Source organism: Polypterus senegalus, chromosome 7, assembly GCF_016835505.1.
Source record: "Polypterus senegalus isolate Bchr_013 chromosome 7, ASM1683550v1, whole genome shotgun sequence".
NCBI classification, from domain to species: domain Eukaryota; kingdom Metazoa; phylum Chordata; class Cladistia; order Polypteriformes; family Polypteridae; genus Polypterus; species Polypterus senegalus.
Genome location: NC_053160.1, coordinates 95,287,336 through 95,417,797, shown reverse-complemented (window position 1 = coordinate 95,417,797; position 130,462 = coordinate 95,287,336). Strand labels below are relative to the sequence as shown.

At 38.6% G+C, this 130,462-nt stretch overlaps 1 protein-coding gene and 1 long non-coding RNA gene across 3 annotated transcripts; one reads left to right on the top strand and one right to left on the bottom strand.

Moving 5' to 3' along the window:
- Window positions 1–8,844: 8,844 nt before the first annotated feature.
- Window positions 8,845–74,603, bottom strand: LOC120532714 (GRAM domain-containing protein 2B). Its single transcript, XM_039759024.1, has 14 exons — window positions 73,978–74,603; window positions 39,126–39,248; window positions 26,371–26,455; window positions 26,215–26,284; window positions 25,743–25,846; window positions 25,520–25,615; window positions 22,161–22,232; window positions 20,706–20,786; window positions 20,232–20,340; window positions 16,215–16,328; window positions 16,015–16,102; window positions 11,793–11,897; window positions 11,622–11,712; window positions 8,845–9,526 (listed from the first exon to the last, which is right to left on the bottom strand). Exons 1-14 carry the CDS (start codon window positions 74,115–74,117, stop codon window positions 9,485–9,487), a joined length of 1,320 nt encoding a protein of 439 aa, XP_039614958.1. The 5' UTR covers window positions 74,118–74,603; the 3' UTR covers window positions 8,845–9,484.
- LOC120532715 lies at window positions 73,064–113,244 on the top strand. Of its 2 annotated transcripts, XR_005634348.1 has the most exons (4): window positions 73,064–73,167; window positions 75,353–75,465; window positions 97,122–97,203; window positions 112,052–113,244. It is a non-coding gene; the product is annotated as an uncharacterized LOC120532715 (long non-coding RNA). The 2 variants fall into 2 exon arrangements; XR_005634347.1 differs by lacking the exon at window positions 73,064–73,167 and having other exon boundaries at window positions 75,292–75,465.
- The last annotated feature ends 17,218 nt before the right edge of the window (window positions 113,245–130,462 follow it).

Genomic DNA, 130,462 nt, shown 5'->3' with positions numbered 1-130,462 from the left:
AAATGAAGTTTCTCCGATGTTGTCTTTAATTAGTTGTGTTAGTGAATTAAAGGAATGGATGAATGAGAACTACTTGTCTTTAAATACAGATAAAACAGAGATGTTAATTGTTGAGGGAATGACGCTGATCACAGCAATATTTTGTGTCATTTAACTCAGTTGGAATCCCAATTAATTTTACTGAATCAGCCCGCAATCTAGGAGTTATCTTTGACTCTAGCATGTCATTTAAAGCATATTACAAAGTCGTCCAAAACATGTTTTTCCATCTTAAAAATGTTAGGAAATTAAGGCGCTTTCTAAATAAACAGGATTGTGAGAAATTAATTCATGCATTTATCTCTAGTAGGATTGACTACTGCAATGCGGTGTTCAATGGCTGTTCAAACTGTTCTCTATACAGCCTCCAGTTAATCCAAAATGCGCTGCAAGAATTATTACAAGAACAAGAAAATATGAACACATAACCCCAGTTCTTAAATCTTTACACTGGCTCCCAGTTAAGTTTAGGGCAGATTTCAAAATCCTCCTTTTAACATATAAAGCATTAAATGGCCAAGGTCCGCTTACTTGTCTGAACTTATCATGACTTACAAACCTGAGCACATTAAGATCTCAAGATGCCGGTCTGCTTAGGATTCCAAGGATTAATAAAATAACAGTGGGAGGTCGAGCTTTTAGTTACAGGGCCCCTAAACTGTGGAATGGTCTTCCTGCTTCCATAAGAGATGCCCCTTCAGTCTCAGCCTTTAAATCCCGGCTGAAGACTCACTACTTCAGTTTAGCATATCCTGACTAGAGCTGCTGATTAACTGTACATACTGCATCTCTGTTGTTAGTCATTAGCACTATAACATAAGTAACATGATAATTATATTTGAATACTAACCCTCACCTATTCTGTTTCTTTTCTCGGTACCCAAATGTGGCAATTGGTGCCACGCCCACCTGCCAAGTTGTTTGCCTGCCTATGGTAAAGTCATCCCTGATGGAGGATCACAGGAATCATGGGAAAGAAGGGTCCTTTCATCGGAGCAACGTTTCAGCCGTGGCATGGCCAAATGGGGAGGCAGCTAGATGGATGAGGTCTCCAGGACTCTAAAAATATCCAAACCTAATTATGTCATATCATCTACTGTTAAACCGTACTTCTAAAATTTTATTATTATGCTGTCTTAAGGAATTGTTCTGTTCTGTGTATTGTATTGTATTGACCCCCTACTTTTGACACCCACTGCACGCCCAACCTACCTGGAAAGGGGTCTCTCTTTGAACTGCCTTTCCCGAGGTTTCTTCCATTTTTCCCTACAAGGTTTTTTGGGAGTTTTTCCTTGTCTTCTCAGAGAGTCAAGGCTGGGGGGCTGTCAAAAGGCAGGGCCTGTTAAAGCCCATTGCGGCACTTCCTGTGTGATTTTGGGCTAAACAAAAATAAACTGTATTGTGTATATATATATATATATAGAGAGAGAGAGAGAGAGAGAAGTGTGGCAGAAAAGTAATGAGACTGGCAACACTGCAAGCGATCTGGCAACGCTGCGCTGTTGTCCGTGATAGAGCATGTGTGTCAGTACCCTCCCATAGCTCAGTAGGAGTTTCAACTTCTTCCGTTAACTACGTGATTGTTGTGACTGCTATTAGCGAAGTTGTGTTTTTGGTTGTGCGTCACGCAAAATGGAACAGAGGAATTCGGAGCAACGTTGTGCCATTAAATTTTGTGTTAAGCTTGGAGAATCGGCAAGTGTGACTATGGGGAACATTCTTTATCCCGAGCTCAAGTTTTTCGCTGGTACAAATCATTTTTGGAAGGCAGAAAACACGTTGAAGATAAACACCGTTCAGGGAGGCCTTCAACTTTGAAAACCAATGAAAACATCGAACGTGTGAACACTCTTGTGAGATCAGACCGTCGTTTAACATTAAGAATGTTGAGTGAACAATTAAATTTGAACAGATTTACCGTTCATCAAATTTTGACTGAACATTTGCACATGCGAAAGGTCTATGCCAAAATGGTGCCGAAAAACCTCACAATTGAGCAGAAGGACAATCGAAAAAACAAGTGCCTTGATCTTCTTGACAGAATCGCCTCAGTCTGTGTGAGTTTTTCCTTTTTCCTAAACTGAAAAATGTCCTCAAAGGACGTCATTTCGACTTTAGAAAACATCCAAAAGAGTGTAACGGACATGCTGAAGGCCATACCGGTTGAAGACTTCCAGCGCTGCTATCAACAGTGGGAACAACGTCTCCATCGGTGTGTAGCTGCCCAAGGGAACTACTTTGAAGGGGATAACATTGATGTTTGAAAAAAATAAAAACTTTGGTAAATAAAAAATCAGTCTCATTACTTTTCTGCCACACCTCGTATATATATATCTATATATCTCCTTTGGGGTGTCAAAAGCTGTTGCTGGGGGTGCCAGAATCCATTGAAGAAGAAAAATTAAATTAAGATTTTGTACAAATAATGTTTTTATCTATCCATTCCTAAATAATTAAATGGGCAGGCTAATTCGTATCAGTACAATACACTGCTTGTTAAAACGGATGACTCCTAATCTTACATGCACTTAGTGCTGCGTGGGTATTATGAACTATCGTATTTGTTCAAGTTCTATTTAAATTTTAAATACGTAATTTTTATTTGGTCAACAGAAATATGTTTAGTAGGAATGAAAGTTAAATTTAATCATCATTGCATAAATTTTTCTTCACCATAGAAATTTAAAGACTAAATCCAACTTCCATTCCTAACAAAGATATTTCTGTCGACCAAATAGAACCTACTTATATCCAAATTCGAGCTATTGAGCGGTCGCTTGCCTGCCTGAATAAGTCATCCTCGCTTCGCTCTTACTTTTTTACCGTTCATTTAATCATGGCTAGTTGCGGAAAAATTATAACATGGAAGGAGGATTACACCGAGTATGGCTTTACCAAAACAATTATTGATGGCGAATAAAGTTATTATTCATATAGCTTCAATTGGTGATCTGTTTTTCTGCGGTAACCTCATATTTTTTCATACTTCTTCCCCAACTAAGGGGTTGCAAGGGTAAAATGAATCGGGAAGCGCCGATATATATATATATATATATAAGTAGTTTTACTATCAAATAATGCAAACAGTAGGCGGCACGTGCTTCGCCCTAATTCTGGGCTCATCAGGCAGTACACACTCACTCTCGCGAATCTACCTCAGACGTCAGCGCTAAAGGCGAAGCCTCTCATGTTGCGCTAGGGTGTGCGGTTCGTTTATTTGACAGTATGTAGATCGGGGTGTGTGTGTGTATATATAAATATATATATATATATATATATATATATATATATTTATATATATTACTTTTGAGAATGCAACGTATAGTTTTGTCCAGGAGGAAAGCAATGTTGCGTCAAATCAATGGCAACCTTTTGTAGGGTGCGTCCCGGAGACTTATTGTCATCGCGAAGCAGAGCCTTACTGGAAATTTGAGGCATTTCAATTGAAATGGGAGATCAGAGGGTATAAAGGCGATGCTATCAATACATTCAGAGTGTGGCGCTCTGCTGTTTTTTGTGTAGCTGCCTTCACACAGCCTCTCCGCTGCTTTATAAACGAACGGCATATAAAGCCATCACCTTGTCAATTGTGTAATGCGTTTTTTGAAAAGGTTTGATGCAAGGAAGTGATAACTCGTACTGCGTTCAGTAAGTTCACGTGAGCTGCTCTCATGTGATGTTGCGATGTCCACGGCTTAATTTAATGTTAAGACAGACCCGGTACTTAAAAGTTTCTGGCTGCACTCCGGTTGTAATGACGAAGCAGCGCGAGGTCACTTTTGAGAATGCAAGTATAGTTGTCCAGGAGAAAAGCAATTTTGCCTGAAATCAATGGCATTGTTTTGTAGGGTCTGTCCCCGAGAGTTATTACTTGTCATAAGCAGAGCCTTACTGGAAATTGGAGGCATCTGAATTGAAATGGGAGATCAGAGGGTATAAAGGGGACGCGAGGAATACATGGAGTGTGGAGAAACTCTAGAGACAGGGTGTGTATTAACTTGTGGATTTTTCTGTGAGTATTTGCTGGCAGTGTGACGAAGTTGCTTCGGAAGACGGCTTTAGCGGTGGAGCGCAACTCAGAGCGAAATGAGGTGAATGGGAGATGACGTGACTCCCCCACCCGCCTTAACTGTCAATCCCCCACAAACAGTCTCTCGGAATTTGCATAAGCACAGCCCTTCACCTGCAATTTAGTTACAAAGTGATCAAAACTCTCGTTTACATCCTGCGTCCTCTCATTAAACTTGTATCCCGCATTACCCGTGTGCATGACAAACGCCAGCGGCATTTGAGCTTAATTTAAACTTTAGGTTTACACCGTGCTTTGTTTCCGAAGTAGCAGCACTCATGAATATGGTTGTAAATGTCAGTCGCTCGCTTCTTATTGTTTCGCTGTCTTCTCAATTATATAATGCATGTTTTCTTCTTTTTGGAGCTCTTCCTGGTTTTCTACGTACTGCGTTGATAGTCCGTTCACGTGATTACGTGGGAGGCGTGATGTCACACAAAACTCTGCCCCCCACGGCCATCCAGCTCAACTCCATTACAGTAAATGGAGAAAAATAGCTTCCAGTTATGACCATTACGCATAGAATTTCGAAATGAAACCTGCCCAAATTTTGTAAGTAAGCTGTAAGGAATGAGCCTGCCAAATTTCAGCCTTCTACCTACACGGGAACTTGGAGAATTAGTGATGAGTGAATCAGTCAGTGAGGGCTTTGCCTTTTATTAGTATAGACTAGCAGAATACCCGCGCTTCACAGCGGAGAAGTAGTGTGTTAAAGAAGTTATGAAAAAGAAAAGCAAACATTTTAAAAATAACGTAAGATGATTGTTAATGTAATTGTTTTGTCATTGATATGAGTGTTGCTGGCATATATATATATATATACACACACACACACATATATATATACACACACACACACATACACATATACATACACACATACTGTATATATACATACACACATATATACATACTGTATATACAACATATACATATCTACATATATACTGTATATACACATATATATACAAATCTACATATATATCTACATATATATATAAATTAGGGGTGGGACTCGATTAAAAAAATTAATCCAATTAATTAGAGGCTGTGTAAGAATTAATCTTGATTAATCGTATGTAATCGACACGTAAATTTGCCCCAAATCGCAAATTTTTTTTTATTTAAAACGGTTTTAGTGGGCTGACAGAATCAAATAATAGACATGGACATGAATATTGTAAACTGAAGCTGTTTTAATTTCTGAAAAAAAAAAAAGCCTTTAAACTGCATTTGAATTCAAAACAGAAACAAAAATATCATCCCTGGTTAAAATTGGGCAGACTTAAAAATAAAGTAGTACTTTAAGTACATTTGCAGAATAGTATTGTCTTTAAATAATAATAACCAAAATTTCACCATAAAGTGCAGTTTTTCTTCTTAAAAAAATAAGTCAGAAACATAAAAGGTAATTTGACCAGCTTACTCTTTAAACTCTCAGTAACATTAGCCAAAATTATTTTGTACATTAGGCTAAAACAGTGCGATCATTGAACATTTTGTAATTAGATGTATTTAGAATTACTAACGGTCACGGAAGTCCAATGATCCCCAGTAAGAGCCACAAAGTCCGCTTTCTGTAATGCATCTAATTTTGCTTGCTTTTCAGTGTGCACAAAACCATGCTTTTATCAAGGCTTCGCTCGGGAAGTCGAAATGATCAGTCGTAGGAACGCGCTTTATTCCGACTCTAACATTTTTGTAGCTGTGATGTGTGCATCAGTGTAATGGATGTACCAGGAAATCATGCATTGACAAAAGTTCCCGCTTGCTTGGAATTGAAAGTGTGATTAAATGCGTTATTTTTAACGCGTTATGGAGTACATGCATCGAAGCTTCTCAGCTGTGCTTGTGCTAAGAAAGGGAAAATTTTAAAAATAACGTAACATGATTCTGCGTTAACCTAATATTTTTCATACGTCCCAAACCAAGGAGATCTGAAGGTAAAATGAATCGGTAGCGCTGCATATAGTCAGTACATCCCTCTCGAATCAACCTCAATGTCGGCGTTAGAGGCTTAAGACTCTACAATTGCGCCACAGCGTGTGGCTTGTCTATGCTAAAGTATGTATTGTAGATCGGGGTATATTTATATATATACCCGTATCGTGAGTGGAGAAGTAGAAGTTATGAAAAGAAAAGGGAACATTTTAAAAATAACGTAACATGATTGTCAATATACAGTAATTGTTTTGTGAGTGTTATTGAATGTTGCTGTCATCAAGGATTTGATTATCATTATTTCTTTCAATCAGGCTCGTATTTGTAGGATGTGTTCAAGTTACATTCCGTGTTTGTCAATCGTTGTAAAGATAAGAGGTTTCATTCATCGATTAGTTCCTTACTGCATCAATAAACAGCTCGTCTTCCTTTTTATCTGTGATGTGACAAACTGCATGCACGGGTTTTTTTACACTGTCTTCCTTTAGCAGGACATTCACTTTTTCCACCGTGTGCTTTGTTTCCGCAGTAGCTGCACTTATGAATATGCTTGTATGCATCATTTGCTTCATAATGTTTTTCTGCCTTCTCAATTGTGAAATGGCGTTTTGTGCTGATCGCTGTTTGGAGTTCTTCCTTGTGCTCTACGTACTTACGTAGGCGGCGTGATGATGTCACACGAAACTCCGCCCCCCGCGCCATCTCCAACTCAAGACTCCATTACATTATATGGGGAAAAATAGGTTCCAGTTATGACCCTCACGCGTAGAATTTCGAAATGAAACCTGCCCAACTTTTGTAAGTAAGCTGTAAGGAATAAGCCTGCCAAATTTCAGCCTTCTACCTACACGGGAAGTTGGAGAATTAGTGATGAGTCAGTGAGTGAGTGAGGGCTTTGCCGTTTATTAGTATAGATAAAACACCACCACAGCTAAAAACGCAGCGACAAATTTCAGCAAAAGTTAAATGCTTGTGTCATGAGCATGAGGCGGCTATGCAGTGTCTGCAACGGACGTGGCTATGCACCGTGCATAAGCTACCTTACTGACATTGGCGGGCGAAGGAGCCACCGATTCTTCTGCTGCCCAGTGCCACCACAAGCCTAGAGCCGCCCCCGAGTACTGCTGCAATAAATTTCATCGAAGCGAAACCCATGTTCTCTCCAACTCCTATCATCATGAAAATGATATTACATATACATCAGTATTTTAGTTATTCAGAGAGCTGTTATATCATGAATGTAATGGATTCTGTGTCCAGTTGGAGGAAGAGAGCCGGTTTAAGAAGCAAGTAGTGATTCACACACACAGAGCACATAGAAGATCAAATACAAAACAAAGCATTTAACGTGCTACTTTAATTACGATGTGATTTGAGAAACTGGTTAAACGATTTTAAGATGTTTATGATGTTCTACTTTAATGACAAAGCAAACAACATGATTAAAATGGAAATGTCGAGATTGAAGTTGACATTTCGTGCTTATTCCCCACTGTGTACTTTTTGTTCTCCGTACCCTAATAAGCTTTCATATGACACTCAGACAGTGGGCTAGAACTCGCCTTTTCATGGCGACTTTGATATGCGACTTTATTTTCGGCACTGTGCGATTTTGTGAACGTGAGCTTTCAAGTTTCTCCAACACACTATGTCACGATCAACTTCCTTTTGTTGATTATACCACGGTTTATTTGAACAAATAGTAGGGTTTTTCCCTTTGCCTCCACTTGGTATTCGCTGAAATTCTTATATTATATAAGAATATATTTTTTATTTTTCCCATTGTCTTTTCACAGAAGGCCGAGTTCAAGGGTGATTTATATTCATTTGCATATTCAAAGAGGCGTAATTCTGGGAGGAGTTGGGGCATTACGAGCGTTAGTTTTCACTCTGATCGGGATTTATGTAGCGGAAGAACGTGGAAGTTGGAGTACGCGCAGATTCCTGCATCTGGATTTTTCTGTGCGTAAGCACATTTCGGCTTTTGTGCTTACTCCATGTTATAGTACGAGTTCTATGCACGCCGTTATACAGGAGGCCCTTGGAGAATCTGAAGAAAAAGAGCTGGTCACTGTTACAAAGAACTATGAAAGACAGACAGGAGAGAAATGAATGGGGAGAAAAAGTAATCTTCAACAAGTAAAGTTTTCCCCATCTTACCAATGGAGTTTCAAAAATAGAGATATTCCATTGCTTTGATCATTTTTTTTTAATCAGCCAATGTTTGTATTGATTGTGTTCAGATTTACTCATAGATTTAATATGTATTTACCTAGCTATAAAAGAGGAACAACCCATTTATTTTAATTTAATGCCAACTGTTAATTTATTCTTGAGGGTCATCAGTAAAGCTTTAAGTCAAGTATCTGCTTCCTGGGCCTCAGTTTTAAGGAGAATCTATTTTGCCTTGACCTTCTAAATAATGATTTGTAGTGCAACAGCATCGCCTCGATGTTTAAGCAACTTCTACAAATTTCAGAGCATGCAATTTTGCTGAGCTGTTTTCACAAGAATGGCATATCCAAAAATTTCTCTGAATTCAGGTCAGATTTTCTTTGGCTCGAGTTGAGTAGTTAGAATACTAAAGAAAACGGATATATGAATTTAAGACAAGGTTATATAAATAAGGAATGGAAGTTGTCCCTGAAAGCCCATTATTGCGACTACACCTTTATAAACTGTAACACCTTGAAACTATTTAATTTGCACAATAACTCTGCAACATGACATTCAGCCCAAGCAAATTTTTTAGTAAATTCAGCTCCAAATAAATATCCTTCGAGAGGGGGGGAAAAAAAGGGTCAATTTTTCTTTTATTTAAATTTTTACAAACATTTCACAGAAATGGTTAAAAAGTCAGACAATTTCAGCTTACATAAACAGAACACTTACAGTGAGAAGACTTTTACATTTTTATGTAAATTTTAACTAAGTTAATATGGTTTAAAACACACCAATAAAAGGTGAAATGAATTTTACAGTTGTACTCTGTGGAAAAATCAAGAGAAATCATGGATATGTAACATTTAACTTTAAGATAGGCCCTTTCTCTTATATCTGGGATATGTAAGAGTACAAGTTCTTTCCCATGTGCCCAGCACATAGCTTTTTTGAAAGGGAAAAAAAAAACATGGTACACTGGAGTGTTGTCAAAGGAAGATCCCATTAAGCACCTGTACAGAATTTTGGAAAACTTTGGTTAACAGGAAATTGCATACTGAATATAAGTGCATAGTGTTTCCATCACCAACAGCAAAAATTATATTGCACTCCTTGTAGTTCATACAGCGATACCTCCCAGAGTTTTTACACAATTTTATTCCAAACAACCAACTGTGGAGAGTCCAGTTGGCCCTGCAGACATAAGCCACATGCACCATGGTCTCAGAAGCCAGCAGCTTCAAATAACACAGCAGGATGGCTTAAAGTTTTCATTCACTCTGCCTCATCCAACAGTCTTTGCAGATTTTTCTGAATCTATAAACAGAAGTATTGATACAATAATTATGACAAATGTCTATCTTTAGTGAACAATAAGTAGAATAAGATGTTTAAGTTATTGTTACATTAAATAAAGAGTACATTAAGCAGTTAAAGGGATCCCTTCAGAAAAACAGGTTAACCTGTTGTCTGTTTTAGAACATATTCTTAAATTGGCCTGAGCCAGTTCAGGGGCACATTAGGCCAGAGCCCATCCCTCAAACACAAAGTACAAAATAGCTATAGACTATGGTACTACTTTATTATAGCATATATTCACTATTACTTCTCCTCCTCCTCATGCATACAGTTGACTATTCTGAAATTGCCAAACCACCAAAATGGTGGGTTTTTAGGGTTGTTGGAAGAAAATCCGAGTAGGCAGAAGAAAACAGACAGACATTGAAAAAACATACAAAACACCACACAGACAAGGTCAGGTGTAAGAGTCAAGCTCAGAATGACAGATCTGTGAGGTTCCAGCACTACCCACTATGCTACTGTGCTTGAGAATTAAATGCTTACAAAAATATATGAGAGAGAGAGAGAGAGAGAGAGAGAGAGAGAGAGAGAGAGAGAGAAGATTCAAGGAAAAAAGGGTCAGGGAATGTTTTTGGTATTTATGCAAAAAAGATCAGCAGGAACAATAATTAAAATGTTCAAATATTTGTAAGATCACTTCTTAAAAGGTTTGATACTGTTTAAATATTACAAAACCATAAAAATGTACTGACCGTTTACCTCAGCGAAATTCCTGGTTTCAAAAAACTACACTGCTCTTCAATGCTATGCTTAAGATTACAAAATGAAGATTAAGACAACACCACTCAATTCTCAGTTTTATTGTGGATGTATTCAGAAAATAAGGCTTGCCTTAAATCTCCATTCAAGGGTGCATTACCATACACTTCTTTTGTTAAGTGAAGCTGTTTAAGATAAACAGTATGCTTCAGCTGTTTAGACCAACTTCACCCGTCCCCCCATTTTAATCCTACTATTACTGTATTTAATAAGTGGTACACAAAAATGTATTTCTGATCCTGTACACAACCAAGAACTTTGCACTCTACTGTATGAAAATATTTCAACTAAGAAAATTAAAAATGTTTTTTACAATATCACCTGTAACAAGTTCATATCTATAAATGTAAATAAACTGATTATTATATATAGGTTATTATTTCTCTATTATATAAAAAAATAAAAACCCAGGATGAAACAAGACTTTAGTCTGGGATGAGACATGACTTTTTCAGAGATACTTTCAAGTCCTGCAAGACGACACTTTATGCCAAGAGATTTAACCACGCCCAGGGCTGGAAATAATAGATCAAAGTAGAACATCGTAAAGAATTCAAAAACGTTGGCACGATATGCATGCAGAGCAGGGTAGAGATAATGGAAGTACCAAAAAATTAGAAAGTCTCAAAAAAATTATAGTAAAGATTGCATTAACGCAAACAAACGGAAATTACTCTGTGAAATAATGGAACAGCGAAGAGATCGAATATATTGTTCAGATTTAAACTAAGTTGGAGACTTGTAGCTCATCTAATTCTTGCTGCCATCAGGGAAAAGTAGTATTTCTTCCCAATGAAGATGCATTTCCACGAGAATTAAAAGATTTGTTTGGTGAAAGAGAAATCCACATACGCGAGCGGCAGAGATGCAAAGTGGCTGGCACATAGCGCAGGCCGGAAGGTTGGCGAGCAAAGCTAGCAGGGGGGCAAACCCCACCCCCTAGTTAATATTAATATTATTAATATGGGGTAACCAGTTTTCTACAGAGGCTGCAAATAAATAAATAAATAGAAATAGTTGATTATATAAACACTTGAAGAGAATCAATTTTTTTTTTAAAAGCAACAATGCTAGGCACTGAAAATACCTAAAGCAAAGCATGTTGAGAACATGTCAAATAAGGATGACCAAGCACTCCAAAATACCAATACTCTTTTTACGGGGGAATGCATAAAAAAAATTGATTTTTGTAATCCCCACCCCAGTTATTACCTTTTCCATTGCTTAAACCTTTATGATTTATAACAAATCAACCAAAAAAAAAAATCTGAATGAAGCGAAGTTGATATACCTTTTCAAGTTTTGCAAGGTTTGAGGTTAATTCGCCATAAACATCTGCATTTGAAGTAGACTGGGCACCAAAGCCTTGACGAAACAAGTTCCTGTTACAAGAAGATAACAAGGTTTCTATAGGCAGTAAGTAATGAGTCAAACTTGTCTGAAAATGGTAATAAAAACTCACTCATTGCTTCGATATTCTGCCGGAGTCCCCAAGGATAACAAACGTTGCTCCAGAGACATTACTTTGAAAGCCATGTAACAGGATGACAAAACTAAAATGCAAACCCTGGAACAAAACAAAAAAACCCACAGTTACAAATTAAATCTATGGAAGAACCTGTATGCAATAAACAAGTAGTATGTTAAAGCTGATTATGTATTATCTAAAGATCTGCTTATATTAACTTCTGCATTGAAAGTAACAAACTTTATCATTAAACACAAGGGATAACATTCTCAGCCTTTGACTTCGATGACTAAGAAAATCGGCAGAATACATAAACATTATGGGCGTCACAGGCCATCAATATCTGCATACAAAAGCAGTGGAGATCAGTGAAAGAGTGTCTATTTTGGGGAAAACACATTTCAAGTTAAAAAGATTTAAGATCTTTGGATGCAAAACCATATGTAGATCATCTATAATGAAAATCTCTTAGAAAATACTTTTTTCTGGTGATTGTGAAAACATTTGAGTCCTTTAAATGTTTCAGACAGACTTTTTAGTTTTATAGTCTAAAAGAATGTATTGTTTTTTTTTTTAAACTACTGTAGCACACTCTCATTGGCTCACAGTGAATAAAGTGGGGTGTCAGTGACTCCGTTCTGCTATTATAGATCATTTATAGCTTAACAGAAGCAATAACATCATTTTACTAAATACTAAACATTAGGCCTGGATAAAACTATCAAATTTTCCAATTAAAATATTTTGTGTTTAAATGAATACTGATTTTTTAAAGTCTTAAGCTTGATCTTGTGAATCTTTATCCTGCTCAATTACTATACAGTAAGTACATTTTTGCTAATCTTTGTTTTTGCTATCCAATCCAGTAGATGTTGTTAATGAGTCTGTTAAGTCTTTCTATGGAAAAAAAATGCTTTACTACTTTGCATAAAAATTGTGTGTCCTCTTTAACAGAGCTCAGTGTCTTATTAGACACTTTGTTTGTTTGAATCTGTAGCAAGTCCAAACATCTAAAAGTGTGTTGGTAAAAAAAAACACCTGGATAAAAGCAAAGCTACGTATATGTAAGCTGTGAAGTTCAGAAATTAGATTACTGATGTAACACAAACTTCAGAAATCATTTATCCCGACATTACACATAAACCTAATCTTCATAGACATCCAAACGAGTAGAGCCTAAACAGCTTTAACCAGAGATGACAGGTAATTCCAAGCTTCCATTTCATTCACCTTGTGCCAAAAAATAAAAAAAAAAACACAATCTATAGCAGTGACACGATGCAGGTTTGATGCATGCTCCCATTGTCTGTCTGGGAGCCCTTGAACTCGACACCATCGGTAATGTCACCGATGAGCTTAGCAGTGAGGCAACAACAAAGCAAGGGGATGGTGCAAAAGTGTCAAGTGCTTTTATTAAAACAGTAATCAAAACAAAAACAAAGTGTCCAATTAAAGTGCAGTGTCCAAAGTTCCAATAAATAATCCATAAAACAATTGTGAAACATGGAGGTTAAAATCCATTACAAAAAACAATCCTTTAAAACAATGAGGTTGAAACACAATGCAGGAAGCAATCCTTTAAAATACAATTCAAAGCCCGGTGTCTTCTACCTGCAGCTCCCCTACTTCGCCCCTTTGGAGTTCTTAATAGGGGAATCGCCCCACATTCAGCTGACCTTCTCTGTGCCTGCTTCAGCTGTTTGGATTGCCTCACCAATCCCTGGCTCCGGAAGGCTCCTCCGAAACAGCGACTTGAGATTTCCCCAATGACCAGGGCTCTCGCGCTGGGGAAACCAGGTCCCAAGTCCCGAGTCCCGCTGCCTTCCGTGGAGAGTCATCCACCCTTCATCACTACTCACTCCCGCTCCATGATCACTCAGCGGGAGCGACCACTACTACTTATCCCCGGGTGTCAGCCCAACACCCAGGCTCACTAATTAGCTGCATACAAGCCTGCACTCACCCGCACCAGCTTTCTCTCTCACCACTACTTCCTGCTTTCTAATGCAACCTCCGTTCGTTTCTCCTTTTTTCTTGACAGACTTGCGCTCCTATATATCAAGGGGGCATGGCAGCTGTGGCAAATCAGCGGCCCCAGGAACTATCACGGAAGTGGACAGTTTCTCACCTGTGCACTTCACCCAGAGTGAATCACCCCAAGAACCACTTAACCCACACTACCACACCCTCTCGCTAAGCCGCGAGCGCAGTGATTTATTTAAAAGTGGCCCTTTTACATGAGCTGTGGACCCACTACACCACAAGCAGTCCATCTGTAAAGCTAAGAGACCGCACTTCATGCCTCACTCAGCAAAACAAGCAGGTAATTGTTGGAATTTTCAGAGCAGTCTATGATAGAAAAGTGAGTGTGTGCTCTACTGTACCTTTAAAATCTTGAATTACTCTAAATGTCCAATAGGAGAATAAATTTGGCTAGCAATTTAGTTGAAGGGTGTCTACATGGAAATTCATAAACACAGGACAAGTTAGGTTGAGGAGCATGCACTGGTACAATGAGGTGCCACAACCACCACACGACGAAACAGCTAGGGATCCTGGTTTGCAACCCCCCAGGCAGACACTTAGTCCAGTCCCACCCTCCGGAAATGACCGAATATCTGCCCCAGCCAGGTGTTACGTAGGCACCCCTTCGCCTGGCCCGCCTATCACAGAAGTTATGCTCCAGACCCATCAGTGACAGGTGAAAATCCGCAATACAGAAAGACCATATAAACAAACTTTTTTTTAATAGTTTAAGCCTTAAAATACCCCTCCCACACGCTTTAAAACACATGTAAACTTAAAAACACTTTGTACAACACATATGTGGAGGTTGGGCTAAGGATAAGACTAACACCTCTCTATTATAAAAAAATCTTGGCAGGGAGACAATTTGACATCCTGGGAGAGACATTTTAACATCACACAAGACAAGGCAGTGAGACAGAAGGACAGCTGCTGTACAGACTTTTAAATGATCGACGCACAGAGCGACAAGCCGAACAGGCATCTTGGCAGAAGCTGATCTGTCCACTTCTGCTTAGCGTGCCTTCACAACGCAAGCAGGAGAGAGCCAAAGTGGCAGGAGCGTAGTGCACCTCCGGGGGGGTGGGGGCGCAGTTGAGCCAAGAGATCGAGGCCAGATCATCTTTGAGACACATTTTGATGACACGCAAGACTAGATATAACTTTAGGAAGCAAAACCTGTGAGACAGTGACCTTTGCACGTCACGTCCTACTTACAAACAATTTAAAAGAAGTTCACTGACATCTAACCTAGCAGGTTGTTGTAATGTTTTTGGCAGACAAACTTCAGGTGCTCCCAGCTCTTAAAATGACAAGCAGAACATGCAGCTTGCCAGCAGCAGCAAGCCAGTGTGCATTCAACCCTCAAAAGCACACCACACCAACCCAACCGAACCCTGGCGGCACAGACACGAAGTCGCAAAAGGACAACTGCGGTACACGCTTTTAAGCGATTGAAGCAAAGCGCGACAAGCACAACACACAGCTGGCCAGCAGCAAAAAAGACAGCAGCTGAAGCGATCATATTTTTTTAGCGTGCATTCAGACCCCACCTCTTCACAAAGCGAGCAGCGTTAAGTACTGCGAGAAAGATTTAACGACACCCGGGGTAGGAAATAAAGGACAAATATTGTTTTCACAAAAGTTTTAAAGTATAAATGAAGATAATCCATATGTAACAATTCCCATGAAAACAAACAAACAATCTCTTTAAATTGTTTATCAGGTAAACCAAACCCGGGGTGGAAGAGAGTGAAGAGAGCAGGGGGAGGAGCCCCCTAGTAATAAAAATATTAATAAATCCATGATGTAGCTGGGGGTTGTTAATCACTGTAGTGCCGTAACTATCAGCATTGTGGGGGACATCAATATGCCTCATTTGGGACTCTGTGAGAAACTGCTCATTCAACATAAAGTCAAACCATTGGTACCCAATTATTCTCCAAAGAGACACAGAACTGAATGAGTCCAGCCTTAGTCTCAGGTCACTGGATAGCATCCATGTCTTGCAGCCATATACAAGTCTGTTTAGGCAGACAAAACGTGTGAAACATTGAAGCAAAACTTTGATCATATATTGTAATTTCCACTTATAAATATCAAGCATTACTTGCATAAAATGAATCTCAAGAAGGACACTATTCACTTTCCTAAGGCAAGTTAAAAATGTGACATCCAAAATTTTACTTACAAGACGATGTACAGTACAAGAAGGGTGTTTAAAGTCATGGGCTGAAAAGATTTTTCTTTGGGCATAATGGACACTATTCTGCTGTGATCTATGGAGAACAACAAAAATACTGTTAGACACAAATATCAAGTACTGGGTCACCAATCCTTCTTTCCCTTTACCCCCACCCCAAAAAAAAAAAAAAAGTTACTTAAACCTACCATTCCTGTGGAAACTTTTACTTTCCGGACTCTGTCTAATATGGATATCTGCATGGACAGGAATTTGAGTACTCTTGACCACATTTAAAAAATTCTTAGTCACACCAGGGAATTCTGTCAACCAAAACACACCAAAAAAAAAAAAAAATTACCATGCCATTTTCAAATTAGGTTTACATCTATTTGTTACCTACAAAGATTTTTTTATAGTCAATGAAGCAGCAAGCAACCTTGTGAAACGAAACCAAAACTTGCTGTATTAGTCCACTAAGAGAAGAGCGTTTCTGTACACAGATTCACATTATGCAATTAAATTCAGATTTAAAAATGTTTCAAATTTTTCATGCACTACCATTATTGAAGACTTCAGCTTTACTGATTATTTTTACAAGTAGCTAGCTTCTGCACATTGAAGAGAACACACTTTACAAGTATGCTTTTCTGTTGCAAACACAGGTAACACTTATTTAGGTTCTGCAAAAATCCATCCGTTATTCATTTGCTATTGTATAAAACAGTACTAACTTACTTAGTACTTAGTCTAACTTACACTGAGTATTTAAGACACAATAGTGGTTTAGTCATGTCTGCAATGTGACCTACCAACAAAACTTTCATGTCACTCTGCCACACTGCACAATGATGAATAACCTATGTACAGTACATATGTTTTAGAAGTGTTATGAAAACCAAAGAAAGCCTTTATTATTTCTTGTACGATAAGAGTAAATGTGTAAAAGATGCATTTTTGAGGTACCCAAACTAGACTAAAGTGTTAACCAAAACATATCAAAACAGCTAGAAGGAAAAAAATAAATAAATAAATAAAAAATACTGACACTTAGGATAAATAACACTTAGATATATGTAGGTATAGCAAGATGTAATGGCTACTCTTAATCATCTTATTCAAATACTGTTTACAAAAATTAGCTCAATTCTTGTCCTTGCTTCTTTCTGTAAGCATTTTTAAAAATTTAATACCAAACATTTAGCTCTACCATACTTTGCAGTTGCACAACTTAAATTTTTAAACTATCCCCTGTACAAATTATCGTACATACATTTGCACAAATACAATGAATCTATGTAAATACAGCCAAAAAAAACAAACACACACTTGCTCCTTTTATTGACAATTGAGGCATGCTACAGTAAGTCTACAAGGCAGTGTTTCTACTCCTGCTTAGCTGTACCTTTGTCAAGTCATAAATTCATTCCTCCATTACAAATTTTCATTATCACTCACATATTTAAAAAATTAATGGAATATATGCACTACTTTAAAAATCCTAAAAGACATGGTACAATGTATTTTAGTCATGCTTTTTCAAAAACTGCACCTTTTGCTAATCTTCCTTCTGTATGAATTACTTACACTAGGGCAAAATGTCAATTATACTGTGTACTGTTTATTGTATAATTACACAAAACATTAAACGCAAGACTAAAAAAAAAATGAGCATATGGAAGACCGAGGTGCAATGTTGCCTGAACAGGGTCAGACTCTGAACAATCCTGAATATGGATTAAGTTAGATCTGAAAATGAATAAACTTTACTAAACAGGTATAACCATTATGCTTTGTAGGCAGAAATAAAGCTCTAAGTAATGAATCACTTATGTATGAAAATGCTTGGATGCCGCCAATATTAAAAGATGAATTTACAATTACACCATTATAATTATCATTTCAAATTGACTTCCAAGCATAAGTCTGACCACTCCTACAGCAACAGGAGAATTTCTTATAAATACTACATCTAGACAGAAAAAAAAATGTTTTGTCAAGGAACAGTAGGGAGATTGAACTATTTAATAAGTAACACTCATCATGAAAACAAAAGTAGATTTTACAAAACAATTACAAACCATTGTCCAATTTATCTGAACTGATCACTGCTGGACTTCAAACAAGATGTACAAACATCTCAATGATGATCAATAGAACAGGATGCACCTGAGCCAGATTTCAAGTTTAATAGCAAAGGGATAAGTAGATGATTCAGAAAAGATGTTGAGGGCAATACAGAAAGAAATCTACCTATTCTATAACTTGTCTGTCCCAGTATTGCCTATAAAACTAAACTGATGTCATTTTCTAGCTTGTCACATTGCTTGTCATAATTGTGCATGCTGGTGCACCTTCTAAGTTTGATTCTCACCTTATGCTGCATATATAGGGTGTGTATTTTCTGGGGACATCGTAAAATGTGTAAATATCTGTCCAATTAAAATATGTTCAGAAATACTGCAGGATTTCACCATAAATGTAGCCAACAGTACACATCTAATGTAGAACCAGGAGATTGTTAAAACAAAATCGTACCAAAAGGCAATGGTGTTGCTGGCAGAACTTAAATTCAAAACATAACTAAAATGTTGCCATAAATTTCATGATTTTCAGAAATATAATTGGACATGGTCCTCAATAAATATGAACACATGAATAATGAGCATGTACAATATAAACAGAAAACATCTGGGGTACCCACAATGTTCTGTTAAGGAGCAAGAGTCTATAATGATAAAATGACAAAATAATCAGCACTCCATGAAATTCTTAAAAAGTACAACAGCCTGCGATTTTCACTGGGCTATATATGCTTCACTGTGGTGGCCCCAATCACAAAGCAGCAAACCACTTTGTACATGTCCATGCTCTCAGCAGTGGGCAGATGACTTGTCCGATCATACTCACTCTCACCTTACCAATTTAGAGAGCTTTGCTGTGAATATTGTACCAAGTGTGTAATTACTATATGTTTAGCTTCTACTGTATTGAGCAAGCAGCCAAGGAGCTGGTGACTGTGGGAATGTGCCAGGACTCACCCACCCCTCCCCATCTACATTCCTCGGCTATTGTCAGTGTCTCCAGCACTGACCATGTATACATGTTCAGCTGCTTCGTTAAATTAGGATTTTTGTGTGTTTGTGCATTTTAAAGTGCTGTGGTGAATTGCCAGTGGGAAATGTGAACCTGCATTTTTTTGCGATTGTGGCTTGTGCTAAATGGGGAACTGCATCCATCAGCCTTGCTGAGCCAGTTTCTGACCACTGCAAGCGGTGCTCTTTCCCTGGCGACACCACCTTCCCTGCACAGCATCGCCACTACAGTGGCTATTGGTTTTAACAGAGTTTTCACCTATCCAAGTCAGCATCAGTCCCACATTCGGAATTCTACTGTATACATGTAATAATTTAGTTTTAAGTATAGCTAAAAGAATAAAGTGACAAAATGACTGATTGAACATTAATATACGTTTCATGTAATGGTTAGGGTTCCTACCCCACAATTCAAGAAGCCTGTACCCATTGAAGGGCTGACACCGGGGAGGTTAAAAATTTGGGCCCTGGATTGTCCACTACTCGCATAATTCCTTTTTATCTCCCGCATGACACCAAGACGACAGTGTATTTTCAAAACAGCGTAAGCATTTTGACAGAGAAAAAACAAATGCAGTCGTCATTTTGTACCGTAAAGTATAAGCCTCTGTATTAAAACTACAATAAACACACCATCTAAAATGAGTTTTTAAAAAGTTATTAGTATGAAAAGGGCAACTTCCATTAATCTTCAACTTTTAACCAACTGTATTTATCTTGTTGTTGAAGGTGAAACACGAATATGAGTACTCAGTATAGTTTAATCCCTGAAAATGAAGGCAGAAGCTTTTAAAGTGAAAAAAAATCTTCTGACTGAACTTTTTTCAGGCCAAGCCATATTCCTTTAACAAATTTAAATAGTCGAGACCACTAGACTTCTGCATTACACTCACCACTGCCAAGATGGGCATCAATTTTTGAAGACCCTTGTGGGTTTAAATAAAAAAAAACCACCACACACACACACACACAAGGTGCTATGATTTCTGAGTATGTATACAAGTGTAGTCTTTGGTGATGAATAAACTAATACTAACTCTTCCAGTGCCACATTTATTCTCTGTGCAACTGTGAAATTAGCATCTGTAGAAAATGACATACTATATTCTAATATCAGGACTCAATACTAACCTGCAACGTTTTCAAACTCGGGTGTCTGAGACCCAGAGCTTGTCGTTTCCTCTAGCTCCTGTCTTCGAGGTCTTACTGCACCATCTAAATCAGAGAAATCTGTAAAATTCTAAAAATGAAAGGAAACATTTTCAAGGTAGGCACGGTTATTCATTTAAACAAGCATTTTTGTCTAAGAGAAAATGACAAAAGCGTTTTAGCAAAAGGGTAAAATCAAAATGTACATTGTGTTAACTAGTGTGTGTTTTTCTCTCTCTAAGGACAGAATACCTTCTCTAACCTCAAAATAAAGTTACTGAAAAACATTCAACACATGACTAACTTTAGTCAGATTAGTGACTGCATCCTATCCTGCAACATTCCAGGATTGAAGAACGAAACACATACATGTCAACTGTAATTTTTTTTTACCTGAAAACAAGTCAGAAAACATTCAAAAACAGTAAGCATTTACTTAGAAAGAAAAATACATACCAAAGGTAAGGAGGTTGGGCGCTCCATTCTGAAACTACTATTGTCCGAAGATGCAACTGGGCTAGTTCCAGCACTTTTACTCTAAAAAGCAGACAGCAACTGCTTTCAGAGTTATATTTCTTGATTAACATACAAAAGTCAATTTATATTAATGGTAAATTTAAAAAAAAATCCATTTAAACTTGTGATTTCTCAGTTGTTCTAAAATACAAATACATTTCCTGATGTAATGAGCAGAAGCATTACTAACACACCAAAACTAGATGTCAGGCCACTAGATGCTCAATGAACAAACTGCAATTTGCCAAAATGTGATCAAATAATAGCTGTGCTCTTCTCCTCCTGCTAATGCCCAGGACATTCCACCCAGACAAGACAAAAATGGACTTAAATGTTATGTCCAAGAGTTCCGACACTACATACATTTCAGTATTCTTATAATCAAACACTGCATTGATTATGTTGCGTTAGGCCCCAGAGTTACCTCCTCCTCTATATTTTAAACTGCACATGCTTTAGTCCTTGTATGATGCAAGCTGCATTGCAATATAGATAAAGGATTACACGAATAACCAGTAAGTATTTGCTATGTTTTTTTCACACCAACCAGTACCTGCAATACCTTACAATAATCAACATTTTGTCCAGAATGCAGGCATTTTATTATGCAGAAGGTGGAGAGATTCTGGACTGAAAAGACCATGTGTCTACACAATAGCAATGGCTAAGGCTTGCACGATGTATAAACACTTAAGAGTAATTTGAGAAAGCTTGAAATCTAAGGGAAAGTTCTCTATACTCCCATTACGTTTTAATTTAGTATTAAGTTGGAGCAGGAGGTTTAAAGAGCATCCAGTTAGATAAGGTTATGTTTCTTGTTCACCTGAATGAGACAATGGTGTAACAGAGTTATTTGCAAATATGTGAGCCACTGTAGGAATGTCAATAAGCACAGTCATATTTGCTGAACAATGGTGAAGCGGGAGTTCCTGCCAGCCCCCCCCCCATAAAAACAGTGAATACATATATCTATGGTCCTATTCAAGCAATGGGTAAAGGACTTTAATACTTACAGAAAGGGAAGAAAAATCCACATATACCGTACAAGACAAAAGAAAACCGGTTCTCTTATCCGTGTAGAACAGTACAAAATACTGTTCAGTTCCAAAAGAATGCCAAGTATATTTGGCACTTCCCTGAATCTGCAAGCCTGATCTAGTTTATGCAAATAGTGAAGACTTTCCGGACAAACTTGAATTGGGAACATATCAAGATGGAATTCTACATTGGTAAGATTGGAAAAAATCTCCAAAAAAAAGGAAAAGCAAAATCTAGTCTACCTTGTTGCCACTGTAATCCTCACTAGAACAAACTGTATAATAGCATCATACCTCTCCCCATTTAAATGCTGTAGTTATATTTTTTAAATTAGAGATTTGTGTTTAAAATACTCACATCCAAATGAACACAGATGGACTTCAAAAACTTATAAGTTGCATCTCTGGATAACAAGGACACAAACATGTGCTGTAAAGAGAAATACATATTTTTTTCAACAACTGACATCTTACAAAAAAAAAACCAACAAAAAAACACACACAACTACAATGCTGTAGGTCACAGAGCACCTTGTAATAAGCTTCATATTAAAATCGGTCTTTAAAATTATCACTAGATCAAAAATCAATACCTGCCAAAGCACAAGGATGAAAACCAATAGACTCCACTTAGAATAAAAGAAAAATATGGTACTACAGGTGTTTGATCAGAGACTGGGTTGCTATCAAAGAACCTGTGTGTCGGGAAAGGAAGTGATTAAAAAAAAAACACAACAAATGTCAACCATGCTCCTTCTCTTTTTAAGCAGTTGGTTAACGGCGCTTTGTGAAATACCGAGACTTTACTAATCCCAAGGGGAAATTCACATAATCCAGCAGCAGTATACGGATACAAAAATTATTAAAGATTAATAAAAATCCAGGTAAAAACAGACAATAACTTTGTATAATGTTAACGTTAACACCCCCCCCCCGTGAAACTGAAGAGTTGCATAATGTGGGAGAGGAACGATCTTCTCGGTCTGTCTGGAGCAGGACAGTGACGGCAGTCTGTCGCTGAAGCTGCTCCTCTGCCTGGAGAGGACACTCTTCAGTGGATGCAGTAGATTCTCCACGATTGACAGGAGCCTGCTCAGCGCCCGTCGCTCTGCCACAGATGGCAACCTGTCCAGCTCCGTGCCTACAATAGAGCCTGCCTTCCTCACCAGTTTGTCCAGGTGTGAGACGTCCTTTATGCTGCCTCCCCAGCACACCACTGCGTAGAAGAGGGCAGATGTTGAAGGACGCCAGCCTTCTAAGAAAGTATAGTCAGCTCTGACCTTTCTTAAATTGGACTGGACTGCCAATACTGATGCTCTGTTTATCATCCAGCTGCCCTCCCAGGTATTTATAGGTCTGTACCCTCTGCACACAGTCTCCTCTGATGATCAAGGGGTCCATGAGGGGCCTGGGCCTCCTAAAATCCACCATCAGTTCCTTGGTCTTGCTGGTGTTCAGGTGTAAGTGGTAGGAGTCACACCATTTAACAAATTCCTTGATTAGCTTTCTATACTCCTCCTGCCCACTCCTGATGCAGTCCACAATAGCAGTATTGTCAGCGAACTTTTGCATGTGGCAGGACTCAGTTGTATTGGAAGTCTGATGTATATAGGCTGAACAGGACTGGAGAAAGTACAGTCCCCTGCGGCGATGGAGAGGCACACATGTAATTAAACACTCTTCTAAACTGATAAACAAATGAAAAGCTTTTATAGGAGTGGAAAAACATGTTAGAAGCCATAGCTTGGATTGTAAAACATTAGAAATTGAGTATACTTAAGTACACACACACAAAAAAAGAGGTTATATAACATTTCCTGTTACAACAGAAAAAAACACTCCCTGCTTTCATCCCACTTATTTTTTCCAAGAAAGCCAGGTTTGCATATTCCAGCAGTCTGCATTTGAAAACATATCGCAAGCAAGCAAAAAAAAAAAAAAACCCCAGACAAATCAAATTTCAGTGTTCTTGTGTTGAATCCCCCAGCCTATTAACATCTGTGTAGGTTGTATATTTCAACTGTGCCCAAGTGGGTTTCTCCGATTCTCTACACACCATTTAAAAAAAAAAAAAAGTGGTATTCACCATTTCAAATTGGCTGCGTGTGATAGGAGTATACTTATGAAACATTGCTTGTCTATTACAGGGCCGACTCCCAACGTACTGGGTTGTTACATGTCTTGTGCCTAATGCTGCTGGGATATGTGGAAAACAGCAAGAGTCTGAATTCGAAAGAGTTAAAAAATTGAATGCATGATTTCCCCTTTTGTAAAAACGTACTTATATAGTCTTACATATTTATTCTGTCAAGATGGATCTGCCAACAACATAGCTGCTAATAAACATTGTGATCTCTCCAGTCTAAGGATTAAATCATAATTTAGAACATCATGCATACATGCAGAACAATTATCTTCTATGTGGCTGTGAACACAAACGTATCACTGATGAGGCAAAAGTATTTAACATGTAAAAGTATTAGATGCCAAAAAAAAAAAGCATAACCCCTGCACAGACCCATCAAATATAACAAACTCATTTTTCAAAAGGCTCTTAAAAAGAATAAGTGTAGGTGGGTATTTACAAAAAAATCCTAATCCAATTGAAAAGCATGGTGCATTTTTAGGCATGTTTAGATAAAAAGGTAGTTACTGCCTACTACCAGTCCATGAAAAGTTGGCTATGAAGTGTTGCTGGTCGTGGAACTATACGTCAAGTTGAATAACTGAATATCATAATGTCCTGGCTTTAAAAACAGGCAGCCCATCTAATTACATTTTTTATTATTGAAAAAAATTGTTCTGCCAAAAAACCATCATGATATATTTACAACTCAAAACTCCAAGATGGAACTCCGCTTTAACAACTTATGTTCAATTTAAACAGCATTGCAAGGAGAAACCAGAAGCAGATTAACACACTTTGGGAATTCTATATTAATTTATTAAAGTTTTGGAACTTAAAAAAATCTGTTCCCTCTATAATTTACCATCAGGGACCCACCTTCCTCACCCCATAATATCCACAATGATCACTTGCTATAAAAAAGTTGGCCTTTCACTTCTGATATACCGCAACATTTGTCATAATACCCTTGCAAGTCCCCATATGTGAAAATGACAGAGATTCTGACGCCAAGAAGGAATTACATTTTTAAAAATGTGTTAATTGTCACTGTATATAAATGTGTCATGCATGTGTGAGTGAGAGTTATCCTTGTGATTGATTAGAGTCCTGCCTAGGTTTGTTTTTAGCCTTTCACCCAATGCCTCCGAGTTAGCATCAGGCCCCCACAACTATAAAATGTATCGAAAAGGTTCTAGAACCTATTAACTGAACCTCGGTCCTTTGAGGGCTATAGTGCCTGAACACTAGTTTTTCCTGCCTTGCCTGTGCTCAAAACAACAACTACAACGAACAGCTTGCTATATAGATTAGCAACTGAGAGATTTTTCAAACCAGAAATACACCTGGTACCAATCCAGGTTTACTAAGAAATTATAACTTAACATATTCAGGATGGCATAAATGATATTTTTTTTAATTAAATAAAAATCCTACCTACACAACCTAAATGCTCGTATCTATGGTCAAGGTATGCTTTCCTGAACATAAAATCTTAATGGGCAAATTTCACATACTGCATACATCCGTACTACATAGCATAAATACACACACATTTCATTATCTTACGCCGTTATAAAAATAGAACTTACCCGATCACTTAAGGTTTCTATGACAAGGGCATTTGGCACTAGTAGGGCAGTCTTTGTTTTTTTAATTAGAGTAACAGACATGACTGAGATTGCAATCTGTGTAACAAGAAAAAGAGGCACCCACTGATTTGTTATTTTAACAAACATAAAATGTATCTAATTTGCAAATTGTAAAACCACATAATGTAGGTTTTAGAAACATACACTAAATTAACAAACTTACCTTAGTATCCTTACCAAAGACTTTGGAACAGAAACATATCCAATTGTCAGAGACATAAAGCTTTCCTTGATAGAGAATATCTTTTTGTAATGCACAAGTGTAACCTGACCAAAAAAAGAAAACAAGTGAAATACTTTCTCCAAATACAACTTTTGATGTTTTAGAAAGGCTACTTTTAAGAAAGACATATTCTAATTTTTATCTTAAAAACGTTTTCTACACAAAAGGGAGAAATGCAAGTGTAATCTGAAAATCACTTTTTGCATACTGTATACAATTTCTAAAACATCAGAATGTAGATTTATACAATTTCTCTATGAACAAGGAAAATGGGGAAAGTGCAAAAACTGCATAGAACTTCACATACATGTTTAGACGCGAGAGAAAGCACATGTAAGGACGGTTCTAAAAAGTTTACAAACAAAGAAAAAACACACACAACACACCATAGACTAAACAAAAATATACATACTTTGCCTTAGCTGTTCACCTTGTGCCATTTCTTTAAAAAGTTTATGAAACTGTAGGTTGGCCTTAGACAACTGGAATAAAAGAACAAGGTCATATATAATTTTTTCCTCAAATGAAATAAAAACTAAGCTTGCAAAAAGGTTTTTGTAAAACCAACCTGAGTAGATGAAGATTTCCTCCTCTCAATTTTGGTTTCATATTCAGGTGGATTTTGAGCAAACTGTTGGTCAACGATCTTTAACCTGGAAGAAAGGAGAAATACGTTTAGGCTACACAGTTAAAAGGTTTCAGCACTGGTCTCTTCTCTAGTGCACTCTTTTTTTAAGAAAAAAAAGAAAAAAAAAAAACCATTTCTTAAGCAGGAAATGTATAGCTTTTAAAAACAAATGTTTGTTAAACTTGTTAGGCCAAGTACAGCTTTTTAACAAAAAGCTTCAGTATTAGTTCATTTTCTAAATCACAAAAACAAATTGTACTTTAAAATTACAAAAAATTATATTTGACAGGTTATTGATCTCTAAAGGGAAGTTCACTTACATTAGCAAATACATTGAATATAGAGTCACAGGTTTTCGGGGGAAGAAACCGGTTTCATAAACTATTACATAAACACAAGACCTAGAACTACACCCAGACTGTAAAACCAGCATGCATGAAATGGTTAGTTTTCATAAAGAAATACCAGCTTGTCTGCAGCAAGCAGAGGTGACAATGGTAAAAGATAGGATAAGGCATCAGAAGTTTCATGGCTATAGTCAAATAAGAACCACACTCATGCATTTTAGCACAACAGGTGAAAAGATTCAAGGTCCAATTAAAAAAAAAAAAAAAAACACCCCACACAACACAAACACACCATAAAGACACTGGTCAGGAAGGTGTCTAATTTTGCCATTATCTGACCCTTTTCTGCCATAGTCTTTAGTGTTACAATGCAATGATACAAGTGTCCAGGATTACTTGAGCTGGTGCTAGGTACTGCTTAACCCTTAAAAAAACACCTTTTTGACCCAATTCTAATGCCCCTTTTAGGTACCCTGAATGTAATATTTTACCCTAAACTTACTTTATATTGATAAATCTTATTTACTGTATACTCAAGTACCCTAAAGGGAGGATAAAACCACTAAAATATATGGTGGGCCAAATCTGCCGCAAAAACAACAAAATATACAGCAGCTGTACAAAAATGTGACAAAATTTAGAAACTTAATTGTATGTAAAATTTGGGAACTTTGATAAAAGCCTTCCAATTTTTAAGCTGAGAGGATCACTTTTAGGATGTTTTGATGGATTATGTAGTGAAAATCAATTGAAATCAATGGTAAAGAATTATTAAAAAAGCTATGCAAATTTTGATGTTTGCATTTTTTAAACTGTTCAATAACTGGGGAAATGTAAGAAGTCACAAAGTTTCATGCTGAGTAGGTTAAATATAGGGTGTTTTTACTGATTTCAAAACACAAAAATGGGATCAAATCCCACCCTGAACCTCTCAGGTATTTAAAAGGTCTGCACCATCTCTACCTACTCTCCCATTATAATAGCTGATCTCAGGGACTCCACGAAATGTCCAAAGGCCACCAACTTCTCTCTCGTGCTTACATTTAATGCTGATGGAATGTTGCTTGGAAGACATACTTCGAAGTTCCAGTATTAGAGATCATTTTTTATTGGTGGCTGCAACCAATCCTTGCACAAGCTCTGTATAATTTTTATATAAAAAACACACATTTTATAATATGTCCTTTAGAAAACATATTTCAGGGGCACTTTACTAATGGTTTTCATCAGCCTCCATGAAACCATCTACAGTAATCCCTCCTCGATCACGGGGGTTTCGTTCCAGAACCCCCCACGAGAGGGGAAAATCCCTGAAGTAGAAACCATATGTTTGTATGGTTATTTTTATATATTTTAAGCCCTTATATAAACTCTCCCACACAGTTTACTGTATAACTGTGCAGAGAATATTTATAAACCTTCATTTATAGCGGTTAATCCGCTCCAGACAGATAAATGAATTTCCACAAAGTAGTATTCTTTATTTATAAATCTAATATTTTCGCAGTTAGAGCATAGAATACCCGTTTATGAACTTCTAAATACATTTAACAATAGAGCCCGCTAGACATGAAATAACACCCTTTACTCAAAAGTTTAAACTGTGCTCCATGACAAGACAGAGATGACAATTCTTTCTCACAATTAAAAGAATGCAAACATATCTTCCTCTTCAAAGGAGTGCCGTCAGGAGCAGAGAATGTCAGAGAGAGAGAGAGAGAGAGAGAGAGAGAGAGAGAGAGAGAGAGAGAGAGAGAGAGAGAGAGAGAGAGAGAGAGAGAAATGTAAACAATCAAAAATCAATATAACTGTTGGGGTTTTAAGTATACGAAGCACCCGCAATGAAGGGATCAATGTGAAGGTAGTCTTTCAGCATTTTTTACAGGAGTGTCCGTATCTTCTAAGCAAACGGCCTCTGTGCAAACAGCCCCTCTACTCACACCCCCTCCGTCAGGAGCAGAGAATGTCAGAGAGTGAGTGAGACAGAAAAGCAAACAATCAAAAATCAATACGGGCGGTTAGAGCTTTGCAATGTGCGAAGCACCACGCAGGAAGCATATCGTATATCATTGAGGAGTTTTGTTTAATACGTAATACATGCTCTGATTGGGTAGCTTCTCAGCCATCTGCCAATAGCATCCCTTGTATGAAATCAACTGGGTAAACAAACGGATGAAGCATGTATCATAAATTAAAAGACCCATTGTCCGCAGAAATCCACAAACCAGCGAAAAATCTGCGATATATATTTAGATATGCTTACATTTAAAAATCCGAGATGGAGTGAAGCCATGAAAGTTGAAGCGCGATGTAGCGAGGGATCACTGTTATTACCCACCATAGGATTGCGAGTATATGGTTTTTTTCTATATCCATTGGATATAGACCTGTGACACTGTTCTGTTTGAAAACCCCGAAATGTTAGTCGTTGCCAATTTGCTCAAGACAGAGTGCAAGGCACCAATTTTCTACACAGAATTCCAAAAAACACTCAAGATCTTTATCCATTCATCCATCCATCCTCTTCCACTTATCCAGGGTCGGGTCACGGGGAAAGCAGCTTAAGCAGAGAGGCCCAGACTTCCCTTTCCCCAGCCACTTTTTCCGGGAGAATCCCAAGGCGTTCCCAGGCCAGCCGGGAGACAGTCCCTCCAGCGTGTCCTGGGTCTTCCCCAGGGCCTCCTCCCAGTTGGGCGTACCCGGAACACCTCACCAGGGAGGCATCCAGATCAGATGCCCAAGCCACCTCATCCGACTCCTCTCGATGCAGAGGAGTAGCGGCTCTACTCTGAGCCCCTCCCGGATGATTGATCTTCTCACCCTCTCTTTAAGGGAAAGTCCAGACACCCTGCGGAGGAAACTCATTTCAGCCGCTTGTATTCGCTATCTCATTCTTTCGGTCACTACCCATCGCTCATGACCATAGGTGAGGGTAGGAACGTAGATCGACCAGTAAATTGAGAGCTTTGCCTTACGGCTCAGCTCTTTTTTCACCACGACAGACTGATGCAGAGCCAGCATCACTGCAGATGCCGTACCGATCTGCCTGTTGATCTCACGGTCCATTCCTCCCTCACTCGTGAACAAGACCCCAAGATACTTGCACTCCTCCACTTGGGGCAGGATTCCCCCAACCCTGAGAAGGCACTCCACCCTTTTCCGGCTGAGGACCATGGTCTCAGATTTGGAGGTGCTGATTCTCATCCCAGCTGCTTCATACTCCGCTGCGAACCGTTCCAGAGAGAGCTGAAGATCACGGCCTGATGAAGCAAACAGGACATCATCATCTGCAAAAAGCAGTGACCAAATCCTAAGTCCACCAAACCACACCCCTTCAACACCCTGGCTGCGCCTAGAAATTCCATCCATAAAAGTTATGAACAGAATCGGTGACAAAGGGCAGCCCTGGCGGAGTCCAACTCTCACTGGAAATGGGCTCGACTTACTGCCGGCAATGTGGACCAAGCTCTTATCAGGGGGTCCGGTACCCCATACTCCCGGAGCACCCCCCACAGGATTCCCCAAGGGACACGGTCGAACGCCTTTTCCAAGTCCACAAAACACATGTAGACTGGTTGGGCAAACTCCCATGCACCCTCCAGGATTTGGCTAAGGGTGTAGAGCTGGTCCACTGTTCCACGACTAGGACGAAAACCACACTGTTCCTCCTGAATCCGAGGTTCGACTATCTGATGGACCCTCCTCTCCAGAACCCCAAATAGACTTTTCCAAGGAGGCTGAGGCGTGTGATCCCTCTGTAGTTGGAATACACCCTCCGGTCCCACTTTTTAAAGAGGGTGACCACCACCCCTGTGTGCCAATCCAGAGGCACGGTCCCCAATTTCCATTCGATGTTGCAGAGACATGTCAACCAAGACAGTCCTACAACATTCAGAGCCTTAAGGAACTCCAGGCGTATCTCATCCACCCCCGGGGCCCTGCCACCAAGGAGTTTTTTGACCACCTCGGTGACCTCAGTCCCAGAGATGGGAGAGCCCACCTCTGTCCCCAGGCTCTGCTTCTTCATTGGAAGGCATATTAGTGGTTAGAGGTCTTCGAAGTACTCCCCCCACCGACCCACAATGTCCCGAGTCGAGGTTAGCAGCACACCATCCCCACCATATATGGTGTTGACACTGCACTGCTTCCCCATCCTGAGACGCCGGACCGTGGACCAGAATCTCCTCGAAGCCATCCGAAAGTCGTTCTCCATGGCCTCTCCAAACTCCTCCCATGCCCGAGTTTTTGCCTCAGCAACCAGCGATGCCACATTCTGCTTGGCCTGCCGGTACCTATCAGCTGCCTCCAGAGACCTACAGGACAAAAAGGTCCTATAGGACTCCTTCAGCCTGACGGGATCCCTCACCGCCGGTATCCACCAACAGGTTCGGGGATTGCCGCCACGACAGGCACCTACCACCTTACGGCCACAGCTCCGGTCAGCTGCCTCAACAATAGAAGCATGGAACATGGCCCATTCAGACTCAATGTCCCCCACCTCCTTCGGTACATGGTCGAGATCTTCAGTCTTGCCATTTTTCTCTATACACACTTAATCAGCCTATACATTTTTAAACTGTTTTTTGTATACTACATCATTGGTTGAAAAGTTATGAAATGAAAGTGCATTTAATAAAGTACATAAAAAAAAGTAGTATCAAAAAGTTCATTGAACATGGTTTCAATTCCTTGTGCAACAATAGCTCTTCAGACTAATACTGTTAAGTCATACCATTCATCTATTTTTATTCTTTTTCTTTTGGTCGATTATTTTTCCCTGTTTATTCAAGCAGGCTTAATTTATATTAGAACAGTGATTCAAATGCACTTAATAAACTGGCTACATAGCATGTGTGCTATGAATCTTATTTGGCTAATGGTTCACAGTGTGTGTTTGGATGAAGGAGCAATTACACCATAAAGCATGTTAGAATGTTTTACATATATTCTTATTCTAATTGAGGAAACACAGACAGGATGAGGCCTACACTGCATCAACACTGGGTAAAAGGCAGGAAACCTTCCAGGGCAAGGTGCCAGTTCATTGCAATAACTACTCAAAAATACCAATATTCACAAGGAAGCAAGTTGGAATCTTAGATTAAACTAATATGGACAACTTTGCAGGTTCTCCCAGTTTTGCTCACATATCCACAGACACAGACAGACAGAATCTTAGAGTGATTAACCATGCAATTAAATTAAAAAATATACATATTTCAGCTCAAGATTAAAAAACACAAAACACAAGTCTAAAACTCCAGAAAAAAATCCAGAAACTCCATTTATCAAACTAACGCTTTAAGGAGGCATTACCATCTGCAATGTAGAACAGAGACACAATTAGAAAAGCACCATCAACACATCAGCATGGAGAGGGCAAAAAGGTTAAGGCACAACTATTAATGATTAACACAATGGACGTCTCATTAGAGACATGCTATATATTTTATTAAAGTTCCACAAAGACATTTGGCAATATGTCAGCTTTTTAAAAAAAAAAAAAAAAAAAACACAACCACACACATTCAGAACCTAAAAGTTCACTTATGGTACTACCAGTCAAGTTGTAAAAGTAAAGTAAAATGTCTAATCTCTTTAAAAGCCAAGAGGTTCTCCACAAACTACAATACTCTTAATATTTCCATAAATCTTTTTGTAAATATGGGCTTTGTCTGTCTTGAAAGCCCTCACCCATAATTTTCAGCTGTGCCAAAGTGCAGAATTCTTCTGGATAAAGACTGATGCCTTCGACATTATAAAGGAGAGGATAAGCTCCACATACAGTTCAAACACTTTTCAGGTCAATATTAAAAAGTGCAGTTAGAAGGCAAGTATACTTGTGTAAACATTGGTAATGTATTTTAACACACTATTAAAATCCTACCAAAAACCACTTTCAACTAGGCTGCATGTACTACTGATTAATGCACCCACCAAGATGTGTCCCTTGCCATGACCCACCATCATTCCTGCACTTTGACTACCATTTCTGCTCTTAGACTTGACAAATTTAATGAGGATATGAAATTCTGTTTCTAAAAGCTATTCCTGTCATTCACATAATACTACAAGCCTCATCAGAATCCCAGCACTATTTTGAGGTGTTGGGGCCAGGAAAACTAACCTCACGTGAGAGATTCTAGTGCAGTCAAGTGGGGGCTATAGAGATGGGGGATGGGGGGGATTGGGTTACAGTTTTTTGCCAAGACAGAGGCGACACTCCAATTTCTGCAACCACTTTCTCCAGATATAGGCCCAGGAGAATAACCCTTTCCAGGCAGTAACTGTGGAAAGACGGAACTTATTTTGCTTTGTGTCATTCAGCACAATTCTTTATGTTGCTAGTTATTGGTTCACATAATGTAAAGCCTAACCAAATTTCTTTTCATGTCAACTGCAGACCATTATCTTTAAATAAACACTATGTTTAGATATTCTTCCGAGTACAACAGATTCTGGAGCACTGTTTAGAAGATTTAAATTAAGTGAGCACATGAAAACCAGAGATCCATTACCATTGTGCTCTTGTTCACTGGAGCGCCACAAGGACAGTCCTGTCTCCTTTTCTGTTCTCTCTGTACACCTCATACTATAAAATACAAACACCAGGTCATGTCACCTGCTTCTCCAATGATCCTGCTCTAATCAGGTGTATTGATAAAGGTAATGAGATAGAATCCAGGAATCAGATGGAGAAAATTCATTGGCTGAAAGTAATTTAAATTAGAAATTTAAAACACAGTGTGGTTTAGTATCCTATATAAATGAATTTTAGAGCAAGTGTTGTACTATTTATACTTGTGCGCGTACTTTACATAAATCTGGAGGAATCCACCATGTGGCAGTGCGAGTTATTATCACGGTGAGAACAGGTTCGGCTTCGCTGTGTTGTAAATTGCCTGGAACACCTTACCGCAATATCTCTGAAAAGGATGTTAAAATGATTAAATCCATCAATCCAGGGATGTGTCCATTCCAGCTAGCATTGGGCACGAAACAGAAACAATCCCTAGACAGGGCATCAGCTCATTGCAAGGTGAATACAATCACTCACATACAGTAGCATCATTTTAGTGTCACCAAATCTGCATATCTTTATAAGGAAATCTGATCACACAGTGGAAACCCAGCAAGAAAACCTGTAAACTCCAGGCAGGGAATATCAGCAACTCCCTGCAAGACAGCAGTGCTAACGCTCCACCACACTGTCATCCCCATGTGTGCAATTATTAGCAGTGTTCATTATTTAAACAAAAACTAAACTATTTATATGTAAAATTATGGAAGACGACGATCCACTGTGGCAACCCCTAATGGAAGCAGCCGAAAGAAGGATTTCTCTAAAATGTACCATACTTTAATGCATTTCATCATGAAAGTGATATCAAGTGTAAATCTAAGGATTCTAAATGTGCAGAGAGTTGGAATATCATACATTTAATGTGTGGTGATCCATTTCTGTTTGCCACAGCTGTCAGGTGATGAGGAAGCCCCAGAAAAAATAAGACTGTACAAAAGATGGTATGTGAGACTTAAAATATATCATGTCATTATGATCGGGAATATGCAATGCTTGAATATAAAAGCGCTACGAAGCGCGTACATCGAACCTACTAGGATCAGCATAGAGTCTGTCACATGTAGATAGTAAACAGGGCCTTGGACGTCACGTTCCAACTTTCACACTGCTCAACCCCGACTTTGTTGGTGCTGCAACTCGCGCACACGTCACATTACTTCTTGAGGACCTGCTCAGAGGACGCATCAAATGAAAGCTAGGAATGCGTGCGCACACACGTTCTGAGCCTGAAGCATAAACGAGCCCTCAGACCTGAAGAGTTTTCCCAAACTTTTGGAAGGTCGTAATTAGATCTTAAGCATAATTATCACCCATAGGTAAATATATCAGCCATTTTAGGTTTGGTGACTTTTCAAAGACAGTATTTCCATAAACAGTACAACCCCATGTACAGTAAAACCTCGATTATCCATCAGGGGTTGGGACCAAGCCTGTGATGGATAAGAGAACACGGATAACAGAACAGAAACTTTAAAAATGATATACAATAGCTTAGTGAAGTCATAAGAAAATACACTATTAACAAAATTCATATAATACTGTAACAACCAGTGTAATAAGCAAACAACTCAGAAGTGTTGGAATTTTCTATGCTTTACTTGAAGTCTTTATTTCATAATGACTGGTGCCCTGTCTTATACGGTTATCCGAGTTACAGAGTACACCTCCAAAATAATAAAAGAAAGCTTTCCCTAACAAACGGTTTATCTCCTTTCACACATGTTCTGTCTTTCTCTATTCCACAAACTCTACTAATTGTCTCCCGATTCCCTACTCAAAACTTCCTTCAGCCACATCTTCCTTTTATTCCTAACTTCTCATGTCCATTCCTTCCAGAACGGAAGTCCTTCACCTAGTCCAGGGGTAGGCAATGTCGGTCCTGGAGAGCCACAGTGGCCACATGTTTTTGTTCCAACTCAGTTTAATTATGGCTCCTTATTAGCAACTAGCAAAATACCCGCGCTTCGCAGCGGAGAAGTAGTGTGTTAAAGTTATTAAAAAGAAAAGGAAACTTTTAAAAATAACGTAACATGATTGTCAATTACATACATACACACACACACACACACACACACACACACAGTGTATATAGCAAAATCCCCACGCTTCGCAGCGATGAAGAACTGCTTTTAAATTTTTATTAAGAAAACCTTTTTAAATTGAGGGAAAACATACCAATAACTATCTGTTAAGGATCTCTTTGTATACCATGTCAGTTCAGCACTCCGGTTGTAATATGACCAAGCTGTGCACTGAGATTACTCTTGAGAATGCAACGTATAATTGTCCAGAAGAAAAGCAATGTTGCCTCAAAATCAATGGCAATCTTTTGTAGGGTCTGTCCCCGAGACTTATTGTCATCGCAAAGCAGAGCCTTACTAGAAATGTGAGGCATTTGAATTGAAATGGGAGATCAGAGGGTATAACGGTGATGCAAGGAATACATTCAGAGTGTGGCGCTCTGCTGTTTTTTGTGTAGCTGCCTTCACACAGCTTCTCCGCTGCTTTATAAACGAACAGCACATAAGGCCGTCGTTTCTCCTTGCTTTGCAGTTCTGTACGGTTTTATTGTTCGTTTATTACGATTGTCATAGTTACTGTGTAGCTATTCGAGACTTACTTTACTGTTCAGGTTCACATTTCCTTTATTTAATCCGTGGCTTTTACGCTATTTTTTTGTTCGTTTATTACGATTACAGATATTTATTGATTCCCTTCTTTAGCTGACTGCCTGTTCATATAAGGCTCTCCGCTGGTTTTTTGTGAAGCAGCCTATAAGGCCATCCTTTTTCCTTGCTTTGCCAAGGAAGCTGCCTTTTTAATTTAATCCACGGGTTCTCCGCCGTTTTATTGTTTGTTTATTACGATTGTTATAGATCTCTTTATATATCACGTTTTCAGTTCAGCACTCTGGTTGTAATATGACGGAAGCTGCACAAGCTCACTCTTGAGAATGCAATGTATAGTTGTCCAGGAGAAAAGCAATCTTGACTGAAATCAATGGCAACCTTTTGTAGGGTCTGTCCCTGAGACTTATTACTTGTCATCGCGCAGCAGAGCCTTACTGGAAATTGGAGGCATCTGAATTGAAATGGGAGATCAGAGGGTATAAAGGGGATGCGAGAAATACATTGAGTGTGGAGAAACTCTAGAGACAGCGTGTGTATTAACTTGGTGATTTTTATGTGAGTATTTGGTGGCAGCGTGATGTAGTTGCTTCCGCAAGACCGTGTTAGCTGTGGAGCTCAGCTCGGAGCATATTCTTTTCCTACCTTGTCAATTGTATAATGCGCTTTTTGAACAGGTTTGATGCATGGAAGTGATCACTCGTACTGCGTTCAGTCAGTTCACGTGAGCTGCTCTCGTGTGATGTTACGATGTCCACGGCTTTATTTAATGTTAGCCAAGACCCGGCACTTAAAGTTTCTCGCTACAGCAATTTTAACTCTGTTACAAAGTGATCCAAAGTCTCGTTTATACCTCGTGTCTTCTCATTAAACTTGTATCTCGCGAATAAGTATTCGATGAATGCATGACAAAACGGCAGAGGGAGTGTGTCCATAAACTTAATTTAAACTTACGGTTTACACCGTGCTTTGTTTCCGCAGTAGCTGCACTTATGAATAAGCTTGTATGCGTGTTTCTTCAGCGCTCTTTGGGACCTCTTCCTTCTTATCTATGTACTGCGTTCACAGTCAGTTCACATGATTACGTGGGTGGCATGATGTGACCCGCAGCTCCGCCCCCCACGGCCATCGAGCTAAAGTCCATTACACTATATGGAGAAAAATAGGTTTCAGTTATGACCATTACGCGTAGAATTTCGAAATGAAACCTGCCCAACTTTTGTAAGCAAGCTGTAAGGAATGAGCCTGCCAAAATTTCAGCCTTCTACCTACACGGGAAGTTGGAGAATTAGTGATGAGTGAGTGAGGGCTTTGCCTTTTTAGTATAGATAAGATGCAAGTGACAAAACAGTCAGCAGTTCTCCATCTAGCTTGTTTCGATTTACATATCTGTGTATTCATCATGCACTGCTGGATTTAATAATACAATAGAAAATGTGACAGATTGAAAATTATCCGTTTTAGGCTTCAAATCATTTTGACAATATCTGTGGAAAGGAAAAAAAATCTACGATAAGAACTTTACATTGTTGGCAAACAAGCCATAAAATTAAATAAAGGTATGAGATTGGAAAAGATTGGTTTATAATTAAGCAATTGGGTTGGAATGAAAACCTGTAGCCACTGCAGCCCTCCAGGACGGACATTGCCCACCCCTGACCTAGTCCCATCACTTACAGCATTCATTCCACCCTTTCTGCTCCCCAACAGTGCATTACTAGCTGCCTGCACGTTACAAGAGAATTTTAAAAATTACACTGCATAACATTAAATACAGATCATTACTGTCAGTGATTTCCATTTTCAAAATGTTTTTCCAATTAGTATCACACTTTGTTCACTGTTCTTCCTACTCTGTAAATTAAAGCATTACTTAAAGTATTTGCCATTTTGCAAACATTTTCATAATTTAAAATTTGTCACAATTCCAACACCACACACATATGTTTGTTTATCTTCCATAACAATGTATAGCAGATTAATTGTAACAAAAGAGAAAAGCTACAAAACACTATTAAAAATTGAAGGTATATAACTGACCCCGATTTTGAAATGTGGCACAACACATGGTACAGTCGAAGAACATTAAGTGCTACCACAAGGGAGAATTGTTACAATGTGCATAGCTTGCAGCATACTGCAAAGCAATAGAGATAGGTAGGGGCTGGTATGCACAAGGTTCTCCCGTGATGGTTAACGGAGTGAAGGATATAGGTTTTATGGTACCTTTTATTCGGTTTATTTCATCTGAAAGATGAAAACTGTACGCTCTAACACAATGCTAACTAGTTAATAGGACTGAAAACTGAAGATTTAGCTTCCAGATTTTAGGATTCTATCCAGTGACCCATTCAAGTTTGTCCATGCAAGTTACCATAAGACAATGACATTCAGAAATATTCTGTTCAAAGGTTTTTGCCGAGGACACACTGCTCCCTTTATCACTAAAAATGCCAACTACTTCCCAAGTAGTTATGTCACCAACAATGTCAATAAAGTGAAGCACTGACAAAGTGACAGTTTCTTTACAGGATAGAAAATAAATTTTTTCCCACAATTGTGGCATACATTCAAAATAAACTTGGCTAGGTTTAATGAGTCCTTAAAACAGGAGTCACAAATTGACCTTCTGCCACCCATCTTAAAATAATGGATTTACCGACAGGTAAACATGTACAACTCCAGCATACAGTTTATTCATATCTGAGGTAGGTAATTAAAATAGAAAATGTTGTTGTATGGTGTATTTTCTGTAAGCATCATAGGTTTCCATCATATTGTGAAATTTTACATTTTCCCCTAAAATTATCCAATTTGAACTATATACAGGTACAGAATATAATCATTTCACTTCATCTATACAGAAGAATTAATCATGTTAAAAGGCACACATTTCTTCCTGCACACTTAAAAAAAAAAAAAATATGTAAGCACTACAACACCATAGGGTATTTACACAATATTGTGCACAGACAGAACTTTAAGTATGTTCTATTTTTGAGAGAGAGAGAGAGAGAGAGAGAGAGAGAGAGAGAGAGACAGACATCTGAAAGACACACAGGTGGAACATAACCTGCATTGCTGCTTTGCATTACCTTACTACAAGCTTTTAAGAGGAGGGGAATTACAGAACCTCACCGTGATGGAGACTGCTTCTTTTTGATCTCACTGAGCTCTGCATCAATATTCAATGAATGCAGCAGTTCCAGAGGCTTTCCAGCCTTCTTTGGTTTCTCTTCAGACCCATTTTCTCCTTCAGAGCTGTCGAAGAAAAACACCACGTCACTATCAAGTGGATAAACACAATCTAAAAGGCAGTGTAAATTGTAAGAAGGTGCAACTACAAACCTTTCAGTTTCACTTTTACAATCTTCTAGCAAAAGCATCTGCCATTAGTGTTAACCGCAGTGTAATGAACAGCATGCTATTACCAAGGCCTGGCCTTGTAGATTTCCATTGCATAGATGTGGTTATAAAAAAACAAAGTTAATTACAGTCTTGGGATTACAAAAGAAACCACTGAAGAATATAGGAGGAAAGGTTTTTAAAATCAGACTCCAATACACTGAGAACATTTAATTCATGTCATTTATATTTATAAAAAAAAAAACCCACACAAACACTCACTAGACTGGACTTCAAGTTATGTAAACTATTGTATTAATGAAATGTAAAATGATTAATTGATTAACTTAACTGCATTAGCAGGAAGAAAGGAGTTTTGAGTTCCCACACAAAATTAAGTTGAAGCACAAAACTCCAGCTAATTTTTTTTTTTTGTATTTTTATTTCCATATTGCTTGGAATAGGATATGCAATAATATAAAACACAGACAGGGCTCACAAAATTTCGAAATCCCTGGTAGCCCTTCAGGCAGGCACTCTTCAGTTTTTGGTAGCCCAAAATAAATTTAAGTAGCCCGAATAAAAAAGATTATTTTTAATGTATAATATTGTAAAGGAAATAAATGAATCAAAAAATTGTTAAAACACAAATTATAACAACTGTATAAAAATTACAATCATCAACTCAAATATTTGGTTCTAATTGAACAGAAATTTCTATGAACTTGTAAGAACTGTGTAGAACATGAATCAGTCTGTGTCAGATTCTGAATCTGAAATTTCCACTGAAGTCACGGATGAGAAAATGCCACTCGACGTTGAGGGCATAGCATCTCCTCCATCAGCTTTCTCTTCCTGTGCATCGGCCTCCATTTCACTGCTCTTTGTTCTTGTCGGAGTTTTATGATCCAGGTGTCTTGAACCTTTTCCAGAAAACATCCAGAAACGAATTGACTTGTCAGGGCAAAAAGATTCAACTGTTTCCCCATTAATGGAGAGTTGCATGCAGTCATTCAGTGTTTCAGGGTGTAGAGAGGTACGATGTGTTGTCTTCACTCGGTTCATGCAAGAAAATCCTCTCTCACAGATGGCTGTTGATGGACTAAGTGTCAGCATTAATTTCACCAGCAACAAGATATGAGAGAGGTGTTCTGGATTCTCAGAGAGGAGATCTCTGTACAAGCAATCAACTACCTTGCTACCCCGGTGTTCTGCAAGCCACATTTTAGATCCATCCATTCTTGTGGAATTTTCTCTCTCTTCCTCATCTAGCAAACTGGCAAAATGTGTGACAAGATAATCCACCTCTTCATTCCCATAATTTGCCAGCTCTTCTCTGGGGTATGGAAGAGTGGAAGGGTCAAAAACTTTGAAACAAGAGAGAGGCTTTTCACGCAGATTTTTAAATCTATTGTCCATATACTTGACTGAGTTGTCAATAATCTTCTGAATCTCTGCACCAAAGGTGTCTTTGTCTGTACCCTCACCTCTTCTAGCAGGTCGCTGACTTTTTGTGAGCTGAGTTCCACAGTAGCAAATGCTACCATCCTCGTTCGCTGTGAACTTTGTGTCCAAGGTTTTCTGGTATTCTCCTGGTTTTGTTTTTAGGCTGAGTAAGCGTGATGTGGTGCTCTCAACTAACTGATTTGTTCGTGTGATGTTTAGGTTATCATGCTGAAAATCAGTACAGCACTTGGATAAGATGGTACTGTAGTCCAACATGAAATGCAGGAAGCGAACAAATTTCTCAGTCTTCATCTCCTGCACCACCCCCTTAGCTTTGGCTGCATCCTCGGACTTGACATCACTTCCTCCTGCCATGTTCTCCATATGAACAACAGTGGGAGTGTAATTTTTTTCCACAGCCTTCAGACATCTCAGCCGGCTTGGAAGCCACCGTGCTCTTCAGGCCACTGAAATGTGCCAGTTTCTCATTTAGCAGTTCACTTATTTCTGTCGGTTCTCTTCGCTTCTTTGGGGAATAGTAATACATCTTAAAGATGGTTTTCAGTGTACCTTCAAATTTCACCAGGTACTCACAGCCTTTCACGCTATCCAGCACGGCTAGCTCTAACTTGTGTGCCACACAGTGGATTGTTATGATGTGGGGTATCCTCTGTTTCAGTCTCCCAGCTACTCCTGTTTTCTCACCCATCATCACTGCAGCACCATCAAAATTTGCACACACTACTTTCTTTTTCCATGTGTCTTCTCTGATACCCATGGTGTTCACTGCTTCATCAATAGCCTCTAAAATACCTGCAGCATTTGCACTCTTGACTGGCTGACATTTGATCATGTATGTGGATATGTCACCATTATCTCTCACATACCTGACATGAACCAACTCCTGTTCTATTATACCAGTGTCTGTACTGCCATCTGCAAGAATGGATAAGAACCTGCTTTCTTGAATTTCCTTTTCAATCTGGTCTCTTGAAATTTGTGCTATTGCTCCAATAAACTCTCTGCAAGCATGGTCATTGAGGTAAGTGGAACCAAGATCTAGGCCATTTGCTTTTTGAAGTTTGCAAAGACTGCTAAATTTTGCCAATGGTAGTTCACTCTTTGCAACATAGTACGCTGTTCTAAACAGCTTTTTCAAGACTTCTTGTTGTGCTTGGTTTATTTTTAGTATGGTTTTTGCAATTGGTGTTTGTTCTGGGAAAGATGCTGCAGACTGAGCACCAATGCATTTCTTGTGATGCAGAGATTTCTCATGGGTTTTGATAGGGTCTTTCCTAAAATTACTGGTCCCAGTAACAAAGGCGCTTGTCGAGTCAGAAATCGAGGGAAACTCACGAGACACCCGGCAGAACATTATGTTATTTAGCTTGTCATATTCCAACCACAGAAATTCTTTTGTCCATGAAACCAAAAAGCTGCGCTTTCTTTTTGCCTCAGTCTAATTTGTCATAACTTTTCCGCTTTGTGGTAGGCTTTTCTTTGGCTGTCCCTTCACCCTGACCGGTCTTCTTTGGCTCAGCAGAACAAATACCTGCGTAAATCAATCTATTTTTACACACGCACACACAACGGTCAGCGATTTTTTAAATTCTCTGCGCAATCAACCTCTATCACATGTTTAAAGCTTGCTGCGTGAGATTTCACTTCTCACTTTTGAATAGTAAACCAATGAGTGATAAGACGATGTCAGAGGAATTGGTGCGCAATTAATCTGTCACTGACCAATCAGTACTGCCGCTTTCTATACACAGTTCGCGCGATCGCAAAGTGAAAGTAAAAAAACAAGCGCGAATTCAAACACGATTTCAATATTTCACATATTGACAGTGGCTTATCGATGCCCGTAAATGACATAATTACCCAGCTACATTTGCGAAAGAATGCAAAAGCATTGCCATATATTTTTCCTTCCTATGATAGCCCGACGGGCAGGGCTGAGAGATTTTGGTAGCCCGAATGGAAGACACAATAGCCCCGGGACGTCGGGCTAGCGATTTTGCGAGCCCTGACAGATATTGTAAAACACTAGATTCTGGCAGCTACAGAAAGTACAATTAAATCATTAAGGGTAAAGGAATGGGGCTATATAAAATCTTCTACAATCGATCCCAGAAAAAATAACCTCTCTAATAGATCAAGGAGAAAAAAGGTTGATCAAAATTCCTGTGTTAACCAGTCACTCAGGTCACCTTTAGGTTTTGACAATGTACTCCATTACAAAAGTAGTGCGAATGATATTGACAGAATAGAACCAGAATTTGGCCCTTGTATCCCTGATATCCATCCCGGATTGGTAGGGATAACCTGATTGGGATCAATGTTAAGTGTTCACAAACAGGGAATTTCAAGAGTGAAAAAGGATTTATAATTCTCAAAATTTTAATATTGTTAGAATCATATTAGCAAACATTAGCAACATAAAAATGTAATGAAGATGAATATAAAATATGTAAAAGGTATACATTTTGCTCTTCACTTTAGTACAACAGTTCTTATGTGGATGTCATTAGTGTAACTGATGATTATTTAGTCAGGAACAGAGTCAGATTCTTTGAAATAAAATGCAGAAGTATTTTATCATGACACCATTCTCCATGGAAGAATTTCACTATACTCTGTACAGTGGAACCGATCTATACTTTGCTGAATAACTGAAAACAAAAAATATTCTGCACCAGCACAACTGAAAGGCAGACAAAGATCAATGGCTATGAAAATAAAAACGCCACTTTGCCTACAAAATATCTTTAACTGGCAAAATGAGCATCAAACTAAAAGACCACCACAAGTCTTCCAGATGAAGACAATACCTGCACATGACAGGAAAGGTCTCCAATTTTTTTTTTTTTTTTGAGGACTTGAATTACAAATGACATATGGGCATACAGTATGTGGAATGAATTAACAGTATGAAAAATGAATGAACTTAGGTGAGGCACACTCAAAAGCACCTTTGAAAATGCATATGGGTTAATGTGCATCTCTGCATATACAAACACTTAAATAAGGCAGTTAGAAATAACACATTACAGTGGAACCCTCGGGTCACGAACGTCTCTGAACTTGTCCAAATCGGGTTAGGACCAAAAAGTTTGCCAAACTTTTGCATCTGTTCATGACCATACACTTTGGCGACGAACAATCCAGTTTCCCTTTCAGTTTGTACACACCGATTATTTCCGCACGTGTTCAGTCTCTCCCTGTACTGTAAATTGTTCTCGGTGCATCACGCAGAGGGACTCTCCCTCAAAACTGTAACCTCCTCTCAACCCAGCTTCCTCCTGTGCTATACAGCTCCCGTCAAAAAAGGCCAGTTTTAATAAGTAGTCACCGCACTTGCGGCTTAGCGAGGGGGCATGGTGGTGCGAGGCCGAAGCAGTTTCCGAGGAATTTGTGATGTGGGCGTTTCTCACCTAAGTGCACAGGTGAGAAGTGGTCCGCATCCGTAATTGCCACGACTATCACATCAGAGGAGAACAGGAAAGAACTGGAGGTTGCAAGAGAAGGCAGGAAGCAGGAGGAGAGAAGGAGAGAACGAGCGAGAGAGCGCGCACAAGAGCGAGCGTGAGCGAGCACAGGCTCATGTGCAGCTGAGCAGGGAGCCTGGGTGTTTGTTTCAGTGTTATTCCACGTTTTTACATTTAGTTTACTACTAGCAAAATACCCGCGTTTTTGCAGCAGAGTAGTGTGTTAAAAAAGTTATTAAAAAGAAAACATTTTAAAAGTAACGTAACATGATTGTCAATGTAATTGTTTAGTCACTGTTACGAGTGTTGCGGTCATCAAGGATTTGATTATCATTATTTCTTTCAATCAAGTTCGTATTTGGAGGATGTGTGGTTTTGAAATTACATTCCGTGTTTGTCAACCGCTGTAAAGATAACAGGTTTCATTCATCGAAGTGTTCACTACGCAAATCGCTACTTGTGAATGTAAGATTTACAGGCATAATTAACAGGCATTCCCGGTATTAACTTGTGCTAAACGTACCATGGTGTGACGTAAGGGGAGCTGACTGTAAAAAGGCAAGGAGGCTCGCATTTTGAACGAAAAGGGAGAAAACGGCAAAGGAGCAGAAAAGAGAGAAGGAAAACTGTTTAAATAAAGAGCTCGGAAGGTGAATGGAAAGAAGCAGCCAGGGGTAAAGCAAGGAATACTTCGTAATAAGGATGGTTCTGTGCACGTAGAAGGTGTAACAATAAGATTGTTAAGCCTTATGATAATGTTCCCGCATGGAGGATTTACAGAGATGCACTAGAAGTACAATCTGAACCTCTCTACAGTTTCGTTTATTTTCGGGTTGTAATGTTCAAATTTACGTATATCATCTGGCCCAGTGGTGTACCGTACATTTTACACCTAGGTGTTCAGTAGTGCTCTGTCTGAAATCAACCTGCCCCTCAAAAACCAATTTATGGTTATAAAAACCATCTTAATATGCAGAAATACAGTATAAAGAGCAATATTTAGGAAAAATCGCAACATTTTACTCACCAAAAATTCGGATTATTTGTAAACAAAATCCATCCTCCTCTTTTTGCTCAAAAACAGTTCAATTACTCTGTCGTACAGATTATCTGTGCGCTTCGGTTCGATCAAAAAGTCCCTTTTTATCACCATCGAAGCTAATGCTGAAAGTCGAACCTGTCCTGTCGCATTTCTGGCATAAGTTTTAATTCGCTTTAGGGCTAAAAATGTCCGCTCGACAGAAGCAATGTACACGGGAAAGGTCACTGCCAAAATATACCAATGTGTACAGCTGCCCCATGCGCTCATTCAGATTTTTCTGATGAAGGAGTCAAGGAGATCAGTGGGAGATTTTCCTGCAAAATCATCCATGGCATACATTAAGTCAGTTCTGTTTTTAGCCCGTTTTTAGCAAAAAACTGCCCCGTGGCTCTTGTGGTAAACTGGAGAAGGCTGCGTGCAGGAAATTTTTCTTGTATTCCCGAAACTTCTGGGGGTCGAGGAGCGTGACAAACATCAGTTTTTCGTGGACTGTGTCTGGCAAATTGTCCAGAATCCTGCCATGGAGTTGGCGGTAGTGCGCGCGAGGATCTTGCGCTTGGAGCGCCTGCGGTGCATTCAGTGGCCTTGTAGAGTTCCTCATATTGGCTTCTATCCAATCAATGGGTCTGCATATGGTGACGTTGCCGTATGCCTGCTAGAGGGCCCTATTGACACCAACTCAAAATCTGATTGGTTGAAGCAACAGTTTAAAAATCGACATTTATTCTGTGTTAGAGGGCCTGCAGAACGGATTGTGAAGGCCTCTCTGCCTGGCAACAAATGGCTGAAATGTGATTGGTTAAATGCTTTAATACGAAAATACATGTCTGGAAGCAGCACAACCATTGGATTAAACTTGTATCTCGCGAATATCTTGTGCGATCTTGGGATGTCCACGGCTTAATTTAATTTTAGCTCAGACCCGGCACAAGTTTCTCTCGCACTTTTGCTGAGGGAGGGTTTCCGCAGTAGCTGCACTTATGAATATGCCAAGCAAAGTCCTTCACCTGTGAATATTTCTCTTATGTGGGCAGGCACTCAATTACATGGGAGGCGTGATGATGCAAGACGCAACTCCGCCTTACACGGCCATTGCGCTGCAGGATATGGCCGTATCTATACAGTATATGAACTAAAGTAGGTTCCAGTTATGACCGTTACGTGTAGAATGTCAAAATGAAACCTGCATAACTTTTGTAAGTAAGCTGTAAGGAATGAGCCTGCCAAATTTCAGCCTTCCACCTACACAGGAAGTTGGAGAATTTGTGATGAGTGAGTCAGTCAGTCAGTAAGGGGTTTGCCTTTTATTAGTATAGACTAGCAAAATACCCGCTCTTCGCAGCGGAGAAGTAGCGTGTTAAAGAGATCGATAGATCCTTTGGGGTGTGAGCAGCTGTATCTGGGAGTGCCAGAATCCATTGAGGAAGAAAAACTAACATTTGTACAAAATCTTAATTTATCTATCCATTCCTAAATAATTAAATGGGCAGGCTATTTCGTATCAGTGCAATAGGCTGCTTGTTAAAAACGGATAACTCCTGCTCTTACGTGTACTTAGTGCTGCGTGGGTATTATGAACTATCGTATCTGTTCAAGTTCTATTTAAATTTTAAATAATTTTTATTTAGTCGACAGAAATGTTTGGTAGGAATGCAAGTTAAATTTAATCATTGCATAAATTTCTCTTTACCATAGAAATTTAAAGACTTGATTCAACTTACATTCCCACCAAAGATTTCTGTTGACTAAATAGAACCTACTTATATCCAAATAGAACTTGAAGATATTTTTTCGAATCTGATCGTGCATTTTACATTGAACTGACGCGAACCACATCGAGCCTGCAAGATATTGAGCTGTCGCCTGCCTGCCTCAATAAGTGACCCTCGCTTCACTCTTACTTTAACCGTTCATTTAATCATGGCTAGTCGCGAAAAAATTAGAAAATGGGAGGATTACAAGGAGTAAGGCTTTACCAAAACAATTATTGATGGCGAATAAAGTATCCATTATTCATAAAGCTTCAATTGGTGATCTGTTTTTCTGCGTTAACCTCAGATAGATATTTACTGTCAAATAATGCAAACAGTACGCGGCACGTGTTTCGCCCTAATTTTGGGCTCATCGGCGTACACACTCATTGCACCCCTTCTCAGGAATTGAACCTCGGACGTCAGCACTAGAGGCAAAGCCTCTCGTGTTGCGCCACAGACAGACAGACAGATGCCTGTAGCCACAATAAATGCCTTTATTGAATAGACAAACCGGGGTGAACAAGTTCCTTTCTACTGCAGCCACAGCACACATAAAAAACAACAACAACTCAAACTTGCAATATTATTTAGGAAAATCGCAACATTTTACTCACCAAAAATTCGGATTTGTAAACAAAATCCGTGCGCTTCAGTTCCATCAAAACGTCCTTTTCTACCGCATCTGAAGCGAATGCTGAAAGGTGAACCCACCCTATGGTATTTCTGGCATAAGTTTGAATTCGCTTTCGGGCTGTAAATGTCCACTCGACAGAAGCAGTGTACACGGGAATGCTCATCGCCAAATATACCAATGTGTACAGCTGCCCCATGCTCTCATTCAGATTTTTCTGATGAAGGAAGTCAAGGAGATCAGTGGGAGATTTTCCAACAAAATCATCCATGGCATACATTACAGTCAGTTCTGTTTTTAGCCGAGACGGATCAAAAAGCGCTCTGTGGCTCTTGTGTTAAACTGGAGAAGGCTGCATGCTGGAAATTTTTCTTGTATTCTCGAAACTTCTGGGGGTCGAGGAGTGTGACAAACATCAGGTTTTCATGGTCTTGAAATCTGGTCTGTGTCTGGCAAATATTGTCCAGAATCCTGCCATGGAGTTGGCCGTAGTGTGCGCGACGATCTTTCGCTTGGAGCGTTTGCGGTGTGTTCGGTGGCCTCGTAGGAGTTCCTCATATCAGCTTCTATCCAAATCAATGGGTCTGAATACGGGGACGTTGCCATATGCTTGCTACAGGGCCATACTGACACCAACTCAAAATCTGATTGGTTGAAGCAACAGGTTAATCAACATTTATTCTGTGTTAGTGCCTCCACAACAGATTCTGAAAGCCTCTCTGCCTGGCAACAAATGATGGCTGAAATGTGATTGGTTAAATGCTTTAATACGAAACTCCGCCTCCTACGGCTATCGAGCTGCAGTCTATTAGAGTATATGGACAAATATACGTTCCAGTTATGACCATTACACGTTGAATTTCTAAATGAAACCTGCCCAACTTTTGTAAGTTGTAAGGAATGAGCCTGCCAAATTTCAGCCTTCTACCTACACGGGAAGTTGGAGAATTAGTGAGGGCTTTGCCTTTTATTAGTATAGACTAGCAAAATAGCCGCGCATCGCAGCAGAGAAGTAGTGTGTTAAAGTTATGAAAAAGAAAAGGAAACATTTTAAAAATAACGTGACATGATTGTCAATGTTATGAGTGTTGCTGTCATATTTTAATCTATCTATACACATACCTCGGACTTATTCCAAAGCAGACGTATACCAACTTGGTATACATCCTGTTTAGAGGCGAAATATTTTGCTAGGTATACAACCTTTGTTTGGAATACGACTTGTGTGCTAAAACAGCACGTATGGTAAACCGGGCGCGTGCCTTCCCCCAAAAAAAAAAAAAAAGTTTTAACCTGTACAGTAATCCCTCGCTATATCGCGCTTCGACTTTCATATAAAATCCACGATAGAGTGAAGCTGCGAAAGCATAACTAAATATATAAACGCAGATTTTTTGCTGCTTCGCAGGTTCTGTGAACAATGTGTCTTTTTACTTCCTGTACATGCTTCCTCAGTTGGTTTGCCCAGTTGATTTCATACAAGGGACGCTATTGGTGGATGACTGAGAAGCTAACCAATCAATCAGAGCACGCAGTTAAGTTTCTGCAGTGTTAACCAGGAAGTCTCTTCTCGCTCATTCAGCATCAACGTGTTTCGCTATGTGAAGAGTTAACTTTTGTGTTTATCTTTGTGCATAGTCAAGCCCTTCATTATGGCTCCAAAATGATCTGCTACTGCTTCAGGGGCTGTGCCCAAGTGCAAACGGAAGATGTTAATGATTGCCGAAAAGGTAAACGTTTTGGATTTGTTGAAGGTTACAATTCTTTATTTAAAAAGTAGGAAAGCAATATAAGATCTACGGCTGCAGTGTCCTTTTAACCAGGGTGCAAAACGAGTTGTAAGTGGATGTAATAAGGCAGTAGTCTGGATGGAATCTGCTTTAGGGATTTGGATTGAAGACTGCCAGAAGAAGAACGGTAGTGCTTCACAATCGCCTGAAGGGGCTCCTTTGGAAGAGCTGTAACGTTCTCCTTTGTTGTGCAGCAAAATTAAACTCATTGTTATCGGACAAGTCATTTTCATTTATTTCATCTAATTGCTTTTGTATTTATGTATTAATGAGTGTTTAAATTATTTTATACAACCCCATCAATGTATAATATGCCAACAATAGGATTTTTTTTTTCCCCCATGGGAACGAATTAATCATTTTCCCCATTATTTCTTATGGGAAAAGTTTGTTTGGTATAAGTCCAAGGATCTGGGATCCATCCATATCTCCATAAATACATACATAGCAAAATACCCACGCTTTGCAGCGGCGAAGTACTGCCTTAAAATTTTTATTAAGAAGAAAATTAAATATTTTTAAACTGAGGGAAAATATACTAATTTGTTAAGGATCTCCTTTTTACCACATTGTGAGTTCGGCCCACCGGTTGTAATATGACCAAGCTGTGCGCAGAGCTTACTCTTGAGCATGCAATGTACAGTTGGCCATGTGAACAGTAATCTTGTTTCAAATCTCACAGCTTGGATTGCTGCTGTCATAATCGGTTTGAGTTTCATGGTTTGTTTCAATTACGACCGTATTTGCATTACTTGTGTTGAACAGACATTCAGCATCTGCCAAGCGTTGTAAGTATACAACCAGTTTCATCGATAAACTCTCAAGTGCTGGATGTGAAGTTAAACATCAAAGTGTCCACTACTGAAATCGTTACCTGTCAATCTAAGATGTTTAAGAGGCATTGGCAGTTGTCGAAAGGTGTAAAATATTTGGCCATATCGGTACACTTGAAAGCGACAACCGAACAATTTAGCGGCCGCCATAAACTCACTTGCAGATGCATTAATGAAGGGCTTAAGCATTTCACTCTTATAGTGCTCCCGTGTAGTATAATTTTCTCCTGTACCGTCATCAGTCCACACCTTGAACCTGTCCCAGTCATTCAATACATAAGACACAATGTTCCTCCGGATATCAAGAATGAGCCTGATATGGCCGTGCAATATGTAATAAAGAGAATGGAAAAGGTAGGTACCATCTCCGGGCATGGAAACCACTCAGTAAGTGACAGTTCTTTATCGATGGTGATCGCCTCGATAGACATGTTAATGGGGGTACTGTTGGAATGATAAAGGAAATGGGTACCGGAACAATATAAAGGAAGTCCAAAATAACTATAATCTTAATAAATGAACAACAGCGGAGAAGCCGTGGATTAAATAAAAAGGCTGTAGTTATCAGCAGGGAGACGTGAATCCCATGGCGAAGCAAGGAAGGGAATCTAGAGACTGGAGCGACGGACGGCCTTATATAGGCAGGCAGCCAACAACATGGGAGGTGTTGGGATTGGGGACCCAACGCCGCCTCACACGGTGACCGAGCTGCAGGCTATGAACGTATATATGTACGCAAGTAGGATTCAGTTAGCGTTGGGAACCCGCATACCAAATTTCTTGAAGATGGGCCCATAAGTAACAAAGACCGTTGAAAAGTTCAATATGGTGGCCGACAGTGGCATCATACCACCAAAATAAGTTTGTACATCGGTTTCGGTTAGCACAAGGAAGCGGCTTACCAAATTTCGTGAAGATGGGGCCATAAATAAGAAAGTTCAACATGCCGGACGTTGTTGACAGTTACGTGTAGAATTTCGAAATGAAACCTGCTTAACTTTTGTAAGTAAGCTATAAGGAATAAGCCTGCCAAATTTCAGCCTTCTACCTACACGGGAAGTTGGAGAATTAGTGATGAGTGAGTGAGTCAGGGAGGGCTTTGCCTTTTAATTAGTATAGATTACACTGTGCATTCTATGGTATAATTATTGTGCTTAAAAATCTTTAAAGAAAATATATTTACATACAATTAATCTGTTCCAGACCGTACAAACTGTATTTACATACAATCCTATGGGGGGAAAATTACTTCGGGTCACAACCAAATCAGGTTACGAACAGAGTTTTGGAACGAATTATGGTCATGACCCAAGGTTCCACTGTATAAGACAGAACCATACAGTCATATGAAAGAGTTTGGGGATCTCTTAATTCTTTGGATTTTTGTTTATCATTGGCTGAGCTTTCAAAGTAGCTACTTCGTTTTAATATACAGTAGGACATGCCTTATGGAAACAATATTTCAGCAGTGACATTAAAATTTATTGGATTAACAGAAAATATGCAAGGCGCATCATAACAAAATTAGAGAGGTGCATGAATTTGGGCACCCCAACAGAGATATTACATCAATACTTAGCTGAGCCTCCTTCTGCAAATATAACAGCCTCTAGACGCCTCCTATAGCCTTTGACGAGTGCCTGGATTCTGGATGGAGGTATTTTTGACCATTCTTGCATACAAAATCTCTCCAGTTCAGTTAAATTTGATAGCTGCCAAACATGGACAGCCTGCTCCAAATCATCCCATAGATTTTCGGTGATATTCAAGTCAGGGAACTGACAGCCATTCCAGAACATTGTACTTCTCCCTCTGCATGAATGCCTTCGTATAGGGTAGTCCAGATCTAATTATGCAACTTTTAATGCAATGCAGGAAAATACAAGATAAAATTGCTGTTTTACTGATAACCGTCTCCCCGCCATTTCTAAAATCAAAGAATTTGTCGATTCTCTATGTAATAAAAACTTGTTATAGCGTAATGAAAGTTGCATAATTAGATCTGGACCACCCTGTACATTTTGAACTGTGTTTTGGGCCATTGTCTTGTTGGAATATCCAACCCCTGCGTAACTTCACCTTTGTGACTGATGCTTGAACATTACCTTGAAGAATTTGTTGATTCTGGGTTGAATTCATCCAACCCTCGACTAACAAGGGCCCCAGTCCCTGAACTAGCCACACAGAATGATGGAACCTCCACCAAATTTGACAGTAGGTAGCAGGTGTTTCTTGGAATGTGGGGTTCTTCTTCTGCCATGCAAAACACGGAGTTATTTGGTCATAACAAAATCTCATCAGTCCAAAGCACTTTGTTCTAAAATGAATCTGGCTTGTTTAAATGAGTATTTGCATACAACAAGCGACTGTTTGTGGCACGAGTGTAGAAAGGGCTTCTTTCTCATTACCTTGCCATACAGATGTGCTTTGTGCAAATTGTGCTGAATTGTAGTAGGATTCACAGATACACCATCTGCAGCAAGATGTTCTTGCAGGTCTTTGGAGGTGATCTGTGGGTTGCCAGTAAACATTTTCACAATCCTGGTCCTGTATTTTTCTTGGCCTGCCAGACCTGGGTTTAACAGCAACTGTGCCTGTGGCCTTCCATTTCCTGATTACATTCCTTACATTTGAAACTGACAGTTTAAACCTCTGAGATAGCTTTTTGTAGCCTTCCCCTAAACCACGATACTGAACAATCTTTGGTTTCAAATCTTTAGTTGCTTTGAGGATCCCATGTTGTGCTTCCCTTTGACTCTTCTCTGAAGAGTGACAACTTGCAATTGACAAATACATTTTCTCATGATTGGACACATCTGTCTATGAAGTTCAAGGATTAACAAGCTAATCCAATCAATTAGATGTTGCAAGTAATCAGTATGGAACAGTTACATGCATTCAAATCAGCAAAATTACCAGGGTACCCAAATTTTTGTACAGCCAGTTTTTCACATTTCATAATTTCACTAAATACTGCTTCACTAAAAATCTTTGTTCAGAAAACACCCCAGTACTCAGATGTGTCTAGGAAATGAGACATACAATGGTAATTTTTTTTGTTGAAAGTAGAGAAATTATGCAAGCTGAGAGGGTTCCCAAACTTTTTCATAGGACTGTAAGCCAACACAATATCGTCCACATTTAAATTTAAGGGACTCCCCGAGACCCAACAATTATTTAACCAGTAACTAATGACAGGCTATATTAATTTTTGGATCAACACAATCCCTGGAAATTTTGCCACACAAAATGGACTGACAAACCTGTTTTAATTATAAATTGAAATAGCAATCACCCACACTTCATGGACCTCAGTTTTAAAGAAAAATAACCTTTGAGCCAATGAAAAGTCCAATTCTAATGCACACATGGAAGAGAGACACCACTGCTCTGCAATAAACCAAACAGTTTAAACAAAACTTGTATTCTGACCTTAATGTGAAAAACTTCATTACAGATAAAAAGGACAACAGGCTTGAAAATCAAAGGTTAAAATGAACATGTAAACAGAGCCGCAGTTTTACTCAAGCCTTAGATGTCAAGCCAAACCATGTATTTAAGATAACCTTGTAACCTCCCCGAAATGCAGTATGCATCTGATGTGCATTAGAACAGCACAGAACATGCCCATTTTAGGTTTAAGGTACCTTCTAACTGATCTTCGAAAAAAAGGTTAATTCTGACACACATTAAATACTTCACATATGGCTACAGTTAATTTAGCAAAGTCACATATTAAATAGGTTATAAGTCCCAAAAAAAAAAAAAAAAAAAAGGTACGGATTGTAAAAAAAATAAATAAATAAAATAAAAAGGTTGCCTTAGTAATGATAAAAATACATAACTGCCACCATTACAGAAATAAAAGTAGTATTAAATGTGGGATGTTGTCACACATACAAAAAAAGCAGACTTGCACAGTACACTGAAAAGGGTCTTAAATTTCTTAAAATGAATGAATTACTGTTAAAATACAGTTGCAAAGACTGATGGATGCAACATGCATTTTTTCACAGCAGGGTTGTATAGTATGGCATGAACACAGTGCAGACATTTTCACAATAGAATAGGGCTTCTGGTGCTTTTAGCTGGTGGGAGTGAAAGCCGCATGCAGCCATTCCAAAAACAAAGTTCTTCATGTTTGCCCCCCACATTACTGGCAGTCTGGCTTGGTTTACATTGTGCTGCTTGAAAACACGAGGGTTCTCAGACTGGTAAACAGTTTTTCCACCTCTTGTAATTTCTTTTACTTCGATTTCAATTTTCTTCAAAATTTTCTTCTCACCACTCTTCACTTGCTTAGAAGCCATAGTTAACTGCAAAAGTACACGAAATACTGTAGAGCACAAACAGAGAGCACGTCTGAATGAAAACAACGAACAAGGAGCGGCTTTGCTTAAATGAAATAACCAGGCAGGCACGCGGCTTGCTTGCTTTCTCTCTCAGCCTACCTGTGGTGGGAGGATGGTTCGCTTGCACTACAGCCTGCAGATAGGCCGGCAAACACGTGCAGCAATCTCCTCCTCCCCCTCCCCAGCAGGCTCTCTCTCTCTGGCAAGGGAAACTGGCTTGTTCGTATACCGAGTGTGTGGTTGTGAACCAAGGCAAAAATTTGGCGAGCTTTTTGGTCGTGAACCGAGACTCCACTGTATGTATATAGCAAAATACCCGCGCTTGGCAGTGGAGAAGTAAAAAGAAAAGATTTTAATAATAATGTAACATGATTGATAATGTAATTGTTTTGTCATTGTGTGTGTGTGTGTGTGTGTGTGTGTGTGTGTGTGTGTGTGTGTGTGTGTCATGACACTATGGGGTGCCAAACAGGCAAATACATTGATTTTGTGAATATATAAAGTCAGCGTCGGAATTTATAAAGTCATATAAAGTCGACATCAGAGTATATAAACTCACTCCTGAATATATAAAAGTGAAAGTCAAAATCTATTGCTTGAAATGACTCTGAACTGAACTAAGTTAACAAAAACGTATTCAGAAAAATAAATTTAAAAAAACATTGTTTGGTAATAAAATTAATAAATAAATAAAATAAAAAAAAAAAACATTGTTCAGTTAATGTTTTGAAAATGATGCATGTGCCCTGCCCAGGATTGGTTCCTGCCTTGTGCCCAGTGTTGGCGCTCCAGAACCCCCCGCGATAGACGAAAATCCGCGAAGTAGAAACCATATGTTTGTGTAGTTATTTTTATATATTTTAAGCCCTTATAAACTCTCCCACACTGTTAACATTAGAGCCCTCTAGACATGAAATAACACCCTTTAGTCAAAAGTTTAAACTGTCCTTCATGACAAGACAGAGATGACAGTTCTTTCTCAATTAAAAGAATGCAAATTGATCTTCTCTTCAGGAGCAGAGAATTTCAGAGAATTTCAGAGAGAGAGAGAGAGAGAGAGAGAGAGAGAGAGAGAGAGAGAGAGAGAGAGAGAGAGAGAGAGAGAGAGAGAGAGAGAGAGAGAGAGAGAGAGAGAGAGAGAGAGAGAGCGAGATTAAAGCAACAATCAAAAAATCAATACGTGTGCTTTTAAAATATGCCGAGCACCGCAATAAAGCAGCATTTTTTTTTTTTAGAGGAGCGTCAGTATCTTTTAAGCAAACAGCCTCTGTGCAAACAGCCCCTCCATCAGGCGCAGAGAATGTCAGAGAGGGTGAGAGAGAGGCAGAGACAAGAAAACAATCAAGCTCCGCGCGGGATACATATCTTATAGCATTGAGGAGTTTTAATTAATATGTAATACATGCTCTGATTGGGTAGCTTCTAAGCCATCCACCAATAGCGTCCCTTGTATGAAATCAACAGGGCAAACAAACTGAGGAAGCGTGTAGCATAAATTAAAAGACCCACTGTCTGCAGAAATCCGCGAACCAGCGAAAAATCTGTGATATATATTTAGATGTGCTTACATTTAAAATCCGCGATAGAGTGAAATCGCGAAAGTCGAAGCGCGATATAGCAAGGGATTACTGTACTCAGGTTTTGACTTTATATAGTTAAATTTAGTCATTATTGCATAACTTTTTCTTTACCATAGAAATTTAAACACTAAATTCAACTTTCATTCCTAACAAAGATATTTCTGGCGACTAAATAGAACCTACTTATATCCAAATTCGAGCTATTGAGCTGTCGCCTGCCTGCCTGAATAAGTCACCCTCGCTTCGCTCTTACTTTTTTACTGCTCATTTAATCATAGCTAGTGGTGGAAAAATAAAATGGAAGGAGGATTACACCGAGTATGGCCTTACCAAAAGAATTATTGATGGCGAATTGATTATTCATAAAGCTTTAGTTGGTGATCTGTTTTTCTGTGTTAACCTCATATTTTTTCACACTTCTTAAACCAAGGGGGTGCGAGGGTAAAATGAATCGGGAAGCGCTGATCAATGTAATCGGTGTACCAGGAAATCATGCATTGACAGAAGTTCCCCTTTGCTTGGAATTGAAAGTGTGATTAAATGCGTGATTTTTAACGTTATGGAGCACATGCATCGAAGCTTCTCAGCTGTGCTTGTGCTAAGAAAAGGAAACATTTTAAAAATAACGCAACACGATTGTCAACGTAACCTCTTGTAAGTAGTGCCTGGAGCATTCAGTGTGGAGAAACTGTAGAAACAGCGTGTGTATTAACTTGTGGATTTTTCTGTGAGTATTTGGTGGCAGCGTCACAAAGTCACTTCTGTAACACTGCGTTAGCTGCGGAGCTCAGCTCAGAGTGAAATGAGGAGAATGGGAGGGGAGATGATGACGTGACTCCCCCACCCGCCTTAACAACAACAACAACATTTATTTATATAGCACATTTTCATACAAACAGTAGCTCAAAGTGCTTTACATATTAAAGAATAGAAAAATGAGACATAATTATAAAAAAATAAATCAACATTAACATCGAATAAGAGTAAGGTTCAATGGCCGGGGGGGACAGAAAACTGTCAATCCCCCACAAACACAGTCTCTCGGAATTTGCATAAGCACAGTCCTTCACGTGCAATTTTAACTTCGTTACAAAGTGATCAAAACTCTCGTTTATATCCTGCGTCCTCTCATTAAACTTGTATCCCGCATTACCCGTGGGCATGACAAACGCCAGCGGCAGCCTGTCTATGAACTTAATTTAAACTAAAGTTTACACCGTGTATTGTTTCTGAAGTAGCAGCACTCATGAATATGGTTGAATATGTCACTCGCTCACTTCTTATTGTTTCGCTGCCTTCTCAATTATATAATGCATGTTTTCTTCAGCGCTTTTTGGAGCTCTTCCTGGTTTTCTACGTACTGCGTTGACAGTCAGTTCACGTGATTATGTGGGAGGCGTGATGTCACACGAAACTCCACCCCCCCACGGCTTTCAAGCTCAACTCCATTACAGCATATGGAGAAAAATAGCTTCCAGTTATGACCATTACACGTAGAATTTCGAAATGAAACCTGCCCAACTTTTCTAAGGAAGCTGTAAGGAATGAGCCTGCCAAATTTCAGCCTTCTACCTACACAGGAAGTTGGAGAATTAGTGATGAGTCAGTCAGTCAGTCAGTGAGGGCTTTGCCTTTTATTAGTATGGATAAAGGGATTTTAAAAAAAAAAAAAAAATTTGGGGAGGGTATGGGCTTTGTGGAATTCGAGGATTTTTTTTTCTCTCACAATGTCACAATCGAAGTGCGTTTGATCTGTCAATCTATCATTGCTATTCCAAAGAAGGAAAATGTGGAAAGGCACTTTCGAACTGTTCATAGAAACTACGAAACTGACTTCCTTCCGAAAAGCGATCCAATTAAGAGAAACGAGAGGGAACTAAAAATCACAGTTAAATTAGACAGCCGTCATTTTTCACTTGGCTGAATTCAAAAGCTCCTTGACTGCATTATTCGGCTCTACTTATGCAAGTCAGTCTTTTCCCACATGATTATTAAATCCAAATATTGTAGTGTCCATAAATGTATTGAATTGTTATTGTGCCATAAAGGTTATTCAGTTATGCAAGGTACGACAACATATATTTTATGCATAAAAGTATACGCAGTGTATATATCATTTTTAATTATGGTAGATCATTTCGACCTGGACATTTTAAAAGTAGCTAGCAAGTTGAAAAAGTGTGGGCACCCCTGCATTAGAACATTGTGTGGCTAAGCACCTTTCACCATGGTATGTTTGTAGGAAACCAAAAGAATCATGGAAAAAAAGTTGTGTTACTGTAATGATCACAAACTACTAGATCAGATTTGAAGAAAGTATTCCAAAAATACAATATCTTGTGAGTAGCCGTTTTGAAGGCTAAAAACCATCTCGTTAGAGGTCAGAGGAGAATGGCTATGCTCATTCAAACAAACAGAAAAGCCACATACAATTAAACACCTCTTTACAACAATGGTGTGCAGAAGACCATACCAGGTTTGCCAGATTCCATACCGGTCAACTAAGGATAGGACTATGTGGCTGTAATGGACATATAGTCAGCAAAAAATGTGACAAGTGAAAACTACTATCTCCTTAGACGAAGCTACAGCATGCAGATTTTGAGGCAGCGTACCACAATACATCAAGGGACACACTCACTGGATGTACAGAAAACACACAAGAACTCAAAACACATCTAGCCACTAGAAAACAAGTTTACACTCACAATGGACTTGTGGAATATTCTGACAACCAAGAGTAACACAATAACTAAAACAGATGAAAACTGTCAGATGAAATCAATGGTACAACAGATACTAAATATTTAATCCAGACACAGCATTCTGGTCTTGCCAAGAAGCTCACTGGCATGGTGTAGACATGGAGACTCCCAGGTAAAGTGATGACATGTACAAAATGATAATATACAAAACACCGTCAATCTCAGATTTTACATGCACCTTAAAAAGGTGGACAAAGCATAACACCACGAGTGGATTTAGGGAGAAAAGAGAAAAAACACACACACGATTCACAAGATACAGGGAATACCACATGATTTAAGCTATGCAGCACAATCTTAACATGCAAGTGATTGAGGTTATAAGAGCAAGAGATTGCACTGTAGCTCTGCGGTTTGTTATATCACTTGATATGCAATGGTTTTTTTTTTGTTTTTTTTTTTAAAAATAAATAAAATATATCTCCAATCTAACTGCTCCCTATATAGTAATTGAAAAATCTTTTAACTGTGGTATCCCAATTGAGAATTAACACCAAATCAGGAAAGTTGGGACGGTATTGAAAATGCAAAAACACACCAGAAACACAGGGATTCTTAAATTTACTTTGACTTTATTTCATTGCAGACAGTAGCATTCACCACTTTGTAATGTCACCATTCCTTCTCACAACACTTAAGGTGTTTGGCACAGAGGATGCTAAGCGATGAAGCACTTCCGGTGTTTTGTCCCATTCTTCTTACAAATGCGGCTTAAGCTGTGCAATAGCATGGGTATTCATTGCATTTTGTTTCAAAAATTCTATACACGTTCTCCATTGGGAACAGGTCAGGACTGCAGGCAGGCCAGGCCAGTACCCATAAAGTGCATCTGGAAAGTATTCACAGCGCATCACTTTTTCCACATTTTCTTATGTTACAGTCTTATTCCAAAATGGATTAAATTCATTTTTTTCCTCAGAATTCTACACACAACACCCCCTATAATGACAATGTGAAAAAAGTTTACTTGAGATTTTTGCAAATGTATTAAAAATAAAAAAATCGAGAAATCACATGTACAGAAGTATTCACAGCCTTTGCCATGAAGCTCAAAATTGAGCTCAGGTGCATCCCGTTCCCCTGATCATCTTTGAGATGTTTCTGCAGCTTAATTGGAATCCACCTGTGGTAAATTCAGTTGAATGGACAGGATTTGGAAAGGCACACACCTGCCTATATAAAAAGGTCCCACAGTTGACAGTTCATGTCAGAGCACAAACCAAGCACGAAGTCAAAGGAATTGTCTGTAGACCTCCAAGACAGGATTGTCTCAAAACACAAATCTAGGAAAGGTTAGAGAAAAATTTCTGCTGCTTTGAAGGTCCCAATTAGCACAGTGGCCTCCATCATCTGTAAGTGGAAGAAGTTCAAAACCACCAGGACTCTTCCTAGAGCTGGCTGGTCATCTAAATTGAGCGATTGAGGGAGAAGGGCCTTTGTCAGGGAGGTGACCAAAAACTCTTCAGTCCTCTGTGGAGAGAGAACCTTCCAGAAGGACAACCATTTGTGACAGACCCATCCCACATGCCTCCAAACCCAGAAAGGTTAATGCTGCTTCAGGACATGGTTAACATAAGACTTCTTTTGCACAGTAAAAGTTTTAAGTGGTATTTTTGAATGCAACTCTGTATTGTAGTGCTTGACAAAGGTTTGCCAAAGAAATCCCTTGTCCATGTGGTTACAGTATATCAGCTATTGATGAGCGATGGTTTATTTATACAGTGTGGTTTGAGGGATCGAAGATCACGGGGTGTTCAGCTTAGGCTTGCACCCCTGCCATTTACATGCTGAATTTCCTCCAGATTCCTTGAATCTGGAAATATTATGCACTGTATAGGAAAAAAAAATTTAAATCTTGTCCAATTGTTCTTAAAGGAATATTTTTAAACATTTCCATAATTTCCTCACGCATTTGTTGACAAACTGGAGATCCTGTGCCCATCTTTGCTCATTAAAAACACACAGCCTTCTGTGGATACTGCTTTTGTACCAAATCTTGTTTACAATCAATTATTGACATCACCCATTTGAAATTACATCATTAAAATTTTACCTTACTAGCCCTAATTTACTCCTGTCCCAACTTTTTTGGAGGATGTTGCAGTCCTGAAATGTAGGAATAGATGTACATTAACAAATCTAAAGAAAAAAAAAATACCTTGGGTTCATACTGTCTGCAATGAATTAAAAGTCAAAGTAAATTTAAGAATCACTGCATTTTTTAAAATTTGCATTTTCCACACCATCCCAACTTTTTGTTTTAGGGTTGCAAGATTCTTGAGTAGAAGTATGCTTTTAATAGGAGCACATATTTTCATTAACTGAAAGTGCTTGTTTGGCTTCAGAAGCTAAGATACACTTTTGTTTAAAGTTCACATGGAAATCACATCCCATATATTCATGATGAAAACGCATGCATCAAAAGATGTATCACAATGTCCCTTATATGTAACATCAATATTGGAGTTGCCTGGAATCAATGAAAACAAAAAAATGTTTGCTGATACTTTGATATCCACATAGGAGTTCTACTTCTTCAAACTGAATTGCACACCAAAGCGGACAATTTTCAGCCATGTCAACCAAGCATTGTGTAAAGCTCACGACTGTAGAGGATATTGGTATTTAGCTTGTGCTACATATGGACTATGATGTACTTCCCTTCTGTGCAGTATTTGGATCTTCCAGTTCTATTCTGGTTAAATCCAGTTTACTCTCTGCAATCAACAAAGCAGTGGACAACTCTGAGACCTTAACTTTCCTGTTTGTCCTATGGAATAAACTTCACTTGGCAAAAACAGACTGAATTGCTTCTTAAGGCCTTTTGATTCTGGGTTCAAAATATCTTAAGTTTAGGAATACCAGTATCTTACAACATAAGAAAACAATGTACAGAACAGAATAAAATATTTCAGCTATTTCTAACACTACATATTTCAAGTTAACGGTTTCTTGATTTCAAAAAACTAATGATTTTTATCAAAGACATGAAAACTGTGCGATTTCAAACTTCTGAAGCCTTGTGAATTTACCACTGAAACGTTTATTTACTAGAATGGGATCATGAGCTGCATATTTATATATATATAAAAAAAAAAAAAAAAAACCCACACCCCCTGAATACCAAGGCAACAAACTGAAGGTACACATGGGGCAAAAAGATATCACATTTTAAAATGTATTCCATTACCTGCCTTGAAGTTTTTTTTACAAAAATTAAAATTATAAAGGACAAACATAAAATGCATATATAAAACACTGAAATGGAGGGAAAATATATAACAATTTAAATAAAAAAAAATAGTAACCGTATTAACCGTGTAACTTAGTGTCGCTTTATTTGTGGCCACCTGGGGGGGAAAAAAAAAAAAAAAAAAAAAAAGTCTAAAACACAGCATCTGTACATGTGCTGGAGAAGGAACATACTTAAAAACAGCACAGACGTCCTTACAAGGTGCCAAATCTAGAGAGATGTGAATGTGCAAGCAAAACTTTTCTTCATTTTTGTATTAAATTCCAATAGCTGCACCTTTGTGGCAGCATGTATTCTTTCCTGTTTGCATCTGCTAGTTTAACAGAGGGTAAAATCATCATCATCCTGGGATTTAAAGCAAGTTGTGAATCGCCTCTTCTACAAGGTGTTAAGACTTTCTGCATATGAACTTGGGTACAGTACAGATCCACACTCTAGACAAGATAAGTTTTTTTGTGCATACCTTCACTATTGAAGATTTTCAGCTAAGGTATTAATCATTAAAACAATTAGCCAATAAGACTGCCTGGGGGATGGGATGGGGGGAGAAAAAAAAAAAAAAAGAGAATACACCCAGCTTTAGTAAAAATATAACATCCATGGGTCAGCTTGACTTCTGAACAATGCCAAGAAACACATTCTACTTCATGGAGAAGAAACTTTGGACACTGCTCCGTAGACTTCACGCATCTTCCACCAAATAAAGTGTATATAATTTATGTGACAATTTCTGAAAGGGTACTTTCTCTTTCTCTCTACCCCCCACCTTAACAGGATTTATATACAGCCATTGCTATTTTTTTCTGCTAACAGATAGTACTTTTCTTTCTAAACGTCTATACATAATCTGCAAATCCAGTTATTTACCACAAGGTTAGGGACTTGAAAAGGGACACCAATGATATTGCTTCCTGTGCTATGCACTTTTTTTTTTTTTTTTAAATAAAGTGCATCAGCCACCAGTGACAAGGGGATAGGAATCTGCTCAAGAAAAAGATAATGAATTCCAAAATTGGAGTTCTGGAAGCATCACTCATAATCCGTGCTTAAGTGCATGTATGCGTTTATCTTTGTGTGACTGTTTGTGGGCACAAGAGTAACTCAATTCATAAGGATTCCAATAAGCCCTGCTCATCCCATAGCAATACTTACTATTCCTTTTATTGATTTGGCAAACAGAGAATATCAAGTAGACTATAATGGTGCAATTAAAGGGAGTGACATTGGCGGGCAGCTTGTGCAGCCGACTAACTCCTTGTGCATATGCTCCTATTAATTAAAAAAAAAAAAAAAAGTTGTTTAAAAAGAGAAAACACGTTTGACACATTTTACTAAAAAAAAAAACCACACTACACTTTTCTGGGAAATTTTTCCTTGCATCATGTTCGTTTTCATTGTGTAGGATGTTTCGTTTACAGATTTCTAAAGTTAAAAGAGGATGAAATATCAAAATTATGACAACTGAAAAATTTGCATTCTTAATCAAATTAAAACTTTATAAATAAATCCACAGCATCAATTGTAAAGAAAAAAGTATTCGCTGTGCTACCTTTCCAAAACACCCACACTTGTTCAATCTCTTTTCTGATGGCAGAATTCTGAAATTTGACATTTAGTACTTTCAAGTCTGAAGAGAACTAGAAGAAACTTTTGGGTTCCTAATTCTATTTTGAAGAAGTGTGGTCAAGCACATTAAAAAAGTGTCTGTGGCAGAGTTTTTCTAGATAAAAACAGTGCGTCTCTGCTTAGGCTTGCGGGTATGGGAGTGCTCCATTGCAAAGCTGTGCAGCTGCACGCTAATTGCTGGTTATGTTTAAGCACAGTCAGGCAAGATATCCATTAACATTCTGCAGGTGAGCAGAGGAAGTGCAGTTATCGAAAGATTGAGGGATTTTTATGGACTGATCCGGACGGTTTTAAATCTTTTAACTGCTTGTGGATTTATTTGGGAGTTAATAAAAGTAATCTATGAAAAGTGTTTGTAGAAGCTAAGACTTTACTGCACTTTGTTTAAAACACTGTTCAAAAAATAAAAGCCAAGGGTGGTGCAAAAGTGCCCAGTTCAAGTACCCTAATACTCTATATTCCATCTCGTTTTATGACTGTCAATAACCTGGATTCAAAGAGGAAATACCAGCTGCAGGCAACCCAGTCATAACAATGAGTTCCGATGCTTGGGGGAAATTTGCTGAGGCACCCACCCTCGCAAAGAAAGGCAACGGTCTTGAAGATCATCCATTTGGGAAGAAAAAAAAAAAAAAATGTTCCTTATTGCTAAAGGATTCTCTTCAAGTTGTTCAGAAAGAAATAAGTAACCCTCCCCTCCACTGATAAGCACCAATTTCTCTCTTTGAAATCATTGTAGAATTTTTGGTTTTGGCATGGCGTCTCCACAAAACTTACTTTTCCATACTGAACTGAGAAAGGTTTACCTTTTACAAGGCATGTTAGCATTTTCTGATCATTGCTAATATGGGCTACCTTTTGTACTGTAGATGATGAGAATTTTGTGTTTTACCAGTTTCATAATGTTACACATCCCAAGAACTTTGTAGAGTGTCAGAAGGAGAAAATCTTAACAGACTTTTTATAAAAAAAAAAAAAAAAATTTAATAATAATGATAAAGTGTTTGGAGTTTCAGCACATTAGAGCAAAGTAGAGACGACTACAACAACATCAGGAATGCAAATAGCCATTACTGTTGCTTTACAAAAGAAGAATCCTCAGCTACAATTTCAGAAAGGAGATACAAATATCAACTTACAACACTAACACAAGCACACACACCAAAATATTCTGTAAAACCTTACATGCTTGTTTGTGGTTAGCCATTGTGTAGTATGCTTGTTGGGTTCTGTATGGTTAAAATTCTGCAAGCTCTGGACAAGATGTTTGTACAACAATTATATGTGAAAGAACACATAGCCATGTACTACAGACAGGCTTAACATAGGACAAAATTTTCATGCTCAAGTACATTCAGGTAACATTTATAATTATTAAAGGCTTCTAGCTTTAAGATTGGCGATTTTTTTTTTTTTTTTTTTGCATAAACAGACTTTGCAAACAGTATTGTATTTATGAAATACAATGCAGCGTATCCAGGGCTGAAAGGCAATGAGGTAGCTGGCATCAATTATGACACAGTGGTCTCGGGGTACTAGTTAATGTACTTTATGTGGCACTTGTATTTATAAGTAACCTTCCTTTGGGAAGTCCATATTCTACCTACAATTAAGTTAAACCACTGTCAGTTGAAAAGTGTTTTAACTTGAGGAGTGAGGCCTATTTGCAGATGTTCTCAACTCCTCTCATTTAGAATATGGATACATGAATTGAATTAACTTTTTATAGACCGTTTTAAACCTTTAATACATTTTTTCACACCATTTTCAGATTACTGGTGATCCACATTTTGCTGGAGCAGAGCCAATTGTTATCATAATATGCCCAGATCTTCATAATCCTGAAGTGCACCAAGCTACTTGTATACATTGGACAAATAAGTTTCTCTAATATCAGCAGTCTTTCAACTGCAACATGGAGTATGCCCTTTTTGCTATTACAGCCCGGTTTACTTTTCCATAATCTAACCTGCAATTCCATTACAGTGCTGGACAACCAGTGCCTGAAATTTCACAGAAAAATATATTTTCAGTGGGCTAAAACACGTGTAGGTTTTTCTCATTCTATCCTGCAATTTCACAAAAACTAAATTCACTTTAAATATTTTATTGCCATTATCAACAAAAGTACAGAATAAAATGCAACATCTTTGTTTTGCCATAGTGACAGGGTCAGAACATTATGTGAAAGGTTAGACAAAATGTAATTGCATTATAACTTGGCCCTGATCTTGCTCCTTCATAAACAGGCAAAGTAACCTATATCATGTTTACACACAAATTAACCAAGCAACAAATTATAAAAGATCATCATTTTGTCTACTTAATAAAATTTCAAGCCAGGTGTGTACCACCATCAAATTTTCAATATTATTCATCTTCACGATGTGTATGTTGCCATAGAAGTTCTTGCTTTAAGAGATTAACTATATGCCACTGAAGTCTAACTGGATGATCATTTCATTCATTAGTATAAACACTTTATAAAACAAAGAAATTAAACTTATTAGTCATCCAGTTTCAAAATTAATCATGCAGTGGCAAGACCAATAGCGATAGGCTTTCCAACACTGGCTAGTCAAAAAAATGTATTGGCAGGCATCAGTTAAACATGAAATTCACAAAATGTTAATTATAATCAATAGTAATTACACAGTAGGTTCACACTAAAGGGTTATTACATGCTTGTGTTTAGTATTTAAAAACTGTAGAAAAAGTGTACATTTCTTAAAAAGACCTCTGCACTAAAAGGCAGCCAGAAATGTTGTGTATGAATAATTAGATGCTTTCAAAAAAAAAAAAAAAAAAACCACACACAACTGTAAGAAGTAGACTATATGCACACAGTAGTGCTGACCTACTTCCAATGAAATCTCAGCCAGCTTGGTCACATCCAATGTCTGAACCAGTTGTGATTGGTTTAGTGGCGATGTCTGAGAAAAAAAAAAATTTCTTTAAAAGTTTCAGCATACAGATAGCTCTACAACTGAACTGTGTGTACCTTTATGTTTAGGTTCCAGTAAGTACAACAACATACTTGCCTCCGATGTGGAATCTATATAAAATGTGTTGTCATTATCTGGAGAGAGAGCTTTATGGTTAGTTCATAGTAGACAAGTTTTTTGTTTTTTTTTATGTCCAGAGCTTACTTTCGTAATTGTAGATGTAGCTGAAACACAGTTGGATGCATTTCTCCATTTTAGTTCCTGACGTTTGGCACAATGTTTGAATAATGTGATTGGGCACATCTTGAAACAATCACGTGAAAAATGCCATAGCTAGTTTGTTTTGAGATCGGTGCCAGATGTGAAGAAGCTGGCTAACATGGAAAGCGGAAGAGCGTGTGCAGATAACCTATTACAGTTAAATATGAATAATGCATGTGATCATAAACTGGATAACCCCACTCAATCTTACTTCAAGGTTTCTACTTTCCGGGTTAGTTTTCAAAGGCAAAAGAAAATCAATTACTAATCTTGTGACAGCATTAATAATCATCAAGACAAATAGCACATTGACAATTTAATGCTGACTCCTACAACCAAAAAGGATATGTTCTTGACCAATTGAGTAAAAACACATCAGTATTGGCAGATACTATAAATATTATATCTCAGTATTTTACATTTTTTCTAAGTGCAAGTTACAAAACAGGCCATACATCCCTACTGGAAACAGTAATTTACAGTTTGAAGATACTAAAAAGAGCACAGAAAGTAGTTAAATCGAGTAAGAAATAATTTTTTTTATTTCACAATTGACACACAAAGATAATCCATCTAATCTTGTGCAGCATCTCAAATTCTGACACAGAGGCAAAACAAATCTCTCAAACACCTTTTCGATTCTATACTTCGGAGGCCAGTAAACTGCAGTTAACAGACAGATAATTAACTAATAGGATTAGTATAACCATACCGTGTGTCCAGAGTTATAATCTCTGGTGTGTTACAATACTGCCACTTCTAAACATAGGGCTAAAGCAGGAGGAGAATTTAAAATGTATATTTTTTGCTTTCTTTTGGTCTGTGGGAAGTTCAAAACAACCCTACAAATACTAGTTCAATATCAAGCACAAAAAAAAAAAAATTTCCATATTCAAAAAAGCATTCCTGTGACCATTTGCAAAAAGCCTCCCACCCCCACCAAAAAATTACTAAACCGATCTTCAGTAGTAAACTTGTGACTGAATATACACTTTAGGGGAGATTTCAAACCAGAATAACTGCTTTAGGAGCTTGCAATTCAAAAGTGTGAACACTGAAATTTTTAGATCAAACTGACAGCTTCCTCTAAACACTCTTAACAAAAACATCTTAGATATTACACAACTGCACAGATCCTACCAACTGTTAAACGAGAGGTTGCGTTAGCCTACTAGTTTTACAAAATGTTTTTCCCTTCCTCAAAGTAAAAAAGTTTGGTTGGGAGCATTAGTTGATTAGAGTGCATTGCTATACACATTACTCATGGAACCATCTGGATTGGGGCCGGAGTGCAGCCATGCAAAGGGTGACACCTCAGCACCACACAGCAATCCTGCCACCAACAACCAAATTTTCCCAGTTAACCTGCAATTGCTTTATCCTAGGTATGATGTTAAGGGCCTTGCTGTAGGGCCCAACTGTGTCGAGTCACTTCTGGCATTTATGGGACTTGACAAAGTAAAAGGCATCTGATAAATTAAGACTACCTTACTGTAGAACACGTCTTTGTTTAATTTGAAGATTCACAAAGTACTGGATATTCTGAGAGAGAGAGAGAGAGAGAGAGAGAGAGAGAGAGAGAGAGAGAGAGAGAGAGAGAGATTAGGCCTTTTACCCAGGATCATCTCCAGCCCAGCTCAAACCAACCAAAACATTGAGTCATCTATAATAAACAGACCGACTGCCAGTGGTATTATTTTACCCCTCTAACAGAGAAAATTATATGAAAAACTTTCCACCCTTTAAACATAATTTCCCCACCTCTACTGTGTGCAACAGGCAAAATGAGAAACTTTGCGCTATTAGCAGTTAGGATTTTTATGCTTCAGGCAACATTCAGCTTCTCCAAGTGAATGAAAGGATCCAAATTACTTTACATTTGAAAACAAAAAGGGTAATCTTACTGACTGGGTACAACATTGCTAATTTCATTCATAACAATGATTAGTTTTTCAAACATGGAGCAATATACACAGACATCAAAAAAAAATCACAATATGTTATACAGAAATACACAAGGCCTCATTAGGCACTTTGAAAAGTTCAACTCACTATTAATTGTAATGTACATTCAAAGATTTTCAAAGTTTTTGTCACTGTAATGGTCTTACTTTCTAGTAGGCTAGTGGATCTGCATCACTGTCCATATTTGAAAGCTGTTGCGACCACACATTTAAATAATACACAGTAGTTTAACATGACCATTAGTTACATTTAATGGCAGGAATTAGTAATGACACAAGGTGGAACATTGGTTAATAAATGGTATTAGTACACTAGATGTAAAAATATTTTGTCAAAAGGAGTTGTAAGTGAACTCAAATTATGGCATGGTCCATAGTCTCTATTCAAAAAAAAAAAAAATTATATTTATATATATTATAAAGAAAGCTTTTATTTATAAAGTTTGCCTTTCACTAAATACCAACATCCCAGTACTGTATATTCAAGTATGTCCAGCAACAGCATCTACTTCTTAGCAACCATCATAGGCCCAGGAGATGAAATGTACCTGGCACCTAAACCAAACAAAACAAAACAAAACAAGGTACAAACAAAACCTAATGGACACTAACAAACCATAGTAAAGCTTGTCACATTATTGGACATTTCCAGCGATTCAGTCATAGCTTTCATTTACATAATCTTGGCAGATCGAAGGCAGCCGGGAACATGCCGCTGTGAAGCCGATTGCCTTATGTGACAAATTCTGCAACCAACTAGTCTGCAACTTCCTCTAATAAGACCAAACAGGGTTGATTTTCTGTTTAGTTGGAAAGGCAGGCTGTGCATGCTCTCATTCGCAAGTATAATGCACATAAGGAACATGCATGTTTTGAACTTCACAAATTGAAGAGGTCTATCTGACGACATGCATTTTATGTATTAAAACAGAATGGGGAGAACATAAGGCAGAAACTGAAAGCACTGCAGCTATTAATTCTTCCAGTACTGGCTGTTTAGACCTCACAAACAGAAGATACACTGGTCTGGCTGATGTCTTACATTTTGCATAGTATAACAGAACAGAAAAAAAAAAAAAAAAAAAAAAAAGAGGGCCGAGACTGCTGCTGAACACACACTATAGCAATTAACCCTTCAAAACAGCACTTGCTCCATCAGGCCGAACATTACTGGATGTCAGAAAAAGGGGCAAATACAACTGTGCTGGAAAATTGGCACTTAATTGGTAATGGAACATGGGCTGTAATTCAGTTTTTTTAAATTTGACATGGTGCAGTGACAGGATCAGCAACTGCTGTAGGTAAATCTGGCATACCCCATGACAAATAGTAATGCTGTTTGATATTGGTTTAGTAGCATGGTACCTATACTCCCCTTCAAACTATGTGACCAAAAAGCTGTAATATCCAGGCATTTGACAAATGACTGAATACTATGAAAGGTGGTTAACACAGACAAGACACCGCTGCCAGCAATAACAAACAAACACACAATCACAATAGATACATACACATACTAGTTTCATCTCCTGGAACTTTATACATACTGAAGATTTCTAAAGAAATTCTAAAATACAAGTCACACAAAGTAGGTAGTGGAGTTTGAATCCTCAATCCTGTGCCTTAAAACCACAATTAAACTCTTAACTATATAATTTGGAGGTTAATTATCATTCTCTTAACTTTTACACTTTTCATATCACAAAATTGTTTCATAAACAAGTCAGTTCTTCCAAAAGCAGAATCTTTTTAAAGGCAACGCAGAAGCAAATGAAATGTATTCAGCTTGTATTAGCACAACTGCACTCTTATAAACTTGCTCAAAACAAAAAAAATGGTAAAAAGTATTGCCGTCTAACACCACGAAGACTCCAGTCAGAACCCAGCATGGACATCTATTCAAAATTCACAAGTTCTCATATTTGCGTTCATCCCATAGGGCAAAGACACACTGTTAGGTCAACCAGTAACTCTTAAAATGAAAGAAAAAGAAAAAAAAAACAAAAAAAAACCACAAACTCAAAAGAATGCAAGCTAGACTAGCAATTAGATTCACTTAGCTGAAGAAGTATTTTTCTTACAGATATAATTTTAACTTGGGATGAATACATTAAGAGCAAAGAAAGCAGCATACATAAAGCCAATATTACCTATCAGAATAAATTCTGTATTGGTGTTTTCTTCAGAAAACCATTATTAATAATAATCACCAAGTTTGACTTTGTTAGTCTAACACAGCTACACTTCAAATGAAAGCAATTCTCACATGGTGAAAAAATGGACTGCACAGAGAACCACAGAGGACAAAATTCAAAACTACCAATAACACACTTTTTCCAGTGTATGGGGTTAAGAATAACCTCATTGTGAAAGACACTTCATCCAGTTCATAGCTGCATCAGGTACAAGATAGGAAGCCAGGTCTGGACATAGTACCAGTCTATTGCATACTGTTAGGAATAATTGTTTTTAATTAATTAGAGTCATTATTTTTCACCTTTACAGAGTTGTGAAATTTTTACTTGTACGTACTTAACCTGGAATAAGTCACTACTCTCCCACACCATGAATTTGGAGTATAACTACATTAGCTGAAAAAATTTAGAATATAAAATTACAGCAGCACTGATTGACTTGAAGGGGCTAATATTAGGTCTAAATCTGATTAGTTAATATTATTGGATGGATGCTAATGCACCCCTTGTTAAATATTGTATATTTTACAGTATATAAAAAAAAGAAATGAAGGTAGGGTTGTAGCATACAGTACATGCTTGTCTAGTAGTCTAGGTTAGGTTCACCACATATTTATGGCAGCAAACCAAATTAGGGTACTTGTATACTAAACAGAAAACATTTAATTGGGATTAAAAAAAAAATAAATAAAAAATTAAGTACACAAGTACCCAAAGTATTAACCTGTTGAAGTTCAATTTATTGTCATGTGCATGTCTGACCAACATGCAACACACCACTCTGCAGGGCAATGAATAAACACTGTTGACTGTGAAGGTTTTGAAGGAACATCCAGATTCTTCCTTTGCCAAAAGACAATTCAAACATTTGAAGATGCCTTAAAGGAATATGGAGGTATCTGGAAAGATTTAAAGTTATCTTAAAATATAGTTTTGTATCCCTAAATGATCTGTCAGCTTTACAGTCTGTTATCTGGTTTAAAGGGACTCTGAAATCATACTTTTAAGCCCACATTACTGCCATTCAAAGTTTTCTACACCAAACCCCCCATTACTCAGATGACTGTTCACAATATAGAGTATGCATTAAACTATGGATACACTGCACTTGAGGAAGCCCTTTAAAAAAAAAAAAAAAGTTTTCAAAGCTGGATTTGACTGTAATTTTTACATTCAATACAAGGAGTGGGAAGAATACTAGTGCCGAATACTTGTACTCTTAATTACTACTGTACATTGGACAATTTTTTTTTCCAGCTGCTGAAGTCAAGATCCACTGTGAAAGCCACTGAAAACTTAAAACGGTCATAACTAAACAAAGTGTTGTTAAACAGAAGCTTTTGAGGCCAGGCAACAAATGTCAAACAGTTTCACAAATGAAACATCACCTTATACAGTACAAGGGGGAATGTAAACCATCACTGTACACAAGCCACAGATCTTCATGTTGAGCGTGTATCAAAAAGTACAACAGATACTGGAACTGCAGCTTGAAACTAGTAAAACTGTTGATAAAATAAAGGCTGTGGTGAGGATTTCAGTTTTTTTAAATTCTCTCAAGGATGGCTAACTCCATGAAAATCCACACACTAAAGTCTCTTCTTTAAAGTACTCTAAAACAGACTTTAACAGTTTACCAAGATTCATTTTTAATAAGTCAACAGTCTGCTTCCTATTGTCAAGTTAGTAACAAAAGGCTTAGAAGGAATTTTGAACCCTCCATTATACTATCCGAGCTTTCATATAAAACATACAGTACAATAAAAAAGTCAGTTACTGTGCATTGAGCAGGTCATAGCGGAAAGGAAGAGTATGGCATATTAAAGCAGTTTTTAATGCATCAATACAGTGACACCACAGCAGAGTATTTTGTTTGGATCTGAAGAAAAGATACAAGATGATGAATTAAGGTCTGTATGTACTGTTCAAGTGAATAAACATTTTCAGTCAAGTGCTGTAAGGGAACATCACTAAGAAACCTTGCTCGTTATTGCTTCATCGCGAAAGCGAAAGCGTAGGAAGTATTCCAAATAACTATGAACCCGGGTCTGCAGATCATGTATATAACCAACCGTTTTTCTATTCTAAACATTTGGCATAGAAACCAACCCTTTAGAGATGGCATTTGACATTTACATGCGAGTTTGTGACCCAGGGGATTTGAAAAGTTCGGCGACAACAGCCTGGAGAGCTGTTGGCGTTTTCCTCCATATAAACATATAGAGCACATATTACATAAACGATTGTTCAGAATTCTGCCAATGCAAGCAAAACCCATCATGTACACTACAATCGGGTTTCCCTGAAGATCAATGTAGAAGTGGGGAGAAAACAGTGGCAGCTTATAGGGCCGGCATAGTCTGTTGCACGAGAGGAAGTGACAGCTGTTCAAACTCCTCGGCTGGAGCTCAATGCTTTTCGGAACTGTGCAAAAAAAATAGACCGAACACTTGGGGCGGGAAAGTTTTACGTGGCTCAAATAAAGTCTGCTTACAGTAGTTGCCAGTTTATTTTTTTTCGACACCGGTTGCCCCTCCGAGAAACAACGCTCTGCACACTATTTTCTGCAAAGAAAACTTTCCACCGGTACAGACAGCCGCCAAAGTCAGCCTGACAGATACGGCTTTACAGACTTTTCAACTGCTATCTATAACTAGCCAGAACCGTTTGTTTCCACCATCACTACCGTGCCCCGCACAGAAGACGGCTCTTATACTTACTGAAAAGTAACTCCCTTGAGCTCCTTCTTGCTAACAGACCGGAATGGCTTGGCTTCTTCCACGGGAGTCAAAAGCGGAGACGGACAAGGCGGTGGTGGCGGCAGCTGACTCGGCTGTTGCTGCTCGATCATTAGCACCATCTCACAGCGATCCCGTCCCGCTTGGTCACAGATCGCGTGCCTTTGACCTCGCTGATAAAAGACCACAGTGCTGCAAGTTCACCCCTCGGCTGGAGGAGGAGGAGGACAAGAAGTAGGATAGCCCGGCCCACCAACAAGGAGACTCACTTTATTACTCCGACACTTTACTTTTTGTTATTCAAAATGAATATACGCTACTTAGAGTAGAAGGTGTAGCCTAAAAGTGTGCAGTTACCGGTTTGTCCACAAAACCTAATTTTCTTTCTGTTACCGGCTGAAACCAGCCCACTCAAAGAAGGCAAACCCGTTTATCGGGTTTCTCCTACTTTCCTTAGCCTTGACTTCACCACAGCACAACCCGCCACGTTGGTGCAGTTTACACCGTTTAGCACTTCACAGAAGACGAACAGGCAAGTTTACACCCCCCGGCTTTTTAAGTACCGGCAAGTGTTCTAAGTCCGCCACCTAACAAGTGAAAGAGAGAAAATTAAAGATTGATAAAGCAGTCCACAGTTTCACACAGACAGGCCTAAATAATTTAGGGGGTGCTGCATGTTAGACATTTGGAAAATATGCGTGACGTATTTAAACAAATTAGCTAATAACATTTAAAGCACGTAGTTTTCACTTAAGCAATTTTTTGCCATGCGGCTTATAACTGGTATACATTTTTAGAAGTCATTTGTCATTGTCACGAGTTAGGGTGTATTCTTAATTATAATAAAGAATGTGTTCATTTAAATATGCCGAATACTTTTTGAAGTCTTAGTAAACGCTCTTAATAATAGCTAATGATCACTGCTGCGTGAGACTATCATGACTGCACCAGCCTGCAGGGCCCACCAACTAGGTGGTCAGCACGTTATGTATCTTTTATGTTGCTTAATGAGATGCCGAATCTTTACATGAAAGAACATATACCTGACCAATTTAGTTTCCAAATACCCAAACATTAATCTTTGGAATGTGGGAGAAAAACCCACACAACCACAGAGAGAACATTACAACCTCACAGATGTTAACATATGGCAAAAATAAATAATATGGATGCAGATATTAAAAAACAAAAAAAAACAAAGCAGTATAAATTGGCAGCAGCTGTGCCAGATTTCAAACACAAAATGGTACTGAGGTGAAATCACCCCATAAGGGTGAAGAATTAAATAGGACTAAATATCTTGACATGTTCCCTAATTACTTCAACCACAAATGTAATTCTTTCTCAAACATTGCAGGTTGGTCTACTTCAGGGGACCACTAACTGATGAGAAAGAAAGATGGCCAGTCTACTACAAGAGTGGACACAGCGAGAGTGAGAAATAGAAACCTAAAAGAAGAGACACCACAGGTAAAAGATTGTATCTTGTCAAGTCCTGAGAATGTATACTAGTAGAAATCTGACCATGACATATGTCAGTGAGCTTTATAGGAAACCAAAAGACAAGGTTGCCCTATAAAACGTACAAGACCTAAACACTACATAACAGCTTTTTAAATTTTTTTTTTAATTTTCACAGTATCCGCTGCCCCACACAATTTACATATTTTGTTCATTGTTACCTCATGCACTTTTTATAGGATTATGTTATATATAGCTATATATGAATTATGACAAAATATATATGCCATTAGAAATTGATGTCCAATTAAATGGAAAATGAAGAACAGAAGGGGCAATACATGAAGTAAAACAAAGATATGGAAAACTTTAGCAAACTACTCTATTAGTATTCCACAAAAGGGTTAAACAAGGATCTAGTGAGTATGTGATGGTATGCTTATATGTTGAGGAATTAGGTTACTGGACTCTATAATATATGAGGGTGGGCTACAGACTAATGAGAGTATTGCGTCACCCTATCTCATTAATTTGTAATAAAGGAGTGTAGTATGTAAGGGAAGTTTTAAAAAGATAGTTGGACTTTATGATGTAAAGGTAGATGCTTACATCTCGTGTCTTTGTTTTTACTGCTTGCTGTGTGGATCTTCTGTCTGAGTCATCTTGTCTTTTTCAGGATATGCTATTATATGGGAGCCAGTGAGTGTACTAAAACACAGACTCTGAAAATGTCAAATGCTTTTTGTTTATTGTGTTGCACTGAACACTTAGATATCAATAAAATATTGTTGCCTTACACCAGAATGATAGAATATGCTCACTCTCTACAGTCTCCTAAGTGATGGACTGTGATAACTGGTATTTTGTTTTAAATGTATTGTATGATTTACTTGATGAGAATAAATATATCTGCAATATGTTTCGGGTTTTATGTTTTTCTCATCACTAATTGTGAGAAGTGAATGGAGCTTACAATGATAGCCTAAGGTGGCCCTAGAAAATGAAACTTTGGTTTTACCAATGGCTGTTATGTTGGCATGATTCAAAAAGGACAGAAATTATTACAGATATAAACTCGAACCTCAATGGATGGCAATTCAGGTAGTCATTCATTGTAACCTCATATCAAAGAAAGTATAATCCAGCTGCTTCCTGAGTAAGTTGAGCGGTCTATAGCTGGTATCAAAAATTATCGATTTTGTGATTATCAGAAAAAAAGAAACCTCACATAAGTATTTCCAGCTACTTACTTACCATTGTATAATTTTCTGTTCAGAAATGTTTCAGGTGTCTTTTAAAATACTAATAATGTTGTGACTGTTTGTGACATGTGGCACTATCTGTAGCAGCATGTAAACCATCAGTGATGTCTTCATTGGGTATCGGCAGCTATTTTGGAAACTGCGAACATGTAAGTTTGTGGCCCTCCAACAAAATGTTTGAACTTGGTTGTTGGTATAAATTTGCCTTAGTGATGTCAGGGTTGCTGTTTTGTGAAAATGATTGTCACTGTATTTGTTAATAAATGTCACCGTTATGTTTGTAATGTCACCCCAACACTATTTTCCATTGTAATTTTTTTTACAGCTGCAGCCATTTTGTATTGTTTTTCATGTCATGTTATAGTCATGTTTATTTTTTGTTGCCATAAGCTGTTGCCAGTCCTGTGAGTTCAAGTGACATAATACATCTTTTCCCAGCTATAAAAGGTGGAAGGGTGCATGTTTTGATTCTATAACAAAAATAAACTTGTGTTAGTACTAGTTGGGAATAAGAAACCAAGGTAGAATTAGACAAGCACATCTTTTTTCGTGATTTTTCATTTGATCATCTCTTCTCATTAGTTCTTATGGTCCTCTGACATTTCACCTGATCTCAGACCACAAATTTTGCTTGGTACTTTTGGCTGTTCACTGCATTTTGCTCCCACCCTTAAACCTCCCCATTGTTCTGGCATCCTAGATTTGATAGTAGATTTTGGAAGTACTGCCTGACAGAAAATTTGTTTTAGAACTCGATCTCTTACCATTTTCACCTTTTTTAATTAAAGCAAAATGTTTTGAAAGGGCTCTACAGTATAAAGGTTATTCTCAGAAGTCCAGCATATGAACATGAACTGGCTGATAGCTGATCCAAATGCAGGCAGGAAGGTAAAGGATATGAAGTTATTGAAAGCTCGTGACAAAAGCAAAAATCTAAATGGCAAAACATTCTAAGCACTTTAAATAGCTTTTGCAATGGCAAAATCACAGTGTTCAGGCACAGTCAGAAGGATGTACTCAGCCTTAATTGATTAATGTCCTTTCATGTCCTGACTGCCTCAGTGGTAGACAGTAACATAATAGGATGGACATAATTGGTGAAAAGATCTTTTCACCATAACCTTCTGTGGTCAAACTACCAAAGACAACAAGGGCATCCAGCAGCACAGGTGATGTTGCCTCAAAGAATAGAACATACTTTTTGCAGGAGTGAGCCAATGCAGAAAGTTGTTCACATTACACTGATGGCTGCATTTTCTCCATGTAAAAATCATATGACCATCAGCCTGAAAGGAAAAAGTGGAACATATTTCTGAAAATGATGTGATGTCTGTTCATGCAATTCCAGACATCGTATGTCTGATATCTTTCAAGACACAGACAGAATTGACACCTGGAATTTGTTAACATATTATTAGTCCATGGTTTGAGACATAGATTGTGGAAGACATAAACTGGTATGTTAATGACTTGTCACACAATCTGCTAGGGTTTCTGTTATGCTGGTTTTGTTTTTTTAAGGCCTTCCAAACTGTTCCCAATGAGCATTAGAGCCTGCCAGCAACCATCATCACCAGCATTGTCTGACTGTCACATATGCATGGTCAGTATGCATCACAGTCTGCTGAAGAAACCAAAGGGCAAATACCTTTCCAAGGTGTTCTATAGCGGCAATACATTGTCTTAAAGTCAAAGGGATGAGAACTTATTTGGTTATCGTTTTGTCAATAATGATCCCTTTGTGTTGTGGTCTAGTGTTAATTGTGAGCATAACAGATATCCAGACCTAAGGATTTACATATTTGGTGACGCTGATTTCCGACGTCGGTTTTCATGCAAATTGGAACGCAATGATTGTTTCTGGGCACAAACAGATGCAGTGTTATGAATAGCTACTATAGCTTTGTAAGAACATTTGCCAAGACAAATGTTTAAAACAGATAAAACTGTTTTTTTCTTAAAGATGGCAGAATAAGTGTAGTTTTCCAAAGAAGTGACAAAGACTGACTTTATGATTTATGGGATAACTTTTTGCTTTTCTGGGGATTAGGGCAATGATTACTACACTCTGGCCCTTTTACTAAACTACACTGAAATCGCTTCTAGTTCACTGTTTTAAAAATTCCTGAGCATGTAAGGGTTATAATATATATGCAATGTATAACTGCATATACAGTTATGCTTATGTTTGATAATTTTAGTTTGTGTAAAACATAATTAGCATAATCTGATATAACCCACAGATTATATATATTATTCTTATTTAACATGAACATAAAAACCTACAGATATCCTTGTTGAATATACCGCTCAGCTCATTCTTATTAATTCTGAAATTTTAGAAAGTTCTTTTACTATTAACATTCATCCAAACACCATATGCTGAGCTCCTCTAATCCAGTTTCAGTTTTATGGAGAGACACAGAGTTTTTTCTTGCAGTACTGTGTGTGAAGCTGGAATTAACCCTGAACAGGGCACTAGTCATCTGGCAACATGAAGCATGCGACCAAAAGTTGTGAAATGTACATGTTATCTTATGTTGCCATAGGCACTAGACAGAAAATTGTGGCTATGCAGAATCTTATGATATAATTATTAAACAGTATAATAATGCTCCCTGTAAGACCCACTTACTACAAATTAATGCATTCAAATTTCCACTTTTTTTAGAATAATGCCTAATCAGACATTTAAAAATTTAAATCTGTTTGGCACAATTTCAACTAAGTGGAATGTACAGTATATCTAGTACTGTATATACATCTATACAGTATATACATCTATTAATGGATCACCACACCTTACCTGTTTAGCACATCATCACATAAATATTGCATATTCTATATTGTATATAGTGTATAATTGTATGTGCTGTGTGTTGCATGCCAACTATACTTTATATCTATTTGTTCATTTATTTGTATTGTATTTTTGTGAACTGTCTGAGGAAACATGCAAGTAAAAATTTCATTGTATTGTGTACACATGACAATAAAATTGACTTAATCTTAGCAAGTTTAAATTGATTGCAGGGATTTAGAATTGGAAATAAAATAAAATCCTCTGTACTATATGTCCCTTGGACCAAATCCAAACTATTCTGTTGGAAAAACTCAGTTGAAATAATTATAAAGTCCATATTAATTATATTTAATACATCTTGATTATCTCTGTTTCTGTCAGAGTTATCCATGTTAGACAGTTATGAAAGAAATCCTGTTTGGATCTGCATATTCTTAAGAAGTTCAATTTTAAATGTACCCTTTATCTAAAGATTGAGTGAAGAACTTCCATCCATTCATTATCCAACCCACTATATCCTAAATTCAGGGTCACGGGGGTCTGCTGAAGCCAGTCCCAGGCAACATAGGCCGCATGGCAGGAAACAAACACAGGGCAGGGCGCCAGCCCACCGGAGGACACACACACCCCAAGCACTCACTAGGGACAATTAAGAATCGCCAATGCACCTAACCTGCATGTCTTTGGACTATGGGAGGAAACCAGAGTACCCGGAGGAAATTCACACAGACACGGGGAGAACATGCAAACTCCACGCAGTGTGGACCTGGGAAGTGAACCCGGGTCTCCTAACTGTGAGGCAGCAGCGCTACCCACTGCGCCACTATGCCATCCAGGGAGAACTTAATTCTGTAATTTAAGACCATTATTTATGAGACATTTCCAATCAACTTTATCCCCCAGTCTCAGTACAAAAGTAATTTGTATTGTAAATGATTTTGCAACATTTTTACATGCAGTAAATGCTACAGTCATTCTGTTTAATTTAGGTTGATTGTTAAATTTGCCCCAATATGACTGAGCAATGGTGTGTAAACGTGTGTGTGCTCTGTGGTGAGCTGGTATCTGTTCCAAGGTAACCTTGTGCTCAATATTGTCAGGACAGGCTTAGGTCACATGCAGCCCTGCAGTAGATTAAGCAGATTTCAAAATGAACTTATGTATATATGCATGTTTGTTATTTTAAGTTTGGAGATTGCTGACTCTCAGACTTGTATACTCATTAATACAAATCAATTTTCTCCAATTATACCATTAATTAATTGCTTTAGTATGTGAAACAATGGGTAACTAAAATTACAACTGTGAGAAAAAAATTAACCCTTTTTTGGATTCCTGCAGCCTTTTATGGCTTATAGTATACAGTATGGTCTTATCTTTATCAAAGCCATAATAGTAGATAACGCAGTCTGATTAAACAAATGTCACACACATTGTGTTATTATTTAACATATTGGTTAAATATTCAAGGTGAAAGATAAAAAACTTCACATTTTTCTCACAACTGTAGCTCTATTATTGAAATGTGTAGAAATTTTTACAAAAAGCCTAGAGAATTAATCAAGGATGAAAGACTGAGGATACACATTTCTCCTTATATGTGACCATTTATATCACCCATTATGATTACATTATCCAAATTTACAACTATTTAAGAAGATAAAGCTGATGGAATTTTTGTTTTGGCAAAACCACAGAAAAGAACAATGATGAATGTGCTTGTTTGAATGAATTCAGTATTTGTGATACTTTCTGTAATGAGAAAGATACTGAACACAAAAAATGTCAAGGAAGCAAAGCATATAATGATTAAAAGGGGCTTATATTACAAGAAAGTAATGATACGTAAAGGTACAGGATCTTGATGGTAAAGGTACAAAAATACAGGAAAAATAAGTCTACTCTTTTCACTCCTTCCACTTTTCATCCTTCCTTTTTTGGAGTCTTTTCCTTTTTACTCACTAAACTCTTATCCATTCTCCAACCATACCCCGCATGGCTCAAATTAATGGGGTGGGCAAATGTGCAGGAGTTCATTTTAAGTCCCTGTATGCAAATGACTTCCAGGAGGAGCCCAGCATATTCATGTACTAACTAGGCAACTCCAGGGGTTGTCTTGACAGAACTCCCCCTTGCAGCCCCAAGTGTCCGTGCAATCCTGAACCTTAGTCTTTGATTAAAGAGCCAGGCCACTTGACCATCAGAATGGGGAGCAGGGGGATATCTTGTCACGTTTGGGTCACAAAGTTGCACAGATACACTCGGTGATTTCCAGAGACAGAAGCTTTATTCAAACACTACAAACAAACATAAGTCTTTTTCAGGTGTGATCTGGGCTCCATGTCAACCCGGATGCCACAGCTACATTATCTCCAATCTCTCAGAACAGAAAATCTTCCTTTTCAAAGGGGCGCGCCTCAGTAGCAGGAACACCAACAGGAGCAGAGGATGTCTGGGGGAAGAGAAACAAGGCAGTGAGATAAAAGGACAGCTGCGGCGTGGACTTTTAAATGTTCAAAGACATAGCAGTAGCAGCATAGCAATAGCAGCAGCAGCAGGCTTACAGCTGATCCAGCAAAAAGGAGATAAAAACCTGTGTTTGTTTCCCAATGAATCACTGTAACCCCCTCTTGTGCCAAAGGAGAAAAGCACATTAAAAGTGCTTAAGGCCATTGCTTTCTCACTTTCTCTGCTAGTAAAATATTTACATTTATTATAGTGTATTCTCTTCTTCAGTGTATGAGAGGAATGTATTTCTTAATTTTTGTTTGTCTTTTTTGTTCAGAATTCTCAGAGGAGCAAAAAAATTAAAAAAAGCCCAATGGGGAAAATTCAGCATGAATCCACTAATCTGATAGGAGCTAGTGACAAGGGGCCTCATGTATAAACGGTGCGTATGCACAGAAATGTTACGTAAGAACTTTTCCACGTTCAAATCGCAATGTATAAAACCTACACTTGGCGTAAAGCCATGCACTTTTCCACTGTACCTCACACCTTGTCGTACGCAAATTCTCCACTCGGTTTTGCAGACTGGCGGCACCCAGCGTCAAAGCAGTGCTACTGTTCCTGTGTGGTTACTCTTTATTTTCCTGACACGGCTTTATAAATACACTGAAACAAACCGAATGTTGTTTATTAGTGTAATGCATCTGATTGTAATTAACTTGTAACAATATAATGTTCCAGGAAATAGCCATAGTATACCAAATACCATAACTGCTTTAACGTTGTTACTATAACTGCACCTTCTTCTTCTTTCAGCTGCTCCCGTTAGGAGTTGCCACAGCTGATCATCTTTTTCCATATTACTCTCACTGCAGCACTCGGAGTATTTATATTACTGTATTTTTAAACTGTACGTTTTGAAGAATCGGCGCTCTAAGCTTACAGATGGCTTAACGTCTATTACAGAGCTGATTGTGTGGGGATCGGTTACTTGGAGAAAGAAAAGCAAGGACTTCAGGGGCGGCCATGCCAATATATATTGAATATAAAACAGAAAGAGAAAATAACGACACAGGTAAAAACACAGCGGCAAACTTCGACAAAAGTTAAACGCTTGTGTCATGAGCACGAGGTGGCTATGCAGTGTTCGCAACGGACGTGGCCATCCACCGTGCATAAGATACCATATTGACATTGGCGGGCGAAGGGGCCACCGATTCTTTCTCTGCCCAGGGCCACCACAAGCCTAGAGCTGCCCATGAGTACTGCTGAAATAAATTATTTCATTGAAGGTCCCGCACAATCACTGCACCGTGAAACCCATGTTTAATAACATGCTTTAACTATCATCATGAAAATAATATCACGTATACATCTCAGTATTTTAGTTATTCAGAAAGCTGTAATATCATGAATGTAATGGATTCTGTGTCCTGTCAGAGGAAGAGAGCCGGTTTAAGAAGCACGTAGTGATTCACACACATAGAGCACATAGAAGATCACATACAAAACAAAGCATTTAACATGCTATACTTTAATTTACGATGTGATTTGAGAAACTGGTTAATTAAACGATTTTAAGATGAAGTTTATGATGTTCTATTTTAATGACAAAATAAACTATGTGATTAAAGTGAAAATTTCGAGATTGAAGTTGACATTTTGTGCTTTTTCCTCACTGTTTACCTTTTTTTTTTCTGCACCCTAATAAGCTTTCATATGACACTCAGACAGTGGGCTACAACTCGCCTTTTCACGGCGACTTTGATATGTGACTTTTTTTTTTATTTCTGGCACTGTGCGATTTTGTGAATGTGAGCTTTTAAGTTTCTCCAACACGTTATGTCACTCGATCAACTTCCTTTTGTTGATTATACCACGGTTTAATTAAACAAATAGTATGTTTTTCCTTTGCCTCCACTTGGTATTCGCTGAAATTCTTATATTTTCCCCCGTGCTTTTCCCATTGTCTTTTCATAGAAGGCTGAGCTTAAGGGCGATTTTATATTGATTTCCATATTCAAAGAGGAGTAATTCTGGGAGGAGTTGGGGGGGGTTACATAAAGCGAGTGCACGAGCGTTACTTTTCACGCTGATTGGGATTTATGTAGCGGAAGAACGTTGGAGTACGCACAGATTCCTGCATCTGGATTTTTTTGTGCGTAAGCACATTTCAGCTTTTGTGCTTATGCCATGTTATAGTGCGAATTCTACACACGGTGTTATACATGAGGCCCAAGGTCTTTTGCAGTATGATAGTGGGTTAAGATGGGTGCTCTCTGTAGCTATACCTGTGCCCAAAAGACACTAAGACAGTACACATAACTGACTTATTTAACAATTTATCACATACAGAAGAAGGTGAAGGGAAAGAGAACACACAAATATAAGAACTAATAAATGATGTATATTCTTCTCTGGGCCTGCCTGTACTCTCCAGGGCTACCTATAGCCCTACTTGATATATTCCAGTCCTTCATTTCAGCCATATATAGGCCTCTCCTTCTTTCTTGCCAGACTTCCCCATGCCTCTGCTCCTCCCCGACTCCAAGCTCATCTGATTAAGGGGTTGAAGGCCCTTATAAACTTAGGCTCAGAAGAACTTCCAGTGTCACTTCTTTCTGACAGGAGGTACCTCAGGGTCACACTTAAAACTGCAAATCCCAAGAGCCAGGGTCTCTGTAGTACAGTATTGCTACTACCTATTAGCCTGAGGTTTTAAAATAATTTTACTTTGCCTTCCCTACCAAGATGTACACCATCCTGCAGCCCCCACTGCTATCCTGCTTGCTTTCATAATGGGTCCATTCTATTCATAATGGGTGCATTCTGTCTGTTATACCTGACAGGTTTCTGTCTGTTATACCTGTTATATCTGGCTGGATTAATTAGGTCTAGAGGATTACAGACAGACAGAGGTGAAAAAGACAGACAGAAACAGCAAAGAGTGCTTATTTTGGTATAGAGTTAGAAGTAGGCAAGGTAGCCAACTTAATACAATAGGTGTGGAGATTGAAATGTACAGAAAAACTGAAAGAGGCAGTTGTTTGTTCTTTTCAGTGTATTTTCTGTTTGTCATTTTGGAACCCAAATTGTGTGCTTTATTTTATACTAGCCGAAGCTCGCTGTGGCATATGGCGGTGTAAGAATAGGAACGGAAGACGGTGAGAAAGGAATTCAGTATAACAAAGGCTTAGGAAACCACTGTTGCAGTATAACGAAAATAGCAAGCAGCGAAACCAATGCCAATGGTCCAGAGAGTACCTTCCTGTAACAGGCTACGGAAAACATAGACATTGTCGCGGATGCCAGGGGCGACGACCCAGCCGGGATGCCTTGGAGGACCAGAAGTGGGCGTGTGCCCATCTGGGATCACGTGGGGACCACCTTTCTGGTTGCTTTGGGGGCCACGGGTTCAGGGCATGGAAGCCCCACCCTGTAGGGGCCCGTGGTCACCGCCAGGAGGCGCCCCAATGTCTTGGGGACTTGTGACCTCAGCACTTCCACCACACCAGGAAGTGCTGGGGGGAAGATTTAGGAGGACACCCGGAGAGCTGCCGGGAGAACAGCCGGCACTTCCGACACGCTGGGGCGTGGCCAAGAGGGGAATGCCGGGAACCACCTGGAGCTCGTCCGGGCGTATATAAAAGGGGCCGTCTCCCTTCATTCGAGGCTAGAGTCGGGTGGAAGACGGACAAGGCAAGAGAGAGTGGAGGCGGCCCGAAGAGAAGCATTTTGTGGCCAGGACTGAGAGTTGGGGTTTGTGCACTAATGAACTGGGTCTGATTGACCATATTTGTGTAAATATTGTAAATAATAAATGTGTGGTGGTGAGAAACAACATGTCCGCCTGTCTGTGTCCGGGCCGCATCCACAACATATATAGATAGATGCTGCATTCACTGTGTTGCCCAGTCGACATGATAAGACAGCGCGTCCGCCCTATTGTGAGTGGTAAAAGTGCCATTTAAACTAATAAAGGTAAACGTGGAAACGGGGTTTTCTGATGGAAAAAACAATAACGTTTTAAATAGTATCGTTTACATACAACAGATTTTGCTAATCGCTTACATGCAATTATTTATATTCATTTATACACCAATAATGGCAATTATTAAATAATAATAATAATTATTATTAAATAATTCCTCCCGTATAAGTAACATTTCTCGGACTGCTTTCTTCCATCTCCTAAACGTTTCTAGACTTCGTCCTGTTCTTACCTAACACAGTACTAAAGTATTGGTTAATGCCCGAGTCACCTCACTTATAGATTACTGTAATGGTATTCTATCTGTCATCCCATAAAAACGTATCTATCGCTTACAATTGATTCAAAATTCTGCTGCCAGGATAATAACCTGCTGTTCTAAATCCACTGAACATACTACACCTATTCTCTTTCAACTTCACTGGCTCCCTGTTAACTACAGAATACAATACTAAATACCGCTCTTAACATTTAAAGCTCTCCACAACCTCACTGATCTCCTACAGACTGACACTCATCTCGCTCACTCTGATTCTCATCTGCAGCGGTACTTTCTGTACCACACATCAAACTCTGTGCTATGGGAGGTCGTGCATCTCTCATAGTGCTCCTCAACTCACAAATTCTCTTCTCTCTCGTATACATTAGCTCGATTCAATAACACATTTTAAAACTACCCTCAAAACTTATCTTTTCAAACTGACATACCAATTGTGAATTTTGCACTGTTACTGCCAGTTATCTTTGTTTGTTTGCTAATTATTGCTGTTTGATCGAGAGCGATGGTGGACGCGGAAGTAGGATTAGAGATGGCAGGCAGGGCTCTATCGTGTGTTTCCCATGGTCTTAGAGTTGGTGGGTGGGGCTGTGTGAGTTGGCGGGCGTGGCTCTCTGTCTTGCTTGCCCTTAGTTAGAGTTGGCGGGCAGGCTTTGGCGGGCGTGGCTGTCTGTCTTGCGTGCGCTCTCTGTCTTGCTTGCCCTTAATTAGAGTTGGTGGGCGTGGCTCTCTGTCTTGCGTGCGCTCACTGTCTTGCGTGCCCTTAGTGAATTATATATATAGATAAAAATGCCTGTTTTATTGGCCACCTTATTCCCAGTTTGAGGACAGCTCATTGGTATGGAGGAATATTTCAGACAAAAGTAAATAAATACATTTTGACACGTGAATATCATCTTGCACTCAAGAGAAGGCACTGATTCCAAAGGCTTCAAAAAAACTAACTTTTTTTCCAATCAAAGCAGGAACAGTTAGGGTATTTATTCAATGAGAGCTACCACTTCAATACAAACAGACACCGCAAAGAAGCAGTAACTGGGCAAGGTCAGTTGCCGGGTAAGAATATTCTTCTCATTAACTATAGAGCGACTGATGCGTTACGTGGTAAGACTGTGAATTTGCAGTAGTCTCAGTGACACCAAGAACCTGTGATTGCCTCAGCAACAGACAAGTAATTCACGACATACGTGTCAACCACGTTTCGGCATGCAGCACATTTGGGGAGGGTTTCAAAAAGTCACAAAATATATAAACAAAAAAATTAAAAGCACTTTGAAATATTATAAATAATTAAATGTGTCATTAAATATTTTTTTGTTGCTTATTTCTTTATGTATTTCATTATTTCTTCCATAATGTATTTCAGTGACACACACACAAAATAAAAAGAAGTCCCAAAATGTCACTTTTTTTTTAATTTTATTGTAGTCGTTCCATACAAATAAATCAATTTTTACCAAAAAAAAAAAAAATAGGATGAAAACAACTTAACCCCCACCCCTAAGAATGAGAGCATGGCCAACGGAGTAAAACTTGAAGCTTGTAAACCTACCTAAATTAATTAGTTTAAAAGGGCAATAGAGATGAATGGAGAAGAAAAAGAAATGCGGAAAGAATTGCTTCCTCAGTGCTTTAAGAGCTTATTCTAAAATATTATTGATTAGATCCTGCCAGGTTTTGAAAAATTCTGTACCGATCTTCTAACTGAGAATTTGACTTTTTCCAATTTCAAATAGTATAAAACATCAGTTTTCCACTGACTTAAAAGAGGAGAATTAGGATTCTTCCAGTTTAGCAAAATAAGTCTGTGTGCCAACAGTGTAGTGAATGCAATCACTGTTTGTCCTTCTCCACTTTAAGCCCCTCTGGAAGAACTCCAAACACTGCTGTTAATGGTTTAGGACGGATTGTGACACCAAGGCTGTCTGAAAGGCACTTAAAAATTTTAGTCCAAAATGATGTTAATTTGCTTCAGGCCCAAAACATGTGACCCAGTGAAGCTGGGACTTGATTGCAGCATTCACAGGTTGGATCTTGATCTTGGAACATTTTGGACAGTTTTAAGCGAGACAGATGCGCTTGATATATAATTTTGAGTTGAATAATTGTATGCTTTGTGCATATGGAGCTCAAGTGAATTTTCTGCATTCCTACCTTCCACTCCTTTTCTGATATATTGATTAAGAGATCTTTTTCCCATTGTCCTCTTGGATCTTTGAAAGGGAGGGACTGTAAGATAATTTTATATATTGCAGAGATGGTGTCTAAGTCCTCGTAATTGAGCAATATTTTTCCCAGCCTGGAGGAGGGTGCAAGATGAGGAAAATCGGGCAGGTTCTGTTTAACAAAGTTCCTAATTTGAATATAGTGAAAGAAATGTCTAGCTGGAAAGTTAAATTTGGATTGTAATTGTTCAAAGGATGCAAAGATGTTGTCTATATAAAGATCTCTAAGCAATCTAATCCCAAATCTTTTCCAGATATTAAAAACTGCATATGTTTGCGAGGGTTGAAAGAGGTGGTTCTCTTGCAGAGGTGCCACAGATAAAAGATTCTCCCTCCTAAAATGCTTTCTACATTGGTTCCATATTCTGAGTGAGTGAAGCACTAATGGATTATTAGTAAAATTGGGATAACTTACATTTATTTGGACACAGAGCAGGGAATATAAATAAGTACTGCAGGATTTTACTTCTGTTGCAGACCAAGCCTGTGTCTGTTCATCTATTTGTGTCCAAGTTTTTATAGCTTATATGTTTGCTGCCCAGTAATAAAACTGAAAATTAGGTAGAGCCATGCCACCTTCTGCCTTAGGTCTTTGTAGGGTCACTCTTTGGATACGTGAATGTTTTGAGTTTCAAATAAATGAGGTTATTGTTGAATCTAATTGCTTAAAAAATGATTTATTGATGTATATTGGAATGTTTAGAAATAAAAAGAAGAAGCTTAGGAAGAATACTCATCTTAACAACGTTAATTGTTCCAGCTAGAGCGAGATGAAGGGTTGACCATCTATGCAAGTCTTGCTTAATTTTTTCCATACATTTTTTCCAAAATGTCACTTTCATTCGTCAAAGTTGAAAGTGCCTGAGCACTCTATTTTGATTGAACAATCGTTGGTGAAGTGGACACAAACCATTTGGCTATCTAGTGCTCAGTTACAGCAGACATTTCAGATGCAAACTCATAATGATGAATTCAGAATTTCTTGAATTAAGTCACATCTTTGGGCCTGCACATGAGCCACAGCATTTCCAGCCAAGCTAAGTTGCATACTTCCGCTCTGCAGATGATTGACCAATCAAAAAAAAGTAGTTGCTAGTGCCCCCCCCATTTTCAACTTTGAGGAGTGAAAGTGACAGTTTTCATTTCAAGGCTTATTTCATGTTGCATGCGTGTCGCCGAAAAAAATACATGAATAAAAAAAAGAAAGAAATAAGAAACAAAAATATATTTCATGACATGTTTATTTATTATTTACTCACATTCCCTGTTGTTATAGTTTATTGTCACATTTCACAGTACTTGTATTTATTTGAGTAGTTATTTATTTAATTTTGTCCGAAATATTCCTCCATACATCAGCAGTCAGTTCCCTCATGATAACGGGTCATTAGTTTCACCTTTATTTTAACTCTTAGATGCACTACTCTTTAGTCTGAGATGCCATGTGCTCAATGATTCCAACTTGAAAACACTTTATCTCTGTTAATTTGTCTTGGAGACTTTTCTTTTCCAATGCTGATTTAAACTTTATAATGCCATAATATGTCAGACCAGCCATATTTTTGTTTAGTTTTGAAGGAAGACAAACACATATACTGATAGGTTGCTCTCAGTGTTCAATTTACATATGGTATGTCTCAGTATAGCCTAGCTCAAAAATTAAGTAACATTCTTTCATCTTTGCAGGTGTATATAGTAAAATATGATTTTCTTGTACTATTTTTAAGAACCTAGATATTAGTAAACCAAGTATGATGTCATTAACAATAAAATGCACTGTATATACCATGTTGAAGAGGGGAGGCCTGACTGAAGTATGTTGCTGGTTCACCACTTGGGTGGTAGAGGAAATTCTGAAGGCCCATGTAGAATTTAATAGAGACAGAGGGTGCTGCACTGACAGTAGGGCAGTTCATGCATATACCAACGTAGAAGTACAGGGAATACTAGCAGTTGTAAACCCAGCATTTGCACTAGATACTCCAAAAGGAATGAACATGGACACCGGTAGTCACAGAAAAGTTAAAAAGAGAGATATGACCTGGGCTGAGCATTTAATATTTCTCCTGCATAAGGGTCAATGAGGTTTAAGCTGACCATATGTCTATACATAGAGAGTGAGGCTATGGGTCGTCTGTCAGAGGTTACAAGGTTTCCTAGCAAACAAATTGCAGCACATGTCAATAACTTGGGAAAGCTGGTGCTAGGCCACCTTTTCAAAGAAATGCTTGGTAAAAAATAGTCTTTTGCATAAACCTAGGATGAAGCACAAAGTCCTTAACTTAAAGGAGAGGTACTATATTTCTCTTTTTATGGAATGGACAATAGGGAGTAATCATTGGAGAAGCAGCAGTTGTTTGGTAGCTGAAGGGTTGCAGGGACACTAGGGGAAGTTCTAGGCTGTTTCTCAGTTGCAAAATTAGGTTTACCCTGTAGGGGTGGAAATGTCCATGAGCCTAGAGTTGAGAGTTATATTTTGGTGATAACACAGTGGCATTAAGAAGAATGCAGGGTCAATACAGAGATGAAGAAAAAGATAATGTGAAGGCAGGGGAGCATATAAGGAAAAAAATGTTTTAGTGATATTGCATAGGTAGTCTGAGTGTTGCAGCAGGCTTGTTGTTTTAATTTGTTTACTTTGTTAACTCATTTTTTGTGTATCCTTACCCCCTGTGGTTTCAATTAAATTTTTTTCTCCTTGGACTTATACAGAGATTGGATTATTACTAGCGTGACCAGTAATGCACAAAGTTTCAAGGGAGAGAGCTCTTCAATTTAATATACATTTTTACAACTTGCACAAAACTCAAAAGGTGTCATTTGACACCCCATCCCACATATCACTATTCAAATCAATCTATGACTACTATGCTTGCTTGATTACTGAGTTGTCTTCTGTTTTGAAATTTTGAAAATCTGACCAGCGTAATTACTACTGCAAGAGCACATGCTTCTGTTACTGTTGTGAATACAGTACCTGTTTTGGATATCATTTAGGTTATTTGCTTAATTTTTGGTACTTACTGTAGATACTAATGTATAAGTCGAAAAATGTATGCCTTAAAATTCATTCAAAAACACAAAGTCGACTTATCCACGGGCCAACACTAATTTCATTAAATAATTCTTTAAACTGTGAAATACCGCACTTGAATTTGAGCATTAGCTTTTGCAGGTTTTGGATAACAAACATACCATTAGCTGCCAGTAGATGGCGGTAACCAGAAACATACAGTATTTTGGACCATAAGGTGCACCGGATTTTAAAGCGCAATATCAATGAATGGGTCTACTTTCATACATAAGGCGCATCGGATTATAAAGCGCATTCAGCGAAACAAAACAGATAAGTTAAACTTTATTCAACTCATTCACAATAACTCTCAACATTGCTCAGTTGTAACATAAAATACAAAACAATACACTCACTTTTTCAGTTCAATCCTCTTCCACAAATCTACCAAATTCTTCATCCTTAGTGTCTGAGGTAAACAGTTGGGCGATTTCAGCATCAAGCATGCCCGGATCTCTCTCGTCATTATCGAGTCAGTCTCATTGCTGTTACTTAGCTGTTTAGTGATGAAAGCTCAAAGATACTTGAGACTGATACCTTAGCCCAGGCATCCACGATCCATTGGCAGATAGTGGCGTAACTCGCCTGGCATTGCCTTCCTGTCTTGGTGAATGTGTGTTCGCCTTCCATCATCCAATGCTCCCAAGCATCTCGCAATTTAACTTTGAACGACCTGTTGACACCGATATCTAACAGTCTACACCTCAAAGGCTGTGTTCTGGAGAAGTAAAATTAACAAAAGGAGGGAATTTGAAGAAACCAGACATTGATTTAGTAGCTAAATGGGTAAAGGAAGCTTGGGACTCAATTCCAACAGAAATGATCAAAAAGTCGTTCTTGAAATGCGGCATCAGTAATGCTATGGATGGATCAGAAGATGATGCCATCTATGAAGACAAAGAATCAGCAGCAGATGATTCAACAATCGGCGACAGCGAAGAGGATGATGTTTATGCTGACGACATCACGGAAGAAAGCTTTCACATTTTATTCGGACATTCTGATGACGAAGAGTGTTACCTTTCCTGCCTGTCTCTGGACCGTGGTCGGGGTAACGCAGGGGAGCTTCTCCTGGTTTACGAACCCTTTGTCTCAGTTCAATTCCCATTGCCACAGCATGTCCTGAAGACGGCCAATAAGTGCCCTCCAGCTCCTCAACAATGCACTTATAATCCCACTGTGCTGATCGGGGATTCTTATGGATCACTGCTCCAGCAGCTCCAACTAAACAGAACTTGAGTTGATCAAGCCTTGTTTTTCCTGACCAATTATTAGCTTTAGAACAGCTTTCAAATCGACACAAACTCCCGCCAGGAACCAGAACCATCAAACTGTCCAGGTCTCAGCACTGGGATCCTTTCTATGGAAGTAGTAACTTCATCTTCCCCACTATCACAGAAAATATCATGTTGCTCATGTTGTGCTGGCTGGCTACGTATTGCAGGCTTCCCATGCCCCTGTAAAGAATATTCACCCCTATCCGCTTCACAGAAAAGAACCTGGTTCTGCACCTGGCCAACTGAATCACACGGCAGCACTGGGTGATCATTTATCCAAGACACCCCCAAGATGAAACGCAGGTCCCTAGTGCTGCTCTTTAATGAACAGCGCTGCATAGCGTTCACAGGTGTGCTCTCTGTAAAACTTCCAAAGCTGGCAGATAGGAAAGGGTTAATACAGGCAGTGCCGCAAGTCACGGTAGCGCAAGGCACGTTAGACATGCCCACAGTGGATTGGCTTGTATTCTCATTGTGAGCATGGTGTCCTCTGCATGAGATTTGAGTCTCGATCCCGCTGTCATAAGTATCTTCGTTTGTTACATACGAAATAAACGGATTGGTACCAGAGGTGTGTGGTCGAATCGCCGAGTAATACTCTTCACAAAACAGTTCAGGCTTTATAGCAACCGAGTCCGCATGTTCTCAGAGTTCGGTCCACACCGTCTGTACGAAAGGGTTACAATGGCGCTCACGTTCGCGTCCGACAATCCCATCCTCGACACTTTTCTCCCAGTTTACTAGTGGAAAAAGGTGGGACATAGTTTCCTCTTGTGTCGGCGATGTCCTAAAGGGGTTGGTGCTAATTGAGGTGGCTTTGGAAAACTTCCAGGTCAGCGTCTACCCCTAGTTTTGTCGCCATTCACAGTTTCCTAGTTACACACTCCACCGAGAGAATGCACCAATTTTCTTTCAGTTTTACAAGCTTCGTGTCACTCACTAGTGCTAGCAGGAATAATCCCGGACGAGCCCCCAGTGTTACCTTTCCTGCCTGTCTCCGGACCGTGGTCAGGGTGACGCAGGGGAGCTTCTCCTTCTTCGTGTCCAGTGGTGTGAAGCTCCAGGGCCAGAGCAACGTGCTCTGGGTTAAAACCCTGTCCCTGAGTTCCCTTCTCCTAATTTACAGCAGGGAGTGACACACAAGGCTTGACTGCTCAATGGTTGATTTTATTATCTACTTCTTTTTAAGGTGCCTGTGTTAGCTTAACAGAGACCAAAAACACAAGAGCCCCACCACGCCGTCAACAAACACTCAATCCCAAAACCCCGACAACTCCACCCACATCCCACATTCAGTATAATTGGGATGTCAGGCTGCTATTTTAAGCTCTGATCCCAACAAGAGTCAGACTTTGAAGGATTTGAAGAAGACACTTAGGGCCACTTTATTATATGCGAGGGATTTGAATACGAATTTAATTGAAATATTCTAACTGTAAGTAAATGAATGAAAATGTTTTTGGAGTTTTAATTTTGGCTTACTAAAATTCTTCAAAGATTAAAATGTTGAAAGTCTGGGCCCAGGTACATTGGGTATAATTATGAAATTCAAAGAATTTGATAGGCTGTCAAGCTTTACCCTCGACTTATACTGCTGGTCATAACAAATTTCATAATTTTCGGCTTAAACAATACACTCGACTTATCTGCGAGGTCGACTAATAGGCGAGTATCTACGGTATATGTTTTGCATTCTTTTATTATATTTTTATTCTGGAAGTATTTTTGTGTTGATAAGAATTGCTTAAAAATGCTTTTAAATCAATGCCTCCTGACTCACTAGCATGAGAAACTCCATATATGATATACCATTTGACTCATCTTAATGTCTGCTTATGCAAAACATCAAGATTTTTGAGCTCCCCCCTTATTTTTTGGCCTTTAAGCCCTGGAAATAAATTTTTATTCCATTTTAGACCATATTTTGTACAGGAATCTTCACCTTTATGATAAAGAGTAAAACGGTAGGTGTCATGAGTCCAAATTTCAAAAATTCTAGAAGAAGGTATTGTGACCACCAGAGGGTGGGAGAACAGTACATGGATAAATGTCTGCAGGCAACAGTAAAGAATGGTGCAGATTAACAGCAGGTTTGGGGTTGCATTTCGGAGTTGGTGAATTGATAAAAAATGATGGCCCCATCACAATTGAGAATAAAGGCATGCAGTATCATCAGAGATTTGACTGATCAGTCCCACTTCATTATGTAGAGTAACAAGGACAACAAAAACAAACATATGGACAAATTAAAAAAAAAAAAAACTATCTGCAATGAGAAGAGGAACAGCAAATACTGCAGATGGTATGATACCAATAGATCCCCGAGTATCTCCGTATCATCCAGCCCTTTTGATGTTACTTGCAGAGATGGGAGCAAGTAAGGCCACCAAAGTCTGAAATGTAACTCTTGAAAGTTCTCTAAGGTGTTTGGGACAAGCAACCAGATGAGTACCTTCAGAAACTGCATGACAGTGGACCTAAGAGAAGGCAAAGTATGGTCCCACCAAATATTGATTTCATTTAGTTTGTGTTTTTTTTTTGTTTCTTGCACTTTCTGTGAGTTTTTTTTTTGATTAAATAAAAAACTATTGATGCCAGTATTTAAAGCATTTCTGCTTTGTTTTTTTTTCTCACAGATACCTAAGACTTTTGTTCAGTACTGTATATCAGCATAGTTTTAAAGTACTGTAAACAACCATAACTTTAATATTTTAAATTTTTGCAGTAGATTACACTTCTGAAGTTGCACTGTTATACAGTATATAAAGTATGATTTTATTTTTATTAACTGATATTATTCTCTAGGTCCTTTTGCTGAATGTGGCCAATGATCTGCGTGCAATTTTCAAAAAAGTGACTATACACATTTGTTGACAACATTACTGTTGGTATGAAGTGTAAATGCAGTGGTACTAACATCCATTCATCCATCCATCCATTTTCCAACCCGCTGAATCCAAACACAGGGGTCTGCTGGTGCCAATGCCAGCGCACAAGGCAGGAACCAATCCCGGGCAGGGTGCCAACCCAGCGCAGGACACACACAAACACACTAGGGCCAATTTAGAATCACCAGTCCACCTAACCTGCATGTCTTTGGACTGTGGGAGGAAACCGGAGCGCCCGGAGGAAATCCACACAGACACGGGGAGAACATGCAAACTCCACACAGGGAGGACCTGGGAAGTGAACCTGGGTCTCCTAACTGCAAGGCAGCAGCGCTACCACTGCACCACCATGCTGCCCTGTGGTACTAAGATTATTATCTAAATGATAAATAAGCTAGTACAGTATATTTATTGCCTACTGGAAGCAAAAAAAAAATCTCTGCTCTTCTTACAAGATGACTTGGTAAAGTAAATGTTATGCTTCTTCTGAAATGTATCCTATCAAATTAAATTACCCTTAATGTTTTCAACCCATTTAAGCATGTATATATTTTTCTGACATGCAAAGCTTCATTCTCCTGTCTCGAAAATGCATCTGCAGCAATTATAAGAAGGAATGCACATGTCACTAGTGTCAAAGTAATTATCATTGCAGGGCACACTTACACTTTTCCCCAGACTTGCTTAGCACAGCCCATTTTATATTCACCTTCATAGTGCCCTCCGAAGACTCATGGACATGCTGGAAGAGTATCGCAGAGAAAGTCACAAAGGTGTGAATTAAAAAAAAGTCCTTCAAATAGTGAGGCTACAGCACTAAACACTGTCACTGCTCTAGCTTACAAAAATAATTTTTGTATGCTACTTCAGGCACAACAAGAACATGCAGTGCTCATTTTGTTCTTGATATCTTTTTCACTGGTAAAATATTCCACATGTGACAGTAATTGTATATTTTACAAACACATTGGCATGGGAGATAAAGTACTTGGCATTACAATATTATAAGAATTTGAAATCTGAAAGCTACAGAATGTTTTCTCCTTGATTGCACAGATGTCTGCAAAACAACTGGATAATCTGATTTACAGTATGCCTTTCATTTTATTTCTACTTTAGCATTTAAACATAGTTTTATGATCTAAATGCTGATACAGTATAAAAACATTGAATGCTTTTCTTTTATGAAAATATACGGAGAATATATACTGTAATTGGTCAAAAGCATTCATGTTTCACTTTTAACCTGATTTTGTAAACATTAGACCTTTTGGCACTATATCATTAGTGAATTCTATTTAATAATAAGAAAAGCAATTTAAGGCAGTAAAACATTAATATTTCATAATTGTTTGCTGTTCAAGTATTTCTTTCAGAGTTATATAATCCAACACATTATCTTAACTCTTCATCTTTTGCAGTTTTTCAGTCGCTGTTACAGTATATCACTTGCCTAATGGCACCTCTCTCACTGTTTACAAAATAACATCCTGCTTTACTTTGGTGAGTATTTCAACTTAACTTCCTACTTTTTAAATTCTTTGTGTGTGTTTGGTTTTGCAACATAAGCCAAACAGGATCTTATTGTAAATTTTTCAAATGCTAACTTTCTGAGGCAGCATAACATGCTCTCACTGAGACCTTCATTCTCTTTCACAGTTTCTTTCTCTGTTTTATCTTGATAGCCCTGATTGTTGTTTTTCTGGATTATGGAACACAACCATGTAAGGCTCCTTTGACAGTTTTTTTTTTTCTTTTTTGAACTTCACAGTCTGAAACGAGTTTTGAACATTTATAGACATATTCTCCCTTTATCACTAAACTTTTGATACATTACTTCAGCTTTTTAATTTTCTTTTTCCCAAAAATATTGTGTCAAGGTAACTGGTGACCACATACTGGCACAAGATAAGAGTATGTGTATGTGTGTGTGAATGTGCTCTGCAATGGATTGCCATCCAATTCAGGGTTCATTCTTGCCTTGCACCAGGTACTTCTATAATAGGTTTTCTCTCCCAATAAACATGAACTACTATATACTAGTTTAAAAATGGAAAGATAGGTGGAGTTGCTTATTTTCATAATGGTATTTAACGTAATGGTCCACTTTATCACAGCAATGAATGGTGAGCACCAGAAATCAAAAATGAGGCAACCCATTTCAGTAAACTCTGGAAAATAAAGCAAATAGATAAAAGCTCAAACATGAAACACTACACTGGAAAGACAAGTATTTGAATAGATGAATCATAGGTTTGCAGGGAAGTCTTTTTAAATTAGCATAAATTAATCTCCAGAAAACTGTTGTCTGTTTGTAGATCTGGTTTTATTGTTTGATGAATTGTCTCCAATAAGGGTAATTGTAAGAAATATATTTGTCCAATGTACAAATGCAATCCAGTTATTGTTCATGAAGTTTTCTTTAGCAATTTGACATACATCCCTAACCTTGGGATTCTCCCGGAAGAGCTAGAAGAAGTGGCCGGGGAGAGGGAAGTCTGGGCCTCTCTGCTCAAACTGCTGCCCCCGTGACCCGTCCTCGGATAAGCGGAAGAAGATGGATAAGATAAAGAGAACCTAAATGTGCAGTGATACAAGATCAGAATGATGGTGTGTATTCGTCAAGTGCTTAACTAAGTCAGGTCCTTTTAAGTTGATCATAAAATTAGGGGAATGTTATGAACAACAGAATTTATAACATTTGTTATTACCAAGGGTTCAAGTCTCTGCCTAGTCACTATGTGTGCCATGTCTTACATTTACATTAATTCCTAGATTTCCACACAGTAACATGAATGTTAACTAGCTGCAATGGACTAACATTCCATCCAGGAATAGGTTTTGACTTGTAGCCAAAAGAGGCCCTGGGTTCCCAATCTTCTTGAAATGGTATGAACTTGTTGAAAAAAATGGACTGAGTAAGGGATGCTGTTAGGACACTTATGTTCATCCATTGATTTTCTAACCCTCTTAATCCCGTCAGATCCCAATCCAGGTGGCCTGTCGAGTGGTGGGTGCAGCAATGAACTGTAAGGAGTGCATGTTTCCAACCTTAATCTGTTTCAGGGAGGTGGAGCAACATCCTAGTAATTATGAGGCCTCTCAGGATAAGCTTAATTGTAATCAAATCTGTTTTGTTTTATTTTTTTCATGCAGCCTGCATATTATTACTAGAGAAGTGTCTCAGTGGCTAATAAGCCTATTTATTATCTTAGCTATGCTACAAGTGTTAGTGTTTGATCAATATAATACTAAAGGGAAAATGTGAACTTCCCCCATAAACAAAAGGTTGCTTTGATCTTTTCAGATTCTAAGTAATTTAAGTGGTATATAACCTGACAGGCTAAGAAAATTTCATAGCAAAATCTCTTGTAATAATCAAAGTAATCAAGGAGAGATCAAAACTAATTACTTATCGGGACCCTGAAAATACAATGAACAGCCTTAATATGAAGTTGTACTGTTTTAAGATTTATGATATACGTATATAACGTAGGAAATGGAAAAATACAATCATAAGCACCAGTACATGTATCCATTCATCTTCTTATTCCAGTTCAGAATAACTGGGTGTTACATTTAGATGATTTTAAAATGGAAATTGGTGTGCCCTTTTACACATACTAGGTTAGTCAAAGATAGTGTGAAAGACTTGATTTTATAAAGTTGCATTATGAGATGTTTTTTTTTTTTTTGAGAAACCAGTTTTCAGAGGAATTGCAAGATCTTGTCTGGCTGCAGACCTTTCATAGTGACTTGGATATGTTCAAAAGCTGCTTTATCACAGTTAGAACACACTATGCTTTGCCTTTGTAAATACATCCTTGTCGGAATCACCTCATGTATCATTTAACAATCTAGAATTGACTTGGTGGGATGATTTCCCTACAAGTGACACCATTTGTGGCTGGATACCAACATTCACAGCATCATGTGATCTACCTGTACTAGTTTCATCTTCTGTTGCAACTGAGAAAAACCCAAATATTCACTCCTTCAATAAATACCATATTTGTTAAAGCAATAATTGAAGCTAGTTTATAATCAAATCTTAATTGAGTCACAACATTTTTACTAATCTTGCGCATCATTAGTGACTCGATGAATTGACAACGTAAACAAGTTTTCAGCTAAACTTACAAACTGTCATGGAACTAAACTTTTCTCTGTTTGTTTTGCAAAATGAGTTACTTGTTAAATATTGTTGGGTTTCAAAATAAGGATGTTCTACTCCCAAGATTAAATTTTCTACTTTTTTACTTACAATTTATTTTACTACTATAAAAGAAACCAAATTGCAAAGGTCCTAAATGTACTCTGTTTAGTGAGGTTAACAAATCAGGTTGCAAAGGAACTTGAAACTCTTACGACATTGGTGGTCATAGATCTTTTGTGCAACTTTTGGATGTCATAATCCAGCTGGCTTTGGTTGGCTTTGAGGGTTACACTGTTGATAGTGTTTAAGGTTGGTCAATATAGAAAGAGGCCATCTGCCATGGAATAAGTAATGTGACTGTCTGTAATGAGGTGAAGTTTCCAGAACTTCAACAGTCTTTCCTGTTGCTTCTTACAAAGCATGATTTGTGTTATTAAACTATCTGAAAACTCATAAAGGTCTTGTTATGTTATTTATACCTGTAAGTCTTAACATTTTTTTAGTGCCATTTGTTTAGTTATTACCTTTATGCTGTTTATGTTTAATATGATTTACTGTTTGTAAAAATAATAGTAATACATTCCTTAATTTTAAATCAGTACTTAAAAAGGCATATAAATGTCTGCACTGCTATTGCCATGCAATTGCAATAGATCAACTGCCAAACACATCTATATCAAGGAGATAGTTATTAAAAATTGCAATTACTTTTTAAGATACAGTTAAAGACATGTTTATTAAATGACAAGTGAATCATATTGGCATTCCCACTACAACACAGAGATAGTAATGCTAAAATCCTCACAAACATTAGATTTTATTAGTTTTATTTTCAAGAGCTGTAGGAGAAGGCAGAAACTTTGACACGGAAGATCTGTAAATTTTAAACCTTACCAACATTAAAGGAGAATAATTTCATTGTACTCTGTACATGTAACCATAAATAAACCTAAATTTGAAATTGAACTTAAATGCTGATGATAATCACAATATTCAATGTAATTCAAAATATATGCAAATTGTTAATTCTTACTTAAAAACATTTTTCTTATATTGCAATCAATATGTTCCTGTATTCACAAGCTTAGACTATTATTCATTGTTCTCAAACATTTATAACTTTTCCTTTGGATCTGCCTGCTGGTCTTGTCACATAGAAAACTGCTAGATACCATTTAGTTAGTTAGTTGAGATACTTTTTTTTTTTTTTACTTTTGATTAAAAGACAATGACTGTTACAAAAGTTAGGACAGTTAAGAAAGTGTACATGTTGTGGTCCTTTGGAGGTGTGTTTTATAGTTATCTCTGTCTATTGAAAAGTGAAAAAAAGATATAAGAATCCAAAAGTGTTAATTTGCCCTCAATACATTTTTGGCAAGATAAAAATTATTAGCAATCATCACAGCGTGCTAATCAATTGTTTTGTGTGGGCTAGGGAGATTGTACAGCTACTAAACAATTAGGGATAGCTGTACCAAACTTTTTATTCCAATTTTTATGATTTCTTATAACTATGCAATCCATCAATCCTTTTTCTAAGGGTAACAGGGAGATGATACCCTACAATGATACAATCTTTATGATTATTCCCTATCCAAAACTCTATGGATAAAACTGGTCTGACAACTAGAGATTTCCATCCATTCATTTTTGGTTAATTTGTATTGTACCACTATGTATACCTTTCTAGTGTTTTACTTGCTGATCATGGTGCCAGAGAGTGGTGGCATGCTACACATTAATTTAATATGCAACTAAGATTTGCACCATAGTCTGTACATGTGACTATAAACCTGAGCTTAAATTCTGATGATATCTGCTGTATGCAATGTAAGACATAATGTTCTGTGTAAATTGTTATTTTTGCTCTTAAATTTTACAGTTGGTACTTTCGGCAACCTGAAGTGCACCTTAGTATTTTTTTGTAATTTCATAATTTGTTTCAACTAAGGAACCCATCTCTTAATTTTGTCAACATAAACGTGAAAGTGAACTGAAGCAGTTGGAATATAAGCTATAAAAATACAAACTCTTAATAAAGGGTCTGTAAAGGAGAAATGTGGCAAAGTTTTTTTCTTCTGAATAGCAAATATTTTTATGGAACAGACCCTGACAGCAAGGGACGGAGGCAGAAAGAAGGCAAAAGGGAGGGCTATGGGGCAGAGCTCCACCCCATTCTTGACAGTCACCTTCTCAGCATGTCCCTCCAGCTATGATGTCTCAGACCAAAAAACCACATTATGAGGACAATAAGCAAGACAGCATTTCATCAACCTCAATAGGCTGCCTGTGCCTTTAAAAGAGTGTTAGATGGGATAAACTGTATAAGAGACATGATGAACAAGTGAAAAGTAATTTCAAGGAAGAGTCAAAGAAAAAAACAAAGAAGAATGGGCATGTCAAAAAAGGAAGGAAAACAAAATCGGGAAAACACCAGAAGGTAAATGTAGCTTAAGGTCGTTATCAAGAAGTCAGAAATTCTATCATCAAAGCCCAAAATGGAGTAGAAAGTCAAAAAGCAGAGCAAGGTCATACCTGAAAAATGCAAGAAAAGCTATCCACAAACTAAATAATACTACATTTTATTTATATACCACCTTTCCCATTTTTTTTTCCCACCTTTCTTATATATGGTTAAATGTGATATCATGCGGTGCTTAGCCCCAGGCTTCGTTTCATGGCAAATGCATAGCAACTCATATACAAACCCATAGAAAATGTTGACACCCATGAATTTCAAAATGGCAACACAGGAGGATGCAAAAATAATTACTAATACAACCAAAATCCTTAAAGGATCAAATGTATTTAGCAACCTTGAAGATGTCGTAGCGAAAAATTGCCACCAAAGAGCTTTTACCTGAAATGAAGGCTATTAGGAACTCGGAGGATAGGCAAACAGAATTTATTGCTTTACTGCAATAAAACAATAACACGGACTCAACCCAATTTGGCCAAATCGAGCTGAGCCCCGAACAGTTCAGAAATCAAAGTTTATATAATAATTTCTTATCACTCTGACCTCTCTCAGATTAGCTCATTCACTGTTTTCTCTGACTCCCCTCTGCACCTGTCCAGTCGATACTTTAAGTTCTCATGGGAAGCATTATTATCTCCTGACTTCCTTCTGCAGCTGGCCTCCAGTATTTTTACTGTCTAATGTCCATCTTTATCTTCTGTTTTGCTTATTATGATTGGCCTAGGCTGAGCAGATGTTCCCTTCTTCCATTTTTGGGCATTCTCTTATCATTTCCCCTTCCTTGGCTTTCAAGCTATTTTATATTTGGTGGCTGAAGCTAAGCTTTAATTAAAAAGAAATATGGCATGTACCATTATTTAACCATTTGCTTGGCATACCTGATTTGCATTAATTTCTGCACTATGGTTAATGCTAATATATTTTTCTATATTTATTCTAGTGTATTTTATTTTCCATACATTACATCATCTTGACCTTGTTGTATCAATTCATTTGCTGTTTCTGCTGATTCATTATTCCAGCTGGCTTCTCACGTACCTACCAGGACCATTTTTCTGTATTATGTCATTGGTATCGTTCCTCAGTTTCCTAACGTTTGAACAGGTGTTTATGTTCCCCCTTCTTCTGCCCTCGATAGTTTCTGTGCATCATTCTCATTCTATTCTGTCCTTCCTTTTCCAATATTGGTAATTTTGCTTCAAGCTTAAAAATAATGCAATATAACTAATATATTTTATTTAACTATTGAATTGACATATCTTATTTGCTTGACATTCTAATTTTTGCTAAATCTAATACTTCAGATGCTGTTAATTACTTTTATGGCTATTTATGTTAATATGCTATTTATGCTAATATGCTGTTTATGCTAATATTTAAATTTTTCTCTTCCATAAAGACAGGTATAGAAAAGAAAAAAAGTGCACTATCAAGTGTTAATGATGACACTCAGAGGCAAGCAAAAATAGAAGAAGTGGCATAAGCAGCATCAAACCAGAAAAAGTTAAAGTTCCATATATTCCAAATCAAAGACAAAAGCATTAGGTCAATCTGCAAATCCAAAAATATAACAAAAATTCAAAATACTCGAAAATGTCAAATATATCAAATAACACCAGAAAACTATAAAAATTCTAAAGATTAGAATATCCTGAAATGTTGGCTCCTGCAAAAGTACAAGGAACATAATGAAACAGTCTCCACTTTTTTTTTTTTTTCTCATTCCCTCCCATCTCATGACGGCTGCATAGTGAGTGCTACATTGTAACAGACTAAATTGAAATCATAAGAAGTGCTACAGTCAACTCCTTGAATCTCTACAAACACCACTTCAAACCATGCCAAAGTTTAATGTTGCAGTCCGAAATCTGACATTGTGAGTCATGACCTCCGATTATCCTGCATAACAATATGGTGAGCAACAATTCGCAAACTAAGCTCAGAAAGGCAGCACCCACAAAAAACAAAACGGCACTTCAGTAAGATGTCAAATATTTTTTGTAAACAATAAAGCAAGCCTGGGAACACTATATATATATATATATATATATATATATATATATATATATATATATATATATATATATATATATATATATATATATATTGTAATAAGCGGAGACCAGAGGCGTGGAAAGGTTTGGGGCAGCCACCCGTTTAATTCGGTTTCCCAGCTGCAAAAGTCTTTGAGGCATTGTAAACAGTAGTTACAACAACAGAGTCCAAAACAGAACTGCCTCCCTAAGCAAAGGCAGTGAGCTTTATAGCACAGAGGGCGGAAATGATGTCGCCCTCTGGGCCGAACTGGAAGTGACATCATCCTTGGGGCCGGAACCGAAGTGACCTCATTCTTGGGGCCGGAACCGAAGTGATGTGTCCTTCCTGGAAATGGCGGCTCCTGGTGGGATTTCCCGGTAAGACCTGCAGAGAACTCAGAAAGAGCGCCAGTGTCCCCTCCCCCTGGGCAGATGTATAAACAGTATTGTCTAAGCCCTTCAGCTGCTTCCCATGCACACGTGTGTGACAAGACTCCCCCCTCAGCCCAGACCCGCCGGGTCGGGCAACCTGCACCGAGAGGTCGTGGGCCCGGAGAGGGCATCGGCGCTGGCATGAAGAGACCCCTGTCGATGAACGAAGCGTATACTTGTACTGCTGCAGGTCAAGAAACCACCTCGTGACCCGTGGATTCACTCCTGTGAAGGGCCATCCACTTCAGAGGTGCATGATCCGTCACCAGAGTGAACACGCCACCCAAGAGGTAGTACCGCAGCTGAGTCACCGCCAATTTGATCGCCAGAGCCTCTTTCTCCACCGCCGCACCTGGTCTCCCTGTCCAACAGTTTCCGCTCAGGTACATAACGGGTGTTCAACACCGCCGACGCTTTGGCTCAACACGCACCCAAGCCTGTGTCCAAGCGTCCGCCTGGAGGATAAAAGGGAGAGAGAAGTTAGGGAGATTAAGATAGGTGCTGAAGTCAGAGCCCTTTTAAGTCACTGAATGCAGCCCCGCTTTATCAGACCATACCACCGATTAGGAGCTCTTTTCTTTGTCAAATCGGTCAAGGGCGCGCTCTCGGAGAACGAGGCACAAACCGGCGGTAGTACCCGCCAAACCGAGAAAGGATTGGACTTGCCGCTTGGTTTTTGGACGGGCCAGGCCATTATGGCTTGCAACTTGGAACACTGTGGCCTCACAGTACCCCGGCCCACTAGGTAGCCCAAATATTTGGCTTCTCTCAATCCAAAGAAACATTTCTTGGGGTTGATTCGAGCCCGCCTCCCCAATGTCCGTAATACTGCTGTGACCTGCTGTATGTGTTCCTTCCAGGTGCTGGAATAGATGACAACGCCATCCAGATAGGCAGCACAGAACGAAGTTATGGGGCCGGAGCACTTTGTCCACCAGACGCTGAAAAGTTGCAGGCCCGTGTAACCCAATGGAAGGACACGATACTGCCAGTGTCCGCTAGGAGTGCTAAACGCGTTTTTCCTTCGGACTCGCTAAAGGAACCTGCCAGTACCCCTTTGTCATGTCAAGTGTAGTCAAGAATTTGGCTGGTCCCAGTCTCGAGGAGGTCATCCACGCGAGGCATGGGATAAGCATCAAATCGGAAACTTGGTTGCCGACGGAAGTCATTGCAAAACCTCCAACTGCCGCCAGGCTTAGCAATCAAGACGATGGGACTGGACCAGGGACTACTACTTTCCTCGATTACTCCTAGTGCCAGCATTCGCTTGATTTCCAGTTCCACTTCTACTTTCTTTGCCTCCGGAGTCTGTAGGGTCGCCACGGACGATCACTCCCGGGTCAGTCAATATGTCGTAGTCAATCAGAGAGGTCCGACCTGGTTGTTCACTGACCACCTCTGGGACAGAGCGGATAGCTGCTTCGAGCTCTTGTTTCTGTCTGGGGGATAGCTGCTCACAAATTAAGGGAACTTACTTCAGCAAGAGAGAGCAGGGCTGTCCGGAGGAGGGATCGGATCCCTCTCCTTCCACGGTTTCAGCAGGTTTACATGATATATTCGCTCAGCTGGTCGGCGATTGGGCTGTTTCACCAAATAGTCAACCAATCCCTTCCTCTCCTTAATTTCAGAGGGGCCTAGCCAATGTGCGAGCAGTTTAGAGTGAGAAGTTGGTACCAATACCATGACGCGATCCCCCGGTTGGAACTCCTGGAGAGTCGTGCCACGGTCATAAAGGCGGCCTGTGCTGATTGTGCCTCCTCTATATGACTTTTAGAATCGGTCTTATTGCATCAAATCTATCGCGAATTGGGCGATATATTCCAAAATATTAGTGGAGGGCTGTGCCTCCCCTTCCCAGCCCTCTTTTAAAATATCTAATAAACCCCGGGTTGTCTTTGACAGTAATTCAAATGGAGAGAACCCGTAGAGGCTTGAGGAACTTCCGTAGGCAAGAGGACAAGGGGAGGAGTTGGTCCCAATTCCTCCCATCCTTGCTGACTACCTTACGTAGCATTTGCTTGAGAGTTTGATTAAATCTCTCCACTAGCCCATCGGTTTGAGGATGATACACCGAGGTTTTAAATGCTTTATTTTCAGTAACTTGGCAGTCTCCTTGAACGCTTCCGAGGTAAAAGGCGCTCCTTGGTCCGTCAGGACTTCTAGGAATGCCTACCGCAAAAGACTCCTACTAGTTCCCGTGCAATATTTTTAGTGGTAGCCGAAAGCAACGGAACGGCTTCAGGGAATCGGGTAGCATAATCCACGAGGACGAGTATATATTTATATCCTCGGCTGAGGGTTCTAGGGTCCTACTATATCCACCCCAATCCTGTCAAAGGAACGCCAATAAGGGGAAGGGGAACCAGAGGAGCACGGTCCCTCCTAGGAATTTGCCGCAGTTGACATTCGGACAGGAAATGCAAAAGCGCTAACCTCCTCATTAATCCCCGGCCAGAAAAAACGGAGCTTAATTCGCTCTAATGTCTTATCGGAGCCGAGATGGCCTCCAAGAAGGTGGGAGTGTGCTAACTCGCAAACCTGCCGGTAGGTCCGCGGGACTAGCAACAACTTCTGGACCTTACCCTCATGTTCAGCGACCCGATACAACAATTAATTATCAATGACAAAGTGAGGTCCCTGTGGCATGGGCAAATGCATGCGTTGGCCGTTAACAAGAACCACTGCATTCTTTATGTGTTTCAGAGAGTCGTCATTCCACTGTTCTCTTGAAAGAAGCCGGTGTTGCTCTAAACTGAAAGAACAATTCAGAGAGGGTCCAGTCTGACCTCAAGGGGCGGAGATTCCTCCCTCGCTGCCGGGCGCTAGTGGATGACGTAGTAGCCCGCGACGGTCCGGGAGTGTCTTCGTCATTCTCTTGGCCTACCGCCCCACTCCCTGTCGGCTGATTACACGGTGTGGAAGCAGCTTGAGATGAATCGTTGTCATCTATAACGAGGCCATAAGCTTTTCGGGGAATGCTTTCTAAGCTACCGCTGTTACTATTAGACCAGTCTCGCCCGAGGATTACGGGAAACGGAGGATCCGGATGCACCGCTAAGGTAAGCTGTCGAAGGGTTCCTCCGAGACATACGTAACACCGGGCGGTATTGTACGTGCGGATATCTCCGTGTATACATTTTAGACTGGTCTTATTTTTAATCCATTGTTGCGGTAGAATAAAACGGCGAGCAACGACAGACACGTTCCTGCCGGAATCAACAGCGCTGTTATTTTATGTCCATTAATAAGAAGCTCCCCCGTATGTTTATCCGCCAGGGGATTGCTAAGGGCACACAAACAACCCCGCCATTGTCCCCTACGGTCCGCCTTTGTTCCCCGACAGGTCGCAAGCCAGACGGCCCGGCGACTTCGGAACAGGCTCTGGATTGCGTGGAAGGGACTGCTTTAGTAGGACATAGCTCCTGGGTAGTCCACAGAGCGGCTGTTCTGCCCTCCCAGGTTTCACAGCTGCCTCTGGGTTTGCAAGAGTTGTATTAGCTCGTCCATAGAATGGAATTCGCCCCAGGCCGGCTGGGCAAAATCCTGGGGTAGCCGTTTTAGCAGCAAAAAACAGGCCACTTGCTGCACTATTTGTAAGGGGGTCAACTCAAATGGTCGCAGCCACTCACCCACCTGTTGCCAGAGAGCCACAGCCTGCTCTGACAGCCCTTTGTTTGGGTTAAACTCCCAGTTTAGTATTTCCTTCACCTGCCGGCCTGGGGACAACCCATCGTTAACAGGGACCTTGGTCCCGATGGGCAGCTTGGCTTTCCTGCCAAGGAGAGCATACTGAGCCACTCGTGTGTGTTGCCCAGAAGCCATCCCACGCCTGTGGGTCCCCTCTACCTTCTCCACGAGATGGGTGGTCAACCCCGGTTATGCTCATGGAGCAGAGCCTGCACCGCCCTTCCTGACCCTCCGCGCACTCCCTGCCCCAAACTCGCCCCGTACTCACCCACCTGGTTCCGTGAAAGTTCGTGTCCCGGTTCATCGGGGACACCATCCTGCCGACTACGCCACTGTAATAAGCGGAGACCAGAGGCGGAAAGGTTTGGGGCAGCCACCCGTTTAATTTGGTTTCCCGGCTGCAAACGTCTTTGAGGCATTGTAAACAGTAGTTACAACAACAGAGTCCAAAACAGAACTGCCTCCCTAAGCAAAGGCAGTGAGCTTTATAGCACAGAGGGCGGAAATGATGTCGTCCTCTGGGCCGGAACTGGAAGTGACATCATCCTCGGGGCCGGAACCGGAAGTGACCTCATCCTTGGGGCCGAACCGAGTGATGTGTCCTTCCTGGAAATGGCAGCTCCTGGTGGGATTTCCCGGGTAAGACCTGTAGAGAACTCAGAAAGAGCATCAGTGTACCCCGCCCCCCGGGCAGATGTATAAACAGTATTGTCTAAGCCCTTCAGCTGCTTCCCATGCACACGTGTGACAAAAAAATATATATATATATATATATATATATATATATATATATATATATATATATATATATATATACACAGTATATAATTCCTCATATTAGAAATCCCCCCCAAAAGAAAAGGAAAATGAAAAAGATGCACAAATCATGACTGTAACAGTATTATCAAATGTACTGAGTACATTGAAATTCTTTCTTTCATCTCCTTCCAAAATGCAATATATCACTGAAGGCCAAAAAATGGGGAAGGTGCAGAGGCCAAGTCAACTACTATCAGCAACCAGTTCTGCTAGAGACGTTTCAGCTGCTAAAACTACTGTAGGTAGATAAGAAAGTGAATAGATGGATATATATAATAATGAATTCAGTATGTGAAAAACTTCTCATCAATATGCTAGATTCCAACACTTGTCAAGAAGCAGTAAATTCTGCTTATTTTATGTGGGTCACCTCAGTGTTCATTGGCTGCATTAAGTGGGATGCAGTGTCTCTTTTGGCCACCATAAGGCTATGTAGCTAAAGAACACATTTTGTCCCAATTCCTGGCTACTCTGTAAAGGCCCACTGTGTTAACAAATTCAGCCCTCAACTATACATTAAGTCTCAATAACCTTATAATGACGTTCAGTTTAGACTTATTACTTTGCCGCATTTCTTCTGCAGTCTAAGCCACACCACATTACTCATTTCTTCTTAAGCAAGCAAAAGTCCATACTTTAGCATAGCAGGCCTTTTTCATACTGTGTCACTTTTAACTGAAAATTTACCCTCTAGAGTGGTGCACTGTGTCAAAGTCAAAACACATTTTGGCATGAACCAATCTCCAGGTTACTCATAAACCAAGAGCTGAGACTGAATTAGGTAAGTTTTTAAAGGATAAAGATTGTTATCACAAACAAACTCCATATTGTCTCATTTGTAGTCTTACTTTATACTTCAGAAATAGACTAGTTAAACTGAATATTTTTTTACATTACTGCAATTTTCCTTGTCTGAGAGCCAAGTTGGAAGAGCAGCAGTGATCATTATTCTATATATAAAACAAGATTAACTGCTACCTGCCCTTGCCTCAGGGAATTAACTGCAAGCCACACTTAAAATAAGATTGCACCATCATTTAGAAAAGACAGAAGTTTCACCATCTGTTAAACCTTGACTTTTGAAATAGGTCTACACTTTACTAGAAACCCTGCTTGCTCCCCTTTCACTGCTAGAAACCCTGCTTGCTCCCCTTTCACCCTTCAGCTATGTATACTCAAGAGTGTCTGATAAAAAATAACATAAATATGAACAAATATTTTTGGTGGTGACTTAAAAGCTGTATTAGTGTACATAAAAGGCATGGCCTTAGATAATAAATCACACAAAGGCAAATTCTTGAACTGTATTATTCACTGCTACTGTGTTGAATTATGTTTGTACAGCGTTATTACTTAAGATAACAAAATAACCTTTCACCTTCTCTGAAAAGACACTTTCCATTGCGTTATCATGCCATGCCGTCTTAGCATAATAATGTTTAGCTGCAGCTGGCATTTGTGGGAAAGCAATTTTCAGACACCAGATTCAGCAAAGATGCACATGATGTGCTGTTAAAGCAAATTGTAGTGTGTGAGGGAATCTCTGCCTCACCATCCAGCAGGGATGCCAAAAAAAATCTTTACAATTTCAAATCAGATCAGATTTTATTTGTCATATACAAGTTATATATACAGTACAATATGTAGTGAAATGCTCAGTTGCTCAACTCAAATAGCTATGCCTTGAAAAATGATATTAAAGGACAATAACAATAATACAGTAAATTACTTTATATATATATAAAATCATGAATAGAATTTTAAATATGTGATAAATAAATAACTTCATGTAAGAGTTAACAATAGTGCATCATGTACATCTAAACACTTTCCTTATTCAACATACGGATGGACCATGTGATAAAGCTCATCTTCAGTCTCTCTGAATTGGACTTTAGGCAGCGGTAGTGTTTACCTGAACACAGTACAGAAAAAAGGCTGTTATTGGGATGGCTGGTATCTCTGATAATCTTCTTCACCCTGGTCCAACATTGCTTGGCATAGATGGCTTGGAAGTGATGTGTTCATCAAACTCTCAGCAGAGCCTTATGGTCCTGCTGTGTTTTTCCCAAACCAGGTGGTAATACTTCCTGTCAGGATACGTTTAATGGTGGATTTGTACTGCTAAAGTTATTTAGCAATTGGAAGGACAGCCATACTGCCTGAAATCCCTCAGGCGTCAGAGGTGGTGAAGTTGTTGTTGTGTGTCTTTCCCAAGGTGTTTGCGTTTTTGGACCAGGGTAGGTTTCTGCAATGAGGACAACTAGGTATCTAAAACATTTTACCCTCCCTACCGGATGGCTGCTAACACTAAGGGGATGGTAATATCTCTGCTGTTTTTTTTGTTTTTTTTTTCCCCCCAATGTCCACAATCAACTCCTTTGTCTTGCATTCAGGCAAAGACTGTTTTTTTAACCAATGTGACAGACTCTCCACTTCATCCAGGTAAGGCTGCTTATTGTTGTTAGATGTCAGGCCAACCACAGCTGTGTGTAGAAGGAGTACAGTAGAGACCTAGGAACACAGTCCTGTGAAATGCCTGTGTTGATAGTTAGGGATGATGGGGTGTGGCCACCCTCATGGATCACCTGGGGTCTGCCTGTCGGGAAGTTAAAAATCCAGCTGCACAATGACATGCTCAGACACAGGTCTCTGAGCATGGTGATGAGTTTAAAGAGGAGTATTATGTTAAATATAGTCTATAAATTGCATTCACACATAATTCCCTCTCTTGTTGTTCAGGTGGGCCAGTACTGTATGAAGAATCAAAGTGATGGCATCCTCTTTGGATATACTGAAGTGATATGTGAACTGTAATGGATCCAGAAGAGCATATGTGATCTATGACTAACCTCTTGAAACACTTCATTGCTATAGGCATTTGTATGAAAGGCAGGCAAGCAAAGCTAAAACTTGGGAAATATCTGGCTTTTCCATATATATAGTCTTAATTTAGTTATTGATTTTAATCTTGCCCACATGCAATACTCAGGCATGTTATCCGTAAACAGTCTGCATATTTGTTTCTTGTTGTTCCAACTATATTTTGCTGATGCTTCTAGTCAGTGATCTTTTTATAGTTACAATGTATCTATTGTCAAAATGGTGATTTTATTTCTGGTAGCTGACAAAGGTGTCTGTTGTTATTCATTTTGTGAACTTTTGATTTTATACGGTTTATACTACCCATCCTGCATTTTTCCTGTTCCAAAGAAGGCATGATTTGTGGCACCCTCATCTAACTTGTCTTCCATTCTTTCAGTCCAGCAGCAGGTTACTCTTCAGAGTAAGATGTATCATCCCAGTCTTTTGCTACAACCACATTCCAAGTTACTGGTTCCTGCTATATGGAGCAGAGTTACGATCTCGCCATGAGCATTAAGTACGTAAAGATTCCACTGATCTTGAAATGGTGCTTGAAATGGTTTTTAAAGAAAGGAGTACATGTTTTGCCATTGGTTTTTTGGGTGCACATAATTCCAACCTTTTGGTTAACAATTGGTGCAAAGTTTTATTCATCAAAGTTGCATATCTTTGAATTGTGTATAAGTGTTTACATGGTGTATTGAGGAGACACTTCTGACATGTTACTTTGAGATTGATCAGTTTATCAGATAAGGCCCAGAGGCCGCATACCAAAGTGTCCTTTGAGGGGAACTGACATCTGAGTTGGAATTAAGTGTCTGGTAGCCTGCTTTTTTTTAGCAAAGTCTTGTGTGCCAAAGCATAGTAAAATGGGCAATGCCATGCTGTCCAACAAAATGAACTACAGAAAATGCAGCAACCCAAATCATTGTACAGTTCAAAGTATTTATGGCAACTTTGTTTTGCCAAAGCTTTACTTTGTTCTAAAATTTAAATTTATGTCTTTGTAATCTTTCTGTTCATCTACTATCATATTACTTGCATTGTCACAATTGAAATAAAACTTCTTTAACCAGTTGTGTGATCTATATCTCCATTTCACCATTTGATACACTGTAAAAATACAAAGTTCTCCACTTGTTTTAAAGTGTAACTTTGTATGGCTGGCATAATAAGCTTAAGGAATTTACCAACAAGGTATATATTACAGTTTAATTTAAAATTTAACAAAGATGCATATTGTGAAATAAACTTACCTTGATTAAGGTTACATAATAAGAGACAGATGGAATTTCAGCCTGCAAGCTCTTGGGTAATTATCCAAATTCTTAGCTACCAGAATGTAGAACAATGTCAATTGAATATGAGAGGAAAAATGACTAACAAGACCTACTGTTTAAACACTAGCTATATTTACACTGTATATGACCAAAGAAAGACTTGTGTTAATAGTAAACGTTTGGCAGCAGTTACAGAATTATTTTTTAAATGATATTCTGAAAATATTCTGAGTTAAAATAAAATAAACATTAAAAATGCAAACATTACATCCAAGTTTGTTTCCTGCCTTGCACCTGATGATGTAGAGTTTAATAAAGCAGGTTATGGAAGGAAAGCCAGTATATGTTGGAATTGCAGGTGTCAATGCATAGTTGAGAATTGGTGTTGGGCTGCAAAATGTTTAGGCCTACATTGACAACTTTCACTTTTTCTAGGTATTCCAAGCATACAACTAAGTATTTAAGTAAATGGAAGAATAAATGGAGCATAATGTCCTGTACCAAAAAGTATAATATAGTACGGAGAACCAGTATGCTATACCTTTGTTTAATGAACAGTTGAGTCGGGGTGAGTGAGGGGCATATGTGATTCTAGGGAATGTGGGTGCCCTAGGCAAAAAACTCCATGATAAAATGCTAGAAGTTACCAATATCTAAATTAATAAGATCAACAAGAAGAATTTACTTAACACAAATTATTTATTTTAATTTTATGAAAAACAGATTATATAAATAAAACAACACAATGAATAGAATATTTACAGAGAAAACAGAAAAACAATAATAATAGAATAAAGTACATTTTATAAATCTAAATAAGTAAAAAAAAAAAAAAAAGTCAATAAAATGCAAAATTAATTTAAGGTGCACATGGTATTAAAAATAAATACAAATTGCACATCCTGATATTACAAAAAATAAATAAGAGAACATAATAAAAATGAAAAAACAAAAAATTGCTTGTAAAGTTATTATGCCTCAAAATCACTTTTGCAGGCTTTGGCTACAGCAAATGCAGCCACTATGTCTTCCAGGTCAAAGACCTTCGAACACAGCTCTGTTTAAGTCAGAGCTAGGGCCAAAAGCCTCTCCTGGCACATGATAGATCTCGGGCATAAGATTTAATTAGCTTTAAAGATGAAAAACTTCTCCCACCAGAGGCAAAAGTGATAAGAAGAGTCAGGAGGAGATGAAAGTCTCGGTTATTCCCACTGCACAATCACATGACAAAACACAGCACATAAGCACAGCATCAAGTTAACAGAAACACCACATATTAAGTATGACTGAGTCAACACACAGCCCTGCTTCAAACACCTAGTTTTTCCTCTTTTCAAAATTTGTTTTATTCCCTTAAAAAATTCCTCCTTTCAAAAAAAAAAAAAAAAAAATTTTTTCTCCCATCTATTTTTTTCACCTATGTTACTTAAGAACCCCTGCAATTTTTTATGTGGTCATTCTCCGCACATATTTTTCCAATCATCTGTAGGTCAACTATACAGTATATTTTTGGCAGGTGACGGTGTCTGTACTGCTCGCTGGAAATTCTTTTTTTTTTATTAATTTTATTACAATCCATACAAAGCAATCAAGTTTTTACAAAAAGAAGAATTGAGTTAAGAACAGATCGATCCCCACCCTGAGAGAGAGAGCAAGCCAAATGGCGTAAAATTTAAGGCTTGTAAACATACCTAAATTAATAAATTCTCTGTGCTTTATAAACTTATTTTAAAATATTACTGATTAGATCCTGCCATGTTTTGAAAAAAGTCTGTACAGATCCTCTAACTGAGTATTTGATTTTTTCCAATTTCAAATAATATAACACATCAGTTTCCCACTAACTTAAAAGAGGAGAGTTTGGGTTCTTCCAGTTTATCAGAATGAGTCTGCATGCCAACAGTGTAGTGAATGCAATCACAATTTGTTTGTCTTTCTCCACTTTAAGCCCTCTGGAAGAACCCCAAACACAGCTGTTAATGGGTTAGGAGGGATTGTGAGTCCAAGGCTGTCTGAGAGGTAATTAAAAATTTTTGTCCAGAATAATGTTAATTTGGTGCAGGCCCAGAACATGTGACCCAGTGAGGCTGGGGCTTGGTTGCAACATTCACAGGTTGGATCATGCCCTGGAAACATTTTGGAGAGTTTTAGTCGAGACAGATGTGCTCGATATATAATTTTGAGTTGTATAATTGTATGCTTTGCATATGGAGCTCGAGTGAATTCTCTGCATTGCTACTTTCCACTCCTTTTCTGATATATTAATTGAGAGATCTTTTCCCAGTGTCCTCTTGGATCTTTGAAAGGAAGGGATTGTAAAATGATTTTATATATTGTAGAGATGGAGTCTAATTCCTTGAGATTGAGCAATATTTTTCCAGCGTGGATGAGGGTGCAAGATGAGGAAAATCTGGAAGGTTCTGTTTAACAAAGTTCCTGATTTGAAGATAGTGAAAGAAATGTGTAGCTGGAATGTTAAATTTGGAATGTAATTGTTCATAGGATGCAAAGACGTTGTCTATATAAAGATCTCTAAGCAAGTTAATTCCAAATTTTTCCAGATATTAAAACTGCATATGTTTGTGAAGGTTGAAAGAGGTGGTTCTCTTGCAGGTGCCACAGAAGAAGCTTCTCCGTCTTAAAATGCTTTCTACATTGGTTCCAGATTCTAAGTGAGTGGAGCACAATTGGGTTATTAGTGTATTGCCGATAACGTGTGTTTATTGGAGCACAGAGCAAGGAATACAAAGAAGTACTGCAGGATTTTACTTCTATTGCGGTCCAAGCCTGTGTATGTTCTTCTATTTGTGTCCAGGTTCTTATCGCCTGTATATTTGCTGCCCAGTAATAAAACTGGAAGTTAGGTAGAGCCATGCCACCTTCTGCCTTTTGTCTTTGTAGGGTCGCTCTTTTGATGCGTGGATGTTTTGAATTCCAAATAAATGAGGTTATTGTTGAATCTAATTGCTTAAAGAATGATTTATTAATGTATATTGGGATGTTTTGAAATAAAAAGGAGCTTAGGAAGAATATTCATCTTAACAGTGTTAATTCTTCCAGCTAGTGTGAGATGAAGGGTTGACCATCTATGCAAGTCTTATTTAATTTTTTCCATGCAGACGGTGAAATTTTGTTGATAAAGAGCTTTATGTTTACTTGTGATGTTTACCCCGAGGTATTTAAACTGTTCTGCAATGATAAAAGGTAGGGTGTCTAATCTAATATTATATGCTTGAGAATTCACTGGAAAGAGTACACTTTTATTCAGATTAATTCTGAGACCAGAGATCTTTTGAAATTCTGTGAGTGCTGCTAAGACTGCAGGCACAGAATTTTCTGGGTCCGATATATACAGTACCATATCATCTGCATATAATGAGATTTTCTGTTCCAGTCCTTCTCTGCTAATCCCCTTTATCTGATCAGTATTTCGACAATGTATTGCCAGTGGTTCAATGGCAATGCAAACAGCAGCGGTGACAAGGGCATCCTTGTCTAGTGCCACGCTCTAGTTTAAAGTAGTCTGAGCAAATGTTATTGATGCAAACTGAAGCTTCTGGGTTAGTATACAGTAATTTAATCCATGCACAAATGTTCGGGCCAAACCCAAACTTCTCCAATATAGTAAAAAGGTATTTCCATTCAATCATGTCGAATGCTTTTTCTGCATCCAATGATAATAATATTTCTGGGGTGTTTGATTTAGTTGGTGAGTATATTACATTAAACAGGCGTCGAAGATTTGAAGATAAGTGTCGGCCCCTAATAAATCCAGTTTGGTCTTGTGATATTACGAGGGGAGCACTTTCTCCATCCTTCTAGCTATGATTTTAGAGAGTATTTTAACGTCGTTATTCAGAAGTGAAATTGGTCTGTATGATGCACATTGTAATAAGTCCTTATTTTGTTTTGGAAAGACAGTGATTAGTGCTTGGCAAAGGTTTGTGGAAGAGATTGGTTATCTCTGGCTTCTGTAAATGTTGCTAATAGGAGGGAGCTAGCTGAGCGAGAATTTCTTGTAAAACTCTGCAGGGTAGCCATCAGGGCCTGCTGCTTTTCCACCTTGGAGTGACTTTATAGCATCTAGTAATTCTGATAATGCCAGAGGTTTATCAAGTTCCTCCACACTAAAGAGTCTATTTGTGGTATCTGTAATGTATCCAGAAATGCATTAGATTGTATATTGTCTTCTTTAAACTCAGTAGTATATAGGGATTTATAGTAGTCTCTGAAAGTGTGCATTATATTTTTGTGTTCATGATTTTATCTCCGTTCGTGTTAGTGATTACCGAGATTGCGTATGCACTTCTTGCTTGTGAATTTGTTGAGCTAAAAGCTTATTAGCCTTCTCTCCATGTTCATAGTAATGATGTCTGGATTTGTAAATTAGTTGTTCAGTTTCTTTAGTTGTCAAGAGGTTTAATTCTGAATGTAGAGCCTGCCTCCTCCTATGTAGAGTCTCGCTTGGTAGTCTGGCATGTTCTTCATCTATTTTAGTAATTTCGCTTTTATCTCTGCTACTTTCTTCTTCGGATTTATTTCTGTGGGAAAGATATGAGATAATCTGTCCTCTTAAGAAGGCCTTAAGAGTTTCCCAGAGTATTCCTGCAGAGATCTGGGGATGTATTTGTCTCTAGAAAGAATTTGATTTGTTTGGATATAAATTCAGTACAATTCTCGTCAGCTAATAGAAGCGGGTTGAGGCCATCTGCGGGTGAGTGTATGGGGCTTAGTAATTTCAGCTCCAAGATCATAGGTGCATGGTTCGAAATAACAATAGCATCGTATTTACAAGATTTAATCTTAGGCAAGAAGTTATTGTCTATAAAGAAGTAATCAATCCTTGAGTAGCAATGATGTACTGGTGAGTAGAAAGAATATGTTCTTGAATTTGGGTTTAAAACCTCCAGGGATCTGATAAGTTGTGATCAGTTATAAACTTTGTAATTATCTTTGCGGTGTTAGTTCCCCCTGTGGAGGAAGTCCTATCTAAAAGTGGATTTAGAACACAATTAAAGTCCCCAGCCATTATAACTTTATGAGTGTTCAGATTGGGAATGGATGCAAATAAATTTTGTATAAATTCCTTATCATCAACATTAGGTGCATAAACATTTATCAAAATCATTTTACAGTTAGATAAGTCTCCCATGACCATTACATATCTCCCTTCAGGATCCAATACTACATCTGATGCTACAAATGGTACTGTTCTATGTATGAGAATTCCCACACCTCTAGTTTTCTTTGTAAAACTAGAATGGAACATTTGGCCAGTCCAGTCTTTTTGCAGCCGGAACTGATCCTTGCTTAGTAAGTGGGTTTCCTGTAAAAATACTATTTTAGCATTTAGACCTGTTAGGTGAGAAAGTACTTTCTTTCTCTTTAATTCGTGATTCAGGCCTTTAACATTCCAGCTTACGAAGTTAACTGTCCCATCATGGAGACACTGATTCTGAGTTTTTGATGTCATTTTATAGTCTTAACTGGAAGTGAGATAGTTTAGGTCTTAATTTCCTATTTCCCCAAGAGTTGTTGCCATGCAGCTTATTATTACGTTGATAGTTATAATTATAAAGATTGAGATGATAGATTAGGTATAGATCAAGCCTGCTCTCTTTCTCTCCCCTTAAACCCCCACCCTCCCTTTTTGCCTCCCCAAGTGAGACTAAAACCCACTTCGTCTAAGTCCTCTGACATACCCAGAGACAGAGCACAACAAGCCCCCATGCAGTGGCGCTTTATGGTTAAAAGATAGAGATATCTGTTACCAATATAGTCTTTAAAAGAGAAAAAAAAAAAAAAAGAATTTTGCACTTAAATATATATATAGTCTTCAGCAATTTTAGTGCATTAAGATGATACACCCAGATAATAAACCCGGTGATGGTGTTAAAGATGTGTCCAAAATAAGCATAACAAGTCTTAATGCAGTAATAGCAATAACAGTAAACCAAGGGTATGATATTGAACAGTCTCGTTTAGGGTACACATGAAATAATTAGAAAAGAAAAAGAGAAAAAAAAGGAGGAAAAAGTAATTAAGCACAATAAAACATAAACAGATAGCGCCCTAGTAATACTAAGTAATAATAAGAATATATGAGAATATATGCTGATAAAAAAAAATTATTTTAAAACGAGATCAGACAGTAGATTATTAATCCTAGCTTTATCATTTATCATTTACCGCCATGACTCACTATTATGTATCACGGGTTCAGCTTTCTTAATTCATTTTCTGCTTCTTCCTTGCTAGCGAAGACATAGAAATGACCTTGCCATTCCACTTTCAGTTTTGCCGGATACAGGAGGCTGTATTTGACACTGGCTTGCCGTAGCCGCTGTTTAATATTATAGAAGGCTGCGCGTTTAATAGCTGTTGCTGGAGAGAAGTCAGGAAAGATACGAATGTGGTTATTTTCATATATAATATCTTCCTTGTTTCTGAGGAGTGACATCACCTCTAGCTTAAATGATAATCGTTCAAAACGAACTATAAAAGATCTTGGTCGGTGTCTGACGGTGTTTGATCGTGACGCTGTAAGCCGCTGCTATCTCAGATTCTCAGATTAAAGTCGCCCCCGATTATTTTAGAAAAAAGTTCAGCTGTGAATTTCACAGGGTTTGAACTTTCTTGATTCTCCAGCAGACCTTCAATTCTGACATTATACCTTCTATTCCCATCTTCTAAAGCAGCCAGTCTGTCTCCAAGTTTTTCTCCGAGTTTTTTGCATTCGGAACTGACATTTACTGCTCTTTCCTCGGCACTGGCAGCTAAATGTTCGGCCATTTCAATCCGATTCGTGAATGTCTCCTTAAGATGCTCCAATTGATCAGCAAGCGTGCTCAGTTTAACCGAGTTTTCCTGAATGCGCTCTTCAATTTTACCCAGCACCTGTCGAAGTTCAAGTTGCACCTCTTGACGCAGCTCGCTGGAAATTCTAAGAAGTACATGTTGCACAAAATATGGACATAAAAATTCGACAGGCAGTGAGCAATTTGACTTTATATTTAGCCACAAGTTAATTATTTTTGAGGTGTTTTCCAATGCTTCTCTGCCTTTCAATGGTTTGATAAACACGCATTCAAGCTTTGATCACCAGCTGGACGAATGATTCTGGGCCATTACTTTGTCCCTCTAAGTAAGTTGTTACCTATTCTCATCTGCTTCTACAAAACACTCCATTTGTTCGGAGTGTATAAGACACTCCTACATGGGCATACTTAATTGAATCAATCTTGCAGGTTCTCTACTACTTAGAACTGTCCTGGTTCTTCTTTTCCTCCTGTTATTGTTTTTTTTTTTCCACCTCTCACTTCTGGACATGTAAATCCTCATCATGATTTATGAAAACAATACTGATTACAAACTTAAAACTATATTCATCTGAAACACTCTAGTAAGGGTAAATGTTCCCTACTTCAGGGCTGGATTATGACTGTGTCATTGTAGTATGTGGATGCTATATTTCAAGGGGTTTCTGGCAGATTTGTAGCTGCAATGTGTACCTATATAAATGGATGTCGTCTGCGCCCCCTTCCCAGGTTTGGACCTTAGCTAGTTACCTGCCTTGCCTGTCTTTTAGCTCAGGGGTGGTGTTTTTTTTTTGTACCTTTAAACTCTGGTTGGAGCTTGGGAGGGCAAAGAGCTTAATGCCACAAAAGGGAACTCTAGGTAAATGACTCCTGGGCTTCTACCCAGCACACAGAACCTCAAAAGTAGTTCCTATGATAAATAAAAAAGTAGTCTTGACTTTGGAGTATAAAATTTTCTCTTTCCAGCCATTCCAGTGGACTCGATGTTAAAAGAAATGTTGACAAAAGTAGAACAGTCAGTAGGAAATGAGACTAGTCTAAAACTGATGTCACATTACACGTTTAGTTGTGGGATATATCAGATTTTCTGACAGAAGTTACTGATCTTGTCGCAGAATTGTGTCAGTTTAAAAAAGTGAAAATTGCTGGTTATGTTACTCGTACCAACTGGGTGCCAATGTTTTATTACAGTCATGCTCACCACTATTTCTAACAGCCAATAGCTTGCTGCCCGACAGAGCCGGCACTGTTACAAGGGGTAACAGCTATGGTAAGTTCAGCCCTTTTTCTATTCTGTCATGGTGGGTAAAATGTGACATATCAGACAACCTAGCTTCTTTTCTGTTTGTAAAGAGCAAAACATCAATGTTCCTTATTCCTCAATGCTATGTTAACATTAAATGCATTGTACATTCAAATGGGAATTCACTCAGGCATCCAGCTCTCATGTGCACAGAGCCCATCCCTAAGACTAAAGATAAAATCAGACCCATTTGATTTTCTTGGAGCAAGTCGCAAACTAGTTGAAGTGAGTCATTGGATATGTCAGACTAGATGATGGAATTCAGTGGAGCATGCCACTGACTGTCTCCAACTCACTATGATTATGTAAGGTTATATTTGAAAATCGCTGGAAAAGTTTTGTGGTGTGACTTAGCCTTAAGTTGATGAGGTGGAAGAAGGAAGGAGGATATAGAGCACTTTTAATGGGTATGTGTGTTAGCCCTTCTGCCTGATAGACATGGTTGGACAGTTATCTCTTTGTTTTTGGGTATTCTTTTGTTGCTTCAGTTTCTCTGTATATTTAATTTTTTTAATTTCTTCAATAAATTAAACCTATATGATACAAAGTATTTTTGGCATTAGTCACTGGATATGGGAAATCCCAAGAACACTCCTTCTGGACACAGAGTATACAAAATGAATAGATTTTTACCAGCATTTTAAAATATTAGTATTTTACTGATACTTAAGTAGAGAATGATAATATAATATATATTATTCTGTGAAACACTCTTGTCAAGAATATAGGTCCTAAACAAATCTACATATTTAGCAGAACTAATCCATCTCTATATCTAAAATTATTTTTTTTTATATACAAAAACACACAAGGGAGAAATGGTCTCTGACTATCATGTTAGGTAGCCAGGACCATGCTTTTTTCCTTTGTTATTTTGTAATACAGCCAGGTTTTGTCCCCTGGATTATGTGTATTTTCCTTTTTTTTATTATTTTTGTTGTTTCTAAATTATTTTTCATGTTTTTTTTTTGTTTTGTAATGTTTGAAAATATTGTGTTATGTAAATATTGTTTAATAAAATGGTTTGCAGATTACTTGTGTTTTTTATGGGTGGAACCCCAGGAGGCAGGGCCACCATGACATCAGTACTATGTGATAATAATAATAATTCTGTACATTTATATAGCACCTTTGTCACTACTCAAAGTGCTGTCCACACAGGGAAGACATGGGATGTAAACTCATGATCTCCTTACTGCGAGGCAGCAGCACTACCACTGCACCACCTGATTGGATCGCCCTCAGCCTTTATATTAGGTATGAAGAGATGGTTCCAGGATAGCATAATTGAGAGTTGTAGAGTATAAATTTTGATTATTTATGGGTTATTGGATTTTTGATTTTGTATATTTCACACAGGCCTTGGGTTGCCTTTTAGGCATAACCTTTCTCCTTATTTTTGTTTCTTTCATTGTTTTTCTTTCATTTTCTGAATATAGTGAACACATTTTTTATTTATAAAGGTTTTTCATTTACCTATTTCCCTACTAACCAAAAAAATTTGTGGTTTCATCTTCCTTGAGGAGCATTTTTGCATATTTGGCACATTTAGTATTACTTCTGCAGTTTTAAAGGCAGTGCTCTGTTTTAGTTCAGATTAGTGTGAGACCATTATCTGGCATTTTGTGTATTGTGTTGTTTGCCCCCCTTTCACCATATTTGTTCTGTTGTCACACAACCATATCAGCTTTTTTTTTATTTTTGTTTTCTGGTTTTTCACCTCTGCCTTTTCTTTCACCACCCTTTTGTCTTACAAGAGAAGGTTTAATTTTCATATTCAGTTAAGTAAAAACCATTTTTGTTTGAGATGAGCTTTACATCTGTTCACAACATTGACAGATGTAGTAGTGCCTGCACATCAAAATGTAAAGTAAGGACATACCTGTTTCAGCTCAAAGCCCTCAGCTACCATTAGATGGTTTCAGAAAACCTCCCTAGTTTTCTCCAATAATTTCTGTTTTAAATTACCATGATTAAATTACATAAGGGCCACTCCTTAGTTGCATACAGTAAGGCATACAGTACAGCTTCCTGAAAGCCTTTTACCCATTCTGTCACTTGTCTCCTCTTTTAATATACAGTATATTCCTTTCTGGGTGCATCATCTTTTGTGTTTTTGCCCTAAACTACTGTAGTTCTAACGCTGTGGCTGCCTTCCAGCTGGGCAATCTGTCACAATAAATTGTAGTGGCGGAAGGAGATCAAGGCGGGGTACCACTAGGATGTCATATATATGGTTAGGTTTCACATCTGACCTCGTGAACAAAAGGCGAGAGAGAGATCTAGAGACCTAGAAGTGACACCAGGGGCCTCATGCATAACGCCGTGCGTAGAATTCACACTATAACATGACGTAAGCACAAAGTTTAAATGTGCTTACGCACAGAAAAATCCAGATGCAGGAATCTGTGCGTACTCCAACTTCCGCGTTCTTCCGCTCCATAAATCCCTTCTGTCCCGGCCCAACTCCTCCCAGAATTACGCCTCTTTGAATATGCAAATCAATATAAATCGCCCTTAAGCTCAGCCTTCTGTGAAAAGACAATGGGAAATATCAAGTGGAGGCAGAGGTAAAACATACTATTTGCTTATTTAAACTATGGTATAATCAACAAAAGGAAGTTGATCGAGTGACAGCGTGTTGGAGAAATTTGAAAGCTCACATTCACATAGTCGCACAGTGCCGGAAATAAAAAAAAAGTTGTCAGATATCAAAGTCGCCGTGAAAAGGCTAGTCGTAGCCCACCATCTGAGTGTCATATGAAAGCTTATTAGGGTACAGAGAAAAAAAAGGCACACAGTGGGGAAAAAGCACAAAATGTCAACTTCAATCTCGAAATTTCCACTTTAATCATGTTGTTTATTTTGTCATTAAAGTATAACATAATAAACTTCATCTTAAAATTTTTTAATTAACCAGTTTCTCAAATCACATCGTAATTAAAGTAGCACGTTAAATGCTTTGTTTTGTATGTGATCATCTATGTGCTCTATGTGTGTGAATCACTACTTGCTTCTTAAACCAGCTCTCTTCCTCCAACTGGACGCAGAATCCATTACATTCATAATATTACAGCTCTCTGAATAACTAAAATGCTGAGATGTATACGTGATATCATTTTCATGATGATAGGAGTTAAAGCACGTTATTAAACATGGGTTTCACGGTGCAGTGATTGTGTGCGACCTTCAATGAAATTATTTATTGCAGCAGTACTCATGGGCAGCTCTAGGCTTGTGGCGGCCCTGGGCAGAGAAAGAATCAGTGGCCCCTTCGTCCGCCAATGTCAATATGGTATCTTATGCACGGTGGATGGCCACGTCCGTTGCGAACACTGCATAGCCACATTGTGCTCATGACACAAGTGTTTAACTTTTGTCGAAATTTGCCGCTGCATTTTTAGCTGTGTCGATATTTTCTCTTTCTGTTTTATATTCAATATATATTTGGTGTGTCTGCCCCTGCAGTCCTTGCTTTTCTTTCTCCAAGTAACCAATCGCCACACAATCAGCTCTGTAGTGGTCGTTAAGCCATCTGTAAGCTTAGAGCGCGAAAACATTTAAGGAACATTGAAATATCTTCATAGTACATGTTTAATTATGTTTAATTATTCTATCCTTCACGCCAGTGCCAGTGAAGAATATAGATTATTTAAATGAAGTTAAAAGTTTTATCTAAATAATATAATAAACATATTTTGCTGCACTTCATCTTAAAAATGATATCGTCATCATATGTAAATACGCGCTTTATAAAGTGGCTCAGGTTGTGTAATATAACTGTAGTGCAAGTTTACAGTGGGGTGATTGTACTTATAAGTACAAACAGTTCTACAAGGAGCTATTGATTGAGTGCGTTTAAAGTTCTTGGGATGAAACTGTTTCTGAACCGCGAGGTCCGTACAGCAAAGGCTTTGAAACGTATTGCTGTGGCTGAGACAGCGTGTGCTTGATACTGCATACCGATAATTCTCTTTCCAATCAGCTGCTGCTGTGATTCCCCGCTCAGATACAGTGATATAAACACGCTGCCTGGTGCAGTGAGAGTAATATGGAAAAAGATGATCTGCTGTGGCAACTCCTAATGACAGCAGCTGAAAGAAGAAGAAAGGTGCAGTGAGAGTAACAACTCTAAAGCAGTTATGGTATTTGGAATATTATGGCAATTCCCTGGACCATTATATTGTTACAAGTTAATTACAATCAGATGCATTTCACTAATAAACAATATGCGGTTAGTTTCAGTGTATTTATAAAGCTGCGTCAGGAAAATAAGGAGTAACCACACAGGAACAGTAGCACTGCTTTAACGCTGGGTGCTGCCGGTCTGCAAAACCGAGCGGAGAACTTGCGTACGACAAGGTATTAGGTACCGTGGAAAAGTGCGTGGCTTTACCCCAAGTGTAGGTTTTACACATCGCGATTTGAACATGGAAATATTCTTACGCAACATTTCTGTGCGTATGCATCGTTTATGCATGAGGCCCCAGGAAGGGACCTCCACATGCCAGTTTGAGAATGTCCTGCGTATTCTGTACTCCTTGAGCCCAGAGGGGCTTTTAAAGATAAGTTTGGTGTTTTTCAAGTCAAAGCTATTTCCTCACAATTGTGGTAATTATTAATATTGCCACATTAGTAACCCAGCCACAGGGGATGCACAAACCCAGTGTGTTTCTTCACGCCGGTCCCAAGACCAGATAAATGGGGAAGGTTACATCAGGAAGGTTACATCAATATGCGGACAACAATAAAAAATTCCATACCGGATCGGTCGAGCCGTGGCTTAACAACAACCGCCACCAGTACTTTTAGCCAACAGGGTGCTGGCGGAAATTGGGCTATTGTTGGCCAAAGAAGGAGAAGAGGAGGGGGGAGACATGTACGGAGGCAGGAGGAGAGGAGGAAGGTAAAGAGAGTGGAACTAAGGGTAGGAACTTTGAATGTTGGCAGTATGACTGGTAAGGGGAGCGAGTTAACAGATATGATGGAGAGAAGGAACGTTGATATATTGTGCATGCAAAAGACTAAATGGAAGGGGAGTAAGGCTAGCTGGATCGGAGGTGGATTCAAATTTTTCTATCATGGCATGGATAGGAGAAGAAATAGAGTAGGGGTTATTCTGAAGGGACAGTATGTCAAGAGTGTTTTGGAGCTGAAAAGAGTGTCAGACAAAGTAATGATTATGAAGCTGGAAATTGGAGGTGTAATGATGAATGTTGTTATATGCCCTGCAAGTTGGGTGTGCAATGGATGAGAAAGAAGTTTTTGGAGTGGGTTGGATGAAGTGATGAACAGTGTACCCAAGGGACAGAAAATGGTGATAGGAGCAGATTTCAAAGGACATGTTAGTGAAGGGAACCGAGGAGACGAGGAGGTGATGGGTAGGTATGGTGTCAAGGAGAGGTCAGAGGATTGTGGATTTTGCCAAAAGGATGGACATGGCTGTGGTGAATAGGTATTTTAAAAAGAGGGAGGAACATAGGGTTATGTACAAGAGTGGAGGAAGATGCACGCAGGTAGATTACATCCTATGCAGAAGAGTCAATCTGAAGGAGATTGAAGACTGCAAAGTGGTGGCGGGGTAATGTGTAGTTAAGCAGCATAGGAAGGTGGTCTGACATTGGAGATCAAGAAGAGGAAGAGAGTGAGGGCAAAGCCAAGGATCAAATGGTGGAAGCTGGAAAAGGAAGATTAGAAGATTAAGTTTAGGGAGAAGGTGAGACAGCCACTGGGTGGTAGTGACAGTTGGGAAACTACAGCAGATGTAGTAAGGGTGACAGCAAGAAGGGTGCTTGGCGTGACATCTGGACAGAGGAAGGAGGAAAAAGAAACCTGGTGGTGGAATGGGGAAGTACAGGAGAATATACAGAGGAAGAGGATGGCAAAGAAGAAGTGGGATAGTCAGAGAGATGCAGAAAGTAGACAAGAGTACAAGGAAGTAAGGCACAAGGTGAAGAGAGAGGTGACGAAGGCTAAAAGGTGTATGATAAGTTGTATTAGAGGTTGGACATTAAGGAGGGAGAAACGGACCTGTACCGATTGGCTAGACAGAGGGGCCAAGCTGGGAAAGATGTGCAACTGGTTAGGGTAATAAAGGATAAAGATGGAAACATACTCACGTATGATGCTGTGTATATTGGGAGAAGGATGCTATGGATAGAGCTGCCAGGCAAGAGAAAAAGGGAACGGCCTAAGAGAATGTTTATGGATGTGATGAAAGAGGACATACAGGTGATGGGTGTAACACAACAAGATAAAGAGGACAGAAAGATATGGAAGAAGATGATCCGCTGTGGCGACCCCTAACGGGAGCAGCCAAAAGAAGAAGATTAATAATTGAAGCATATTTTATAAAATGTAAAAGTAACTAGCCCACTCTTTCATTTTATACTGGACATTATGGGTTCCAGGTTCCTATTATGAAAAAGCCTTAAACCTTACCAAATATATCCATTTTTTAAGGCAAAAATGTTATTGAATATTAATCCGTGCCTTGAGATTGCACACATATTGGAAATGGTGTATCCATGTCATTTTAAGAAAGAGAAAAGCAAAAAGCAAACCATTTTTGTGAAATACTGTACAGCCATTTTAAAAGCAGAGTATACTTTATGTTCCCTTCACTTTGCCTCTCATGTACATGGCACTCTTGGGCATTGATTCACCTCAGAAACTCATTGCCAAGCACATTTATTGACATTGAATGTTGATGCTTGGATTTGAATTGCTGCCTCTTCACAATGAGGAAGCTTATTTCATACTTTCATAAGTATACTATCTGGTGCAGCTAGATTGAGAATGCATGCATGTGCTTCAATGAGAGGGAATATTGAGCATGTATGTAGCATGCAATCAAGTGATGAGAACTGAGCTGACATTATAAGCATCTGTCCATCCATCCATCCATCCATCCATCAATGCATCTCCTTAACCCACCTACCTAGGACAGCTAGGGCCTATTGTAGCAAGCATTGTGTACAAAGTAGGAGCAATCCCTGAATAATGCACCAGTCATCACAGGTTGAACACACACACACACTACTACGATAATTGGTTTATAGAACTTCAATCTGCTGCACTCTTCCTTTTTCATTTTCTGATTTTTTTATATATATGCATGCACATGATTCACCATGGAAAAAGCAACATGCAGGTTGCATGACTCTTTCAAAAATCTAAGGGCTTTATTGAAAATAAAATGGAGTGTAATCTATTCTGTTCAGAATTATTATTATTTACACAAAGTACAATGAAATTTCTTTGCGACAACACTGCCACTCAGCATGAATCTCTGTCTGAAGGCTATGTAAAATAACTAATTTATGCTTTAAATAAAATCACCAGAATGAGAGAGACAGACAGAGTTGTCTTGGTTGAAGCATTAAATGTTATCCCAGAACACTAGTATCCCAAATATTGCCATGAACCTCTACTTTAAAGAGAATAAGGATGAGAAAAATGCTACAGGTGGCTTCACACACTGGCCAATACAACGCATACTGTTTCAGGAGGGAACTTAGGAGACTATGTTGCACCTCTGACAGAATGAGAATTTAAAGCAGGAATCCTCAGGTTCAGTGGCTGCCGAATTTTGTTCCAACCTAGTTTCTTAATTAGAAACTAGTTATTGCTGCAGAAGCAATTACCACAGAAGCAACATTTTTGTGCTTCATTTTAGAAAAAGTCACTTGTTAAGGTTTCCAGTCTTTAATTATTTTAGTTTTAAAGCTCTGCAATTCACAGTTTTAATCACTTTATGTTTCCTTAACCAGGTGCCAATTAGCAATGACAGTCAAATATCAAGGAACCAGCTATATAACTTGGTCCAATTTAAGCCAGTGTGTTCACAAAGACATAACTATTTTAAATAAATATCTGAAAAGAAATAGGTAGAATTACTGATCAGCTTCATTTACATAAATTATTTAGGTGAATCTTTGTTTCTGACCCCTTTGATTTAATTGTAAGGATGTTTGTACATTTATTGCCTAAATGTACTTGTTCTTTTGTTATTGCTGGTAACTGCAATGTCACCACAATATTATTTTGCATGGTGGTTTTGCCACCATTTTACCATCAATTTGTGTGAATTTTATGCCTGTAGTCATATTGTTTACAAATGTTATGCTCATTGCTGATAATGTGACACAGAAGTTATTTAAGATAAGAGTGTGCAGTTACTCTTTGTCTGACCCTTTGATTGTCTTCACTAAACATCAATAAAAAATTCACATCATTAATGTGAGTTAAGGGAAAGAAAGCCAAGTTCACTTGTGTCTGTGGTATTTTTCAGGCCTTGGTTATGTAAATCTTTTATACCTGACATTTAGCCCTTTCTTTTTCAATGTTTGTCCTTTGTCTACATTTCAAAAGGAGCTTTTTATCATACATCATATAGTGCAGTACCAGCTAAATTTTTATAAATGTTGCTAACTTCTAGGTATATTTTTGCTCTGTGTTAATATAGCAAAAGAAAAAAACGCGTACATGTCAGCACAAGCATTTAAAGCTTACATCAAAGTGCTTTACTAATTACTTGACTTTGGCATATGCAGATCACATGAATATAGGAACAAGATGCTGGAAGTCCCCGCTGTGATAATTCCTCTTCTCTTGTCAAGTCAACCAATAAGGATACAGTTAGATTGATTTTAATAGTGAAATGTTTTTCTGATTGTTAGTGTAAAAATAAATTTGACTCACTTTTTTGCAGAAATAGAAAAAAAATATTTTTTTAAAGTCTTAAACAATGTTGTTTCATAAATTAAATGTGAAATAAAATATTATCTAACAGGATGTTTTTTGATAATAATGAAAAATAGCATGATAGTATTGTTGAATGGGAACAGTAAAGAGGACTGAATAAAATACAGGTTCCTTTACAAAT

Coding starts and splice junctions, on each gene's coding strand:
- LOC120532714 (XM_039759024.1), bottom strand. CDS start 74,117: ATGGTGCTAATGATCGAGCAGCAACAGCCGAGTCAGCTGCCGCCACCA. Junction 26,456..39,125: donor AAGAAGCAGTCTCCATCACG/GTGAGGTTCTGT, acceptor CCTTTCTTCCAG/GTTAAAGATCGTTGACCAAC. Junction 16,103..16,214: donor TAAAAGTTTCCACAGGAATG/GTAGGTTTAAGT, acceptor TGTTCTCCATAG/ATCACAGCAGAATAGTGTCC.